Source organism: Oppia nitens, unplaced genomic scaffold (assembly GCF_028296485.1).
Source record: "Oppia nitens isolate AA-2021 unplaced genomic scaffold, nextdenovo-longstitch-racon4-pilon3 scaffold3_pilon_pilon_pilon, whole genome shotgun sequence".
In the NCBI taxonomy this organism is placed as follows: Eukaryota; Metazoa; Arthropoda; class Arachnida; order Sarcoptiformes; family Oppiidae; genus Oppia; species Oppia nitens.
The window spans coordinates 764622-908800 of NW_026533221.1; the positions used below are offsets into that span (position 1 = coordinate 764622).

At 23.0% G+C, this 144179-nt stretch overlaps 10 protein-coding genes and 1 long non-coding RNA gene across 11 annotated transcripts; 5 read left to right on the forward strand and 6 right to left on the reverse strand.

The window, feature by feature from the left end:
• Positions 1–10691: 10691 nt before the first annotated feature.
• Positions 10692–12998, reverse strand: LOC128958822 (kelch-like protein diablo). The gene is made up of 9 exons (XM_054304762.1): positions 12960–12998; positions 12670–12864; positions 12218–12309; positions 12073–12128; positions 11695–11914; positions 11155–11273; positions 10996–11073; positions 10831–10928; positions 10692–10749 (listed from the first exon to the last, which is right to left on the reverse strand). Exons 2-9 carry the CDS (start codon positions 12739–12741, stop codon positions 10732–10734), a joined length of 753 nt encoding a protein of 250 aa, XP_054160737.1. The 5' UTR covers positions 12742–12864; positions 12960–12998; the 3' UTR covers positions 10692–10731.
• A 6189-nt stretch (positions 12999–19187) lies between these two features.
• LOC128958993 (uncharacterized) lies at positions 19188–31834 on the reverse strand. Its single transcript, XM_054304963.1, has 22 exons — positions 31763–31834; positions 31513–31598; positions 31362–31420; positions 31005–31227; positions 30375–30493; positions 30191–30274; positions 30018–30112; positions 28547–28630; positions 28277–28468; positions 28054–28139; positions 27936–27991; positions 27546–27765; positions 27275–27393; positions 27078–27151; positions 23368–23565; positions 23161–23234; positions 22310–22365; positions 21986–22208; positions 21644–21762; positions 19915–19935; positions 19405–19506; positions 19188–19297 (listed from the first exon to the last, which is right to left on the reverse strand). The coding sequence occupies exons 1-22, from the start codon at positions 31832–31834 to the stop codon at positions 19188–19190; spliced, it is 2472 nt and encodes an 823-aa protein (XP_054160938.1).
• Positions 31835–34355: 2521 nt separating this feature from the next.
• LOC128958994 (kelch-like protein 17) lies at positions 34356–40564 on the reverse strand. The gene is made up of 12 exons (XM_054304964.1): positions 40519–40564; positions 40261–40452; positions 40008–40093; positions 39868–39923; positions 39491–39710; positions 38776–38894; positions 38593–38676; positions 38432–38521; positions 35237–35459; positions 34692–34813; positions 34533–34616; positions 34356–34456 (listed from the first exon to the last, which is right to left on the reverse strand). The coding sequence occupies exons 2-12, from the start codon at positions 40330–40332 to the stop codon at positions 34356–34358; spliced, it is 1257 nt and encodes a 418-aa protein (XP_054160939.1). The 5' UTR covers positions 40333–40452; positions 40519–40564.
• Positions 40565–47670: 7106 nt separating this feature from the next.
• Positions 47671–48452, forward strand: LOC128958999 (histone-lysine N-methyltransferase SETMAR-like). The gene is made up of 3 exons (XM_054304969.1): positions 47671–47952; positions 48013–48066; positions 48144–48452. The coding sequence occupies exons 1-3, from the start codon at positions 47671–47673 to the stop codon at positions 48450–48452; spliced, it is 645 nt and encodes a 214-aa protein (XP_054160944.1).
• A 1737-nt stretch (positions 48453–50189) lies between these two features.
• Positions 50190–50931, reverse strand: LOC128958826 (uncharacterized). Its single transcript, XR_008484561.1, has 3 exons — positions 50865–50931; positions 50401–50519; positions 50190–50313 (listed from the first exon to the last, which is right to left on the reverse strand). It is a non-coding gene; the product is annotated as an uncharacterized LOC128958826 (long non-coding RNA).
• A 6418-nt stretch (positions 50932–57349) lies between these two features.
• On the forward strand, positions 57350–59400 carry LOC128958823 (kelch-like protein 18). The gene is made up of 8 exons (XM_054304763.1): positions 57350–57530; positions 57690–57775; positions 57848–57903; positions 58060–58282; positions 58424–58542; positions 58639–58722; positions 59156–59250; positions 59340–59400. Exons 1-8 carry the CDS (start codon positions 57459–57461, stop codon positions 59352–59354), a joined length of 750 nt encoding a protein of 249 aa, XP_054160738.1. The 5' UTR covers positions 57350–57458; the 3' UTR covers positions 59355–59400.
• A 2990-nt stretch (positions 59401–62390) lies between these two features.
• Positions 62391–64779, reverse strand: LOC128959001 (mitochondrial inner membrane protein OXA1L-like). Its single transcript, XM_054304971.1, has 7 exons — positions 64106–64779; positions 63929–64045; positions 63466–63558; positions 63272–63357; positions 62993–63173; positions 62635–62880; positions 62391–62539 (listed from the first exon to the last, which is right to left on the reverse strand). Exons 1-7 carry the CDS (start codon positions 64653–64655, stop codon positions 62391–62393), a joined length of 1422 nt encoding a protein of 473 aa, XP_054160946.1. The 5' UTR covers positions 64656–64779.
• An 8157-nt stretch (positions 64780–72936) lies between these two features.
• LOC128959002 (uncharacterized) lies at positions 72937–76657 on the forward strand. The gene is made up of 3 exons (XM_054304972.1): positions 72937–73040; positions 73118–74476; positions 75909–76657. The coding sequence occupies exons 2-3, from the start codon at positions 73123–73125 to the stop codon at positions 76655–76657; spliced, it is 2103 nt and encodes a 700-aa protein (XP_054160947.1). The 5' UTR covers positions 72937–73040; positions 73118–73122.
• Positions 76658–80478: 3821 nt separating this feature from the next.
• On the forward strand, positions 80479–84084 carry LOC128957281 (uncharacterized). Its single transcript, XM_054303017.1, has 5 exons — positions 80479–80520; positions 80614–81275; positions 81351–81612; positions 81706–81989; positions 84050–84084. Exons 2-5 carry the CDS (start codon positions 80615–80617, stop codon positions 84082–84084), a joined length of 1242 nt encoding a protein of 413 aa, XP_054158992.1. The 5' UTR covers positions 80479–80520; position 80614.
• Positions 84085–84334: 250 nt separating this feature from the next.
• On the forward strand, positions 84335–85052 carry LOC128957491 (synaptobrevin-1-like). Its single transcript, XM_054303258.1, has 2 exons — positions 84335–84418; positions 84640–85052. Coding segments are annotated over exons 1-2 (360 nt in total). The 5' UTR covers positions 84335–84416; the 3' UTR covers positions 84998–85052.
• A 2886-nt stretch (positions 85053–87938) lies between these two features.
• Positions 87939–111866, reverse strand: LOC128957283 (zinc finger protein castor homolog 1-like). The gene is made up of 22 exons (XM_054303019.1): positions 111733–111866; positions 111234–111574; positions 107063–107418; positions 106652–106877; positions 103825–103897; positions 102852–103119; positions 101934–102135; positions 101271–101408; positions 100403–100566; positions 99564–99727; positions 99081–99270; positions 98722–98823; positions 98270–98501; positions 98191–98228; positions 96331–97344; positions 95848–96234; positions 89865–90428; positions 89693–89781; positions 89498–89533; positions 88967–89054; positions 88429–88477; positions 87939–88351 (listed from the first exon to the last, which is right to left on the reverse strand). The coding sequence occupies exons 1-22, from the start codon at positions 111864–111866 to the stop codon at positions 87939–87941; spliced, it is 5268 nt and encodes a 1755-aa protein (XP_054158994.1).
• Positions 111867–144179: the final 32313 nt, after the last annotated feature.

Sequence of the window (144179 nt, forward strand, 5' to 3'; positions counted from 1 at the left end):
TGCACTAAAACATAATTGGAAAAAAATTAATTGAATATTTTTTTAATCAAATATATATATATATATATATTAATCTATGATTAGAAATAATTTAATTTAAGGTTTACTTTTACAATAATTTCAATGTATATATAAAATAATTTCATAATATAATAATTTGTTAAAATAGTTTATTCAATATAACTTTATTTTTACAATTAATATAATCTATAATATACTATATCTATTATATTACTAATTAATAAATACTTATTGTGTTATCTATATTACACAAGTATTAAAAAATGTTTTTAAAAAAAATTAATGTTTTTTGTATTTTTTAAATATTTTTTAAAAATATAATTACTTAGAAATTTTTTAATTAAGATATTACTAATAATGTTTTAAATTTTCAATATTACTAATTAGTTTTTAAAAAAAATAATTTATTATTATTTAATATAACAAAAATTATAAATAAATTATTTTTATTATATTTTTAGTTTTTACATAAATATTTTATAAATATATAATAATATTGATAAAAGTTGTCTTCTAAAAAAATTAAATATTATTTTATTAAAAATATATCTTTGATATTTTATAATGATACAATATAATTTTAATCTAATAAAAATTTATTAATTATATAAAACTAAAAGTAAGTAATTTTACTGATTTTTTTTAATTTATTCATTTAAAACGGATAGTTATAGGAAATACTGAAAATTTTGTCTAAATTTCCGTCAATTGTCTGCTTTGATAACATTATGGGATTATTGTTTGATAACTTTAGTCCCAATTTTTCGGCAATTTCTATACTATCCGGATTTATATCCCAACAATAATATAAAACATTGTCCAATAGATTAACGGGTATGAGTTGCAGACAACTGGTGGCCAACAATTCGGCTATCGACGGGTTGTCCGCATATAACGGTGCGATAATTGTCGCCTCAGTCAGGGCTCTGTATATAATACATAGGCCGCAGACCTCCCGGCGCTCATTAATTGCTACCAAATTCCAGGTTTCCGATGAATTTAGTAGACCTTCAATGTATTCCCGCCGATCAATACCCGCGCATACATTCCTATCGTATTCAATAACATCGGATAATATATCCATAGTTATTGGCAACAAAGTTATACCATTAATAATAAATTTCGGACATTTATTATCAATTAATAAATTATTATTTGTATTTAATTTTCCACTCATTAATATCAATCGTTTATGTTTTGCTATTTGATAACCATATTTCTGAACATACTTTTTGCCCATTTCCTCATTATTAGCAACCAGTCCTATATTGATGTCGTCACCCAAATAGTCGGTAACTCTATTCCAGATAACCGGTCCGATACCCTGTCCCTGATATTCAGGTCTAACTGAATAACCACCGATGAAACCCATAGTTGCCGACAGTTTAACTCCACTACAATATCCAATGAGTTTTCCTTATTTTAAAAAAATAAAAATAATATTTTACTATTAATTTTTTGAATAAATTTATAATTATAATGTTTTCATTGTATATATCAATATATTTAGTTTATGGTAATAATAGTATTAAAATAATTAAATGTTATTAAATTGAAATTTTTAGTAATTATAAAGTATAACTACTTTCTATAACTAAATGTTTATCTTATTTTTTTAAATAAAAATTTTTGTTATTTTTAATATTATTAGTTATTTTTAGTATTTTTATTATGATTTTAATTTATGAACTTATTTGTAAAAATATAAATCTTTATTAATATAAACAACAAAAATAGATTAAAAAAATACAACTAAATAAATACTATATATAACTTTATAATTATCATATTAACACCAATATTAAGCAATATATTTATAATTATATATAAATACATTTTTTGGCTAACATTTATGTAATTATAAGTATAAAAAACTACAGTTATATATATTTATTCATATAAATATAATATTATTTCATATATATATATATACCAGTGTCGACCTCCTCGGCCACAAAAATGCCGTTTGGGTCGATGTCTAGCATGACTTGATTGCCCCGTTTGAATGCCAATGACTTACATGCCGTCCATATATCGCGTACGTCATCGCAATCCGTGGCACGCATTAGGCGTACATTAAATTTAACTAATTGTTTGGTAGTGTCGGACATAACTGTCCCACAAATTATATGATATACAGTATATATATATATATATAATACTTTTACTACTATTGTATTTTACTAATAATTTCGGTAATTATTTTAGAGATTATTATTCACACAAATWTTTTTAAATAATATAAATCACTATATCATAAAAATTTTGCTAATAATTTGTTGTGTTTTATAATTTGTAAATTATAATTTTAGTTAATCTATTAAAGTGTTTTTTATTTTTTTAATTACAATGTATATATATRTATATAATAAATTTTGAAATATAAAGTATAAATTTCTAAAAAAGTAGTGACTAAACAATAAAAAAAACCAAAAGTGTAAAATAACATGATATTCATGATATACTAAACATTAATATATRTTTAAAATATAWAATAATTAGTGAATTTCATAGGAAATGAATGAATAATCAAAAATTAATATCAAATTTTAGTATTTTATTTTTTTTATATAGTTATCAATGAAACTTTTATGAGAGAAAGAGAGAAAAAAAATTACACCAATTTATTTTGCATGAATATTTAGTTTATCTAATTAAGTTTAAATAGTTTTAAAAATTTAAAAAAATAGTATTAAATACTTAAAAATAGTATTAAATATTTCAAAATTTTTCAAAATGAAAAAAAATTATTTATTACATTAAAATCTGGTTACTATTTATAGTATAACTAACATTATAACTAATTGTTAGCAATTATTTTTTTTAAAAATATTTAATTATGAATTAATATTATATAAGAAATTTTTTTTATATATAAATAAAATAATTTTATTTATAATCTTTATAAACAACAAAAATAACTATCATATTATTTTGATTGTAATTATTTTTTTAATATAATTTGTTTGTTGATAATACTATAATAATGTATAAATCATAATAACTTTTTAAAATATAATACTATACTAATTAAGTAATTTTACTGTTTTAGTAAATAAAATTATTTTATTTAATTTATTTATTTGATTTATTTAAAACGGATAATTATATGAAATACTAAAAATTTTGTCTAAATTTCCGTCAATTGGCTGCTTTGTATGTATAATGCAARTATTGTTTGTTAACTTTAGTCCCAATTTTTCGGCAATTTCTAAACTATCCGTATTTATATCCCAACAGTTATATAAAACATCGTCCAATAGATTAACGGGTATGAGTTGGAGACAACTGGTGGCCAACAATTCGGCTATCGATCGATTGTCCGCATATAACGGTCCGATAATTGTCGTCTCATTCAATGCTCTGAATATAATACAATAGCCRCAGACCTCCCGGCGCTCATTAATTGCCACCAAATTCCAGGTTTCCGATGAATTTATGAGACCTTCAATGAATATCCGCCGATCAATACCCGCGCATACATTCCTATCGTAATCAATAATATCCGATAATATATCCATAGTTATTGGCAACAAAGTTATCCGATTATTAATAAATTTCGGACATTTAATGTTGTTATCAATTAATAAATTATTATTATTATTATTTAATTTTCCAGTCATTATTAATAAACGTTTGTGTTTTGCAATTTGAAAACCATATTTTTTAACATACTTTTCGGCCAATCGTTGATTGTTAGCAATCAGTTGTATATTGATGTCGTCACCCAAATAGTTCATAACATATTTACCGATAACCGATCCGATACCCTGTCCCTGATATTCAGGTCTAACAGCGTAACCACTCAGGAAGGCTAGGTTTGGCGATTGTTTAACTGCACTACAATATCCTATGAGTTTTCCTTATATTTAAAAAAAATAAATAATATTTTACTATTAATTTTTTGTATAAATTTATAATTATAATGTTTTTATTGTAAAGTTTATATCAATATATTAAGTTTATGATAATAATAGTACTAAATAATTAAATATTATTAAATTGAAATTTTTAGTAAATATTAAGTATAACTATTATCTTGTCTTATAATATAAGTAATACTTTCTATAACTAAATGTTTAACTATTTTTTGTTTAAAAATAACAATTTTATTTTTTTTTATTATTTTTTAGTATTTTTATTATGAATTTAATTTAAGAACTTATCAGTAAATATATATATATAAATCTTTATTATTATAAACAACTAAAATAGATCTATCTATATATATATATAAGTTTATAATTATCATATTAACTATTAAATACTATTTTTGGCTAACATTTATGTATTTATAATTGTAAAAAACTACAGTTATATACAGTATATATATAATATAATATAAATATAAAGTTATTTCATATATATATATATATATATATATACCAGTGTCGACCTCCTCGGCCACAAAAATGCCGTTCGGGTCGATGTTTAGCAGGACTTCATTGATCCGATTGAATGCCAATGTCTTACATGCCGTCCATATATCGCGTACGTCATCGCAATCTGTGGCACGCATTAGGCGTACATTAAATTTAACTAATTTTGTGATACTGTCGGACATAACTGTCCCACAAATTAGATGATATACAGTATATAATACTTTTATACTCTATAATTGTATTTTACTAACAATTTCGATAATTATTTTTTATACGTATTTTTTTGGTAATATAAATCAATATATCATAAAAATTTTGCTTATAATTTGTTGTGTTTTAATTTATAGATTATAATTTTAGTTAATTTATTAAAGTGTTTTTTATTTTTTTTTTATTTTAAATACAATGTATATATATAATAAATTTCGAGATATAAAGTATAAATTTCTAAAAAAAGTAGTGACTAAACAATAAAAAAAAACCAAAAGTGTAAAATAACATGATATTTATGATATACTAAACATTAATATATGTTTAAAATGTAAAATGATTATTGAATTTCATAGGAAATGAATGAATAATCAATAATTAATACCAAATTTTAGTATTTTATTTTTTTATAGTTATCAATGAAATTTCCCAAATTTATTTTGCATGAATATTTAGTTTATCTAATTAAGTTTAATTAGTATTAAATATTTAAAAATATTTAAATGGAAAAAAAACTTATTTATTACATTGAAATCTGGTTACTATTTATAAGTATAATTAACATTATAACTATTTGCTAACAATTATTTAAAAAAATAAATATTTAATTATGAATTTAATTTTAAATTATTAATATTAAATAAGAAAAATTTGTTTTTTATATAAAAATAAAATAATTTTATTGTAATTTTTTATAAACAACAAAAATAACTAACTAATTATTTTGATTGTAATTATTTTTTAATATAATTTGTTTGTTGGTAATACTGTAATAATGTATAAATCAAAATAACTATGTGAGTTTTTTTAAAAAAATATAATACTATACTAATTAAGTAATTTTACTGTTTTAGTAAATAAAATAATTTTATTTAATTTATTTTATTTAATTTATTTAATTTATTTAATTTATTTAATTTATTTAATTTATTTAATTTATTTAATTTAATTTAATTTTATTTATTTAATTTAATTTTATTTTATTTAATTAATTTTATTTATTTAATTTAATTTAATTTAATTTAATTAATTTTATTTTATTTAATTAATTTAATTTTATGTAATTAATTTAATTTTATGTAATTAATTTTATTTTATTTAATTAATTTTATTTTATTTAATTAAATCCGTTTTAAATAAATAAAATTAATAAAATTAAATAAAATTTATTTAATTAATTTTATTTAATTTTATTAATTTAATTTATTTAAAACGGATAATTAAATGAAATACTAAAAATTTTGTCTAAATTTCCGTCAATTGCCTGCTTTGTATGTATAATGCAAATATTGTTTGTTAACTTTAGTCCCAATTTTTCGGCAATTTCTATACTATCGGGATTTGTATCCCAACAGTTATATAAAACATTATCCAATAGATTAACGGGTATGAGTTGGAGACAACTGTTGGCCAACAATTCGGCTATCGATCGATTGTCCGCATATAACGGTCCGATAATTGTCGTCTGATTCATTGCTCTGAATATAATACAATAGCCGCAGACCTCCCGGCGCTCATTAATTGCCACCAATGTCCAGGTTTCCGATGAATTTATTAGACCTTCAATGAATATCCGCCGATCAATACCCGCGCATACATTCCTGTCGTATTCAATAATATCCGATATTAAATCCATAGTTATTGGCAATAAAGTTATACCATTAAAAGATTTCGGATATTTAATGTTGTTATCAATTAATAAATTATTTGTTTGTAATTTTCCAGTCATTATTAACAAACGTTTGTGTTTTGCTATTTGAAAACCATATGCCTTAACATACTTTTCGGCCATTAGTTGATTGTCAGCAATCAGTGTTTTATTGATGTCGTCACCCAAATAGTCCAAAATTTTTTTACAGATAACCGATCCGATACCCTGTCCCTGATATTCAGGTCTAACAGCGTAACCACTCATGAAGGCCAGGTTTGCCGATTGTTTAACTGCACTACAATATCCAATAAGTTTTCCTTATTTTTATTTTTTAAAAAAATAAATAAATTATATTTAACTATTAATTTTTGTGTAAATTTCTAATTTTATGTTTTCATCAAATTTATCAATATTTACATTACATTGAAATTTTTATTAGTAAATATATAATATATAACTAAATGTTTAACTATTTTTTAAAAAAATAACAATTTAATTTAAGAACTTATCAGTAAATATATATATATATAAATCTTTATTATTATAAACAACTAAAATAGATCTAAATATATATATATATATATATATATATATATATATATAAGTTTATAATTATCATATTAACTATTAAATACTATTTTTGGCTAACATTTATGTATTTAAAATTATAAAAAAACTACAGTTATATATATATATATATATAATATAAATATAAAGTTATTTCATGTATATATATATACCAGTGTCGACCTCCTCGGCCACAAAAATGCCGTTCGGGTCGATGTTTAGCAGGATTTCATTGATCCGATTGAATGCCAATGTCTTACATGCCGTCCATATATCGCGTACGTCATCGCAATCTGTGGCACGCATTAGGCGTACATTAAATTTAACTAATTGTTTGGTAGTGTCGGACATAACTGTACCACAAATTATATGATATACAGTATATATATATATAATACTTTTACTACTATTGTATTTTACTAATTATTTCGGTAATTATTTGAAAGATTATTATTCACATATATTTATTATTTGGTACACTATATCATAAAAATTTTGCTAATAATTTGTTGTGTGTTTTAATTTTGTAAATTATAATTTAGTTTAAACTATTAAAGTTTTTTTTTCTTAAATACAATGTATATATAATAAATTCTGAGATATTAAGTATTAATTAAAATTAGTGACTAAACAAACAATATATTTAATATTTTTACTACAATTATATTTTACTAAAAATTTCCGTAATTATTTTAAGATAATTATTAACATTATTATTTGGTTATAATATATTAATATTATTTGGTAATATAAATCACTATATCATAAAAATTTTGCTAATAATTTGTTGTTTATATATTATAATTAGTTAATCTATTAATGTGTTTTTTATTTTTCTTAAATACAATGTTTATATATATAATAATTAATTTCAAGATATAAAGTATTAATTAAAATTAGTGACTAAACAAAAAAAACAAAAGTATTAAATAACAAAATATTAGTGATATGATTAATAGCAATAGTAATGAGTAACCAAAAAATTAATACCAAATTTTAGTATTTTATTTATTATAGTTATCAATAAAACTTAAGAGAGAGAGAGAGAGAAAATAAATAAAAATTATTTTTCATAACATTTAGTTAAGTTTGTTGTCTGGTTTGTTAATATTTAATATTAAGGCTAAAAATTTATAAAAAAATACTAAAAAAAATGTATAACATTTGTATCTTAAAAACATTTTTTTCCAATAATTTTGTTTACAATTTTATTTTATATTTATATCAGATATTATTATTTAAATTAAAAGTTAATTTTTATATTAATTAATAATAAATTTATAAATTTTATTATTATTGTTGTTGACATTTTCCAAATGTATCAATATTTAGTTTTTCATAATTAATTTTAAATAGCATACATTTATATTTATATATAAAAATATATATATTAAAAAATTATTTATTACAATGAAATCTGATTACTAATTATTGTATCACTAACTTTATATATAACTAATTGGTTATCAGTATATATTGATTAAAATTTATTTAAAAAAATAAATATTATAATAATTAAATCACATTTATATAAAAAACAAATTAAAATATTAAATATTATTTTTATTTTAGTACTATGTTTATTATAATGAAATAATAGGTATGTTTGTGTTATGTAAATATATAATACTATACTAATTAGTAAATTATTACTGTTTATATAATTTTTATTAGCAATTAAAATAATTTAACTTTTTTTTACAAAAAAAATTAATTATTTAAAACGGATAGTTATAGGAAATACCAAAAATTTTGTCTAAATTTCCGTCAATTGACTGCTTAGTGAACATAATGGGCCTATTGTTTACTAAATTGAGTCCCAATTTTTCGGCAATTTCAATACTATCGGGATTTATATCCCAACAATAATATAAAACATCGTCCAATAGATTAACGGGTAAGAGTTGCAGACAACTGGTGGCCAACAATTCGGCTATCGATCGATTGTCCGCATATAACGGTCCGATAACTGTCGCATCGCACAGGGCTCTGAATATAATACATAAGCCGCAGACCTCCCGGCGCTCATTAATTGCCACCAGAGTCCAGGTTTCCGATGAATTGACGGAACCTTCAATGAATAACCGCCGATCAATACCCGCGCATACATTCCTATCGTATTCAATAACATCCGATAATATATCCATAGTTATCGGCAACAAAGTTATCCCATTAATAAATTTCGGACATTTAATGTTGTTATCAATTAATAAATTATTATTTGTATTTAATTTTCCTCTCATTAATAGCAATCGTTTGTTTTCTGCTATTTGAAAACCATATGCCTTAACATACTTTTCGCCCATACGTTGATTGCCAGCAATAAGTGCTATATTGATATCGTCACCCAAATAGTCGAAAACATATTTACAGATAACCGGTCCGATATTCTGACCCCGATATTCAGGTCTAACTGAATAACCACCGATGAAACCGAGGTTTGCCGATACTTTAACTCCACTACAATGTCCAATAAGTTTTCCTTATTTTAAAAAAATAAATAATATTTTAATATTAATTTTTGTATAAATTTTATGTTTTCATTGTATATTAATATTTAGTATATAACTTATAAATATACAGTATATATAAATTTATTTTATAATAATAGTATTATATATTTTTTTATAAATAAAAAATAATTAAATGTTATTCAACATTGAAATCTTTAGTAAATATAAAGTATAACTATTTTCTATAATTAATTGTTTAGTTATCTTTAAATAACGATTTTATTATATTTTAATATTTTAATTGATTATTTTTTAATATTTTAATTATGAATTTAATTTAACTTATGTGACTAAATAAAAATCTTGAAATAAACAACAAAAAAATAAATACTATATATAATTATCATATTAAATACTTTTATATATAAATACTATTTTTTTTGCTAACATTTATGATTATTTTAATAATACAATACTACAGTACATTATATATATATCATATATGCATATAAATATAAAAATTATTTCATATATTAATATATATACCAGTGTCGACCTCCTCGGCCACAAAAATGCCGTTCGGGTCGATGTTTAGCAGGATTTCATTGATCGGTTTGAATACCAATGACTTACATGCCGTCCATATATCGCGAACGTCATCGCAATCCGTGGCACGCATTAGGCGTACATTATATTTAACTAATTGTTTGGTAGTGTCGGACATAACTGTACCACAAATTATATAATATAAAGTATATATAATATATGTAATACTATTACTACAGTTATATTTTACTAATAATTTCAATAATAATTTTAAGATAATTATTAACACGTATTTATTATTTGGTAATATAAATCACTATAGCATAAAACTTTTGCTAATAATTTGTTGTGTTTTAATTTATAAATTTAAAATTTTAGTTAACTATTAAAGTGTTTTTTCTTAAATACAATATACCTGTATATATAGTATATAATAATAAATTTTTAGATATAAATTATTTAAAAAATTAGTAACTAAACAATAAAAAACAGTTAAATAAAATGATATTAAGTATTACTAAACATTATTATATATGTTTAACTGTAAAATGACTATTGAATATCATTGGGAATAAATGAATAATCAAAAATTAATAAAATATTTTATTTTTTTATTGCCTAACATTTTGTTAAGTTTTTTGTTTTATTTTATTTTTTAACATTAAGGCTAAAAATAAATTAAAATATTTAAAAAAAAGTACAGCATTGGTATGTAAAAGCATTTTTACAGTTTTTATTAATATTATTATTATTATTACAAAACAATATGTTTTTATTATATTATTAATTAAATTTTAATTTAATTATATATGTATTAAATAATAATCTATTTATATATTATTATTATTATCTATCGTAATATTTTAAATAATTGTTAATAAATTTAATTATAATATCGAAATCAATTTGCAACAGTCGCCTAAAAACAAATTTTTTATAAATTTAAAAAATAAATAAATATTATTTTAGTTTTTTTATAAATATATTTATTAAATTATACCCCATATGCTCCTAAATTTTGCGGCAATGATGTAGTGTAACCCCATTTATCTTCATAGTAATCATATATTTCAATTGTATCAGTTAGTCGATTATCATCTAAATTATTTTTTTTTAAAAATATTATTAAAAAAAGTTAAAAATAACATATTTTTTAAAAAATTACCCGAATTGCCACCCAATGCATACAAATTGTTATTGAAAACAATTAATTTAAAATCATTTCGTCTAGTTTTCATTGATCCTTTAAATTTATAATTATATATATATATGATATTATATATTATAGAAAAAATAATATAAATTAATATATATTTTTTCAAACCAATTGGTGTCCATTGGTTTGTTTGCGGATCATATGTTTCGCATGATTTTCCATCACTAGTACCCAAACCGCCGCAAACATATATTTTGCCCATAAATGATGCCGAACCAAATAATGATCTTTTAATTAAATAATAATAATAATAATAATAATAATAATTAATTAATTAATTACAAAATACAAATATGATTAATTAACAATTAAATATAGTAATATATTAAATAGTATTTTATACATAAAAAAATATATTTTCCAAACTATTTAGATTTTTTTAAAAATATATAAATTAAAAAAATAAAGTTATTTAATATAATTTTAATAATAATTTAATAATGTTCTTTTTTAATAATAATAATAATAATTAATTAATTAATTAATTACTAAATACAAAATAACAAATAAATACTATAAAAATAATATAGTATTTTATATATAAAAAAATATTTTCTAAACTATTGTAATTTAGTTTTTTTTGTGAAAATAAAATTTTAAATTATAGATTTAATATCAAAAATTAATAATAATAATAATAATACTAACCTTGATGAATTCATATTTGCATTAGTAGACCATTGTTTTGTTTTTGTATCAAATTTTTCCATTGAATTAATAAAAACATTACGATTTTTACCACCGATAGCATAAAGACATCCCTCGTGTAATACCAGTGCCAAACCATCCCTTTCCGTACGCATTGATGCCGTAAAATACCACTCATCCGTATTTGGCGTATAATATTCGCATGATTTTAGTGGTTCGTCTAAAAAATATATTATTTTTTAATAAATCTATTTTAATTTTGTTCAAATTCAACAACAACAAAAATCAAACAATTTGAATCTATTTTAAAACTAACAAAATTATTATTTAGTAATTTATTATTTTCAAAAATAATCAAAAAATTTAAAATTTATTTACTATTATCACCACCGCATACGTAAATTGTATTATCAATTATTGCTGAATCAAATGAACTTTTTTTTAATTAAAAAATAAATATCAATATAATATAATTAATATATTTTGAAATAAAATATTTTAGTTTTTTTTAGTTGAAAAATACCTGCGTATATAATTCATTGGTGAAACCGATTTCCACGTATTTGTTTGCGTATCGTATGATTCAACGCTATTTATCCTTTTATCTGGTTTACTCTAAATGCATTAAATGGTATTTTTTTGCAAAAATAAATTAATTAAAAACTTAGTATATATATAAAAAGTTTTTATTGCTTGCTTAGTTACAAGTACTTCAATTTTACTATAAATAACACTAACTAACTATTACTCTTAAGTACAGTGTTTAGCTATATAATTGTTTAAGTACTAAATTTTATCTTTTTTTTAAAAATAACTGATTTTAAGTGCTTAAGTTAGTTAAAGGTTAACAGTAAATGATTTTTATATATACTAGTAATACAAAAAAGTATTTAAAAAAAACAATTAGATTTATATAAATATTAATTTTTTATATATAATTATAATATACAGTATTTTTTAGTAATTATTATTTACATTTAGACCGCCGATTGCATACAATTTTGAATTCAATGAAATCAAACTAAAATACGACCGACTGGTGGACATGGATTGTATGGATTGCCAAACATCGGTGTGTTTATTATATTTAAAACATTTGGACAGTAGTTTAGACGACCCATCACTGCCACCGCATATATAGATAAACTTTTCCAATAAGTTTTCGGTTAACTAGTTTTTATATATTTAAAAAATAACAAAAAAACTAAAACACATATACAGTACTAAATATATGTTCAAAAACATAAAAAATATATTTCATTTACATTAGTATTTGAAGTATCGATAGTAGTATTCAATGAGATCACAGTAGAAATAAAAGTTACAATAATTATTAAATAAATTTTTGTCATATTTTTTTACAAAAAAATAAATAATTATTTTTTATTAGAAATAAAATAACTAAATTTATAAAAAAAATTATTATTATTATTTTAAAGTTATCATTTCTATTTTATAGTATTTATAATATTATATATACTAATAAATTATTTGTAACTTTATTAATAATAATCTACAATATAATAACAAAGTTCAATTGTTAATTAATGATTATTTTGTTTTATATATTTATTGATAATATTTGTGTATTTATAAAAAATAATTTTTACATTCAAAATTTATTTTTTAAAAATTGATAACTTTTTAAAATATATATACCGTATATAAAAATATAATTTATTTAATACAAAGATCTAAATTATTAAAAAAAAACTAGAAAAACAACAAAAATTTATAATTATAATTATTTTTTATATAAATTATATTTTGTTGAGATTTTTCTTTAAAATTATTATTCATCATGACACGAATCAATTTCACCAAAAAGCCACCATTATTTTTACATAATTGTCCGGTTGTACAGCAATACAGCTCATTGCAGGCATTCTCATCAGATGCACAACCTTAATTTTTTTTTTTTAAATATTTTAATAATAATATCTATAAATAGTAATAATAATTTTACTAAAAAAAATAAAATATTACGATGACACTTTGATATAATATTATTATCAGCATCGCGTTCTTGTTTACAAATTGTATTTCATCCACTGCAATCTAGATCAGATCCGCAACTAAATGAACCAGGTTTATGATCTAAATTAAAAGATAATTTGAAATAATAACGTAATATATATATAATTGTAATATAAATGCAAGAAAGACGCTATAAAACTATTTACACTCATTAATAAAGGCCCCAAAATTTTTCAAATAAACATACAATAACTAATAATCATCTATAAAAATTTTATTAACTATATAATATTTTAGTTTTTTTAATTTAATTTAATTGATATAATAAGTTAGTAATTGTAAATATTTTTAATAGTAGAAAGTAAATAGTAAGTAGAAAGACATACATCCATAGTCACAAACAATACTCATAGTTAACAATACAAACAATAAAACTAGTCTTAAAAACATAATGTTTCAATAAATTTATTATAATTTTTTTGTTAATACAGTATATTTCTAAGTTATATTATATCTCAATATTCAAATAATATAATAAAAATAATTTTAGTTAATAAATAGTTTGCTTATGAGTACAGTATTGTAAACAGTATGTATCAAATAAAAACTACATCAACAAATAGTCTAAATATAGTTATATATTACATAATACTGTAATAATAACAGATTTTAAAAGTTAATTTATATTATTGACGTTAATAAATCAGATATTTTTACAAAAATACACATACACACATACACACATACACACATACACACATACACACATACACACATACACACATACACACATACACACATACACACATACACACATACACACATACACACATACACACATACACACATACACACATACACACATACACACATACACACATACACACATACACACATACACACATACACACATACACACATACACACATACACACATACACACATACACACATACACACATACACACATACACACATACACACATACACACATACACACATACACACATACACACATACACACATACACACATACACACATACACACATACACACATACACACATACACACATACACACATACACACATACACACATACACACATACACACATACACACATACACACATACAAATTAAAAAAATAATAATAACAAAAAACATGAAAATATTTATTAATATTTATAAATGTTTTATAAAACAAACAAAAAATTATTTATAGATTTTTATTAATGATCTTCACACTCATGAATATTCCTATAGTAACCATGATGATTACATACTTGGCCTGATGTACAGCAAATTTCTTGCCCGCAGGCTTTCTCATCGTGTGGACATTCTAAATAAATATATTTTTTATTAAAAAATAACAATTATAATAATAAAAATATAATTAAATTACCACTACAGTGTGGTTCTGGTTCTGGTTTGCAAATTACATTTTCTCCACTACAGGAAAAATCAGAAGGGCATACATGAATTATTTTAACGCCATCTAAATAATAATAATAATAATAATAATAATAATAATAATAATAATAATAATAATAATAATAATAATAATAATAATAATAATAATAATAATAATAATAATAGTGTTAATATATGTAAATATATGTATATAACAGGCAGTTGACATTTTTGAACTGATCTTAATAGTCAGTTAATACCATCAGAATTTGCATTTATTGCATCCCTAACTATGATAGTTTTAATTAAAAATAAAATATAATAATCTAATTATATCGAATGTCATTAAAAACGGTTAAAACAATTTAAATTGCTTATAGTATTGTTTACTTTATTACTATATGATGTTCAATATTGAAATGGTAGTCTGTTAACTAACTATATATATTGTACACCAAATAACTATTTTTGTAACTTAAAAATTTAAATAAATTTTTTACATGAATTTTTATGAAATAAAAAATATTAATAATATATATTAAAATAATTAAACTATTAATAATTAGTTTACAAGACATACAATCATCCAAATAGACAGTTCCCATAGTTAGCAATACAAACAATAGAACTAGTTTTAAAAACATGATATTTTTATTTGTTAATAAATTTCTTAAGTGTAAATCATAAGTTATCTTATTGTATAATATTGTAAAACTAAATTTTTTATTATAATTTTGATTTAATAGTACAGTATTTTATGCTATTGTATCAAATAACATTTACATCAACAAATAGTCTAAATATAGTTTATATATTATAGATAATACTGTAGTAATAATAACAGATTTTTTTAATTCTATTTACGGTATAATATTGACGTTAAAAAAATAAGTTATTTTAAGAAATATTAACATAATGTGTATACAAATATACGTACACTTACATACAAACACATAAACACACGCATACAAAACAATTGTACATTTTTTTATTAAGCAATAAAAAACATATCGGTATATACTGAAAATAAAATATAAAAAATTGTTTTTAATAAAAAATATATATAAACCCATAATTTGTTTGTAAGTTATTTTTTAAATCTATGATTACTATAATAATAATCTTTAAAAAATATTAAAAAATTATTTATTTTTATATGTCTGTCTCTCTCTCTCTCTGTCTCTCTCTCTCTCTCTCTGTCTGTCATAAAAACAGAGAGACAAAAAAATTATTATTGTTATTTTAAAGTTATCATTTCTATTTTATAGTATTTATATACAAATAAATTATTTGTAAGTTTTTTAATAATAATCTACAATATAATTACAAAGTTCAATTTTTAATTAATGATTATTTTGTTATGTATTTTTATTTATTTAGGTACTATTTGATTTTTAGAAAAAATAATTTTTACATTCAAAAATTTAAAAAAATATCATTAACTGATTAATAAATTTATAACTTTTTTTTTAAATATAAATATAATTTATTTAATACAAATATTAATAAATTGTATTTTGTTTAGTTTGTTTTTTAATGATGTTTACACACATGATGGTCTTCATAGTAACCCTGACGCTCACATACTTGGCCTGATGTACAGCAAATTTGTTGCCCGCAGGCTTTCTCATCGTGTGGACATTCTAAATAAATATATATATATTTTTTAAAAAAATAACAATTATAATAATAATAATAAAATTAATTAATATATAAATAATAATTTTTTAAAAAAATAAAATAAATTACCACTACAGTTTGGTTCTGGTCCTGGTTTGCAAATTTCATTTTCTCTATTACAGGAAAAATCAGAAGGGCAAAAATGAATTATTCGTCTGTCATCTAAATAATAATAATAATAATAATAATAATAATAATAATTTTAATTTTATGTAAATATATATGTCATTAAAAACGGCTAAAACAATTTAAATTGCTTATAGTATTGTTTACTTTATTACTATATGATTTTCAATATTGAAATGGTAGTCTGTTAACTAACTTAAAAATTAAAATTAATATTATAAACCATAATTTGTTTGTAATTTATTTTTTAAATTTATGATTACTATAATAATAAATATAATTTTTATTTAGTAGTTTTATAACATTTTATTTTTATATGTCTCTCTCTGTCTCTCTCTGTCTCTCTCTGTCTCTGTCTCTCTCTGTCTCTCTCTCTGTCTCTCTCTGTCTCTCTCTGTCTCTCTCTCTGTCTCTCTCTCTGTCTCTCTTTCTCTCTTTCTCTGTCTGTCATAAAAACAGAGACAAAAAAAATATTATTGTTATTTTAAAGTTATCATTTCTATTTTATAGTATTTATATACAAATAAATTATTTGTAATTTTATTAATAATAATCTACAATATAATTACAAAGTTCAATTTTTAATTAATGATTATTTTGTTATGTATTTTTATTTTTTAGGTACTATTTGATTTTTAGAAAAAATAATTTTTACATTCAACAATTAAAAAAATATCATTAACTGATTAATAAATTGATAACTTTTTTTCTTTTTTTTAAATATAAATATAATTTATTTAATGCAAATATTAATAAATTGTATTTTGTTTAGAGTTTGTTTTTTAATGATGTTTACACACATGATGGTCTTCATAGTAACCCTGGTGCTCACATACTTGGTCTGATGTACAGCAAATTTGTTGCCCGCAGGCTTTCTCATCGTGTGGACATTCTAAATAAATATATATATTTTTTATTAAAAAAAATTAACAATTATAATAATAAATTTATAATTAATTTATATATAAATTATAATTTTTTTAAAAAAAATAAAATAAATTACCACTACAATTTGGTTCTTGTCCTGGTTTGCAAATTTCATTTTCTCCATTACAGGAAAAATCAGAAGGGCAAAAATGAATTATTCGTCTGCCATCTAAATAATAATAATAATAATAATAATAATAATAATAATAATAATAATAATAATAATAATAATAATTTTAATTTTATGTAAATATATATTTATTATCATATATCAGTCAGTCAGTTGACAGCATAAGCATTATTGATCGGATCTTAATAGTCAGTTAATACAGTTAATCAGAATTTGCATTTATTGCATCTATAACTATGAGTAGTTTTAATTAAAAATAAAAATATATAATTAACTAATTATATCGGATGTCATTAAAAACGGTTAAAACAATTTAAATTGCTTATAGTATTGTTTACTTTATTACTATATGATGTTCAATATTGAGATGGTAGTCTGTTAACTAACAATATATTGTACACCAAATAACTACTTTAGTTACATAAAAATTAAAATAATTTTTTTACATGATTTTTTATGAAATAAAAAATATTAATAATATATATTAAAATAATTATACTATTTATAATTAGTTTACAAGACATACCATCATCCAATTAGACAGTTCCCATAGTTAGCAATACAAGCAAAAAGACTAGTTTTAAAAACATGATATTTTTATATGTTAATAAATTTCTTAGCTTTAAATCATGAGTTATCTTATTGTATAATATTGTAAAACTAAATTTTTTATTATAATTTTGATTTAATAGTCCAGTATTGTATGCTATTGTATTAAATAACATTTACGTCAACAAATAGTCTAAATATAGTTTATATATTATAGATAATACTGTAGTAATAATAACAGATTTTAAAGTTCTATTTACGGTATAATATTGACGTTAAAAAAAACAGTTATTTTAAGAAATATTAACATAACGTACACTAACATACAAACACATATAGACACGCATACAGAAAAAAATATATATGTTTTTTATTAAGCAATAGAAAAAACATCGTTATATACTGAAAATAAAATATAAAAAATAGTTTTAATAAAAAAACTCTATGAACCTATAATTGATTAGTAATTTTTTAAATTTATGATTACTATTATACATACACATACACATACACATAAACATACACATACACATGCACATACACATACACACACACACACACATACACATACACATACACATACACATACACATACATAGAAATATACTAATAACTTATGCAATTTAAAAACAATAATATATATATATATATTAATAATTATAAATGACTTATAAAACAGAAAGTATTTATTTTATTTTATTTATAATTTGTCGCTACACACGAAACGATTTCACCATTGTGCTTACATTCTTGATCTACTTCACAGCAAGTAGTATGACCGCAAAGGAACGTATTATATGGACAATCTAAATATGTATAAAATAATAAATAAATAAATAAAAGAATAATAATTATAATAATAACAATTTAATTAATTATTATGAAAATAATAATTTTTCAACAAAAAAATTACCATGACACTTTCCTACTATTTCGTTATTAGCGTTAACTTCTTGTTTGCAAAATTGATTCCATTCCTTACAATATGTATAATAATTGCAACTAAATCCATCGTCTAAATAATATTATGTAAATTATTAATTATTATTATTAATATCAATAAGTAGAAAGCATTAGCATTATTGGACTTATAATATAATTATTAAAAACCAGAATTTGCATTTATTGCAACTATAACTATGAGTATATTTTTAATAATAATAAAAAAATTACTATTTTAGTGTCATAAATACTTTTTAATCAATTTGAATTGCTTACAAAACAATAGCTATATGATGTTCAATATTATGATTGAAAGCTGTTAGCTAACTATATATATATATTGTTTACAGCAAATAAATAGTTTAATAATTATTATTAATAATAATTAAAGTTATATTTTTACATTAATTGTTTAATAAAAGTATATTAATAATATATATTTGTATAAAAATTTAATTTATAATTAGTTTATAGGACTTACCTTCATCCAAATAGACAATTCCTATAGTTAGCAATACAAACAATAAGACTAGTTTTAAAAACATTATATTTTTTTGTTAATAAATTCAAAGTTATCTTATTGAATAAAATAGTAAAAAATAATTTATTATTAGAGTTTGTTTAATAGTACAGTATTGTATGCTATTGTCTCAAATAACATTTACGTCAACAAATAGTCTAAATATAGTTTATATATTATAGATAATACTGTAGTAATAACAGATTTTTAATTTATATTTATAATATTGACGTAATAAAAAATTTTCACAAATATACACATACTGTACATTTATATATATACATTAACACATACATACACATAATTTATACATTAATAACAATTAATTATTATTTTAAAAAAATATAATAAATATCAAATAAACAATACTTTTTAAAAGATAATATTTTTATTATTTATTTTTATAAAAAACTAAATATATTAATACAATATTAATTAAACATTTATTAATAGATTATTTTTTTATAAATAAGATATTGAATTGAAATTAACAAAAATTATACTTTATTTATTTGCTTTAAAAATAATAATTTTTTAAATAGACAAATATTTATAAATATTATTTTATTTTATTTTTAATTACATTATCTAAATATTAACATATTATGACAATTAACACATAGTCTAAAATATTAATAAAATTTATTAGATTCATAGTATTAGTTAAAATTATAGTAAGCTATTATTGAACATATAGTTAATAATATATAATAATTATATTTATTTTATAAAATTAGATAATTATCAAGTATTATATACATTACTGCACATTCAAAATAATGTTTATTACTTAATATAATAATAAAATAATTATAAAAATAACTATTACTTATAATATTGTAAATTATCATTTATATTAAACAAAAAAAATTCATTTAAAATAAGATAATGATTACAATTTAACAAAAAAAAACAATTAGTTATTAATAAATATATAGATGATCAATGTTAAAATTAGTTACAGTTTTTAATTTTTAATTATAAAATTATAAAATTATAGCCAAAAAACCAATCTCACCTATTTTGTGAGTGATTTATATTTTATTTATGATTTACCGGTATAATAAATAATTAATATTTTATTTTTTTTACTAATACTTTTTTAATAAAAAACTTATTGCTAATTTATAGAAAAATTTTGTTATTAATAATCATTGCACGAATCAATTTTACCAATATTACCTATTAATAAACCTAATAAATATTATTAAATAATAAAAACAAATCTTAAATTAATTATTTAAAAAAGCATGAGTTTTTTTTATTAAACTAAATTCAATTTATACAGCTGTAGCCTAGAAAATTTGAAAATAATAATTATTTTTTAAATAAAAATTATTAATTATTTATTTATACCCCAAATGACTGTAATTTTTGTGGCAATAATTTAGTATAAGACCATTGGTCTGAATAATAATCATATATTTCAACCAAATTAGTTAGTTCTTCAATACAATCTTGAATTAAATTTTTAATTTTAAAAAACTATTTTTTTATATATATATTATAAATACTTTTAATACATCCTCCCATTGCATATAGTTTATCATTGAATGCAATTAATTTAAATGAATATCGTTTAGTCATCATTGATGCTAATATAATATATAGTTTATTTATATAATTAAATATATATACAAAAAAATTTAATTAAATTATAATTAATTTTAATAATTTTTTTTTAACTAACCAATTGGCGTCCATTGGTTTGTTTGCGGATCATATGTTTCGCATGAATTTTCATCACTAGTACCCAAACCGCCGCAAACATATATTTTGCCCATAAATAATGCCGAACCGAAACTATATCTATTGTATATTATAAATATAATATAAATTAATATATAATTACTGTTAATTATTTAATAATACTAATAATATTGGTATTAATATTAATTATTATAAATTAAATAATACACATTTCTATTAATAATATTTTATAGTTAATAAAATAATAATTAGTCTATTATTTAACTAATTAATTATTTGCTATATAGTGTAAATTATTATTAGTTATTATTATTATACAAACCTTGATGATTGCATATTTGCTTTAGGAGTCCATTGTTTTGTATTTATATCAAACATTTCCATTGAATTCATTAAATCTTTACCATTATAGCCACCGATAGCATACATAAACCGATCACCGATTGATATCAATTCAAAACCAGATCTTTCACTAATCATTGGTGTTGTTGAAAACCATTTATCAATGTTTGATGAATAATATTCACATGATTTCAAATATTTATCTAAAATATAAATTATATATATATATATATAGTTAATAAAAAAATCTATTTAAAACATAATACAAAAATAACTTAATTAATTAATAAGTAATTTTAATTACCATTTTCACCGCCACAAACATAAATAGTATTATTAATTATTGCTGAACCAAAATCGCTAAATTTAATAAAAGAATTAAATAAAATATATAATTAAAAAATAAAAATAATAAATTTTATATATATTTATCAAAAAAAAACTTGAAAAGTTTTGTTTACTGAAATCTATAATGACTTTTTGAGTCTGTCTGCCTGTGTGTGTGTCGCATATTTTTTTGCGAATTTTGAAATTCTGACTTCAGATTCAGTTAGAGGACTACTAATAATGTATTGAAAAGTTGCATTAAAATTTTGATATCTCTACGGGAACATAGACAAAATGGCGGCAAAAGATAAAAAATTTTAAGTAAAATTTTTTAAGTATAGATTTGAATAAAACATCAAAAACAGGGATAAAAAATATGTATTAAAATTTTAATATCTCTTCGGGAACATAGAGAAAATGGCGGCCAAAGTAAAAAAATTTAGGTAAAAATTTTTAACGTTTAAAATTGTATAGAGCATAAAAAATAAGATATAATAGATCAAAATTATAATTTTATTTTTTCAAAAAATGGCGGCAAAAAATGATTATAGTTTGTTATAGTAAATCATTTGATACAACACATGAGTAGTTGTTTATTTTGTCATACTGAATCATATTATACCCTACATGACTAAAGTTGAATTTATTTTGTCATACCGTCATTTGATACATTATAAAACAATATTTAAATTATGTATATTTGACCAGCTTTTAAATTTTTATATGTTACTATATAGCCGCTATAATTATACAAACTAATGGTTTCAGTGCTATTTAAGTTTTTTTTTTAAAAATGCTTTCTAGCATTCTTAACTGGTTTTTAATTACTTTCGTATAATATTCATCGATGAAACCGATTTCCATATATTTGTTAGCGTATCGTATGTTTCAACAGTTTTAATCTAAATAATAATTTATAGTTTAATTAAATACCGTAAAAAAATTATTTAAAAAATACGATTTTTGTTTAATTAGCAATACTCTTGTAATAAATAAAACAATTTTTAAATACAGTATATATAAGCTTCAAATTACATTTTCACCACCGATTGCATACAATTTTGAATCCATTGAAACCAAACCAAAATTCATGCGTTCAGTAGACATGGATTGTATTGATTGCCAAACATCTAAATGATTATTATATTTATAACATTTTGATGTATACGGTGTTATCAAATCAAAACCACCGCATATATAGATAAACTTTTCCGATAATTGATTTTCTGTTAACTAATTCAAATAAACATAAAAATAATAACAAAACAATTATTAAATATATATTATATATAAATTTTTTTTTAATTTTATTACATTATTATTATTACTAGTAGTAGTAGTAGTAGTAGACGTATCTAATGTAATCACATTACAAGTGAATATTAACAAAACTAACGAATATTTTTCAATCATATTTTTTAATACAAACAATAATAAGTTATTTTTGTAAAAAAAATTATAAGTATTTTAATTATAACAAAACATAAGTTTTTTTATATTATATATATAGTGTATATATATATATAAATAAATATATAATGTATATTAACAAAGTTCAAGTGTTAATTATTTTATATTGACTTTCACATAGAAAATAACAATTAGTTTTTTTTATTTTAATAGTGATAAGTTTATTATTTATAAATTTATATAAAGATAAATAGTGTACTTTAACAACAAAAAATAATTAAGCATTATAATACCTGTATTTGTACTAAATTTTATTTTTATTATAAATCAATTTTTGATAAAAAAATAAGATTTTCAACAACAATAAAATAGTTTACGATATAACATAAAAAATTAATTAGTTACAATAAATAAATAATTGAATGATGTAATAAAAATTGGAAAACCTATTTTAGATTAATTAGTGTAAAACTATTTTAATATTAACAACTCTTATTATTATAATTTTAAATAATATATACTTAATAGCAATGTTTGGTAGGTAGGTATCAAATAATAGTAGATTTTTTTAGAAATCTAATAATAAATAGTTAATTTATAGTAATACTATAAATAACATTTGACTTTTTAAATGCTGATTATATAATAAATTAATATCAAAATTATTTTATATTTTAACTGTTTATTATATTAATTAAACAGTAAAATTGATTAAATATATAGTTTATAATAAATAGTATATTAATATACTATTAATTTATTAATTACTAATTAAATATCATATACATTATTTCATATAATAATAGTACTTATAGATAAAAACAATATTTTTAAAATAATAGTTATAATTAATTAATACTTGAATTTTCATATAATATAGATGTATAAAATCATTAGATAAATAATATTATGAAAATACTAGTCAATAGTTAATTAGTTAGTTTAATAATTAATTAGTTAATAGTCAAGTTAAAATATTATTAGAGTTAGAGATTGACAGACTCACTAAAATGTTCAAGGTTTAGTAATATAAACGTTTTGACTGTATAGTGTTTACATTAATAAACAAAATTTATTTAAAAAAAAAATTGGTAAAAACCGTCCAAAAATCTTGCAGTCACTTAATACGACCTCAATGGGTAGCGACCAAATTAATTGGTTAGATTGTATATGTGATACAATAGATTTTTGACAAATAAAAATTCGTCGATAGCTATGAATGGCTTTAACAATCTACTCGTTCCGTGAGAACCGACAGAGAGTAGTAACAAATTTTTTTTAATTATTTTATTTTATATATAAATTGTAATTTTATTTAACTTTAAAATTAAATTAACTAGTATATATAAATATTTTTCAAATTATAAAGTTTATTCAAAAATATTATTAATATCATTTTAAATAATAATAATTAATTCTAATTTATAAAACAGCAGCCTGAAAATTAAATATATAATTAAGATTAGTAAATATAAAATAAAAAATTTATCCTAGTTATATAGCTTAATAAATTATATATTTTTAGTTCATAACTAAAAAAATTAAAATACTTTTAATAATATTTAGTTATTATTTGCTATTTTTATTTGCTAAAATTAAATTTAAATAAAATATAGTATCTAACTATAATTAATTAATTTTTATTTATTTTCTCATAATTATTTTATTTCAAATATTAAATTATAATTATAAAATATCATTATAAAGTATATTTAAAATATCATTAATATCATTATCAATATACAATTCAATTTATAAAACAGTAGCCTGAAAATTAAAAAATAAAATAAAGATTAGTAAATATAAAAGAAAAATAAAAAAATTATTTATACCCCAAATGAGGAAATTTTTAGTGGCAATGATGTCGTATAATACCATTCATTTGAATAATGATCATATAATTCAACCGAATCAAATTTTACATTATCTAAATTAAATTTAAAATTACATTAAGTTTTTTTTAAATATTATAATAATATCATAATTTATTTCACTTACTTGTATATGAATTGCCACCTAAAGCATATAGATTATCATCGAAAGCAATTAATTTGAAATATGATCGATGAGTTTTCATTGATGCTAATAATATTAAAATAGTTAATTAATTTATAAAAATAACTAATGTAAACATTAGTTTACATTTAACTAAAAATACATTTTAAGCTAAACAAATGCATACCATTCCTATAAGGAATGGTATGTATTATATAAACATAACTACTCTTATTGCATCCAATAGGGATGCAATGAAGAGTCCAGTGGCAGAGGCCGCTCCCATCCACCACAAACAACAAAACCAGTTGTCGGCAACTCCGAGAGCGGAGTCGAGTTTTAGTTTTGAGAAATGTAAAAGTGAATAGAAAGAGAGAAATAAAGTGAATATTAAGAAAAATGTATTTGAATTTTGAAATTAATAAATAATAATAAAAAGTTAACGATAATAGTATAGTAAAGTGAAAAGTAAGTGAAAAGTAGGTGAAGGTTTTGAGGACACTCGGGAGGAGGACAACATACACACACACACTCGGGAGGAGGACAACACACACTCGGGAGGACAACACACACACACACACTCGGGAGGAGGACAACACACACTCGGGAGGAGGACAACACACACTCGGGAGGAGGACAACACGCACACCCACACGCTCACAACAACACACACACTCGGGAGGAGGACAACACGCACACCCACACGCTCACAACAACACACACACTCGGGAGGAGGACAACACACTCGGGAGGAGGACAACACACACTCGGAGGACAACACACACACCCACACACTCACAACACACACACTCGGGAGGACACACACACACACGGTGATTATGATTATAAAACACTTAGTATTTTATATGTAGTAGCACGCTTGAAGGRGCACCACCCAATCCATAATTATTATTTTATGTAGTATCTCACTATAAGYTTCAGTAGCCAATCAATACTTATTTTTGTAGTAGTAGCACGCTATTAGTTTCAGACGCCAATCAATAATTACATTTATGTAGTATCTCACTATAAGTATCAGTAGCCGATCAATACTTATCTTTGTAGTAGTAGCACGCTATAAGTTTTATATGCCAATCAATAATTAATTTTATGTAGTATCTCACTATAAGTTTCAGTAGCCAATCAATACTTATTTTTGTAGTAGTAGCACGCTATTAGTTTCAGACGCCAATCAATAATTACATTTATGTAGTATCTCACTATAAGTTTCAGTAGCCAATCAATACTTATTTTTGTAGTAGTAGCACGCTATTAGTTTCAGACGCCAATCAATAATTACATTTATGTAGTATCTCACTATAAGTATCAGTAGCCGATCAATACTTATCTTTGTAGTAGTAGCACGCTATAAGTTTTATATGCCAATCAATAATTAATTTTATGTAGTATCTCACTATAAGTTTCAGGAACCAATCAACATTTATTATTTTAGACCGTTACAATATATATATTTATAAACATAAAAAAACAATTAAATTATTTTATAAAAATGTTTCATATATTAATAATACTAAACCAATTGATGTCCATTGATTTGTTTTTGGATCATATGTTTCGCATGATTTTCCATCACTATTACCTTCACCGCCGCAAACATATATTTTGCCCATAAATGATACCGAACCAAAATCTGCTCTTTAATTATAAATATATTGGATAAAATAAATTTTATTAAAATAAATTAAATAACTTTTTGTTTTCAGTCATATTTATCTATCAATAAAATTATTAATGTTTATAAATAAAACTTTTTAAATAACAAATAATATTTTTTTTTAAATACTAACCTTTGGTAACCCATATTTGCCTTAGGAATCCATTGTTTTGTTTTTGTATCAAACATTTCCATTGAATTCATAAAATCATTTCCATTATAACCTCCGATAGCATACAGAAAGCCCTCGTGTGATACCAATCCTAAACCACATCTTTCAACATTCATAGGTGTTGTTAAATACCACAGATTAATATTAAGGGAATAATATTCACATGATTTAAAATATTTATCTAAATGTAAAATTTTAATTACCGGTAAATATTTACTTAATAAAACAATATAAAAATATAATTATATCTATAACATAAATAAATTAAAGTTAAATCTATTTTAAAGAAGAAAGTAATTATTATTGTTAATTAATTTTTTTAAAATACAATTAAAAAAATAATTTATTTACCATTACGTCCACCGCAAACATAAATAGTATTATTAACTACTGCTGAATCAAATTCACTTTGAAAAAATTAAAAATTACTTTTATATATTCTAATTAATTTAAAATTAAATAATAATACTATCGTAATATATTCATTGATGAAATCGATTTCCATGTATTAGTTTGCGTATCGTATGTTTCAACACTATTAAGACTTTCTCCATACTAAACAATTAATAATAATAATAATAAAATTATTTATTAAATAGGGCTAAAAATTCTTAAATAAATAATTGTTTTGTATTAGCAATATTTTCATCACTATTTTTTTAATTAGAAAAAATACAAATTTTTAGCATTACATTATAACCGCCCATTGCATACAATTTTGAATTCAATGAAACCAAACCAAAATCACTTCTAATAGTAGACATGGATTGTATGGATTGCCAAACATTGATGTGTTTATTATATTCATAACATTCAGCTAAATATTTTGATCCATCATTACCACCGCATATATAGATAAACTTTTCAGATAAGTTTTCTGTTAACTAAATTATTAAAAAAAAACAATAAACAGTTAATTAATAATTTTTGTTTATAAAAGAATATAACAAATTTTAAAATACATTAGAAATATTATAAGTAGTAGTAGTAGTATTAGTTATTGTGTTCAATGAAATTGCATTACAAGTAATAATTAACAATAATATTGAATTTAATTCAATCATATTATATTTTTACAATCAATATTTAGCTATAACAAGAAAAATTTATTAAAAATTTTATTATTATTAACTAAACACTAAGTTTTTATACTAATTACAACAATATATAAAATATAATTAGTTTTAATCAAAGTATTATAAAGTATATTCATGTATATTAAAACAAAGTTCAAGTAGTAATTAATTATAACTTTCACTTAAAAATAGTTATTAGTTTTAATCTAAAATAAAATAATTTTTTTTAAGTTATCTAAGTACTTATTTGAAAAAAGTATATTTAATACCTAATAATTACTTTAATTATTATTTTAATATTATATTTAGATTTAATTATTTATAAATTTTATGTACTGTTTTGTTTAAAAAATATTACTTAATTTAATTTATTATGTTATTATTATTATTATTATTAACTATATCTTATAACTATTATACTTAGAATTTCAAATTATATATTTATTTCAAATGTTTTATTAAATAAAAAAGTAGATTAGCAATTATTATCAAAATTTTTTTAAATAATTTATCAAATATTAATTGATTTATATATAGATAACTTGTAATAAATTTTATTATAATTATACTAATACTAATAAATATTATTTGACTTTCAAGTGCTGATTATATAATAAAGTACAGTATTATCAAAACTATTAAATGTTTTATCTGTTTATTATATTAATTAATAATAAATATATAACTTTCATAACAATTAAATATATTTATTATTTATAACTATTAGTATATTGATATTACATTGAGAAAAATATTAGTAATTTATATGAATTTAAATCACTATTATAGAAGTTATTTATTAAATTTTTTTCTAAAATATAAATTTATTTACCTATAAAATAAATATTTATACTTAAATTTAAATTAATATAAATTAATATATATTTAATTTGATATATAAAACATAAAAATAATATTTAATTCAAAAATTAGATAATTATCAAGTACTACACATTCAAAAATAATATAAATTATTTAATATCATAATAAAATTTTTATCAAAATTTTTTTTAATTAATCATATAATTATTTGTAATAATCACTATTACTTATAATATTATAAATTAACATTTATAGTAATCAAATAAATGTCATCAAATAATAATATTTTGTTATTATTTGCTAGTATTATATAAATGATTTATTAAAATTAAATATAAATAAAATAAAATAAAATTAATTTTCTCATAATAATTTTATTTCAAATATTAAATTATAATTATAAAGTATCATTATAATATATAATTAATATCATTATCAATATACAATTCAATTTATAAAACAGTAGCCTGAAAATTAAAAAATAAAATAAAGATTAGTAAATGTAAAAAAACAAAATAAAATTTTTTATTTATACCCCAAATGATCTCATTTTGTGTGGCAATAATGTCGTATATGACCATTGATTTGAATTATGATCATATATTTCAACCGAATCAGTATATACTTGATCTAAATTAAAATGAAAATAAATTAATTAACATTTTTTTTAAAAATATTATAATAATATCATAATTATGTTTCAATTACCTGTAGATGAATAGCCACCCAAAGCATATAGATTTTCATCGATGGCTATCAATTTGAAATTTGCTCGCTGAGTTTTCATTGATGCTAATTATATATACAGGTATATATCAATTTATAAAAAACAAACAAAAAATAATTAATTAATTTATATAAAGTTTAATTTATTTTATTTTATTTTACAAACCAATTGGTTTCCATTGATTTGTTTGCGGATCATATGTTTCGCATGATTTTCCATCACTAGTACCCCAACCGCCGCAAACATATATTTTGCCCATAAATGATACCGAACCGAAATCTTGTCTTTTTTATTTAATTTAATCATTCAATTAAATATTATTAATTTAAAAAAGATTTTTTTTAAATAGTCACATATTTATCACATTAATAAATTTTGAGAGAGAGAGTCTTAAATAGCGGCAATGCTATTAATTGCAATTATCTTGTAAACAATACGTTAGATTTTAAAACTGACCAAGATGGCAATTTTAATAAGTAATTTTAAACTAAATAAAATTGTAATTGGTCATTTTTGTTTAATTAGTTGTATTATATATGTCAGATAATTAACAGTCGACTGACTATACATTATATGGCTAATCATACAATTAATTTGTAAAATGAGCAATATAATTTTATTTAGATTACAAATTATCTACAACATTGTCACCTTTTAAATCCTTAGTTTTGCTGACCAGACAATTGTCTCAAATCTCATAAATTTTTAAAAATGTTTAAAAATAAAACTTTAAAAAATTTCTATTTAATTTAATTTTCTAAATAACAAATAATAGTTTTTTTAAATAATACTAACCTTTGGTATATCATATTTTCCTTAGGAATCCATTGTTTTGATTTTGTATCAAACATTTCCATTGAATTCAAATATCCATTTCCATTACGACCGCCGATAGCATAGAGAAACCTATCACCGATTGATACCAATCCTAAACCATATCTTTCAACATTCATAGCTGTAGTTGACTGCCATTTATCAATGTTTGGTGAATAATATTCACATGATTTAAAAATTTTATCTAAAATATAAAATTTTAATTTAAATATTCAGTAATAAAACAATATACAGTATATATATGTAATAGTATACACTAAAAATATAAATAAATTAAAGTAAAATATGTTTTAAAAAACAACGTAATTATTTATTTACAATCTCCAAGTCCACCGCAAACATAAATAGTATTATTAACTATTGCTGAATCAAGTTCACTTTAAAAATAAAAATATAAAATAAATTATATTTAAAACATAAAATAATTTATAATTGAAATAAAAATTATTTTATAATAAATTATAAATACTTTCGTAATAAATTCATCGATGAAACCAATTTCCACGTATTTGTTTGCGTATCGTATACTTCAAGACTATTAACTCTTGATTTACTCTAAATAATAATAATAATAAAATAATAATTATTATTATCAAAAATAATCAATTAATAATATTAAATTAAATTGATAATTATTGTTTTTTTAATTTACAATATTTATAACTTTTTTTTAAAAAATAAAAACATTTATATATTTTAATAATTTTTTTAAAAATTACATCATAGCCTCCGATTGCATACAATTTTGAATCCATTGAAACCAAACCAAAATCCTCTCTAATAATAGACATGGATTGTATTGATTGCCAAATATTTGTTTGTTTATTATATTTATAACATTCAGACAACCATTTCGTGCCAATACTACCACCGCATATATAGATAGACTTTTCTGATAAGTTTTTTATTAACTAAAAATTATTTAAAAAAACAAATATATTAAAAACAAAAAACAGTTAATAATTAATTTCTGTATATAAAAAATATTAGAAATTTTTAGTACATTATTATTATTATTATTTGTAATATGCGATGAAATTACATTAATAGTAAAAATTAACAATAGTATTGAATTTAATTGAATCATATTTATTTTTGCAAACATTTTTATTAGTTATATAAGAAAAATAAGTCAATAAAATTATTTATTTTTTTAAATTGTATTATTATTATTGACAAAACACATTGTTTTTATACTATTTTAAAAACACTTAATATAGGTTAATATCAAGATAATATATCTAGGTTAATGATTAACTTTATATATATAGGAATTTTTAGTTAGTATTATAGTTTATAAAAAGTACCATGCTAAAATTAATCTCAAATATAGACTAGTACAAATTGATTAAACTTTTTATCTTAGTCAAAATTTAATATTTTGTCTAATTTCTTGAAAAGTATCATGCTTAAATTAATAACACATATAGATTAATACAAATTAAATAAACTTTTTATCTTAGACATAGTTTAATATTTTTTCTAATTTATTGAAAAGTATCATGATAAAAATAATTACACATATTGACTAGTACAAATTGTACAAACTAGTACAAATTTTTTATCTTAGTCATGGTTTAATATTTTTTCTAATTTATTGAAAAGTACCATGATAAAAGTAATCTCAAATATAGACTAGTAAAAATTAAATAAATTTTTTATCTTAGTCTTAGTTTAACAATTTGTATAATTTACTAAAAAAGTACCATGATAAAAGTAATTATACATATAGACTAGTACAAATTCAATAAACTTTTTATCTTAATCACAGTTTAATATTTTTTCTCATTTATTGAAAAGTACCATGCTAAAAATTAATCACACATATAGATTAGTACAAATTAAATAAACTTTTTATCTTAGTCATAATTTAATATTTTTTCTAATTTATTGAAAAGTACCATGATAATATTAATCATACATATAAACTAGTACAAATTAAATATACTTTTTTATCTTAGTCTTAGTTTAATATTTTTTCTAATTTATTGAAAAATCTTATAATTATTGTTATCTATAAATAATTATTTTATTTATAATAATTTTGAACATAATATATACATATATAATACAGTAAATAATATTTTTCAATAAATTAGGCAATATATTAAATTCTCACTAAGATAAGTTTATTTATTTTGTACTAGTCTATATATGTGATTACTTTTATTATGGTGCTTTTCAATAAGTTAGACAATATTTTAAACTATCACTAAGATAAAAAGTTTAAATTTGTATTAATTTCTGTGATTTTTTTATCACGTTATTTTTAAAAAATTATAATAATAACTCAAAATTACTATATATAAAAGTTAATCACTGACCTAGATATGTTATCTAGATATTAACCTAGTAGTTTTAATTTCAATTATATATATATATATATTTTTGAAATGTTTTATGAAATAAAAAATATATTATTTTTAATAATTTATCAAAAATAAATAGAATCATATGTAAGTTTTGTAATATATATATTTTTTTATTATTATAGTAATACTAATAAATAACATTTTGATTTACTTGTGCTGATTATACAATAAAGTATTAATAATTTTAAAAATTTATTTAATGTTTTGTTTGTTTATTATATATTCATTAATAATAAAATATATTAACTTTTATATCAATTAAATATACAGTTTATAATTAATATTATTATTAATTTATATTTATTTTAATTGCTATTACGCTAATTATTTATTAGATTTTCTAAGTTAAAAAATAAAAATTTATATAACTTTTATAATAATAATTTAAATAAATTTATATTTAATTGAATTAATAAAACATAAAAAATACAATTTATTTAAATTTATATTATTAGCAAATAATACAATTTAGTAATAAAGTCTACTCTACTCTCAAAATAATATATCTGTGTTTATTATTTATAATTTATTTAGTAAACTTATTATTATCAAAATTAATTATTTATGATTTAATTTTCATGTTTATTATAGTTATATTACATAATAATTTATATATATTTTTTTCATATATCGTATCAATTAAAAAACATTTAAATTGTTTAATAAATATTAAAAGATTATTTATCAATATCATATTATAAGAATGATTTATTAAAATTAAATATAAATTAAACATTTTACAATATAGCATCATTGCATAATTAATTAATTATGTATTAAATAACTCATAATAATGTGTATTTAAAATATAATTATTATAATTATTAATAATAATACGACATTTAATTAAATTTAATTTATATAACAGTAGCCTGAAAATTAATAAAAACAAAAATACTTTAGATTAGTAAATATAATATAAAAATTATTATTTATTTATTTATACCCCAAATGATCGCATTTTTTGTGGCAATGATGTCGTATATGACCATTGATTTGAATTATGATCATATAATTCAACCGAATCAATATATTGATTAACTGAATTTTAAATTAAAAATTTTTAATTAACTTTATTTTTTTAATAATAATAATATCATAATTTATTTTCAATTACCTATTGTTGAATAGCCTCCTAAAGCATATAACTTATCATCGAAAGCAATCAATTTGAAATATGATCGACGAGTTTTCATTGATGCTAATTATATATATAAAAAATTAAATTAATTTATATAATATTTTTAATAAAATTTTAATTTTATTTTTCACAAACCAATTGGTTGCCATTGATTTGTTTGCGGATCATATGTTTCGCACGATGTTTCATCGTTATTACCCCCACGACCGCCGCAAACATATATTTTGCCCATAAATGATAACGAACCAAAATTTTGTCTAGTTAATTATTTTTAATTATATTGCAAAAAATATTATTAATTAAAAAAAATTATAAATAAATAACATATTTTTTTAATTGAGTGACACATTTTAACACATCAATATTTTTTAAACAATATAATGTTAAAAAAATAAAACAACCGTAAAATCGTGTTTTATTTCCCATATGGAATTTAATAAAAAAAATGAAAAATTTTCATATGGTAAAAAAACTCGCAATTATTTACCACATTTGGTAATAATTAAGCACTAAATTTATTATTCAAAGTAAAAAAACTTATTTTAATATGGGAGAAAAGTCGCATTATTTCCCAGGACAGACATTTCCATATGGGAATAAAAACACATTTTAACAGTAATTTCTATTTAATTTAATTTTGTAAATAACAAATAATAGTTTTAAAAAAAAACAATACTAACCTCTGGTATACCATATTTGTCTTAGGAATCCATTGTTTTGTTTTTGTATCAAACATTTCCATTGAATTCATAAATCCATTTATATTACGACCGCCGATAGCATACAGAAACCCTTCATTGATTGATACCAATCCTAAACCATATCTTTCAACATTCATAGCTGTAGTTGATTGCCATTTATCAATGTTTGGTGAATAATATTCACATGAATTAAAAATTCTAACTAAATGTAAAAATTTTTAAATTAAATATTCATTAATAAAACAATATTCATATTTATAAAAATTATTATAAATAGCTAAATATAAATAAATTAGAGTAAAATCTGTTTTTTTAAAAGTAATTATTAATTGTTAATTAATTAAACAAAAAAAATAATAATATTTTATTTACAATCACCAAGTCCACCGCAAACATAAATAGTATTATTAATTACTGCTGAATCAAAGTCACTTTAAAAAAATTTAAAATAATTTATAATTGATAAATAAAAATATATTTATAATAAAATTTAAATACTTTAAATTTAAATTCATCGATGAAATCGATTTCCATGTATTTGTTTGCGTATCGTATACTTCAACACTATTTATTCTTGATTTACTCTATAATAATATAAAATATAATAATTATTAAAAAATAATATTTACTAACAATAAAATTAATAATTCTTTTTTTTTTAATTTAACAATATTCATAACTTTAAAAAACATTTATAAATTTTAGTTAAAAAAAATATTTTATTATTACATTCCAACCGTCTATTGCATACAATTTTGAATCCATAGAAACTAAACCAAAATCCTCTCTAATAGTAGACATGGATTGTATTGATTGCCAAATATTTGTTTGTTTATTATATTTATAACATTAAGAAAAATATTTTGATCCATCATAACCACCGCATATATAGATAGATTTTTCCGATAAATTTTCATTTAACTAAAAATTATAAAAAACAAAATATATTAAAAAACAAAACAAAAAAAACAGTTAATAAATAATTTCTATGTATAAAATAATATATTAAAAAATTTATCGTACATTAGAAATATTAGTAGTATTAGTAGTATTAGTAATATGCGATGAAATTACATTATAAGTACAAATTAACAATAATATTGAATATAATTGAATCATATTTATTTTTACAAATATTTTATTTAGTTAACAAAATAAGTAAATAAAGTTATTTTTAAAAATTGTATTATTATTATTGTATTAAACACTAAGTTTTTATACTTTTTTAAAACAATATATAAACTATAATTTATTATATTTTATCTAATCTAATAAGTAATTTTATAAAATTTAAGAAGTACTATGTTGAAAAATATTATTAAAAGTTTCTAGCTAAATACTATCTAGTATATATATATATTTTTATATTAACCAAGATATATTAACTAGATATTAACCTAGAAATACGCTAGGTTTGTTTATAACAATGTTCAAGTAGTAATTAATTATAACTTTTACTGTACTTAGAAATAGTTAACAGTTTTAATCCTAAATTACGATAAATTTTAATTAATCTATATATAAACGTACTAATATATTAAAAATTTAACAAGTATTTAACAAGATAGTTTTGAATAATATTATTAAAAGTTTCTAGGTAAATACTATCTAGTATATATATATATTTTATATTAACCTAGAAATTTTTTATGTTTGTTTTTCCAATTAGTGTATATTATAATACAAAGTTCAAATAGTAATTAATTTTTAACTTTTACTTAGAAATAGTTAATAATTTTAAGTTCAATTACGATAAGATTTTTTTATCTATATTTAAGTACAGATACTAATATATTAAAAATTAAAATTTATAAAAGTATTTAACAAGATAGTTTTGAAAAATATTATTAAAAAAAGTTTCTAGATATATACAGTTTATTTATTATATTAACCAAGATATATTATCAATAAATAACCTACAAATATGTTAAGCTTGTTTATAATAAAGTTTAAGTAGTAATTAATTATAACTTTTACTTAGAAATTTTAGTACTAATATATTAAAAAATAATATATTTAATACTTAATAAATAAATTATTATTTGTAATATTATATTTAAAAAATAATAATTTTATTATTTATAAATTATATATATATATATATAGTTTAGTTTAAACAATTTTAGTTTTAAAAAGTTAATTATTATTCATATCTAACAACTATTATTATTATATTATTTTTACTTTATATATATACTAAATAGATTAGGATTAGAAATAAAAAATAGATTAGCAATTATTATCAAAATTTTTAATAATTTATCAAATATTAATAGATTAATATATAAAGTTTTGTAATATATTTTTTTATTATTATAGTAATACTAATGAATAACATTTTGATTTTCAAGTGCTGATTATAATAAAATACTAACAAACCTATTAAATGATTTATCTGTTTATTATATTAATTAATAAGAAATATATAACTTTTATAGCAATTATTTATATATATATATCGTTTATAACTATTAGTATATCGATATTTATTATTATTGATAATTATCAAGTACTGCACATTCAAAATAATATTTATCATTTGATATCACAATAAAATTATTATAAAAAATATTAATAATATAATTATTTGTAAAAATGACTATTACTTAAAATGTTGTAAATTATTATTTATAGTACATAACAACAACAAAAAATAAGTTATTAATAAATAAATCGATGATCGATAGTTGTCGTCATAAAAATTACAACAAATTTAAATAAATTTTTTTAAAAAATTAGTTTTCTACTTTTAAATAGAAAAGTTATAACCATTAAAACCAATCTCACCTATTTTGCAAGTGATTTATGTTTTATTTATTATTTAATTTTCATGTTTATTATAGTTACTTAATAAATTATTTATTTTTTATTCATACATCGTATCAATTAAAATACATTTAAATTGTTTAATAATATTTAGCTAATAATATTTATATAAATGATTTATTAAAATTAAATATAAATAAAATATTTAAAAATATAGTATTACTGTATAATTAATTATTTTCACATTATAATTTTATTTCAAATAATTAAATTATAATTATAAAATATATTTAAAATATCATCAATATTATTATCAATATGATTTTATTTATAAAACAGTAGCCTGAAAATAAAAATAAAATACTAGATTAGTAAATATAATTTTAAAAGTTATTATTTATACCCCAAATGATTTCATTTTTTTTGGTAATAATGTCGTATAATACCATTCATTTGAATAACGATCGTATACTTCAACCGAATCAATATATACATTATCTAAAATAAATTGAAAATTAAATTATCTTTATTTAAAAAAATATTATAATAATATATTTTATTTCAATTACCTGTATATGAATAGCCACCCAAAGCATATAGATTTTCATCGAAAGCAATCAATTTAAAGGACGATCTTATAGTTTTCATTGAAGCTATCATTTCATTATAAATATTGTGATACAAAATGTAAAATAAAGAAAAAATTATTAAATTAATTTTTTTTAATTTAATAAATTATTATTATTAAAAACCAATTGGTGTCCATTGATTTGTTTTTGGATCATATGTTTCACATGTTTTTTCATCAGTATTACTATAACCGCCGCAAACATATATTTTGCCCGTAAATGATACCGAACCAAAAAATACTCTTTAATTTTAAATATATTGAAAATATTAATTTAATAAATGATTTTTTTTAAATTAAATAGCTTTTTTTCTGAGTCACATTTATCTATCAATAAAATTTTCAATATGTTATAAGTAGGGTTAGATTGAGATTCTCAGGGAGGGAAGTTCCCAAATAAAATCCCTCCAATTTTCCCGGAAAATATGGCAAATATATTATATTCCCTCCCTTGATCGTTAGAAAGGGAAAATATAAATTGTCATACATTAAAAAGTACCTAATCTCAATGACTATGTGTTTCAATTGGCACCAGTATGTTAGTAATAACTCAATCAAAATATGATTCAAATAATATTAAACATTTAGTAAAAACATTAAATACATTTTGTAGACATTTACTATAAAAACATGTTTTTAATAAAACATTATGTAATGTGAGTTGTGGTACCACCTATCGTACCCTAAGGAAATGTCTTCCCAGGGAATTCCCAGGGAACAGGGAATATAAGGAACTTATGGAATATAAGACGAGGGAGGGAATCTAATCTTACCCTAGTTATAAGTAATAACAATAAAACTTCAATTTCTAATTAACAATTAAATAAAAATATACAAACCTTTGGTATTCCATATTTCCCTTAGGAATCCATCGTTTTGTTTTTGTATCAAACATTTCCATTGAATTCAAATATCCATTTCCATTACGACCTCCGATAGCATACAGAAACCCCTCGTGTGATACCAATCCTAAACCACATCTTTCAACATTCATAGGTGTTGTTAAATGCCATTTATTAATGTTTAGTGAATAATATTCACATGATTTAAAATATTTATCTAATTGTGTAAAATTTTTAATTAAATATTTACTTAATATAAAATATAGAAAAATATAATTATAACTATATATAAATAAATTAAAGTAAAATCTATTTTAAACGACAAAGTAATTATTATTTTTAAAAATACAATTAAAAAAAAATAATTTATTTACCATTACCTCCACCGCAAACATAAATAGTATTACTAATTACTGCTGAATCAAATTCACTTTAAAAAAAATTAAATAAAAATCACTTGTTTTAATTAATTTATATTTAAATATTATAATATTTTATAATAAGCTATAAATACTTTCGTAATATATTCATCGATGAAACCGATTTCCATGTATTTGTTTGCGTATCATATGTTTCAACACTATTATCTCTAGCTTTAGACTAAATAATTAATAATAATAATAATTAAAAATATTAACTTATTACAGTTAAAAATTATTAAATTTATAAACGTTTTTTTTAATTTGCAATATTCATAACTTTTTAAAAAAAACAATTATATACTTTATTTTAAATATATTATTTTTTAATTAATTTTTTTTAATTACATTATAGCCGCCCATTGCATATAATTTTGAATCCAATGAAACTAAACCAAAATCACTTCTAGTAGTAGACATGGATTGTATTGATTGCCAAACATTTGTGAATTTATTATATTTATAACATTCAGACAACCATTTTGATAAATCTTCACCACCTCATATATAGATAAACTTTTCCGATAGGTTTTCTGTTAACTAAATTATAAAAAACATTTAATAAATAATTTCTATATATAACAGAATATAACAAATTTCAAGTACATTAGAAATATTATTATTATTAGTTGTATTAGTAGTAATGTCTGATGAAATTACATTAATAGTAAAAATAAACAAAACTATTGAATATAATTGAATCATATTTATTTTTACAAATATTTTTATTTAGTTATAACAAAATAAGTAAATAAAATTTAATATTATAATTGTATTATTATAACTAACATTAAGATTTTATACTATTAAAAAATATTTAGGATTATATTCATGTACTGTATATTAAAACAAAGTTCAAGTGTTAATATATTACATAACTTTCACTTAAATATAGTTAATATTATTTTTTAATTTCAATGACGATAATTATTAACTGTTTATTATTATAATAATTAATTTTTGAATTATTATTGATTATATTTTATTACTATTTATAACAATATATATTATATAAATATTATTATATCTAATCTATATATATATATTTCGAAAACAAACTTTTTAAATCTTTTAAAAGTTAATGTAGATAATTATAAACTAAAATTTTAACAAAATTTTCAGCAATAATCTGTATATACTGTATGTCATCAGAAACTTTCAATAATTAGTTTTTTTAATATGAAAATTAAATGTAAAATTTCTATTGATTTAGTATCGATATAATCACTTATTTAAATGATATTTAATTTGATTTAATGTTGAGACCAATTGTGAGGCTAAAAACAAAATTTTAATTATTTTTAAAAAATTATAAAACATAGTTTTGAAAAAATCATTAATAGTTTCTAGGAATAAATATATATATATATATATTATATCTAGATATTAACCTTCAAATATGTTAGATTTGTTTTGGAAAGTAGTGTATATTATAATACAAAGTTCAAGTAGTTATTAATTATAACTTTCACTTAAAAATAGTTTTATTTTATCTATATATATACTAGTATATATATAAGTACTTATATGAAAAATAATATATTTACTACTTATTAAATTAATTGTTAATATTATATTTAAAAAATAATAATTATATTATTTATAAATTTGATATATAGTTTAGTTTAAACAATTTGAAATTTACATATTTAAAAATAGTTTTTAAAATAATTATTATACATATATAACAACTATTATTATTATAATTTTATTAATATATTATTTTTACTTTATTTATATATACTTTAAATGTTTTATTAAATAAAAAAATAGATTAGTAATTATTATCAAAATTTTTAATAATTTATCAAATATTAATTAATTTAATATATAATGTTTTGTAATATATTTTATTATTATTATTAAAGTAATACTAATAAATAACATTTTGATTTTCGAGTGCTGATTATCTAATAAAGTATTTTCAAAATTATTATGTTTTATCTGTTTATTATATTAATTAATAATAAAATATATTAACTTTGATAGCAATTAAATATACAGTTTATAGTTAATATTATTATTAATTCTTATTAATATCAATTGTTATTGCGAAAATTATTTATTGATTTTTAATATGTAAAATATAAAACTATAAAACTTTAATAACAATAATTTAAATAAATAAATATTTAATTAACTTATAAAAAACTTTATTAAAAATTATTAGCAGTCTATTAATATTCTCTAATAATTTTTTCTTGCCATAAATTTTCAATACAAACTTGCTATTAAAATATTTATTATTTTTTTTATTTATACTTATATGATGTGTTATCGACCAACACTTACATCTAACAATATAATAATTAAACTTACAATTAAATAATCGATAGCTAAACAATATAGCTATATTACAGTTAATAATTAATTAATTAATTAATAATGACAAGTATTATATTATAGTGTGAGCCGCGGCTTTGTGAACGATTCAGGTCGGCCGCCGGGTATCACAACTATACCGGACCGGGTTATGTGTGTCACCGGACTCTGGTAACACTTTATAACAATATTATGTTTTATATAACTTACTATTTATTACTGTAGTATACTATCCAACTAATTGGTATACCAGTACTTAAAACAACTTTAATTCCAATCGATATTATAATAATTATTTATTATATCAATAATAAGTTTATAAATATTACAAATTAAATTGTGACGGGCATATATGAGTATTTACCCGTCAAATGCCCGTAAAGATAATTTTACGAAGCAATATGCAATGCGGGGTATGATTGATAGGGAACTGTGACGTAATTACTGTACGGGTTACTATATGAAGACTATTTAAGCGTAACGGTATATTTGTATGGGTTATCTATTACGCCACAGTATATCTGAACGGCCCATTCGGGGTTCTGGTCACTGGTAACTGCGCTGTATATCGGTATTAGTATTCGGAAGGCTTGTATCGGAACTTGGAAGGACTCGTCCGTAAAATGACGGAATTATAGCCCAACTCTTTTACACCTAAGGCTTGCACTTACTATTCAAATAATTAGTACAACTGTTTATGATTCTTGAAGCCCATCCTAGACTAGCTATTGCTAGCCTGAGCTTCCCTTTTATTGATTATTATAGTGAGATAGTCAATACATTACATTTATTGCCAATTACAGTATTTTAAACATAATAATAATTAATTTAACTTATTTACATAATTAATAATAAAGAATAAATCAATTTAAACAAATAAACATAATATTAAGTAATTAGTAATAATAAGTAAATACAAAATTAATTATAATATGAATTTATAATTAAATATAATTAAATAACTATGTTTAGTTAAAATATACTTTAACATATAATAGAGAAAATACATTAATATATACAGTAGAGTATAGTTATAACTACAAAATAACTTTGTATTGTTTTGGTGACACTGGAACCGCTTAAGTGATGTATAGACCATCACAAAATAATATAAATATTAAATAGTAATTAATGTCATAATAGTTAACGTTATAGCGGACCCTTCCAAAGCCTTAATAATATTTTTAATAAATATTTCTCTAATATATAATAATAATAATAATTTAGATATCATATATGGCTATCCCATATATGGATAAAACATCCGCCAAAATTATAAAATACATATTAAAATAAAATGTAATTAATTTATATTTTATAATTATTATATAATAATAATAAAATATTGATTAATATTGTTATATATTGTATATAGCATCTTATATATAAAAATCAGTAGCCAGAATAATACAAAATTAAATAGTTTACATTTAATAAAAATTAATATTTTTATTATTATTTATGATAATACAATATAAGTACTTAATTACACWACCAAACGCCTGAATCAGCATTAGTATAAAATAATATTATATTTTATAATTTAAAATAAAGTTTATTTTATTAMATATAATGCATAGAACTCTTAATCGTGAAATAATTGATAACATAAATTTTAATTAAATAATATAAGGTATATGTATAAAATCTAATATAATAATAATAATAATAATAAAATAACATAGTTATAATATCTTATTTGAAAAATTTAAATATATATAAAATACTTAATATATTTAATTAAAATAATCATAATATATAATTCATTTCATTATAATAAAGAAATATTGAAATTATTAAAAAATATATATAAAAATATAAATTGGCATTATTTTTAAAAAAAATCAATGTATTAATATTTTTTAAAACATTTAACAAATATATATATATATATGGGTTGTTCATTACTTGGTGTCGTTTTATTTCTAATATTTCAAATGTAAAATTAACCATTATACAATAAAATTTAATTATCTATATAATGTCCATCATTAGCAATGACTTTCTGCCATTTTTCAGGCAAAGCCATAATCCCCTTCTGAAAGTAGTCCTTTGATTGAGAGCCAAAAAACTCATCGATGGTTTTTTTGATATCATCGATTCCAGTGAATGTTTTTCCATTAAGAAACGTCTGTAAATTTCGGAACAAATAATAATCTGAAGGTGCGATGTCTGGAGAGTATGGTGGGTGAGGTACAACCTTCCAACCCAACTCTTTCATTTTATTTTGAGTCATTCTTGAAGTATGACTCGACGCGTTGTCTCTTTGATATCTAATCCTATTACAATTAATTAATCTTGGACGTTTTACCATCAATACTTCTTTAAGTCTGTCCAATTGTTGACAATAGAGCTCAGATGTTATCGTCCGACCATATTCGAGAACTTCATAATGAATAATACTAATCCAATCCCACCAAACACACAGCATTGCCTTCCTAGGATTGAGGTTTCTTTTCGGCGTCTGTATCGCAGGTTCTTCAGGATCGACCCATTGACCACCTATGACAGGGTTTTCGTAATACACCCACTTCTCATCCATTGTCACTATTTGTTCCAAAAATGGAACGTCTTTGAGATCTGACAGCAAACGTCGACATGTCTCTACTCGATTGGCTCTTTGTTCGGGTGACAAATCATGTGGTACCCATTTTCCGATTTTATATACTTTGCCAATTTCGGTCAAATGGTTATATACTGTAGTTCGACAAACCCCATACTTATGTGACAAATCGTGAAGAGTTTGCCTCGGATCCGCTTCTATTTCTTTCAAAAGAACTTCATTATCGATGACAATAGTAGGGTGTCCTCGACTCTTATCCACAAGAGATCTGTCATTCGATTTAAATCGATCAAACCATCTCTGAACTTTTCGAACACCAATTGATTCGGGGTATACTTCATTGATCCGTTTTGTCGCTTCGGTGGCATTAATTCGGCCCAATTTCTTCATTCGATCAAATTCGTATAAAATACAATGCCGAATATGTTCTTCTTCGGGAGACTGGTCAGCTTCGGTGGACATATTGTTATCACAAATGTTTGATTGATATGTCTACTTGTGTTTACAAACAGAAAACAATATGATATTTGTAAAATACTATTCACAAATACCGTTACAAAAAACGTATCAAAATACGACATCGAGTGTTAAACAAACTATATATAAGTTCAATAAGTTCTATGACTATTTTTAGTGAAGAAGACTAAGAATTTGTTCATTTTTCTTTTTGATTTCAATTTCGAAATCAAGAWTCTTAGAAATCAAAGTATAGTTTAGTGTAACCAGACTTTCATTTGTTTCCACGATTTTCTTCAATTGATTGCGTAATTTTTGAATTTCGATTATAAGGTTTTCATTTGTCAATTTTTCGACTTCATAAATTTTGATTAAATTTTTGTGCTTGATATTAAGATTATAAATTGATGCATTTGCGTGTCGCAGATCTTGGGTAATTTTTCGGACATCAAATGTCGGATTTCTTTCAATTTCTTCGACAATCCATTTATTTACAACATTACTTAAATGTTTTCTGTAATTTTCTTCCTGTAGATAATGATAAATATAAGAAAATAATTTTTAAAAAATCAAATTTAAATAAAAATATATTAATAAACGCATTCACATATATTTAGTAAAACATTTAGTTAAACAATTTATTAAAGGTAATATAAATTAATTTTATGCTTTTATTAATTTTTTAATATATAGTATATAACAATAAATAGATTGTATCATATATATATATATAACATTTATGTCATAGAACTAAAATATTCAAAAGTTATAAAATATAAGAACAATGTTCACTAATTATTACAATTATTTTGTTAAAAATGTAAAATAAAAATTTATAATTAAAATAATCTATATCTAACCCAGATGTAACGATTTATTTATATATTTTTTTAAAAATTAATATTAACTATTAAATTCTTATTATAATCGTTTTAGTAAAATTTAATATTCTATAYCAGACTTACCATGCTAATATCGGTATTTTGTAGTTTTATTATTTTACTGATTATAATAAATAATAAGTAAATTATTTGAAATATATAATAATAAAATATATAAATTTTTTAATATAAAATATTTGTTGAATAAATTTTTATTATAAACTATAAAAATTGTTTTATAACTATAGATACAATTTTACGATTGATAAGTTTGATTGTATCCAAATTGTGTTTTATAATAAAATTGAATTTTATTTATTGTATTTTTATTGATAAAATATACTGTATATCAGTAATAAACTTTATATATAGGAATTTTTTACTTATTATTATAATTTATGAAAAATACCATGATAAAATTAWATCACACATATAGACTTGTACAAATTAAATAAAATATTAGTTATTATTCTTTGAAAATTATTTTAAAAACTTTTAAACTAAATAAAAATTATTAAGTTATCTATGAATAAATATTTAATTTATTATAATTATAAACATCAATAATGTTATAACTTTTATCAAAAAAATAAAATAATGATAACACTTAAAGTTAATCACTTAAATATATTATTAAAATAATTATTACACTTTTCAATTAATTAATTTATAGAATATTTTACTAATTATCCTAATATCAAATTGTTTATAATTAATTATTATTACTATTATGTTTAAAATAATTACAAAAAATATTGATTTAATTTTAATTTTGTAAATAATTTACGAGAGTTCATGTTATTTAGGAATCGAGAGATCATTAATCATATCTTCAARAGTGCTTCAAAGTAATTAAATTCAGGATTAATTTTTTTTTAAATTAAATAAAAACATTATCTAAAAAATTTAAATTTTTGTAAATTTAAATAATAATTTTTGATCAAATAACACATCATAAATACTAAAATATTATATATATATATTTTATTTAGTAAGAATCTACGTTAGTTTATATATATGTATATATATCAATAAAAATAATTAATAAATTTAAATATTTAATTGTTTTTAAAAATCAATTATATTAATTAAAAAATTGAAAGTTTTGATTGATTGTTATTTGATGATTAATTTTTTTAAAATTTATACAATATTTACTATATAAAACTATTGATATATTGGAATAGTAGGAAAGTAATTCACATCACTATCCAAACTATAAAAAATGACAAAACTTTTATTATCAAATAAAAGTACACAATTTTTTAGGCCACTAAAATATTTTTCACAACATTTGCTCATTTGGTTCAGTTTTGGTGACTTCTTAAAGTGTGTAATGTCTGAAATTTCAATTAATTTTGGTTCTCGCGATATTCGGGAAATAATTGCATATTATTATCGGCTCGCGCTGTCGGCACAGGAGCCAACAGATGAAATTAATTGCACATTGGGAACAAATACTGGTATTTAAGCTACAGTATCGCATTGATAACGTTACTTCAAATTTGGTCGTACATCATTGAGGACATCCCGAAGATGGGTCAATCACGGGAAGTGACCACCGATGAAAATGTGGCCAGAATTAGGGAACTGCTACAAGAATATCCGCGAATAACGCTATTACAGATGGCTTATATACTGAATATCTTAAACGAGAGAGTACATCATATTCTGCACAATTATAGCAACGCAAGACATATTTGTATCAAATGGGTACACCACTTGTTGTCGGCCGACCAAATGGCTACTCGTGTTAAGATCTGCCGGGAGAATCTGAAGATTTTTGAAAATGGCGGCAATCACTTTATTTATCGATTAGTGAATGGTGACGCAACATATGTGTACTTTTATCACAAATTAAACAGTAAAAAAGCATAGTTATGGGTCATAGAAGATGAAGAGATCCCGAAGTTGGCCAAACGTGAAGTGCATGTAAAGAAGATAATCTACGCCATATTTTTCGTTCGACTAGTATTGTGAAAATTTTCAAATTGGGAAATGGATATAAGGTTACCACCGACTGGTATGTGAAAAAATGGTTGTCTAAAGTCTTTGAATCTATCAATGAGGATCGCCCGAAGTCTGGACTAACTGGCATTATAATGTATCACGATAATGCCAAGTCTCACAAAACATTGGTAACAACCCGATATCTCGATGACAATGGTGTTCAACTTTTAACACGCCCACCTTACAGTCCTGATCTGTCTCCAGCTAATTTTTGGCTTTTTAAAAATCTCAAGAAACACCTAAAAGGAACGGTATTTAATAGCAAAATTGATATTGACAACGCTTTTGAGTCATTTTGGGAGACCTAAAACCAACCGACTGGCGTGGGGTCTATGAGAAGTGGATCGACCGTATGAAACTTGTTATACGGCCTAACGGATACTATATTTAAATAATATTAGAAAAAAATTTGATTAAAATTGTCTTAACCTATCTAGGCTAATTTCATTTCAACCAATCTAATAAATATATATAAACATAATATATATTATTGCATAAACATTATATATATTCCCCCCAAATAAAGTTATTTACTAGTTAAACCTACATATAAAATTTTTACTTATAACATTTTAATTTTTATATTTTTTATTATATTTAAATTTATTATATTTTTAAAAAATTAATATTTTTTGACTTACTCTTTGTTTAGTAGCCATTGATATTTATATATGTAATCCAAATTAATTAATCACAAAAGTTTTATTTATTTACTAAAACTTTTATATTATTTTTAAATAAATTTTATATAATAATTTTTATTTAAAAAACATACAAATATTTTAATAGTTTTGTGCTTTTTATGTCTGAATTACTAATACTTTATTTTCTATCATTTAATACATTAATATATATATAATATTTTTATATAACATACATTATATGCGTTCAATGTTATAATATTTGTTAATATAAATGTTTATTTTTGTTACCACTAATTAATTATGTTTAGATTTATTTATAAAAAACTATAAAAAAATGTTTGAATAATACAATATATTTTGTACCTATAAATATAGTTATAGTTTTATAGCAATTTTGAATAGCAGTATAATAACAATAATATTAATAATATTAAAAGCTTCAAAAATATATTGTAAATATATATCTTATATAAATCTAAATATAAAGGAAACTATGTTTTCCTGAATCAATTAAAATTGTTATTAGAAAATAATATTAATATAAAGTATATAATGATTCAATTAAAACAAATATTATTATTTTTTTATATATTGATTAAACTTTTGATATGTTTATTTAAAATAATACTGTATATTAATAATAATTATTTTTTTCCAATTTTTTAAGATTATTATTGTATAAAAAAAATTTTATTATTTGATTATAACAAAATAATAGTCATATATTTATTTATTATAATAGTTTTATTATTATTATACTATTATTAATAAGATATTGTTTTTTTAGTTAATTATTTAGCAGTTAGTAGTTAGTTAATAAATTTATAAATTTTAATTAATTCAACAAAAATATTATATATATATATAGTAGTTATTAAAACATAAAACATTTTATACAATATTTTATTGAACTGTTTTTATATTATAATTATTATCTCTAATAACTATCAAAAATACAATTTCTGATTAATAATAATAGTATTAATATATTGTTATTAATATATAACCAATAATTTATTGTTATATTGCTGACAGTTTTGACTGTTTGATCGACAATAAACTATTGATCAAAAAAATAATAAAATAAAATATTTTGATCAATAGTTTTGCAATCGACCCAACAGTTCCGGGTTTACCACAATAATGACTGTCCTATAGATTGATTGATTGATAAGCCATAGCCTATTGTATGATACAATTAAATAAAAAAAAATTATTATTAATTATTCATATATTTGGAAATTAAAATTATTACTATTTTTATATATAGAAAATAATGATTTATTTTCCTAATATCGTGGCAAACATAACATAACTGTTTTTAGGGTCACCGAAAAAAATCCAGTCATATATATATTTATATATATATAATATTTATGATAACAGGTATCCCATTGTCCAAAGCAAACGGTATTTATTATATAGTATACCAACAATCGGTCCACCGGTAGGTTCAAAGCGCACCCAAACCTATATAAGTGTTTTCGATAGCATAGTAGGGCTTTGGCGTAGTATTAGATCTTATCTATAGATTTGTTATTTAATAAAATAAATAAATAAAAATTATATAAATTACAAAATAATTTTTTTATGTAATTTTAATTTTACAAACAATTGTGTGTCTTGTGTAATTGTTGATCAAATAGTAATCCCTTATAAACAGTGCCAAACTCTCCCATTCCTATCATGGATTTTACGGGCCATTATGTGTGGCCAACACCTGACCGGAAACTTTACCACCGATATATAAAAAATACATTTAATTATCAATAATACACACATACATATACATACACACACATACACACACATACACACACATACACACACAGATACACACATATATACACACATATATACACACATATATACACACACATACACATACATACACACATACGCACACATACACATACATACACACACACATACACACACAGATACACACATATATACACACATACACACACACAGATACACATATATACAAACACATACACACATATACACACAGATACACACATATACACACATATACACACATACACACACACATATACACACATACAAACTCACATTTATAACTGCAATTGCATTTTGAAATGTCATATTTGTTAATAATAAAAAAATAGGCGCCATTGACATTCATAACTAGTGAATGAAAATATATTTAATTAAATAAATAAATTTTAATTAAATATTATATACATTTAAAATATAAATACATACAAAATATTTAATTAAATATTTAGCATTTTTCGTAAATATAATAAAATATTAATACATAAAACTGTAAATATATGCAAATCAATAGTACTGGTCATCAAAAATCATTGAAAAATTAGAGATCAAAACAAGTGTCAGTACAACAATCACTACTAACACCAAAAAAATGATTTCAATAGTGATTTGTGGAAACTGTTGGTGACATTGAATATACCGTTTCATAAAATGATAATGAAAAATAAATATTTAAATAAATATTTTGGTATTTTTTAGCAAATAAATAAATATTTTGGTATTTTTTAGCAAATATTTAAATAAATATTTTGGTATTTTTTAGCAAATATTTTATTGAATATTTTCAGTTTTTAAATAAATATTTTTTAATGCACTATTCATAACACCTTTCGTATCTAAATTTTGATTATAGTATACGACACCGATTAAAACCTTTAAAAAATAGATAACTATTTAAACATTTTGTATTTTTAAATAGTATAATTATATACCGTATATATACATACAAATTAATAGTATAGTTAATAATAATATTAATAATAATAATTTAAATAACTTACTCATTGATAAACATTTTAAGGTGACAATGGATCGATACAAACAATAAGTGTTTTTGTTTTTAATACAATTATTATCAACTGTAAGGATAATCATAATTTAGTTGACGATAAATATATAAATAAATATATAAATAAATATATAAATAAATAATATATATGTCAAATAAATAACCTAAATTATGATTATCCTTACATATGATGTATGCAATTATTGTACAAAACTTATTGCCTAACATTAGTACTACTAATTGATTACAACATGAATAGTGGACAACCGTTTTTATTGACACTCGGCTACTGTTCCCCATTGTATGACATATCAGCTGCCGATTGTTGACCACAAAGTGTCTCATTTGATGATTGTTTAAACAAATTATTATTATAAGAATAATTAACTAATAAAACAAAATAATTACATAAATATTTAAAAATTTTGTTTTTTAATTTAATTTTTGTTGAATATATTGTATTTTTCACTTTTTTTAGAATATAACTAATATTTTTGTTGAATATTTAAATAAAATATTTTTTGTTGAATAATAACTAATTATTAAAATTAAAACTATTATAATAAAAAAAAAATTAACTACTATTACTGTGTTATTGTATAAATACAGTATAAACTAAATTTAATATACAATATAATCTATTTTATATACTGTATAATTTTACAAAAATTTAAAAAAATGAAATAATTATAATATTATTTTAAAACAAATATATCAAAGTTTAATCAATATTTTTTTAATATTTGTTTTAAATGAATTATTATTATATATATATATATATTTCAATATTATTTTCAAATAACAATTATTTTGAATCCAGGAAACATATATTATATATAAGCATATTTACATATTATATATTATATTACTGTATAAACAATAATTATATTAATATTATTTTTATTAAAAGCGACAAAATATATATATTATTCAAACTTTTATATTTCTAGAAAAATCATAATTAATTAACAAACAATATTTTTTTGTATTAGTCATATGTTTATATTGAAGTTAAAATAACAATTACTGTAGTAATTAAATAATATTATTTTAAAACATATTATTAAAACATATTATTAAAAATATATTATATCTCTGGCAGTTAACTGTTTAATAGTTTAATTAATAAAACAATAATTATTATCAATCAACAAAAATATTTTATTGTAAAATTTTATCTAAATATTCATAAAAAAAATATTTCTAGTTATATTCAAAAAATTATTTTTAAAAACAAAATGTTTATATTTATAGTAACAGAAAGTAAAAGTTTGAATAATATATATATTTTTGTTAATATATATATATATATTCGCTTTTAATAAAAATAAAATAATTATTGTTTATAAATTATATAATATAATTTATATTACATTATGTAAATATACAGTATATATATATTTCCTGGATTCAAAATAATTGTTATTTGCAAATAATATTGATATATATATATATATATATTATATGTATGCAAAAGCATATAATGATTCATTTAAAACAAATATTTTTTTTAAAAAAATATTGATTATACTTTGATATGTTTGTATAATATAATTAATATAATATGATAATTATTTTATTTATTTTTTTAATTTTGTAAAATTATACTATATATAAAATATATTATATTGTATATTAAATTTTGTTTATACTGTATTTATATATTAATAACACAGTAATAGTAGTTAAAAAAAATTTATTATAACAGTTTTAGTTTTAATTTTAATAATTAGTTATTATTCAATAACAAAATATTTTATTAAAAAAATTTATTTAAATATTCAACAAAAATATTAGTTATATTCAACAACAAAAAATTTCAAATATTTATTAGGCTATATATAATTATTTTGGTTTTATTAGTTAATTATTCGTATAATAATAATTTGTTAAAACAATCATCAAAGGAGACACTTTGTGGTCAACAGACGGCAGCGGGTATGTCATACAATGGGGAACAGTAGTCCAGTACCGATAAAAACGGTTGTCCACTATTCATGCAATCAATTAGTAGTAGTACTAATGTTAGACAATAAGTTTTGTACACTAATTGCATACTTCATATGTAAGGATAATCATAATTTAGGTTATTTTTTGACACATATATAATATTTATATATTTATAATCAACTAAATTATGATTATCCTTACAGTTGATAATAATTGTATTAAAAACAAAAAAACACTTATTGTTTGTATCGATCTATTGTCACCATAAAATGCATATCATTGCGTAAGTTATTTAAATTATTATTATTATTTTTAACTATACTATTTGCCTTGATAAATAATTTATGATAAAATTTTTTGAAAATTTTTTTAGTGATATAAATAGATAGTGTATACAAAAAATAAAAAACAAACAATCAGTTGATTGCCAACTGAGATATTTGTCAGCCCATTGTCCAATTCATGCCATACCTAACCAGTACTATATAAGTCAAGTGTCGACACCATATTTTTAGACCCAACAAACCATTTGAAAGTTATCAGAAATGGTAAGATTTTTTTTTTTAAATATAATCAAACGGCTCAATCAAATTACAATCAAAACTCTAACTGTATGTCAACTATATATATATATAATGTCATATCTAATATATATATATATATATATAGTGTGAATGGCTGTCTAAACCATGATTTATGACAACAAATGGTTGAATACCAGCAAAAAAATGGTAAGATTTTCATTGAAAATATTAACAAAAAGGGTTCAATAAAATTACAATCAAAACTCTAACTGTATGTCAACTATATATATAATGTCATATATAATAATAATAATAATAATAATAATAATAATAATATATATATATATAGTGTGAATGGCTGTCTAAACCATGATTTATGACAACAAATGGTTGAATACCAGCAAAAAAATGGTAAGATTTTCATTGAAAATATTAACAAAAAGGGTTCAATAAAATTACAATCAAAACTCTAACTGTATGTCAACTATATATATAATGTCATATATAATAATAATAATAATAATAATAATAATAATATATATATATATATAGTGTGAATGGCTGTCTAAACCATGATTTATGACAACAAATGGTTGAATACCAGCAAAAAAATGGTAAGATTTTCATTGAAAATATTAACAAAAAGGGTTCAATAAAATTACAATCAAAACTCTAACTGTATGTCAACTATATATATAAGTCATATCTAATAATATATATATATAGTGTGTCGGGTATCGGGTGTTGTCGGGGGAGTAGAAGTTTCCGGTCAGTTGTTTGGCGACACATAATGGCCCGTAAAATCTGTGATAGGAATGGGAGAGTTTGGGACAGTTTATAAGGGATTACTATTTGATATTAACAGTTAAATAATGAGATACAAGTGGCCGACAATTGTTTGTATAATTAACTATAAAATAACATTTTAAAAAATTATTTTTTAATTTATATAATTTTTATTTTATTTTTTTCAAATAACAAATCTATAGATAAGATCTAATACTAATAGCGAAACCTATGCTATCGAAAACACGTATAGGTTTGGGTGCGCTTTGAACCTACCGGTGCACCGATTGTTGGTATACTACTATATAATAAATACCGTTTGCTTTTTGACAATGGGATACCTGTTATCATAAATATTATATATATATATATGACTGCATTTTTTTGGAGACCCTAAAAACAGTTATGTGATGTTTGCCATTGATATTAGGAAAATAAAATAATAATAATTTTAATTTCCTATTATATGAGCAATTAATAAAAAATTTTTATATTCAATTGTATCATACAATAGGCTATGGCTTATCTATCAATCAATCTATCGGACTGTCATTTTGGTGGTAAACCGTGAACTGTTGGGTCGATTGTAAAACTATTGGTCAAAATATTTTTAAATTTTTTTTATCAATAGTTTATTGTCGACCAAACAGTCAAACTGTCATTTGATGATATCATTTAATAACAATACAGGAGATAAATGATTCAATGAATATAAAAATCAATATAAGAAAATTCAATAATTTTTGTAATAGCAATTAAAATTAATATGAATTAATAATAATATTAACTATAAACTGTATATTTAATTGCTATCAAAGTTAATATATTTTATTATTAATTAATATAACAAACAGATAAAACATTTTATAATTTTTTTAATTATTTTATTATATAATCAGCACTTGAAACCCAAATGTTATTTATTAGTAATACTATAATAATAATAAAAAAATTACAAAACTTTATATATTTATTATTAATATTTGATAAATTATTAAAAATTTTGATAATAATTACTAATTTACTTTTTTATTTAATAAAACATTTCAATTATATATAAAACTAAAAAATATAATATATTTATAAAATTATAATTATAATAGTTGTTAGATATGAATAATTATTAATTAAATAAATGCTTTTAAATATATAAAAATAAAATTGTTTAAACTAAACTATATATAGTATTTATTATTAACTAAATTATTATTTTCTAAATATAATAATAATAATAATTATTTATTTATTTAATGTTAAATATACTATTTTTCATATATTTATATATAGATAAACAAACTTATCGTAATTGAAATTAAAACTATTTCTAAGTAAAAGTTATAATTAATTACTACTTGAACTTTGTATTATAATATACATTAATTTCCAAAACAAACTTAACATATTTGTAGGTTAATATCTAGATAATATATATACTAGTATACATATTCCTAGAAACTTTTAATGATTTTTTCAAAACTATATGTTAAAAAGTTTTTAAATTATATTAAAATAATTTTTAAAATTTTGTTTATATCCTCTCAATTGGCCTCAACATTAAATTAAATATTATTTAAATCAGTGATCATATTAATAGTAAATTATAGAAATTTTACATTAAAATTTTTTAAAAAAAAACTAATTATTAAAAATTTCTGATAATATACAGTATATATGGAGTATTTTTGAAAAATTTGATAAAATTTTAGTTTATAATTATTAACATTAACTTTTAAAAGATTATAAAAGTTTGTTTTGTAAATATGTGTATATATATATTAAAAATTAAGATAAAATAATAATTATATCTTATATATTATTGTAATTTGTTATTATTGTTTTTAATAATATAAAAACTGTCTAGTCAATAATAATACAAAAATTAATTAATATAGTAAACAGTTTATAAATAAACAAATTATAAATAATATTTACTATATTTAAGTAAAAGTTATATGTTATTAATAAACACTTGAACTTTGTTTTAATATACATGAATATAATATTGTTTTTAAAGTATAAAAACTTAATGTTAGTTAATAATTATAACTTTTAATATTACTTATTGTTAATAATTTTATTAACATATTTTTCTTGTTATAACTAAATAAAGTTTGTCAAAATAAATATGATTCAATTAAATTCAATAGTTTTGTTAATTTTTACTTTTAATGTAATTTCATCGGATATTACTAATACTACTAATAATAATAATAATAATATTTCTAATGTACTAAAAAATTTGTTATACTTTTTAATATATATAGAAGTTATTTATTAATTGTTTTTTTGTTTTTATATATATTTTTAAATAATTTAGTTAACATACAACTCATCGGATATTACTAATACTACTACTAATAATAATAATAATAATAATAATATTTCTAATGTACTAAAAATTTGTTATATTCTTTTATATATATAGAAATTATTAATTAACTGTTTTTTTTGTTTTTAATATATTTTTTTATAATTTTTTAGTTAACAGAAAACTTATCGGAAAATTTTCTTTATATATGCGGTGGTTTTGATGGATCAAAACCGTTGTCTGATTGTTATAAATATAATAAACACACAAATGTTTGGCAATCAATACGATCCATGTCTACTATTAGAAGGGATTTTGGTTTAGTTTCATTGAATTCAATATTGTATGCAATGGGCGGTTGGAATGTAATAAAATAATTAAAAAAACATATTAAAAAATATATTATTGTTTTTTTTAAAAGTTATAAATATTGTAATTTTAGAATACAATTATAAATTTAATAATTTTTAACCGTATTTAGTAAAAATTGTATTTTTTATTTAATATTATTATTAATTATTTAGAATGGAGGGGTACTTAATAGTGTTGAAACATACGATACGCAAACAAATAGATGGAAATCGGTTTCATCGATGAATATATTACGAGAGTATTTATAGCTTATTATAAAATATTATAAAATTTATAATAAGTGAATTTTATTTAATTTTTAAAAAAAAAGTTATTTTGATGCAGCAGTAATTAGTAATACAATTTATGTTTGCGGTGGATATAATGGTAAATAAATTAAAAATAATAATTAGGTTATTCTTTAAAATAAATTTTACTTTAATTTATTTATACATATAGTGTGCACTATATATATATATATATATATATAACTTTATATTGTTTTATTAAGTATATATTTAATTTAAAATTTTACACAATTAGATAATTATTTTAAATCGTGTGAATATTATTCCCAAAACATTGATAAATGGTATTTAACAACACCTATGAGTATTGAAAGACAGAGTTTAGGATTGGTATCACTCGGTGAGGGCTTTCTGTATGCTATCGGAGGTGTTAATAGAAATGGATATTTGAATTCAATGGAAATGTTTGATACAAAAACAAAACAATGGATTCCTAAGGCAAGTATGATATACAAAAGGTTAGTATTTTTCTATTATTTAAAATTTTATTTTTATTTATTTAAATTAAAAATTTATTGATAAATAAATGTGACTCAAATAACAAAAGTTATAGAATTTTTTTTTTAATTAATATTTTCAATAAATTTTTTAAATTAAAGAGGACATTATGGTTCGGCATCATTTATGGACAAAATATATGTTTGCGGCGGTTATGGCAATAGTGATGGAAAATCATGCGAATCATATGATCCGCAAACAAATCAATGGACACCAATTGGTTTATTAATATTAATATATATAAATTTTTTATAAAAATTAATTTAATTGTTTTTTTTGTTTGTATATAAATTGATAAATATATATATATTAATAGCATCAATGAAAAATCAGCGATCACATTTCAAATTGATTGCTTTCGATGATAATTTATATGCTTTAGGTGGCTATGCAGATGCAGGTAATTGAAATAATTAACTTAAATTATTATATTTTATATTGAATATTATAAATTTTTTAATTTAATATAAATTTCTAAAATTAAATATAAATTTTTTAATTTAATATAAATTTCTAAAATTAAATATAAATTTTTTAATTTAATATAAATTTCTAAAATTAATATAAATTTTTTAATTTAATATAAATTTCTAAAATTAATATAAATTTTTTAATTTAATATAAATTTCTAAAATTAATATAAATTTTTTAATTTAATATAAATTTCTAAAATTAATATAAATTTTTTAATTTAATATAAATTTCTAAAATTAATATAAATTTTTTAATTTAATATAAATTTCTAAAATTAATATAAATTTTTTAATTTAATATAAATTTCTAAAATTAATATAAATTTTTTAATTTAATATAAATTTTTAAATTTAATTTAGATGGTACAAGATTTAATTCGGTTGAATTATACGATCATTATACAAATCAATGGTATTATACGACATCATTGCCGCATATAGTGACCAATTATGCGGTATAAATAATAATAATAATAATAATAATAATAATTTTTGTTTATTATAGTAACTAATCATTAGTATATTTTTATTTATTTTTTTTCAGATTACTGTTTTATAAATAAAATTAAATATTATTATTTTTTTGAAAATGATATTTTTAAATATTTTGATTAAACATTATAATTATAGATATAAAAATAGTTGACTTGTGTAAAGTGAATAATATTAATATATATATATATATATATATATTTATTATGCTATTCATGCTTAAAAAATTTAATCAATTAAAAATCAATAAATATTTTCTATAATTGTAATTAAATTTATATAAATTATTATAATAATAATAATAAAATTTTTAAATATAAAGTTTGTCACTGATATTTTAATATTTATAATTAATTATAACTAATAATTTAATAATTAAAATAATAAAAATCAATAAATATATTTGTTTTATAAATGAATCATTAAATGCTTTTATATATAATATTTCAATATATTATTTTCAAATAACAGTTATTTTGAATTAAGGAAATTACATTTATTTTCATAGGATATATAATATAATTTTTTATATAATCATTATTTTTATTAAAAGCGACAAAATATATTAATATTATTAAAATAATTATTTTTACTTATTAGTCATATGCAATTATTTTTAGTCATAATTAATTAATTAAAGTAATATAAAACATTCTATTGAAAAGCAAAATTAAGTATGTTTTAGAAAAATTTTATTTAAAAAAAATTATAATACGATATTATTTTAATTATTTTTAAAACTTTATTATATAAGTTTAGTGTATAACTAACTATATTATATACCCAGTAATTGTTAATTATTATAATAATATAATGATTTGTTAAATGATTAGTAATTTTTGTATATAATATTGAAAGTAATATAAATAAATAAATTGTATAACTTATTATTATTTTTTAAAAATATATTTATTTAATATAATAATTATTTTTTTTTTAATTTTTATGTTTGTCTTCAAGTATGACATCAATTGATGAGACGATAACAGCCAGTAGTCATCAAAACATTGATTTATCGCTAATAAGACAATCATTTAGTCAACGTTTTGGCAATGATTTGACACAACTATTGCTATCTTATCTGAGATTTGATGATAAACTAAGACTTGAATCGGTGTCCAAACAATGGCAACAATTGTTATATGAAAGCCATAACTATATTGACGACAACAACAACAAGAAATATATTGAAAATTATGAAAAACTTATGAAAAAGTTAGCCAACAGACCATTCAGTATAACAATCAATACATCCGATGATTTGATAAACAATTTATGGTTAAAATATAATAATAGTCTTATTCATGAAAAATCAATTATCCATTTAGTTATCGATTATAATACCAATCAAACACCAAATATACTAAAATTGTTTGAAAAATTGGGCAAAAATTTTCAAAAGATTACACTTTACGGCGATATTTGTATCGGCGATAAACTGGTCGGCAATTGGTGTCCAAACGTAACTCAATTGGTATTTCATGAAAACATTTTGCCGACAATTGATAGCCTATCGGTACTACTAATCAATAATAATAATAATAATAAAGTATTATTACCTAAACTGAGAAAAATATCAAACTTTTATATTACTAAAGAAAACGCCGAAAGTTTCGATAGATTTGCCAACATTTATGGCCATCGATTGACTTCAATTGAAATTAATGGTTTGAATACTAATTATAAAAATATTTTCAATCGTTTACAACAAATGTCTGGATTAAAACAATTGACATTAAATTTTAGTAATAATGATTATTATAGTGACAATGATTTTACAAATAATAATTATTTAGTTAAAATTGGCGATAATTGTCGACAACTTAAACAACTTTCACTAATGAATCTCAAATATAAATCGGTTGAAGAGTTTGGGGAAACATTGAAAACTTTAGGCGAAAAAAATTTCAGACAATTAAAACGTTTAGAAATTAACATAATTTTCAACTATATTAACGATTTAACTGGTTTTGAAATATCATCATTGAATCAATTGTCAAAACAATTGACACATTTATCGTTAATTTTGAACGATTGCTGGCATTTTAGTCGGGATTTTCTTCGGGAAAATCCATTGAAATTTCTACCAAATATACAATTTATTGATTTTTACGGTATTATAATAACCGATCAATTGTTGAATTGTTTGTCCGAATTGAAACATTTACGTGAATTAGTTATATCCGAAAAATTATGTATTAATAATAATAATAATAGTTATTCAAAGTTTACCCGAAAAGGTATTAATAAACTTAAGGATAATTGTCCTAAAATTACTAAAATTCGTATAAATACTTATAAATATTTGTAATCATTATTATTATTTTATAATTTTAAGGAAACATTTAAAGTTAAAAATAAATTTATGTAATTAAATATATTTTTATATTAGAATAATTAATTAATAAATCTTTTTTAATACTTTTTATTTAAGAAACTTTGCTTTTTATGTTTTAATATTTTAATTTATTTTTATTTACTAATAAATTTTTTTTATATCAAATTAAAACATTATAAATTTATATAAAAAAAATTTTTGTCTTATTGTTATTATTTAAGTATTAATTTATCAATAATTATTACTATTATATAACATTATTATTATAATATTATTATTAAAAATACTAGAAATGGTTTTAAATTTAATTGAATATTAAATACTATTTACTTAATTATAAAAATTATATTATATCTAAAATTTTATTTTTGTTTTTAATTATTTATCAAACTATTTAATTGGTATAAACTTTTTTTTGTCAATTAAAAATAATTATTTTGTAATAAAAAACTAATAAATATTAAATGATATTATAGTTAATTATTTGCTAATAAAAAATACATTATTATTACTGTAATTATCAATACAACAGTTGTTTTATGTAAAGTTTATTTAATATTTTTTAATTAAATAAGATTTATTTATTTTTTAAATATTAATTTAATTAATAGTAATTATTTTTAGTAAACTATTGAATATAAATTATATTTGATAGAAATTTGCAATTTGCAAACACATTACTATATCATAATTATAATTATTATACAGAATATAACTAATTAACTAATAAAACAAACAAAAAATTGAAAACAAAATACACAATAATTAACTTCTCGACTGAATTCTTGTCGGATCCGATTTGAATGTCTTCTTAATCGGACCGATGGCCGCCTTCTTGAAGGCCATCTCATCCATACGTTTTCTATCTTCCAATTGTTTCATTACTTTCGAGTTGTCCATCGATTCTTTGATGGCTATTATCATCACAAAAAAAACAACAAAAAAAACAATTATTTATAAGATATAATCACCAAAAAAAAAACAACAACTCTTATAGTTTAGACATTACAGGCATAGAATCCTTTCGGTTTGATTGGTAGGTCTTCGGGTTTGTATTTTTTTTGTTCCGGTATTTTCAGATATTGGCGTAGTTTTGGTTGCTTCAGGAGTGTCACCTGACACAGGGATATGAAATTACTGGTACACCAGTACATCAAAATGGCTGATTCAAAGTTCCAGATGAATACCAATGTTATACAGGGAACTACTCGCATGAATGTCTTAATTACGGCCGATTGGGCCGATTTGCTGACACCTGATGGACAGCGGATCAGTTAAACAAAACCAATAGTTAATAATAAAGATTCAAACAATCAGATCTATATATATATATATATATATATATATATATTGTGTTATATAATTACCGGATTCAACGCCCAACTCGAGTGCCGCCCATAGACTAACGGATGTAATGATTGGCAGTATATGTAAGGGATCGGGAACAGTTAGGTCGACAAACCACATCATACCGCCCAGTTTTAACGATTCGACCGGCAGTCGGGCCATACGTCGGAGTGTCATAAAAAATGTGATGAAAACGGGCGCCTAATATAGACAATTGAATGACAAACGGGTTTATAACTAACTAATCTGTGATTACAGGTCTCCGCACACACACACACACACACAACAATACTACATACCTGTGCCATTGGGACCAACATATTCTTCAATGGATTAATACCATTCTTTTTCATCAGATCTTGCGATTGATGGAGATATTTCTGAACTATTGATTGTTTAATCAATTCAATTGGCAATTAGTTGAATAAGTTAAGTGAGTGATAGGGATAGGGATAGAGACCAATAAAATTAAAAAGTTTGGCCAAACACTTACACTCGAGTTGATTGCCGGCCAGTCGTGCGTTAGTCGACTTTTGCTGAAGTAGTTGTAATTCAGGCATAATCTGGTTCATCAACATTGCATTCTCTGTTTGGGTTTGTAATCAACAATTGATTTAACAAATAATTATTATTTAGAAAAATTAAAAAAAAACATTTATCGGTTAAGACAGGTATGAGACACACACACACACACAATAATAGTCCGGCAAACGGAAGGTGCGGTCAAGTAAAACAACTAATAAACAACTAAGTGATACTATAAACTGTGGATAAATAGATGGATGGATGGGATTACGGGGGGAAAGGCATATGAAAAATATAGTTGTTTTTTTGTGCCGATGATTGGGCTTAATTGGGTGACACCATAAAAGTTCGGGTGGGTGGGTGTAGTGTGTGTTTACTGTAATGGACAGTATGCCGGTCGGGTGGGTACACACTGTTTCAATTGAACATACTTTGAGCTTTGATGACCAGCGGAAACATTGCTATCCGAAAGCATAGTGTGGCCACGGCTATGGTCGCCCACCACGGCATTACCGAATGAAACGATTCCAACATATGTAATACCCATCCTATCGGGTAATAATAATAATAATAATTAAAAAGTAATAACTTTTTTTTAGTACACATACCCATTGGCGTATAATTGGAGGCCAACCCGAGTTCAGTGATCGGCATATTGGTCATTATTGTCTCGGCCATTGCCGACATGTCTACCGAATCGGACAAATCAATTAGTTGTTGTTCATCGGCGGTAGTAGTAGTAGTGGCCAACGGAACCGATTCTGGTTTGAACACAATGTCACCGCTTGTACTGAGACACCGATAGGCTATTGTTGTCATTGCCGCCGACGGCGACGGCGGTAACAGTCTTGTTGTGTTAAACAGCAGCGGTGATGATCGGCTGCTACGGCGGCGGCCAGACATCGACGACAACAACTGTCCACTTGTTAATTGATTTTGTTTGGTGTCGACAACAATCGGCTGTTGTTGTTGTTGTGTCCGCTGTCGACAACACATTGTCATCGTTGCCGCCGCCGCTGTCGGTGTCCTGTTATGTGTCCACTGATGTAATGATCGCGAGTTGACAACAAAGACAATACTGTTGTTGTTGTAGTGATGCTGTTGTCGGCGGCATCTGATGGCCGCCAATCGGTGGCCAAACTTTATACACAAAGACATCTATTATATAATGTCTGTCCGCCCGATAATGACGTCGGTTGTCGTTTGAATTGCCGGTCAATTAGTTTGTCTAACAGTTTAATAAACACATTGTGTTTACACTTAATGTTTATATACTGTAATATACAGTAATATATACACAACACGTGTTGTATTTATATTATACTATCACTGAATGGCAGCACTCTATGTGTGTATACATTACATGTATATGTACTGTAAATTAACAGTAAATTTACAGTAATTTATGTAATAATGTAATATTTTAATTTATAATTTTAGAAAATAAATAAATTATTATTACTTATAGTTAATATTATAATACAGTAAATTTATATTTTTAAATAATTTAATCAATTAATTATAGTTTATGTTTATAAATAATTATACAGTAGTTTATGGTTATAATAATATATATTATTAAAAAATATATGCATTATTACTAAATTATTTATCATTATTTTTTTTAGACTAACTTTTTTTCTATTAGTATACGGTTATAACTAGTGCATCAAAAAATATTTAATTAAAATATAATACATATTTTGTCGATAAATATATTCAAAAAAAATTATATATGATATAAAATGGTTATAAAAATAATATAAGTAATATAAATGTTAGTATAAATATTACACAATAATTATACAAAATTATGTATTAATTTAGTTAATAAAATTAGAAAACAAAATTTAAGTATATTTTTTAACAGTTTTTTTATCTATTTAATTTTTATGATATCAATTTGTTAATTAATTATATTTTTCATTTTATTTTTTTTACTAAATTATTATTAATACAATTGAAAGCAATTATTTTATTACAGTATCAATGAGTTTGCAAATTGCAATACAATTTGAATGCTTTCAAAATACATTACTGGAAAAAAAATTACATATTAAAAAAAATTTAGCTAAACTATTGTATGGTTACTAAGCCTATTAATATTTATATATATATATATATATTTAATTTACAAATAAATATTGTTATACACAATAATATAATTAATTGGGTGGGCTGGGGGTTAAATTTAAAAAAACAATATACGTGTAAATTATATATAATTATTAATAGGCTTTTTAAACAGCAATACAATGGGTTTTGTGGTTTAGATTTTAAAAAAAAAAAATATTTTTTTTATTATTTAAATATCCAGTAATTCAATGATATTGTATTTTGAAATCATTTGATTGCATTGCAATTTGCAAAGTCATTGATAATAATAATAATAATAATAATAAATAACTATTGCTTTCAATTGCATTATAATTAATTTAGTTATTATTATTACCGGTAATATAATTACTTTTATTCAACGTATGGATACAGTAAAGTGTATTCAAGTTATATGAGTTATAATCAATTGTTAATTTTATATATTAAATATCTAAACTATACATTCAATTTTTTTTATAAAAAATGACCAATGTCTTAATTGTAGAAAATAATAGGAAACTGAATATTATTGTAATTAGTCATTTATTTTATTAATTAATTGTAAAATTAACTACTGTTATATTAACTTTACTACTATTTCGATGGTATTATCTAGTTAATTTATTACAATTAATATTTATTTTTTTAAAAAAATGATCAATTACAATAATATTTTGTTTAATATTATTATCTACAATTATGACATTGGTCAATTTTCTAAATGAATGTATGGTTTACTTTAAATATTTAATATATAAACTAACAATTGATTAACTAATTAATAATAAAGTATTATTATTATCACTGCATTGTATAATTAAAATTGTAAGTAAAAAAACATTTATTAATTAATAAAATTGTTTTTTAATAGATTTGTACTTAAAAATAATAATTATTATTATTATTATATTTCAAAGTATGGCATCATATGAGGAGACAATGAGTTGGCCATCGATGGCAAACACTACGGATTTTACAAGTGATTTGACGATTGAAAATCGACAATCATTTGATCGTTTTGGCGATGATTTGTCACAACTATTGTTATCTTATCTGCCGTTTGATGTTAAACTAAGACTTGAATCGGTGGCCAAACAATGGCAACGACTGATACCATTGACTGTCGAAGAGATTAGATTTGATTACGGCTTTCGGCGAATAACCGACGATTCGTTGGCCAAACTGTTGTCAAAGTGTCCAAACATTACACGAATTTATTTTGTCGACAATTCGTTGGTTGGATTGGCTAACAATCCGATGGTATTGCCATTGATTTGCCAATACTGTCATCACTTACGACACATACATATTGAATACGATTCTGTAGACAACCTATCGCTAACATTAACCGATCAATTGTTTACCGTATTTGGCAAACAATTGTCGACAATTGATATCCATTGTGAAAATCATTTGAATGACTTAACTAATGATTTCATCAATAATCTACTGATGTGTACAAACTTATCGTCATTTAGTTGTATTTTATTCAATAGATTTCAAATGATTAACAAACAATTGATGAGACAATTGTTGACGACTTCAAGTAGTGAACCATTGATTCTTAAGAGACTAAACAATCTGAAGATCAACTTAATTGATAAAGAAATGGTCGATATTTTCAGTGATATTCACCGACTATATGGCGGCCGACAATTGAAACAATTGTCTGTATGTTTTGTTGGTCTCAATAATAATGATCTTAAAGTTATAACTAAAGTTATGACAGATTTGTCACAAATGAAACAATTAGTCGACTTAACAATCGATTACTTAAATGTTGATAATCTATGGCTAGAATTGTCTCCAATGTTGTCATCGATTGGTCGCAATTGTCAACGATTGAAAAGTTTTCGGTTTCATTTTGGATTCAATAATTTCGGCGTAAAAAACAGTATCAAAAATGGTAACGATTTGTTGACAATTATTTCCAATAATTTTAGACAATTAAAAAGATTATCGTTGTTTACAACTATTGATTTGATTGGATCTAATAATACTAATAATAATAATTTGATGAATGGTTTCAAACGGTTAACACATTTAACAATCAGATCGATGAAGATGTCGACCAACGATCAGTTTATCGATGATATCGTTGCTAACTGTCCTCGACTTCAATACTTAGAATATAGTGGTTATCGTATTGACGCAAATGTATTGATCAAATCGTTGAAACAATTAAGACAATTGCGTTCAATTGACTTAAACAATGTCGACGACAACGATATTGATTTGGATGCCATTAAAAGTATTGGCAAAATCAACAAAATTATTATTAATGAATATAAGGGTTGGGCTGAAGATTAAAAAAATGTTATAATTTATCAGTAATTGTGTTGTATTTAATAAAAATTTTAATAAATAATTAATAAACTATTAAATAATATTTATAGATGACTAGTAATTTATATATATATATATATCTCACACACACACACAGTATATACAGTAGTTATCAATCATTTTATATAAAGTATTTTATTAAACTATTTTATGAGAGAAATTATTGTTACATAATTTGTATTTTTTAAAATAAAACATTTATGGGTTAATAGTATAAATATTTCACATGTACTAGTAATTGAATTATATAAAAAAAATTTAATTTAATCTGATTTATAATACTGTAATAACATAATGAATACAATAACAACAAAAATATTAAATATATATATATTATTTTATAGCAGTATTGAAACATTTTTTAATTACTTAATTAAATTAGTACTTTTAAAAATAATAATAATTTATTTTTAGGATTATTATAAATAAATAAATTATATATTTTTTTATATTGAAATATCAGGTGTCGTCAGTTAACTGTATTGTAATCAATGCAAAACTATTGGTCAGTAAACTAAATATTATATTTGATATTATCTGATCAATACTTTTGCATCGACCAAAAAAACAGTTTTAGGTGGTGCGGCACTACACAAAAAACATCCCGGTCCACAAAATAGACAGTCCCTATAGATCCATAACCGGTACGGCAATCATATTTTTTACCCGACTTTTTTATCGGCTGACTGGTCCGTTCAATATCATTAAAATTTGCAAACCATTCAATAATTGATCCGATGATCCGAATTTTGGTCCAATACCTGATAAATATTGAAAAATCGGCGGTGTATTTGTTGGGGGGGGTGTCTTGTATTATCAAACAGTCCCATCACAATGGCTGTCAACCTCTCAACACTTGTGAATGGATTGACTATAATTTTTTTTATATATGTATTTCCATTGCCCCCCCCCAAAAAAACAAATGGTACGGTATATACAGTATAACCGATAGGCCATACCTAAAGATATGATACATAAAGTTATATATTGAATATACTGTATATATATTAACGATTCATATAAGAAAATTAAAAAAATTTTAATATTACATATAAGAAAATTAAAAAAATTTTAATATTATTATTAAATTAAAAACATATATATATATATTCAATATTATAATTATGGCTACCGTTTGAAAATAGTTGGCCCGATATCCTAGTTGGACTCATTAGCCGGCATTAATTGTATTTCCGTTTCCTGACCAATAGTTTTGCATCGACCAACACCGCTAGGATGGGCACAGTTAGGTGCGGCCACCACTACCAACAACAAAAAAATGACAGTCCAATAGATATACATATTGTTCATAACATACAGACACACACACACATACTTTTTATATATATATAAATAGTTTTTTAAAAATTATTTTTAATATATTATAAATCCTAATAATAATCACCTTTTGCTGTAGTATTTTCATTGGCCATTAAACGGTGCACCGGTAGGTTCAAAGCACATACACCTATAAGTGTCAGTACATTCACATGTTTAATGAAGTTTTTCATTATAAGATATAATGTATTAAAATTATAAACTATTATTTAGTTATATATATTAATAAATACTTTATAACTAATACATTCATATATGTATGTGAATCATAATAATAATGTGTTTGAATTATAACTAAATTCAAATATTTATTTATTTATTTTTTGGTATACAGTGTATAATATTTCAAAATTTTAAAATTATATAAATAAAATTTAATTGTTTTGCTTTTATGCAATCATATATCAAATTAGTTTAATCTCTATTAAAATATTTCTAAATAATATCAATTTGTTTTTAAAAAAATAATCATTAAATGCTTTTACTTATTTATATTTCAATATATTATTTTCAAATTACATGTATTATGAGTACAGGAAATATATATATATATATATAAGAAATATATTGTATAAACAATAATAGTTTATTTTAATTAAAAGCAACAAAATATATATAGTATTATTAATACTTCTAATATTATTTCTAGATAAATCATATTTCAATTATTAAAAAACTAAAACAAACATTTTTATGTTATTATTAATCATATGTTTCCTATCTTTTTTAAAAAACATTAGTTAATTAAATATATAATTTTTATATTGTCAAACAAAATCAATATTGTATAAACATTTATATGCAATCATTTAATTTTATCATATTATTATTATTATTATTGACTTAACTTATAAAAACATAATTAATAATTTATATCTAATTAATATTATAATAACATAATTAATACAACAACACAAAAATCAATAATCATTTTATACAGTATTTTATTTATAAGTATTGTTTTTTGAGAGAGAAAGTATAGAAACATTTTAATTTTATTACTTTTAAAATAATAATACATTTTTTATGATTATTATAAATAAATAAATTTTATTTTATTATTTTTTTTATATTGAAATATCAGGTGTCAGTTAACTATATTGTAATCAATGCAAAACTATTGGTCAGTAAAAATATTTTTATTATATTATATTATCTGATCAATACTTTTGCATCAATAAAAAAACAGTTTTAGGAGGTGCGGCACTCCTAACAATGACAACAACAAAAAACATCCCGGTCCCCACAAAATAGACAGTCCCGATAAATAAATAAATAGATAGATAGGCCAGTCATACACCTATTGGAATCATACATAATATAAAGTTTTTATATAAATGATTCATATATTTAGGAAATTAAAATTATTATTACAGTAATACCTATATATATATATAACTTACATATCCTATGGCAAACATGAGTAACATTCTTACTGTTAGATAATTGCTATCATTTCTATTATATATATTATAACAGATCTCCGTTTGACATAAAAGGTTAGACAATAATGGGTTTACCGTTTGGTTCAAAGCAGACACCTATAAATGTTTGACATTTAAATGATTGAATAGATTTCAATAATCAGTCCTTCAATTGAGGAAATGTATTGACATTGTATTGGTATCCTTTAATACAGTATATAAGCTATAGATTTGTAATAATAAACAAAATTGAAAGATAGTTATAGTGTGATTAATATTAAATATATTGTATATAAATTATTGTCTATTATTTACATACAATTTTTTCAAAAATGTGTTTCAATTTTTACCTACAACTACTGGCCATTTATTATAATATGGCTATATTTGATATATGATAACAGTTTTTTTTGCCATAAATGGTATGACAATAATGGGTGCACCGGTATCTTCAAAGCATATGAGTTTCCCTAATACAAGTACAAACCATATGTACAAACATTACAAGTTTATTATTATTAGTATTATTATTATATAAATACCATTTTTTCATAAACTTTCCCAATTTTTGTGACATCCATTTGACGGGTAGTTTATACTTTTGATTATCGATTATTGATTTGATAATCGCTATCATAAAACAAACCCCAAAAATTTTTTTCTTACTGACCAATAGTTTTGCATCGGGAGGACAAAATATGACTGTCCTGTATATATATATAGACAGGCCATACCTATTGTTCATAACAGTAGACATATTCATATGAATAGTTATTTTTTTTTAAATATTTTTAATGTACAATATTTTTTTTGCAATTAAAATTATTATTCCATTTTTACGGTTAAATAAATATCAGGGGGTTATCATCACTGGCCATAAACTGGTAATACTGATAATCGGTGCGCACCGGTAGCTTAAAAGTACAGACAAACACACACACAAGCTATAAGTATCAGTAGATTTATATGATTGAAGTTTTTTTTATTATATAATTATATGATATTTTTATATTGTGTATTACTGTATATAAATACTTTAATATAACTATAAATTCATATGTGATTATAAAAATAATATCAAATTGAATTATAACTAAATTTAATATTTTTGTATATACATTAGTATAATATTTCAATACATATATATATATATATATAAATAAAATTATTGTTCTGTTTCTATACAATCATATTTAAAAAAAAGTTTAATGAATATTAAAATATTTCTATAATAATATCAATTTGTTTTTAAAATAATCATTAAATGCTTTTATATATTATTTATTATATATATATATATATATATATTTCAATATATTTTTTTCAAATTACATGTATTTTGAGTACAGGAAACATATATATATATATATACGGTATATATATATATATAACTTATATTTACATAAAAATATAAAACTATATAAACAATAATAATTTAATTTAATTAAAAATCAACAATATATATATATATATAGTATTATTCATATTTGAATTCCTTGATAAATCATATTTATTTATTTTTTTAAATACACAAACATTTTATTTTGTGATTATTACTCATATGTTTAATATTAATAGAAATAAATTTTTTTAAATTTTTTTTAAACACTCAATTATAATGAGTAAAAGCTTAAAATAGTTAAAATGTTTATTAATATACTAATGTTTAAAGAAATACTATTAACACTATTAGCTAATTATTAAAATCATTGCATAATTATAAATATATTTATTTATACATTAGTATATTAATAAACAAATACTATTTTAAGTTTTTACTCATTATAATTGAGTTAAAAAAATATTTTTTTTAAAGTAATTATTTCTATTAAATTTAATAACAAATTAAATATCATATTATAAACTTTTATTAAAATTTATCTAAAAAAACATAATATTAATTATATTTTTGGGAATTAAACACAATATAGACTCTATTATAGAGTATATATATATATATATATATATATATATATATATATATATATATATATATATATATATATATATATATATATATATATATATATATATATATATATATTATATATATATGACTATAAAATTAAAAATAATTTAAACTATAATCAATTTTTATTAATAAATATTTTTAATAATATAAATATTAGATATTTTAACATAAATAATAATAATAATAATTAGGTATTAATACACATTATTTTCAACTATTTATAAGTGGCAGTCAATGAATCAATATTTCACTTATTTTCCATACAATTAGTGTTTCAAAAAAAAGTTTAAAATAATTGTTTCATTGCTTTCAAATTCATTACTAATTATTAGTATAATATTTTCACTAAATTTTGTTCATCAAATTGTAAGTACAAAAAAAATCAATTATTATTGAATACATTGTTTGCATTTGATTTAACTGTTAATTATTATTGTCTTCAGATATAATGGCATCAATTGAAGCGATAAGTTTGTCATCGATGGTAAACAATATGAGATTAAGAAGCGATGATTTCATGAGAAGACAATCGTTTGATCGTTTCGGCGATGATTTGTCTCAACTATTGTTGTCTTATCTGCCGTTTGATGACAAACTAAGACTTGAATCGGTTTCAAAACAATGGCATCGATTGATACCATTGACTGTCGATGAGCTAATAATTGACAAAAAGTTTAACGGAAAGTCTGCCAAAACTATTGATAAACTATTGAAGAAGTGGTCAAACATTTCATGTATTAAAGTCTGCTATAGTTATCGTTTGTTAACATATAATACACTACTATTGCCATCCATTTGCCGCAACTGTCCAAACCTGAGACACATTTATTTGGATAGTTATCGCTATAACCACTACAACAAAGACTTGTATAGATCGATGAAAATCAATGATATCTTTTTCATAGTATTTGGCAAACAATTGAAGACAATTCATATTAGACATCGTTATTGGGATCAACTGTACGATCTAATGGGGTATAATCTTCAATACTGTCGTCCAAATCTCGTGTCATTAAATTGTAGTACAGCTGTGGGTGACAAATATAAATCAGTGCCACAATTATTGTCGACTACTACTACTACTAGTAGTGGTAGTATTGAACCGTCGATTATATTCAAGAAATTAACAAAACTTGAGATCAATATCAATGACAAAGTAATACTTGATATCTTCAATGATATTGTTCAACAATATGGTCGACAATTGCTTGGAATGATTGTTGAATTCAATTATATCAATGTCGTCGACTTAGCCACAGTTATGTCTGGTTTGTCATTAATGACACAATTAGTGGACTTACAGATCAAAGTAGCCGACAGTCAATGTACACAATTCACTGACCAGTTGTTACCATCAATTGGTCGCAATGGTTGCCGATTGAAAAGATTGGCAATAATTGATGTCAACTGTATTAAGAAGAAGAAATCTATCACCAGTTTATTAAATATAATTTCCAATAATTTTAAACATTTAAAGCGATTGTCATTGTATTCAAGTATTGATTTGATTGAATCCATACAACAACAACAATCATCAGATGATATCAATGTATTCAAACAGTTAACACATTTGACAATCATTAATAATTCTCGCATTCATTTTAATAATTATTATTATTTAAATCATATATCGATGACAACCAATCAGTTTATCGGTAATATTGTCGCTAACTGTCCGCGACTTCAATACTTGCAATTCAAAGGTTATCGCATCGATTCACAGACATTGAAATTATTGCAACGATTAACACATTTGCGTTCAATTGACTTAAACAATGACATTGATTTGAATTCAATTAAAAGTATTGATAAAATCAAGAAAATTATTATTAATGGACATAAAGTATATATATAATATATATAATAAATAATTAAAATATTGAAATTTTTACTTTAGTTATTATGTTTAACAAAAATTATTATCAAATTAGACTAAAATAACTTTATTATTAATAGTTTTTTTTTAAATATTCAACTAAATTTTTTTACAGATATTTGTTATTATGCATATTATATAATATATAAAATATGCAAATATTGTACTGTCATTATCATAAATAAACAAAACATAAAAGCTATTTAATATATTATTACTATTAATTACTTTTTTTAGAAAAATTAATTTTTAAAATGTCTAGTTTAAAAATAATTGTTTGATTATAATTATTATTATCTTGATAATAATATAAAAATACATATAAATTAAAGTATTAACAAATTATATGATATGATATATAGATTTTTTAAAAATTATAAATTTTTGTTATAATAAATATAATTAATATATAAAATAAAAATAATTATTAGTTAATATTTATTGATAATAAAATTAATTTTAATATAAACTAATATAATATTAAACACTAAATGGTAGCACTTATTACACGTATTGTTTTAATTGCATTAAATTGAGTGAGTGGTTGGGGGGGGGGACTCAGGGAGGTCTGGGCTACCATCACTATTAGGGATTTATTTTACCGGATTTGTTATCAGAAATCCGAAAAGTTATTTATATTATTAATTAGTTGTTTAAAAATAAATAAATAATTGCTTTTAACTCTATTATTAAAATCAATAATTCTAATCAATTATTAGTAATTAAATATTTGTACTATTAATTAGAAATAAAATAATAATTTAATTAAATATAATATTAATATTTAAATTTTTTTAACTATTACTAATAATATACAGTATATATAAACTATTAATTATATTTGGGAATTAAACACAATATACAGTATATATATATGACTATAAAAATAATTTAAAATTAAAACTATAATCAATATTTAATATATAATACTATTAAATATTATAACATAAATAATGATATTAAATATAAATAATAGTTAGCTATTAGTTAATACACATTGTTTTTAAAAGTTTTATTTTGTGTCCATTAGATGTCACACCAAAACCCATACAATACACACACAAACACACTGTCTGTCTATCAATGATTTGCTGACTATTTAAGTGACAGTCAATCAAACAAATCAATCACTCATTCAATCAGTGTTTCACTTAATTTACATTCAATTAGTGCTTCAAAAAAGTTTAACAAAAAAACACAAAACAAACAAAATATTTGTTTCATTGCTTTTAATTCATTACTAATTATAATAATATTAAATCACTAATTAATTTGTAATCAATTTGTAAGTTAAAAATCACTTATTATTGAATACATTGATTTACATTGATTTAACTTTTAATTATTATTGTCTTGAGATATAATGGCATCAATTGAAGCGATAAGTTTGTCATCGATGGTAAACAATAGGAGTTTAAGAACTGATGATTTCACAAAAAGACAATCATTTGATCGTTTCGGCGATGATTTGTCACAACTATTGTTGTCTTATCTGACATTTGATGACAAACTAATATTTGAATCGGTTTGCAAACAATGGCATCGATTGATACCATTGACTGTCGATGAGATAATAAATGACGGAAAATTCAACGGAAAGTCTACTATTGATAGACTGTTGAAGAAGTGGTCAAACATTTCATGTATTAAAGTCTCCAATAGTTATCGTTTGTTATCATATAATACACTACTATTGCCATCCATTTGCCGCAACTGTCCAAACCTGAGACACATTTATTTGTATACTTATCGCTATAACAAAATCAATGATAACTTTTTCCAAGTATTTGGCAAACAATTGCAAACAATTCATATAAGACATCGTTATTGGGATCAATTGAATGAACTATTAGTTGATAATCTTCACTACTGTACAAACMTCGTGTCATTTAATTGTAGTACAGCTGAATATATCGACTATAAATCAGTGCCACAATTATATCGACAATTATTGTCGACTAATACTACTAGTAGTGGTAATATTGAACCGTCGATGATATTATTCAAGAAATTAACAAAACTTTATATCATTTTCGATGACAATGAAATGTTTGGTATTTTCAATGATATTATCAGACAATATGGCCGACAATTGCTATATTTATGACAAATATAATAATAATATTTATTATTATTCAAATCATATATCGTCGACGAAAACCAATCAGTTTATCGGTAATATTGTTGCTAACTGTCCGCGACTTCAATACTTAAAATTCATCGGTTATCGCATCGATTCACAGACATTGAAATCATTGCTAAGATTACGACAATTGCGTTCAATTGTCTTAAACAATGTCGACGACAATGACATTGATTTAAATATTAATACAATTAAAAGTATGGATAAAATTCAGAAAATTATTATTAATGGACATAAAGTAGTATAAAAATATCTAATTTTAAATSAAACTCTGTAATAAACTAGTTATATATATATATATAATAAATGATTAAAATATTGAAATTAAAAAAGTTTTGAATTTATTTTTTTTTTGTTGACAATAATTTATTTATAAGATTTTAAAGAATTGTTAATAAATGTTTACTTTAGTTATTATGTTTAACCAAAAATTAATATTAAATTAACACTAAAATAACTTTATTATTAATAGKTTTTTTTTAAATATTTATATTGAACTAAATTTTTATACAGATATTTGTTATTATGTATATTGTCGTTATCATTAATAAATAAAACAAAAAAAAAGTTATTTAAAAAATATTATTATTAATTACTTTTTTTTTATAAAAAAATTAATTCAAATGATTAATTTAAATTTATTAATTTGTGATATATAGATTTTTCTTAAATTATAAATTTTTGTTATAATAAATATAAATAATAGATAAAATAATTATTAGTTAAAATTTATTGATAATAAAATTAATTTTACTATAATAATAATAATATAATATTAAACCAATAAATGGCAGCACTTATTACACATTGTTTTAATTGCATTAAAATGTTTGTAAGTTTTGTGTAAAATAAAAAATATTTGAATTCAATTAATGAGTGAAAACTGTATTTCAGTAATCAATTGATTAGTGTTTTCATAGTTTTCACTACAAAAACAAACAAAATATTTATTAATTGTTTTGTGTTTTCAATTCATTACTAATTAATAATAATATTAAATCACTAATTGTGTCATCAATTTGTAAATTAAAAATCACTTATTGAATGAATACATTGTTTGCATTTGATTTAACTGTTAATTATTATTAACATTCAGATATAATGGCATCAATTGAAGCGATAAGTTTGTCATCGATGGTAAACAATAGGAGTTTAAGAAGCGATGATTTCACGAGAAGACAATCGTTTGATCGTTTCGGCGATGATTTGTCACAACTATTGTTGTCTTATCTGCCGTTTGATGACAAACTAAGATTTGATTTGATTTCAAAACAATGGCAACGATTGATACCATTGACTATCGATGAGCTAATAATTGACAGAAAATTTAACGGAAAGTCTGCCGAAACTATTGATAGACTGTTGAAGAAGTGGTCAAACATTTCCTGTATTAACGTCTTGAATAGCTATCATTTGTTAACATATTATACACTACTATTGCCATCCATTTGCCGCAATTGTCCAAAACTGAGACACATTTATTTGGATACTTATTGCTATCACGACTACAACAAAGACTTGTATAGATCGATGAAAATCATTAATAACTTTTTCACAGTATTTGGCAAACAATTGCAAACAATTCATATGATAGATAGTTATTGGGATCAACTGTGCGATCTATTGGGTGATAATCTTCACAGCTGTACAAACATCGTGTCATTTAATTGTAGTACAGGTGTGGGTGACAACTGTAAATCTGTGCCACAATTATATCGACAATTATTGTCGACTACTACTACTAGTTGTAGTATTGAACCGTCGATTATATTATTCAAGAAATTAACAAAACTTGAGATCAATATCAATGACAAAGTAATGGTTGATATTTTCAATGGTATTGTCCGACAATATGGCAGACAATTGCTTGGATTGACTGTTGAAATCAATTTTTTCAATGATGTCAACTTTGTCGCAGTTATGTCTAATTTGTCACAAATGATACAATTAGTGGACTTACAGATCAAATTAGTTGAAAATCATTGGACACAATTACCTGAACTGTTGCCACCAATTGGTCTAAACTGTTGCCAATTGAATCGGTTGACAATTGATGTCAACTGTTTTCAGCAGAAGAAATCAGATTTGAGTTTATTTTATATAATTTCAAATAATTTTAAACATTTAAAGCGATTGTCATTGTATTCAAGTATTGATTTGATTGAATCCAAACAACAACAACAATCATCAGATGATATCAATGTATTCAAACAGTTAACACATTTAACAATCATCTGTAATTATTGCATGTATTTTGATTATTATTTAAATTATATATCGAAGACAACCAATCAGTTTATCGGTAATATTGTCGATAACTGTCCGCGACTTCAATACTTGAAATCAAGCGGTTATCGCATCGATTCACAGACATTGAAATTATTGAAACGATTACCACATTTGCGTTCAATTTACTTGAATGATGTCGACAACAATGATATTGATTTTAATTCAATTAAAAGTATTGATAAAATCCAGAAAATCATTATTAATGGACATAAAGTACTATAAAATATTTAATTAAAATTAAAAATAAGTTTTTACTGATAAATATGTCTGTAATAAACCAGTTATAACTTATATACAGTATATAATAAATGATTAAAATATTTAAATAAAAATTGTTTGAATTTATTTATTTTTGTTGATAATAATTTATTTTAATAATTTTAGAGTATTATTAATAAATTTTTACTTTAGTTATTATGTTTAACACAATAATGTTTAAATATAGTATAATTTTTAAATATACTGTAACCCGGGTACTTTTTATCGGTATAGTAACAATTATATACAGTATACCAGTAATATAGATATATATAAAAAACTGTCTCACTTTGTGCTAAACCAAAACATCAATAATGGCCATAATAAACAATAACAGTACATTAGTATATTATAGATACAAAAATTAGATGCACATATCACATGATACAAATCAACTTTTTTGCACTACTCCTAAACTACGTTATCATATATACTGTTTAAACTAAGAGCGCATTTTTCAAACAATAATTTCAGTTTAAATTATTTTATAATATATTTGTTTTATTATATTTGTTTATATATATTGTATTTTATATATTAATACTGAAAATACATTATATGTATATATATATATATGCACGCAATATTATAAAGTTTTTAGCTTAGAGGGGGGAGGAGTCAATACACACGGCATAGTTATTATACACACTAAGCTATATTGTATGTATATATTAAGTGTAATCTATGATAATCTATATACATGTGTAGTGCGTCTTCTATTGTTTTGGTTTAGCACAAAGTGAGGTAGTTTTTTAATATTAAATAATAATATAAAATATTTATAAACACTAAATGGCAGCACTATATATGCTTATATAACTTTTTTTTTAAAACTCATAAAATGTACATGTACAATTTGATGATACATGTACAATACATGTACAATAATAACTGTATTACTAGATATTACAGTTATAAAAAAAAATAGTTAGTAAACGATTTATACCTTAAAATTTATTTATTTTTTTTAAATTAATACAATTTAAAAATTAATTAATTAATTAAAATATATTTATTTATTTATTTTTCAGTTAACCGAAAAAATAAATACCGTAACCGTTTCCCCCGAAAATATTAAATATTAATAAAACATTTATTATATAATAGTTGTAATCAAATATAATGAGTGAATACTTGTATTTTCAGTATTCAATTGATTAGTGTTTTCAGTAGTTTTCACAACAAAAACACAAAACATAAACAAAATATTTATTAATTGTTTTGATTTTACAATTCATTACTAATAATAATATTTAAATCACTAATTGTGTCATCAATTTGTAAGTAATTAAAAAAAAAATCACTTATTATTATTAATACAACACTTATTTGAATTGATTTTTTTAACAAAAATAATTATTATTGTCTTCAAGTATGACATCAAATGATGAGATTAGTTGTCAATTGATTGCAAAGAAAATGTCTTTAAAAACTGATTCAACGGAAGAAGAAGATGAAGACGAAGAAGAAAGTCGACAATCATTTGATCGTTTGGGCGATGATTTGACTGAACTATTGTTGTCTTATCTGACATTTGATGATAAACTAAGACTTGAATCGGTTTCAAAACAATGGCAACGATTGATACCGAAGACTATCAAAAAGATGATTATATTTGATAATCATAAGTTTCGGCGAATAACCGACGATTCGTTGGCCAAACTGTTGTCAAAGTGTCCAAACATTATACACATTGAACTCAAATTAGGGTGTTTTCTGAAAGAGACACCCGTTTTGTTGTTGATTATCAGCTACTGTCCGCACTTACGGCACATACATCTCTATATTAACAAAACAATAGATGAACTATCGGTTCCACTAATCGACGATTTGTTTACAATATTTGCTAATCAGTTGCAAACAATTCGTTTCTATTATTATGATTGCCTAGAGTTGGATGAGTTGTTGGCCAAAAATATACGTAAATGTAGTCAATTAGTGTCATTGAATTGCCTAACAGTTTATGATTATATTCATGTATCAGTTTTGAAAGTCTATCGTCAATTGTTGACTACGACTACTACTACTACTACTAGTAGTAGTAGTAGTAGTAGTAGTAGTGAACCACCGATAATATTCAAGAAGTTGAAGAAACTTGAAGTCAACATAGACTGTGAAGAAAGGGKTGACTTATTTAAAGATATTATCAGACAATATGGCAGACAATTGACTGAATTGTCTGTAGTATTCGTGGGTCTCACAGATAAATACTTTACACAACTTATGTCTCAATTGTCACAATTGAAACAATTGACTTCATTGTCGATTCAAGTCAAAGATTATGACGACGATATTTTTTGCCCACAATTCCCAAAACTATTGCTACCAATTGGTATCAAATGTCGACGATTGAAGAGTCTATCAATCGATTGGTATAAATATGATACTATTGAATACAATGGCAGCGATTTATTGGCTACTATTTGCCAGAATTTTAAACAATTAAATCGTTTGTATTTGAATAGTAATTATAGTAATATTGACTTAATTGGATCAAACAATCATCAGACGATGATTATTGGCTGCAAACAGTTAACACATTTGATTATCAATTCAAAGAAAATGTCGACAACCGATCAGTTTATCGGTAATATCGCCGCTAACTGTCCGCGACTTCAATACTTTGAATACACCGGTTATCGCATTGATTCACAGACATTGAAATCATTGCAACGATTATCACAATTGCGTTCAATTAAGTTAAACAATGTCWWCGACAACAATGATATCGATTTGGATGCTATTAAAAGTATTGGTAAAATCAATGAAATTATTATTAATTAYAATAAAATATTGTAATATTTAGTTATTATTATTATTATTATTAAWKGATAGTTTTTAATATATTTAGATGTTATMAAAWGTATTAGAAAACTTATTATTATTAATAATAACAATATAATGTAATATAATTTAACTTCTYAAATAATATCTTATTTTTTATATTTWAAAAAAATATTGAATRAATTTAATTGCAAATATTTAGTATTCAGTTATTAGTAGTATTTAAATAAATATATGGGATTTTATTATTAATCAATTTTTAAAAATTATTTTATTATCTAATTTTACATTCAGTTATTATAATGTTATATTTTGTTGTTGATGTATATTATATATAGTACTATATTTGTGTTTAATTAATAAATTAAAAMTTTGTCAAAAAATTTATTAAACTTTTTATAATTTAAAAGGTTAACATAATTTTTAATTTTTTAATTACCGATAAATTTAATATAATATTATAATTTTTAATATCTAATTAAGTGATAATTTTTTTAATATTCTATATTATATACAGTATTATATATYATAATTATTACGTATGAAATAGTATTAATGTAAAATTTTTAATAAAATAAAAACATTACTATTTTTATTTTAATTTAATAAATATTAATTAAATATTTTAAAAGTACAGTTATATCTAGTTAGTTCATAACATTAAATATATATATATATATATATATATATATATATATACATTTAAATAACTTAAATAAAATTAAGTAAATTATAAATATAGTATTAGTACTATTAATACTAAAGTCATCGATTTGTTTGAGAGAGAGAGAGAGAGAGAGAGAGAGAGAGAGAGAGAGAGAGAGAATAAACTATTGATATATTATTTATAATTTATTTATTAAAAGAAAAAGATTGGCATAAATTATTTATAAGTTTTTATGAGTCATATTAAAGTACTACAGTATATATATATATATATATATAGTATTTTTATTTTAATAGTATAGTACAGTATAACATGTATTGATATTTATATTAATATWMKTAWTATTATTATTACATACAAACAGTATTTGTCGGCAAAACACACAAACACACAGAAAAAATTAAGTCAGATTTTATATACTATTTATATATATATATATATATAGTATATTATTGCCAACAAATTTATGTATATATTAATCAATGATAATGTTGTTTTTTACTACACTACTACTACTACTACTACTACTACTACTACTACTAATAATAATAATAATAATAATAATAATAATAATAATAATAATAATAATATACTAAATGTTATCAACAAAAAAAATTCAATATCAATATGTTTTTTAAGTTATCAAAAGGCATTGCGCCGAAGTATTATTTAAGGGGCTATTCATATACTAAATGTATGTAAAAATTGTAATAATAGTTACATTTGTTTGCCGTCTATGGCAGCAGTCAGTCAGTCAGTCAGTCAGTCAATTGGTAACACAAACAACATAGTGATGATGCAAACCAACAAATAGAGTATAGATTTATATATATATACATAAAAATTTATATACAGTATTAGGATACACACACACACACACACATATCGATAATATATATATACATTATATAGCAATATCTATACATATAGAAAGTGGTGCAGAGATCGGATCAATAAATTGTTTGGTGTGTATGTGTATGTGTGTATGTGTGTATGTGTGTATGTGTGTATGTGTGTATGTGTGTATGTGTGTRTGTRTGTATGTGTRTATGTGTGTGTGTGTGTGTGTGTGTATGTGTGTATGTGTGTGTGTGTGTGTGTGTGTATGTGTGTGTATGTGTGTGTATGTGTGTATGTGTGTATGTGTGTATGTGTGTATGTATGTGTGTATGTGTGTGTATATGTGTGTGTATGTATGTATGTGTGTATGTGTGTTAGAGTACACACAATCAATGGACACAACATAACAGGCAAAGCGTTTGCTAAAAGGCTTTGCGCACTGGTATTGAAAACCTCTCTTTCTCTCTCTTTCTCTSAATCCATACACCGTTTCTCTCATTTTTCTCCACATAAACTAGTGGTCCGACCGACTAATGGAAGCGACTATCGGTAATCTGTATGTCTCTCTCTCTCTATCTATGAGTAGGAGTAAGTGTTAGTGTGTTGTTGTGTGTGTTGTGTGTGTGGTGTTTATCATCAGTTTATTTTGAAGACAGAAAAAGTTTCCCGAATGTTGTTATTATAATAATAATTATTATTATCGGATATTTAACGTATAATTTATTTACTGTGTTAACCAAACAACGAAAAAAATATTTATAATATATTATTGAAAATTAAAAAGGTTTTTCAAATCAACAAAAAATAATATCCAATAAATATATACAGTATATACAGTATATCTGCCTTTCATTTAATAGTTGTGAGTAAGAGCTCAGCCATAAAATGTAAGCCATATTTCTCAACATTACTATTATATATGTATACAGAATATACACTCTATTATTATATATTACTAAAAAATATTTTTATTTTATTTAAAAAAAACATTTAATATATYATATTCTTATATACATATTATAGCTAATTATAATTAATATAATGATTGTTTTATTTATTATTAATTATTAATTTTTTCAATACTATAACAAACAAACAACCAAAACAGGTCGTCAAAAGGAAAACAACCGCCCGCTGATGGAGGCGAGTCRGGACAGGGAGGTGATGGCAAACAAAATCCACAATTGGCTGCCTCGTCGAGACGTATGCAACAAACCCAGGCACAGGTAGACGAAGTTACCGAAATAATGAGAGTGAATGTCGAAAAAGTGTTGGAAAGGGATAACATGATATCACAGCTGGACGAGAGGGCTGATGCACTGAAAGAGGGGGCCGAGATGTTTGAAAAACAAGCCGGTGCTCTCAAGTCGAAGTTTTGGTGGAAAAATATGAAAATGATTGCCGTTATGGCCGGCATCGGACTGGTACTAGTGCTGGTGATATTTGCCTGGATGTCCAGCAAATAATGCCTATGCATTTTGTTGTTGTTATTGTCGTTTTTTATTATTATTATTATTWTTATTATAATAAAAAACACATAACAAACAAACAAACAAACAAACAAAAAATCAATCACCAAACAACACACACACACACACAAATTAATTAATTAATAATAATAATAATTTATATATATATATATATGGTATATATGTATATAATATCTATATATTATATGTATGTTTGTGTTTGTTTGATTGTTTCATATTAGATATATATATATATATATATATACTGTATTATTATTATTATTATTATTATTATTATTATTATTATATAATATATTAGATGATAACAATAATTTGAAAACAATAAGTAATTTCACTCTCAATTATAAGGAGTAAATAAGGAGTTTTTAAATAATASCTGAAAAAATTTAAACCTAAAAAAATTTAATGTAAATGTTATGATAACAACAATAACGATAATAATAATAATAATRACATATTATATATAATAATAAGGTTTTAAGATGACTATTGTATTGCCTGTTATTGATACTAAATAACTACTACTAAATTGATTGATTAATTGGTTTGATTGATTAATATTAAAAAAAATTACTAAATATTATTATAATATCATCACTTAGAGTGAAATTAATATATATAWATATATATAAATCATAACATTAAATAAAAATTTAGCACAAAATAAAACTGTTAATCAGTTTTTTTGAAAAACATAAAAAATAATGAATGTTTCGCTAGAATTATATCTCAAATAAATATCAAAAAATAATATTATATAAAAATTAATATATAATTTAAATATATTTATGGATTGATTGTATTATTATTATTATTATTATTATTATTACTGTATTATTAAAAATTTAATTATTATATACATATACATTATTTAAAAAAATTATATCATAACATATTATATAAATATTTATATAAATATATATAAATACAATTTTTAATTATTAACTAAAAAAAATTATAATTTGTTTACAACTTTAGCCCATATTTAGTTTAGAGATAAAAAATATAATTAATTAATTTATATATATATATAAATATAATTATAATTATATTATTATTTAAATTAATTATAAAATAGTTTATTTATAAATAAATAAAAACTTTGTTAACTTATCATGAAATTAATTTTTGAAAAAAATTATTAACTATTGGATAGAAATAAAATCAAAACTCAATTGATTATTGTTTTTAAATTGTTTTTAGATTATCTGATTTTTTATATATAAAATTAATTAAATATTATTATTATTATTAATAATACTGTATTATTATTAGTATTAATGCTCAGTAAAAAAATAAAATAAAAACAAATATTTGTTGTAATAAAACAATTATAAATTTATRAATTTGAAACTAAATATTAACAATTAATGATAATATTGTTTAATCACATCAATTGATATATGTTTGTCWAATRCAAAACTAATTGATTGATATAAAAAAATTKATTGAATTTTAAAAATTATAAAAAATATAAACAAYAAGAAACAAACAGTAGTTTTTCGAAAAAAAATTATTTATTATTTATTTATTTAATTTTTTTTAATTCCCCAAACCTTTTAGAGTTTATTCAATTAAACACAAAATATTTATAATATAATTAATACAATATATATATATATATACTAAATATTAATTAATTAAGAAAAAACTAGATATCACGGGTAATGATGTAATAATAATAATATAATAATAATAATAATAATAATATATAATAATAATAATAATACGAGTAAATTCAAAATTAATTAAAAAATCACAAAATCAATGATCAATAGATGAATTAGTGTATAAAAGTAAATGAGAGACAAAATAAAATTAAAAATTAATTGTGATATTATTTGCTAATAATAATAATAATAATAAAATGTTCGGGGAATGTTAATAATTATTAAGGCATTACATTATTATAAATATTTAAATAATTAAATTATTCAATATTAAATATATATATATATATATAATTTAAATATATATATATATATATATATGTTGTAATATTAATATTACAATAATTGACACAAAATAAAACTTGTTTGTTGTCTCTAAAAAAAAAGTTATTTATGTAAATGTTTTGTTGTGTTTTGTATATGTGTTGTGTCATTATTATTGAGGCACTGTATTAATAAAATAAATTATACAATATATATATATATATCAATAATATGATAATTATAAATACTTGTGATGTATACTAATAATATTATGTTTTRAATGAAACAAACAAACAAAAAAAATGTACTAGATATAGTAGCAAAAATTGATTGAWTTTTTGTTGTTGTTGTTGAAAATTAAATATTACTTAAAAATTAACATTTAGTTTTTTTTATAGATGTATTGTAGATGTATTATTATAAATATATTATATAGTTATATAAATGCATAAATTTTTATTAAATAAGGTATTAATTATAATAATAATAATAACATATTATATATATATATATATATATATAAATAACACCGGGATTTCATATGGTGTGTATATATGTATGTATGTATGTGTGTGTGTGTGTGTGTGTGTGTTAAAGTTACAGGTGTGTATGTATACGTGGCTATGTGTATGTATGTATGTATGTATGTATGTATGTTGTGTATATRTGTGTGAATACTGTAAATGTACATGGATGAAAAATATTCAATTATAMTAATAATAATAATATAATTAATATATAAACCGTTTTTTTTATTAATTATTAAAAAAGGCACTTTCACATTATTGTCATAGCATTTAACATACTATTGTATTTTAATTATAAACATAAATAATAATTATTAAATTAAAATAAATTAGATATATATATATATATATATATATAGATATAATTGAATTGTCAATTAGCAAACATATATATATACACTCACAGTATATATATATATATATAAATATTTTGTTTGTTTAAAAATTATATATTTTTTAAGTATTATTATCGTCGTGTTTGTATTTATGGGAYGACATTTGGGACAGTCCTAGGACTGCATAGTGACACTTAAGGCAGTGATAATGGGTTTGTTTGCTGTTATAGTTGCAACTATCGCCCCGACAGTCCTGGCCAGGGCTATACTTTTCRAAACCGGCGGCGGTAATGTTGTCCATTTTTGCGTGCTGGCGCCTATGGGCRACCACTTTGTTGGTATCCGTACAGACAAACTCGCATTTAATACAATGAAAATGCGATGCCTTGTTGGCCATTGTGGTGGTGGYGGCGGTGGCCGCCGCAGCTGCCGCGGCTGCATTGGCGTAGACACAGTCCCGGCGACCGCAGTTGACATTACTGCGGAACTGGTGAAAGTCGCCGCCCATCAGTGTGTCCAGYCTTTCGTGACGGGCTATATATATATTTAAAAAATAATTATTAATTAAAAATTAWTAAAAAAAATTATTAATTAAATAATAAATGACTGACCGGTGTGTTGAACGAAACGGGTCTTATCGCAGAAGGAATARCCGCAGTCCTATAAAAAATAAATAAAATAATTATTTAAAACAAAAATTATTAGTTATAATAAAAAAATAAATATATAAATAACATGTCTCAAAAAAACTATTTAATAATTATTTAAAAATATTATATTTTAAATATATAGACATTAAAGTTGTTTAAATATGTCTACTTTTTATTTATTTATTTATTRCTTATTTATATGGTTTATACTATTAGTAAGTATATAAACTTTATAAGTTATAAAGGGTTAGGTATTTTGAAATAAATAAATAATTTCTATTTTATGTCTAAAATAGAAATTTATATACAACTATATAGTATTAATAATATACTAAAAATATTTCCACATAAATAAATATAYTATATATATATATATGATAGTAGATATATACAGTACATATAGTTTTTATATGTGTATTATAAATTATAAGCTATTATATAATAAGTTATATATATAATATACAATAATTTTTATTTTTTTTTTTATTTTAAAACTTACTTTTCTCATGCAATGAAAATGTGTTTGATGTTCACGATATCCACAGTGTGTATAACCGCAGTCCTCATTAAATCTAAATCTTGTATACCTTTATATATATATATGAGATATAAATGATATAAACAAACAAAAAATTACTAAAACAATTAATCACAAGAAAATAAAATGTTTTTTTTTAAATTTTTATTTTTTTAAATAAATATTTTTGTTTTATCTATCTTTATCTATAATATAATAATATCTTTTTTTCAAGATCTCTCAGAGGAAACTGAGATTATTATTRTTATTATAGATATACAGTGTCTATCTGTATATATATACTATATACTATATATATATATATATATGTATTGTACTGTACTGTATGTGTGTGCACATGCATTATGTAATTGACCCTCAATAAAAAAACACACACACACACACATACCCTAACTCTAGATGTATATACCTATATATTAGTATATATATAATGTAAAATTATAGATATAATTAAGCAAACAAACAAAAAAAAGGCATAATTACATGACATACCCCGACGGTACCGGTTCATCACGTAATAGCTTCAAACTTGCATTATTATTATTAATAATACTATTACTATTAATAATATTATTATTATTACTAATGATATTATTAATATTATTAGTACTACTATTTTTACTACTATTACTATTAATTTTATTTGAATAATAATAATTAYTATTATTATTAATATTATTATTATTTAATTTCAATCGTTTAGCTATTTCTATAGTCATGTCTTCATTTGAATTTCGGCGCTTAAGACAATTGGCGCCGCCATCGACTAAATCCAACTAAAAAAATAAAATCAAATTTTATAATTAAGTCATTAATAATAATAATWATAATAATAAAAAAACTTTTTCAGTGACAATACCTTAGGTGAGGATGCGGTCGATGACAGTGCCGACGCCATAGTCATGGATAGATCGGCCATCGATGCGGCGGCGGTAATGGGGTTTGAATGGGAAAAATTTAAGGACAACGATGTCGGACTGGTTATGGTTGACGAAACGTTYAGCAAACTATTGCTATTATTGAGTGATAGSGTGGACGTKGAGGAAGTGGCGGCGGCAGCAGCTGCGGCAGCGGCTGCAGCCGTATTGGCCGCCCATTGGTTCATCAAATTGAACAGATTGGTCGGCGATGACGATGCCGATGTCAACTGGTGCGCAGCCGACAGTCGGCCACCGATTGAGAGATCATTGCCGACGTCGTCGTCGTCGTCATCATCGTCTTCGGTATCGTCGTCACCGTCACCGCCGATGCCAACGCCGCCACCGACGACGCCGTCATTGTCGGCATCACTATCGCCGGCGGCATTGTCGTCATCTTTGGTCGGAGGACTGGGCGATCGGCCAGTTARGTAAATCGGTACCGGTTTCGGGGCACCCAAGTGTTTAGCCGAATGCGGTAATAGACGACTAAAACTTGAAAAGGCCTGAAAGCAAAACATATATATATTTTTTATTAGACTTTTAAAAAAAATTTAATTTGAATTTTTAAGTTATTATATGATAGATAGATAGATAAAAAAATRCATATAATAATTAATAAACAACAATAATAATAATAGTAATAATAATAATGTTATAATAAATTACTTTTTGAAGAAAATATATTATTCATTAAATAAAATTTTTTTTTATTATAAATTTATTTTGATTTAAAAAACAGTAGTAGTAATAGTAATAAAACACAGTATAAAAACTAATATATATAATACTTAATAAATAATATGATAATAATAATATGATATATATTATAGTATAATACTATACTATACTAATAATAATATTACTACTAATGATAATTATGTACTGTTTTTTTTTGAACAAAAAAAAGATTTAAGATTATTATAATTTAGAAAATTTAAGAAAATTTATAATTCAAATCAATACACATTTTGGGGAATAAAAAAACAAAATCAAAAAAAATATGAATAAAATTTTTGTGTGTATCTATAAAATGGTAAAAATTTTTCAAAGCCGGTAATTATGTGTTTGAAATGTAAAAATTATTATTCAATTTTTTGTTGTTGTTGTTGTGTATATATTTTCTATGTAATAATAATGATTTTTTTTGCAATACATATTAATATATTAAATAATTTTATTGCTGCTGCTGTGCCTCCTATATAAAAAAATTTGATTTTCGGTGTATATATATATATMTATAAAACAACAACAAATTGTTTTTTTTTATTTGATACACACTTTTAATAATATATAGAAATGTAACCAAAAAATATATATATATATATATATATATATAGTATATATTATATACTGTATTAATATAAAATTATTAATCTATAAACATATCTTTTGGGGATCAAAATAATAAAAAAATAGCAATGAAATTGTAATAAGGGTTGTATTAATATAGGATTCATAATAAAATGTATGTATTTTTATGAGTAATTTTTTTTGTTGTTGTTTAGTTTGTTAATACATACACACACACACACACATACATACTGTATATATAAATAAATTCAGTTTTAATGTTAATAATTTATTTTTTTTTTCGTTGAATAACTTAAAAATAGTATATATATATRTATATAGTATATGAAACCCAACAAAAAAAAATCTTAAAAGAAATTGTAGCGAAAAAAATGTTTCTCGCATTAAAACTATATATATATATATATAAATGATATATAATATTAAATATATAGTATAGTATAGTATAGTATAGTAAATATATTTGCAATTATAGAAAAGCAATGGGAAAAATGCAAAAATTTTTATTTGATTTATTCCATATAATTGGTTTTGATATTTTACTTTTTAACAAATAACATATAATTTGTTTTTTCTCCCAAAAATTTAATGATCGCTTAATTCACTAAAAAGTAAAATAAAATCTTTATATTATATATATATATATTTATTTGATTTCAGGTTTTCTAGTGACTAATAGCAGCGATTCTCTCTCTCTCTCTCTCTCTCTCTCTCTCTCTCTCTCTCTCTCTTTAGTTAGAAAAAAAAAACATTTTTACAAATCGTTTCTTGAATTCAAATTATTTGGTAATTCAAAGAAAATATAATTCATTTGAAGGTTTGATTTTCTTGTATTATTACTATTATTATTATTGTATTTATTTATTTATTAAATATACTGTATATATATATATATATATGTATCTCCAAAWAATTTTTCAAGGATTTTTAATTATCCATACCCTTAATAGTTAATATATACACCAAAAAAAAAATAAAAATAAATTATTAAAGAAAAATAAAATCCTAAAAATTTGTAAAATTATAGTCCCATTTAGTCTCTCTCTCTCTCTCTCTCTCTCTCTCTCTCTCTCTCTCTCTCGTAATTATTATTATATTAATGTATTTATTAATTTATTATAATTAGTAAATTTATATATATATATATATCTTTTATTGATGTAAATCGTAAAAAAATATCTAATATACTGTATATTTATATATATTATATATAAATTTTATTTAATAAGTGGTACTTACAAAACAACAAAATGTGTATAAAATTAAAAAACCTAAATGTTTTTATTTTTATAAATAAATTATTTTATTACATCTACTTAATTATTATTAATAACATTAATGAATGATTGAATGAATGATTAATATGAATCTAACATTTGATGTTTGTTTGAAAAATAGATATATTAAATAATAATCATTATTTTAAGCACTAGTTAGTTATGTGCCATATAATTGTGTCACATATTTATAAATAATAATAATAATAAATATTTTAGACTAAATCACTGATAAAATATATAACGATTTCATGTTAACACATAATTTCAAACTAATATATATATTTTTAAATGAAAAAATAAATAAATTACTATTAGTTTTGAATACTAAAAATAGCTTATATATATATATATATATAGACTATATTTTATTTTAAATGTCTCATTTGATAMTTGTGTTTCAGTCCAAGTAATTTTTGCAATATATTAAAAATTTATTTATAAATTACTTTATTTTATATATATATATATATATATATATGTAGTTTGCGTCGACAATAATATTTTTTAATTATTTTCTTTTCAAATAATGCAATTAAAGTTATAATTAAATAAATTTTAAATATATATTTATCAATAGTCTAAATATTGTWTTTCAACAGTATATTTGCAATTATGCACAAAAAATAAAAACATAAATATATTAAATTGCAAAATAAAATGCATTAAATAAAATTAATGATAGTTTAAAATCAACAAATATAACAGCAATTTAATTAATCTAAATAAGAAAATTATTCACACTATTTAAGATTTTATAAACTAGTTTATATACTATTTAAATACTCCCATTAAAAATATAATTTAAAAATTTAATATTTATTAAAATATATTCTCAATTTTTTTTTTAAATAAAAAACAATTAAGCAATTGATTGACACTAAAAAATATGAGAGCAATTGATTTTTATTGATTATTAAACTCAACACATATTTTCAAAACTATATGTGTAAACAACAACAACAACAACAACAACCAAATAATTATCAAACAAACAAACAAATCATATAAATAATAATAAAATGTTTTTCAAAWTTTTTTTTTTTTGAAAAAAAAATATATATTTCTCACATTTGATCGGAAAAAACATGAGTTCATCGTTTAAATGACTGAATAAAAAAACTGATTAATGTGTGCGAAAAAAAAACTAAAAAATATTTAAACACAAAAACTCGCGACTGATTTATTAATAGGTTTTTTTCGCCACTTAAATAAATCACATTTCAAGTGTGTGTSTRTGTGTGTGTGTGTGTGTGTGTGTGTGTGTGTGTGTGTGTGTGTTTTTGAGTGTTAGTTCATATAGTTGTTTAAAAAAACAGTACTAAAATTGATATCTAAATCTATATAATATGTGTATTTTTTGGCTGATCTTTAAAAATTTTGGCACAAATTATATTATCAAACATATAAAATACTGTTTAAAAAACATGAGAATAAAGATATTTTTGAAATATTCTCTCTCTCTCTCTCTCTCTCTCTCTCTCTCTCTCTCATTCATTCACTMACTCACTCACTAATGTTGTTAAAAGAGTATAACATTAAAAAAAATTATACATAAAAAATTAAAAAATAATTAATTTTTTGTTATCTCTAAACTTTTTTTTTAACTATTCATTCATTCATATAGAGAGTCGAGAGTAGAGAGAGARAGAGAGAGAGAGAGAGAGAGAGAGAGAGAGAGAGAGAGAGAGAGAGAGAGAGRGTGATGATAGACATGTAGTTTTTGGCAAATAAATTGCTAAATATATATTTATTATTAAAACCGATAAAATCGCATAAAATCGCAAAAAATTTATATAWATAAATATTTTCAAAAAATTTCTACTAATTTAATTATAYTATATATAGTATATATATTAGRAATTTAGTAAAATAAACAAATAATAATCTCAATTATAACAACATATTTTTAAAGCAAAATCCAAATTATTATATATTTTTATAATTAAATATTTATTAGAATATTTATTAGTAAATATTTTTCATTAATTAAAATTTTAAAAAAAAATTATTTAATATTACAAATAATTTTTTTTGAGGCCCCTATGGCTATAGACAGTAATAATAATAATAATAATAATATATATATTAAAAAATATATATATTTAAATCTCTCGTGAAAATAAAATAAGATTACACTTAGTATTTCACTTCATTATTATTATTATTATATAACAGTAATAAAGAGTTTAATGATTTTTGTAAACCAACTCAACAACAAAAAAAAATTGGGACAAAAAACTATAAATTAACGATAAAATAATATTTTTCTGAGAGACAAAATTTTTTTTATTATTTATTTTTAAAATAAAAAGTTTAATATATWTTTTTTAATAGACTTCTTAAGGCCAAACAAACATAAAAAATTTAATGATATGTTATTTTTTGCGGTAAAAATGTCAAAATATTTTTGTTTTAGGAAATATTTATATACTTATAACTTACTGTATATAACTTATAGTACAGTAATATTTAGGTAGAAAATAATAATAATAAAAACTAAATAGATTAATTGATACATTGCTTTTTTTGGGGGGGTAGGGGTTATATACTATACAGTKTATACCGGTATTTATAAAACAAAATAGTTTTTATTTTAGTGAGAAATACATTTAATATATATATATATAGTGTAGTAATTCATTAAATAATTCGTGAGGCAATTGAAAAATAATAATAAAAAACATATTTTTGCCGTATTTTTCCTACTATTATATATACTRTATATTTGGTTTTATGTCTCACAGATTAATAAAGTTTTTTTTTGGAGAGAAAATTACTTTTTAATCACCAATTTTGTTGTTGTTTTTGTTGTTGAAAACATGCATAACTTAAATTGCATTTGAAAAGCGATAAAAATATTTTATTTATTACTTTTATACTCTATATATATATATTACGTATACCTGTATTTATAATRGCTATGTTATTACTAATTAAAACTAATATGTTTTACTTTAATTGAATAATCAATTGTAAAACTTTTTTTATACTGTAGTTATGTTATGTAATGTTGAAAATATTTTTATTTTATATATATATAATTTAAAGCTTATATATATAGAGAGATAATTTGTAAAAAAAATTTAATAAAATATTTTCTCATTATATCATTCATAAAATAGACAGACATTTTACATGATATAATAGATGTTAACTAATCTATAGTTTATATATACTGTATAATGCATTTCAAAAAAAATATATATATATATAAACTACAACAACAACAACAACAAATCTACAGTAAATTAAATGCTTATTTATTATTATTTTTTAGTTTTTTAGTTTTTTTTTTATAATTTTTAATATATTTTTTTTTTGGTGCACAAACCTGATTGCAGACATTGCAATGAAAGTGTTGCCTCTTTTTCAGTTTACAAAAGGGAAGTCCACAGCCATTGGTAGGACCGTACTGTTGGTGGTGTTTCTCATTGCAACCCATAAACTCTATACTACTTGCAGTAGTAGTTTTGGACAGACTTTTATGGATGGCCGCCGCCGCTGCTGCTGATGTCGGCTGAGTATTCAAATTCAATGGCAATTGTTGCTGAAGTAGTCGTAGATGATGTTGAGCTTCTGCTGTACGATGAGCTGCTGATAGATTGAGTGACGATAGCTGTCGTTCATCGCTGTCATCGCAGTCATCCGCACCGCCAAAGTCCTGGCCATTGTCGTCGTCGTCGTCGTCACCGCTTGAATCCATATCTTGATGTTTGCGCTACAAAAACAAATTTTTAAAAACAATCAATTAAGGTATTGCTTTCAGATAATAGGCTTTCAGATAGTAGGGGATGAGCCCAACAGGCAAACATACAGTTGAACCGAGTGATTGACTTAATTTTCTCTGGCTCAGGGATGACAATGGATAGTAGGTTCCTCTAGCCTTGACGGTTGTCTGCTGCTGGTTGTGTTGGTGGTGATGGTGAAGGTTTCGGCTGCTATTGATTAGCGATGTGGATGAGGATGAGTTGTGGTGGTGATGATGATGATTCAAACTGAATGATGGACTACTATTGTTGCGCAATGAATCTCTGTCGTCGTCGTCCGAGTGGCCGGAGCTGGCCTGGGATGCCGTTGCGCTCAACGACCGGCGATGCCGCCTATTGTTATGATGGATAAGGTTTAGGCTATACGACGGGTTGGTAGTTGTTGTTGTATCACAGTAGGTATTTGTTGTTGTTGTCGATGGCGGCTCATTGATACCGCCGGTGCTCGTACTATGGTTACTATTGTCTTCAGATTTGTGTCGGTTGTCGTGTTGAAGCATTTGGGTGTACTGTATAAATGAATAGTTGCAACCATTTCGGGTACAATGATAGTGTCGGCTAGCTTTATGGTCGCAACCCGATCGCCGACAATCAACCGATTGGTCAATATAGACAAAACCGTCCAGAATGTCGACACTATCGTGAAATTCGGTTGAATGTCGGAGCAGGGCTTCGTCACGATTGGTTACATAATAGCACCTGAGTTTCGAGCAGTGGTAGTGTTTTTGGCAAAAATATTTGCATAGTGTATCCGTACAGGGTAGGCCATCATCGAAACCGATAAAACCTTTTTGAATGTCCGATTTAGTATAGGGAAGCATCAATGGAATCGGTATGGTTTTTGTATCGTCCGAATTACCGCCGATACCGCCCACACCGCAACCGCTGACCATATCGGACAGGGCTGCCGAAGCCGGAAGCGATAGATTACTGTTGCCGTACAGAGCGGCTGCCAAACCAAACGGCGATATGGCCGACAACGGGACCGGTATTTGTTGTTGGCTTATGTCGTGGTTTTTTGTATTGAATTTAAATTGATTTGGATATAATGTTTGCGGCATCTATTGTATTGTATTTATTTGATTGACAAAAAAATAAAAATTAAATAATAATAATAATAAATTAACATTRGTTTAGAAGTAATTATTCAATTATTCAGTTTAGATAATTAATTAAAAAATAGACAATTTTTTTTWAAAAAACCTATTACTAAATGACAATAAAATATTACTAAATTTATTCAATTTATATAATAGTTGGTAAAAAAGTTATATATAATAAATACTAAAAATGTTACTAAAAATTATTAATACTGTATATAATTAGTGTAAAAACATTAATTTTTGACAGATTATTACTATAAATGATATTTAAATATTAGTTTTATGTGTATTTTAGTTTTAGATCAAAACTCATACATAATATATATATATATCTATAACATTAAAACATTTGTTGTTGTTGTTGATATATATTAAGTACAGGTATATAATTTATCATCATTAGTATTATTATTACTATCTAATTGCATTGAAAATACATGTAGTTTTTAATTGCAAAATTTGAAATATATATATATATATRTTGTAATAAAAMTAAATTTTATTAATCCATTAATCGAAAAAAAACTTGAAATTTATTAACTATTTCTCTCTATATTTTTTTATAGATAATTAAACTTAATTAACAATTTTTTTTTTATATATAAGTTAATAAATGTTTTTATTATTATTAGTAGTAATGATTTTAATCGTGAAGTAAAGAGAGAGAGAGAGAGAGAGAGAGAGAGAGAGAGAGAGAGAGAGAGAGAGAGAGAGAGAGAGAGAGAAGGGGTGGGGGGAACCGGTAGGTACTKTATATATATGTATAGTTAGTATACTATTAGTCTATAGATGACTACTACTTACTTCGTTAACTCGTTTTTTGGCGGTCGACCCCTCTTTCGCTTAAGTATCGGCAGACCATCGATGGACGTAATGGATGTACCGGTSGGATAGGTTTGGGTAAACGGTTGCATTAGTTGCTGATCGAGGAAGTGCTGTAACGGCTGATGAGACGACGACAACGACATCGGCATCGGTGACGGCGGGGGCGGACTTTGTGCGGCCGATTGCAACTCGTTTTCGTAATTAATTTGTTGCTGTTGTTCATGCATTAGATAGTGGTCTAACTTCTTGAACGAAGTGTCACTAATGGGCACAACGCACGAACAGCCGTACTGTTTCAACAAACAAACAAAAATAAAAGRGAGTTAAGGATAGGTAGGTAAGAGAGTCCAAGAGAGAGAGAGAGAGAGAGAGAGAGAGAGAGAGAGAGAGAGAGAGAGAAAGGTAACGGAGCGTTAAATGACTGATTCACGAGTAGTAAGGCATTGAAGTTTATGGGGTGTATAGAGTGTGGGGTGAGAGGGGGAGGGGAGGTGTGAGGAGAGTACATACCATCCGACAGTGATAATGGCGATCCTTTTGGTGAAGTTCACACTCTTTAGTGCAAACGGTTCCGTCATCTGATTCCTCAAATATAAGTGGTGTCGCCTCGTCCTGTGTTATATGGGCTCTGGATTTTCAAAAAAAAAAAACAAAAAACAATTTATTATTTAAATATTTATAAATATATATTTTTAAAAACACATTTATTTATTTATTTTTTTCAATCTGTTTGTAATATTATCATATAATTAATGTTTAGACACACAAACAGTAGACATACTTTGCATGTTTGACGAGTTGATCCACATTTGCCGTACAATAATAGTCGCATCGTTTACAATGATTATGTTCACTGCCTTTTAGTTTGCAATCAATTGTTTTATTGTTATTATTATTATTATTACTGTTGTTGTGGTGGCGGCGGCGGCGGCGGCTGTTGTGACTGTTATTATCGTCATCGATGTCTCGTCGTCGTCGTCGTCGTCGTTGTCATCGTCTTCTTCTTCGTCATCATTATCAGCGACGACAACAACAACACAGTTRTCTCGACTCTTATAACTGATAATTAAAAACAAAAATATATTCATATAATTAATTCATATATTTTTTTTTGTATTACTAGTGATTACAAAAATAATTCAAACACACAATGAGTTCAATGATTTGGTTTTTTTTAAATGCAAATTGATTATTCAATTCAATATACTATAAATATTAAATACATGACATAATCATAGATACAAAAACTATTATTAATATTATTATTATTATWATAGGTATATTAAAGTATTATATAACAACTTATTAGTCAAACGATTAAAAAAAAAAATTAAAAAAAAATTGTCGCTTACTTTGTGAACATTTGCAGACAATTGCTTTCCGGTATATCRCCGATAATGGCCTCCAACGGTATGGCACCGATCTGGGTCAGCGGCAGCTGACTGGCCAGTGCCTCGGCTTCGTTCATCATTGCGTTGCTTTTGTCGCTGTCATCGTCGCCACCAAAACTTGATCCCTGGATGGGATGGGATGGGATGTATATATATATATATATAAATATTTAAAATAAATAATCGGTCATTTAATAATAATAATGCACTTTTAGAGAAAAAATAAAATAAATTATTCAAATATACATATTATTAATAATCAATACATATATATATAGGTTTGTCACCACTTGATCCCTGAGTGATATGTGAGAGAGAGGCTTTAATATATCATATAATATATGAGAGCGGATATTGGGATTTATTGGCATATATTTATGACACACACACACACATACAAAAATTTAAATCATTTAGGCTAATAATCTAATAAATATGAATAACTTACTATCCCCCCCCCCCTAAATAAATAGCTAACTGTGTGTGAGTGAGTGAGTGTGTGTGTACTGTATGTGTGTGAGTGTGTGTGTCTGATAGGTCGGTGTACAGTATTGTAAGGTTAGTCGTCTATCGTCTATCGGATATGTATTGGGTATTAATTTTTATAAATTTATACATAAATTATGGATATTTTCATTCTCTCTCTCTCTCTCTCTCTCTCTCTCTCTCTCTCTCTCTCTGTTTGTATATATCTATAGTATTTTGAATATTTTTGATGGGATGGGGGAACCGTGGATGATGGGGAGGGGGGGGGGGGTAAATGTCAATATATATATATATATATGGGTGACACCACTTACGTCTAATAGTCCAAAGTTAAAGTTGATACTGGCATCGGGATTGTGTGCCCGTAGCATATTCTGGGCCAATCGGAACTTTCTATAGGCCAGTTCGTTTTCCCGGCGCTCATGTTTGCGTTTATGAGAGTATAACTGTCCGCTTGAATGTAGTACATAGACGCATCCTATTTGATTTAATTATTTATTATTATTATTATTTTTATTGAAAAATAAATTTAAATTTAAAAAATGAGATATATATATGAAAAAATTAAAAATATAGATTAAATTGCTTATCATATATATTGATATATATTGTATATAACTAATCACTGTTGTTGCACTGGTATGTGTGTATGTGTGTGTGTGTGTGCATTATGTAACTTATGTGTGTATGTGCGCTCACGCACTTTATATAATAACAAAATAATAATAATAATAGATAGATAGATAACTTCATGTGAATTACATGCGGTAAATAATAATAGGCAATAATATGGGAAAATCATTTTTTATTATTATAATAATACTAAATATAATAACTTTATATCATAGATATAACTACTAAACTAAACTAAATAACTTTATAATATTTAGATAGACTATATATATATATATTGAAAATTGTATATAAAATTGATATATTTATTATATATAAAGTTATTTGATATACTGTTTAAAATATTTTTTTTAACAAACCACATGACGATACCCTTACTAATATCTGCTGCCTATTAATATTGATATATATTAGATCAGATATATATATATATATATATATATTAGATCAGATATATATATATATATGTTTGTACAATAAAGCACTACTACTACTAGTATTAGTAGTGATACGGTATATATATAAAAAAAATTTTTTTGGKGGTAATACCTGGCCGTATGCAATGTATATGATTGCAGACACGGGAGAAGCGGCAGCTTTCAAACGTACAGATCTCATGTTTCATGAATTTTTTGAAGCCGTCCCGATTCAGCTGCTCATCCTTTATATGATATGATTTATGTTTCTCTGAAATAAATAATAATAATATTAATAATAATAATAATGAAAAAAGATTTATATTTTATCAATCAAATGGTTGGTAACTAAAAAAAAAAATTTCAATTAAACTATTCTCTCACATATTCTGTATATAGTATTATATAGTATAGAATATTACAATATATATACAGTATATAGAAATATGTAATAATAAATAAACTTTTTWWAAAAAARTTGATAATAATAATAATAATTTTAATAAATCTAGTTTTTAATATRTATTACCTWTACATATCAAGTTATTATAATGTTTAATTTATTTTAATATWTTTTTTTAATGTTGTTGAATATTAAAAAAATAAATAAATAAATAACACAACTATACTATGTAATGATAGATTAATTTTTTTTTCTTAGTTATTGTTAGTATGACTAGTAGTGATACTATTGATATAATAACAACACTAATACTTAATAATAATGATTTTTCAACAACAAAAAAATTAAATTAAATTTTTTTTTTTAAATATAAAACATCCCATAAATGCTTACCCATATCGGCCTTATTTTTGAACGTATGGTTACAGTTGTCTCGGCGACAATGAAAATGTGTGGTTCGCTGGCCATAGAAGGCACAGGACTCTAGTAGACAGTCCTCGGTTGCCCTAAACCTCTGGAAGCCCTCCTGAATAATAGCCGTATCTTTTCGGTGATAGTTGGCATGCATTTGTACATCTGATGTACTAATATATACCTAAATAAATAAATAACAATAATAATAGTTTKGATTAAACAAATAAAAAAAATATTTTTTATAAGGTATTCAATTTGCAATTATTGCAAAAATTTTATTTATTTATATTTTTTTTTGGATACATTTTGTTCAATAAAAATAATAATAATAAAACGTTTTAAACGAAAATTATTATGCATTTATTTTATTTTATTTTAAACTWTCGTTTTTTAAAATGTTGAAAATCCTATAATTTTCAAATAATTTGTTTTTTGATTTTTTTTTCAATTAATGCAATTTATATGTCCATCAAATGTCTGCTCTCTCTCTCTCTCTCTCTCTCTCTCTCACACACACACACACACACACACACACACACACACTCACACACATTGCATATATATGTAATTGATATAAATATGACATAACTTGAATACAAATTATTATTATATACTGTAGTATATACAACAACAAAATAAAAGCCATTTGACTAACTATTAATTTTAGTTATACATTGCAATTGAAAAATAAAATTTTATAATAAAAAAAATGATTGAAACGATCACTTTATATATGATATGATATGATATTATTATAAGTGATATCACAGTTTAAATGCATAATAACTGAGCGCATCATCGGATATACATTGTATAACATATATAACATATGGTTTACTGAGTGAGTGAGTGAGTGAGAGGTTGTATTTTATTCAACAAAAAAAAATTAGGACATACCTTATCGCAGCCTTGTTTAAGACAATGATAATGTGTCTGTTTTCTATTATGGGCACAATTGGGAAACTTATCGGAACAGTCATCGCAGGGCGAGTATCTCATAAACCCGTGTACTAGCGATTCGTCTCGTTTTTTATGCCATTTAAAATGTCTGATCATTTCTTCCTTTTTGACAAATACCCGGGAATTACAATCCATACAATGAAAGTGTTCCCTATAGTTAAGTTCTTTGCAATAATTATAGCCACAATCGCCAGCGTTTACGTATCTATGATGTGGTGGTGATGGTGGTGTGACCACCAAAAAAAAATAATAATAGGATATTAATAATTATAATTAATAACAACAAAAAAGTTTTTAAAAAAAGTTTTTTTTTTGGGACACAAATACTACAGAATATTATTCTTATTGTTGATTACATGAATTGTATTGAATATATATATACAATATATACTAATAAATAGTAAATGATTATTCATTTTATTATTATTATTATAAAGAATTCATGTCTAATATTTATGATATATCGAGAGAGAGAGAGAGAGAGAGAGAGAGAGAGAGAGATGAAAAAATATTTATATATATATATTTAAAAATGTAATTATATATAWAWATATATATATATATAAATTCTGTTTGTCATATAATGTAATAATAATAATAATAATAATAATAAAACTGTGTRTAAGTGAGTGAGTGATAGGAATTTTTTTTTTTTTAWWAAAGAAAGCGAAACAAAAATTACACACAAAAGTGAAATTAAAAATAAAAATTATTATTTATTTTTATTTTGTTGTTAAAAAAATGAATGTTATAAAAGAATTTCAATTAACAATAAATAAAGAAATTTTATTTATTATTATTATTATTAGTTTAGATTTTCTTTGTGTCTCTCATTTAATAAGTTAACCTTAAATTTTTTTAAAAAGTTTTTTTTTATATATATATATATATATATATAATAGATTAATACCTTTTAACATATCTGGTATAGTCAACAGGTCCGGTGTTTTTGACCAATGAATCAATTTTTGATGGCAATGTTCCTGAAAAATACAAATATATATATATATATATATATAATATAGTTTTTTTGTGTAATAATAATAATAATAATACAAAAATGTATTGTTTTTTCATATCATTTATAAAAGAGGCTCTTTTTAGACTCATTTTTTTGTGCTCAAGTTATTTGGTTGGCCCCCAGTCTCTCTCTCTCTCTCTCTCTCTCTCTCTCTCTCTCTCTCTCACTCACTCACTCACTCACTCACTCACTCAACACACACAAACCATATTTAAAACATCAATAATAATACATAAACTTCATAAACACAAACGATAAATGAATTTCATTTTCTTTGTGTAATTCATTTAAAATAAAAACTTTTTTAGAAATATTTTCTCTTATTTTAAGCAAAAAGTTTTTTTGTGCTTATTTTTCTTTCTTTAACATTATTATTATTATYATCAGTAATAGTAATAGTATTTCTTTATTATATTATGTGATTTTTTAAAGATTTTTTTTAAGTCAAAAAATTTAAATGTTTCAAACATTTGACAGCTAAATGAAAAATGAGATCCAAATTGAAGAGAGAAATCTATATATATATATATATATATATATATATAATGTGAAATACAATTAATCTTTTGACAAATGAAACTTTTTTTTTTGAAAAAAAAATTCAAAGATAAAAATATAATACTAATAATAATGGTTTTGAATAGTAATAGTAATATAATAGTAAAACGTTTAGAAAAAATTGCTAAAAACACCAAAAAAATTATTATTCAATCGATTTGGTCGTCTCTCTCTCTCTCTCTCTCTCTCTCTCTTATAGTGTGGGAATATAATCGCTTGGAGTTTATGTAAATACGGAAACAGGTGTGGTATGGGGTCTCTCACTGGTACAGTGTTTTATTATATATAATAATTTTTTTTATTAATAATATATATTACTGGCAGTCATTTAGTCTCTTAAGGCACTGGTATGTCTTGGAAATACCTCTCTTTCTGTCTGTTTTTTTTCTCTCTCAATCTATAACTTTCTAATAAACATATTCTAATTAATCACTTTTTTTTGGTGGAAAAAATAAACCTAACATTTTTTTTGATGCCATTTCCAATGGTTGTCTCCCAGTTTGGCTACTATACCACTACTATACTACAGGTTATATACCATTATATAAGGGAAACAATCTATTTGAGTGAACAGCAGGTATGGGAATCCAATAAGTAATCAGACGAAAGGGATGTATATATATATATATATGTGTGTGTATTCGCCTCTACTCTTAGCTTACATATAGGAGCCTAACCTACCTTTCACTCACTGTTTAATATCATATTTTACACATATATATCTAACATATTTGTTATATACTTTTGTGAATAAAGCTATAAATATAATCCCGTTTTTTCTTTTAAAAAAWACGGACGAAAAACTTGACTTAACTTTATATATATATATAATAATAATAATAATAATAATAATAATAAATTGAAATATTTTTCATTTTGCACACACATATATATATATACAGTATAGTAAACTTTTAAACTTGTTTTATAATATTTATAAGTTTTTAAGAGCGGAATCTTATCCATCATTTTCGTGAAATGAAATGTCATTTACTGAGAGAGAAAGAGAGAGAGAGAGAGAGAGAGAGAGAGAGAGAAATAATAATAACAAAAAAAAAGTTTTTTTCTTATTTTTTTGTRTGTGTTGTGTAAGAAATTTTTTTTGTGGCCCTCTTTACCCCTCATACCTACTACTACTAACTAAATACAATGTCCTCCTAATAGATAGGCCATAGACTGAGTGAGTGAGTGAGTGAAAAAGAGAGAGAGAGAAAGAGAGAGACATAGACACCGGTATAGTAGCTCTCGGGCTCAACAGCTCAGCTCAGGTCGTCCTTGAGTGGCATAACCACTCTGTACTGTATATATAATATATATGCCGACGTTTATACATATTATTGGGGTATTATATTATTATCATTACATACAATACCGGCATTTATAGTGATAGCAACAAAATATATATATATATATATATAAGTAATACAGTTTATATATATATATATATATATTATTATAAATTCACCCTAAAAAGCGATTATTACCACCAGTGAGAGTGCCATTGGATTATTCAATGGTTTCAAAGACACCACCAAACGATTTTCATATCATTTCTCCAAAAAAAAAACGCTTAGTTTAAACACACACTGAAAACTATTTCAAATTCAATGGTTTCAAAGACACCACCAAACGATTTTCTCTCTCTCTCTCTCTCTCTCTCTCTCTCTCTCTCTCTCTCTCTCTCTCTCTCTCTCTCTCTCATTCAATAAATAGATAGCTAAATACAATATTTTTTAGTCAAGAATCTATTATTATTATTATTATGCACACAAAAAAGTGATGTTTTTTTGTTAAAAATAAAAATTATAATACAAATACACACAAAAAAATCTTTTAAAATATGCACTCAAAAAACTTTTCACACAAATATGTCATAATACTATACTACTACTACTACTACTACACTGTATATACAATATATAATACATTTTAGAGATAGAAAATATTCAAATATTTAAAATCATATTTTATATATATAATATTTCTATGTATAATAATAATACCGTATTTTTATATCTTATATAAGGCACACAAACACACACATAATACATAATACATAAGCGGTATATACCCTACAATAAATTATGCGGTAATACCCCCCTCACCATACCCCTGGTATTATGTATATTAAGGGTAATATTATACAGGAAATGCATACCGGAATTGCCTGATGAAGAGGACGGTGCGAAAAACGATTTGTCAATCCATGGCGCCGGACCCAAGTTGGCCATCGATGAYGACGACAGCGACGATGAAGACTTTTTCCATGAGCTGCTTGTAGTCGGCTTTCGGTGGTCGGCAGTGGCGGCGACGGAGGCGGCGGCGGAAGAGAAACCTTTTAAATGACTTCCCAGTGCAGCGATCGACAGAAGCGATGACATATTCTGTATGGTATGGTATGGTATGTGTGTATATAATTGACAGATAAAAATCATAAAACGGTTAGCACTCGTAAAAAATGGCAATAAAAAGTTATATATATATATATATATTTTTTAAAGATAACAGTCTAACTAATTAATATATCGGACTGTCCTAATCAGTCCCAGTCAGTCAGTCAGTCAATTACCTGTGGCATCGGCTGTTCATTACTACTACTAGTAGTGTTGTTGTTATTATTGTTGTTATATCGATGATTGGGTGACAAGAAAATTGATTGAAGACTAGAGGGTATACTATCGTAAACTTTATGACGAAACGWATTGTTGTCCAAAAAATTATCATCARTTKGTGTTTCCGTTTTGTATTTTATTAGATTTTTTGTTGATTTTATTTTATTACCAAATACTAGATTCTGTTGTTTTAGTAGTTGTCGACCACCAGGTTTAGCACCGATAYCACTGACGACAACACTACGGCCAGTGTAGGCACCGTTAGATTCGCTGGAATCGCTTGAATCATCATCGATGGTGTTGTTGTTGTTAACTATCAATAAACAACAACAAAAATAAAAAAATATATAATTGAGTTATAAAAATCATTTTAGTTTTTTTTCAGAAATAAAATAATTAATTTGTGGGAAAATAAATAAATTATTGAAAATAATATTTCATTAGTTTTTTTTGTTTGTTTGTTTCGCTGCTATTAATACAGAAAAAAATAAACTGAAAAMWAAATATTTAAGTAAGAAATAAACGTCAAAGAATTTGGTGGAAAAAATAATAAATTAACGGATGATTAATAAATATATATATAATATAATCAATTGCCTGAACACTCTCTCTCTCTCTCTCTTTCTCTCATTTTCTCCTCCCTGAGCCCACAGTATGTGTGTGTCCAGGCATGAGATGGTTTTTTTGATGGTGAGAGAGAGAGAGAGAGAGAGAGAGAGAGAGAGAGAGAGTAAGTAAGTGTGTGAGGGATGTGTTGAACTGTATTTTTTGTTGTCTATGTGTGTGTGTGTGTGTGTGTGTGTGTGTGTGTGTGTGTGTGTGTAAACCCAGTGAATTGACTAATGATTATATTGACAGCAATAAGGAGATTGTGAGGCACACACACACACACACACAATGTCAACATGAAATATTGCAAACCATACTACCAGTGCTATGTATGTGCCTACCAGTGCTCTAAATCTCACTCTCTCTCTCTCTCTCTCTCTCTCTTGCATATACACTGCACCTATAGATGTCTGATACCTTTTCAGATAGAAAAACGACAAATTTAAACACAAAATATGACAAATTAATTCATCAAAAAAAATAATAATAATAAATAAAAAATGTTAAAAAGCGTGAATTTTTGAGTGATATTCTCATATGTGTTGTTGTATTGAACTATTGATAGATATATTAATGGATATGTTTTTGTCCGCTTAACAAAAAAATAAACTAAAAAATTTTGTTATTTATTATTTAAAAATTCAATCATCAATTGTATTATTCTATAAGAAAATATATCGTTAATCTTATGACCAAAAAAAAAACTATATAATAATATATTAAAAAATTTTTATATAAAATAAATCAATTCAATACATAAACTTCTGGAAATTTTTTTTTTTAAATACTTATTGTGAGAAAAATTTTATAACTCGTTTTGATAGCCTATGACAGAGAGAAAGAGAGTGTAAGTGTAAGTGAAAGTGAAAACACCTTATACTGCACACACACACACATCCCAGTGCTTAATAGGCATATGTTCTATGAAAAGTAATACCATTGTTGACCTCCTGTTCCTTTTTTTGCCCCGAGAGAGAGAGAGAGAGAGAGAGAGAGAGAGARAGAGAGTCGATAGTGAGTATAATACCATATAATAYACAATAATATATTTATGAGAGTATTTTTCTATATAATAATACACTACACATACATACATACATAAATAAATAAATACATACATACATACAGTATACACAATAACTGGTGATATCTTACAAATAACATATCAAAAGTCAAGTCATTTTTTTGATTTCAAATGATAAATGCATTTTTGACACAAACAATAAAAAACTACTTATATTTTTATTTTATTTTAGTGGAAATGCTTTAAACGTCTGTCTCTATTATTATTATTATTATTATTATTATTATTATTAGTTTTACTGACAATTAAAAAAAGAGTCGATTTTAATTACAAAGCATTTTTTATTCTCTCTCTCTCTCTCTCTCTCTCTCTCTCTCTCTCTCTCTCTCTCTCTCTCTCTCTCTCTCTCTCTCTCTCTCTCTCTCTCTCTCTCTCTCTTTCCAAGTGATGTATTCATAATTTAGTAGACAATGCATATATATATTATATATTGTATTTATAGACACATACTTGTGCTACTGGGAGGACTGGGAGGTTAATATATTTTTATTATAAGGGTATTAAACAATCATATTATATATAAATAAATGAAATGAAATGAAGGGCATTGGCTTTGAACTCTCTCTCTCTCTCTCTCTCTCTCTTTCTCTCTAAGAGATCATAAACAAAGACTATACGTGTTTTATAAAGTATTTTTAATAAAAGTTTTTTATTTTATTTTTTTTTTTTTAAAGTTATATCACATCATATATAATATATAACTAATGCATATTATTGTTGGTTGTGTTGTATTGAACACACAAAACATAACTACTAGTCCTTCCCACGCCCGACAAGTAGAGATAGAGAGAGACACCCCTTGCAAACTACATGTGTGTACAGTATATATATATATATACATATGTGTTATGCATAGTACAGGGTATATAGACTTTTACTACCCAAACACATCACTACTACTACTACTACTGGAAAAATTGTTGTATCAAACAAAAAGGTTAATAATAGGTCATGCCTCCTATAGCACATTTGGTTATGGCATTCAATATTAAAATAGTAGGCATTTTTAGCACTTGTAGCTCCTAACATACCATAGCCATAGCCATACTATACCGATTGATTTTTGTTGTTTCACACTCTCTCTCTCTCTCTCTCTCTCTCTCTCTCTCTCTCTCTCATATGTAGCACTTGTTGATGCATTGGCAATGGCTTAACAGGTAGTCTATCTCTAACTCTCTTATTGATCCCAAATAACATTGATTGCATAACATTGCTCTCTCTCTCTCTCTCTCTTTAGTTTTAAATCAAATTCATCTTCAAGTGATCCACACATTTCACACACACACACACACACACACACACACACATCTCTCTCTCTCTCTCTCTCTCTCTCTCTCTCTCTCTCTTTATGACAGCTTTTACTGCAAAAACTTTTATTTTATTTTTTTTGCTTTTAATTTTTTTCTCATTTCTTTTACAGAAGAAATTATTTGTTTCGCCTCTTATTTTTTTGTTTCGCAGATATTATATATAAGTTATATATAATATATATATATATATATATATATATATATAAATATAAATGCAATTATCAAAAGAAAGAGATTATCATTTTTGTCTTTTATTCACATGACTACAGATTTATATATATATATAGTTATAATAAAAATATAGTATTTTATATATAAATATCTTGATTTTGTGTGTGTGTGTGTGTTTGKATGCCCTTACATAYAYACACACACACACATACAGAGCACAGGTAGATCATGCAATCTATGCTATAGTTGAATGATGGCATCACGTAATACCACTAATACATTATCAAATGGCAAACTAATCCATTTGGTTCACGTCAGAAAATCAACGAAAAATCTTTCAAAAAACCATCCAATTATTGCCGGCCCTACCGTTCCCCCTCATAAACACACACACACACACACACACACACACACACACACACACACACACACACACTCACAGATACATACATACATACAGTACATACACATAGTCTCTCTCTCTCTCTCTCTCATCATTTTCTCCTATTTTCCTTATATTTGTGCTTTTCTTCTCATATTTTTTTTAAAAAAAGAAAGAAAGAGAGGAAAAAAATATTATCACAATATTATTAGTATTTATATTATATAAGTATTATTATTATTATTATTATTATTCCTGACATTCCATAACTTAAGATTAATTTTTGATTATTATTAGTATTAGTATTATTATTATCATTATTTCTATTTTGTGGTTTTCAATCTTATATATATATAATATTTTCTTATATATATATTATTTTTTAATTTATTTTTTTTCCACAAGATTTTGCATTCAAAAAACTAATTAATTATATATAGAAATGAAATGTTAAGTTTTTAAAAAAAATAAAAACGGAGACAAAGAAAATCTAATTTACAGTATAGAAAAAAACTTCAATCTCTCTCTCTCTCTCTCTCTCWCTCTCTTTAATTTTAATGGGCAATACATACCACTTAATCCATTAAGTGATGATCCGTTATTGTCGTGATGGCTCAGATCCAATGGTTGTGACTGATGTTGCGGTTGTTGGTGTTGTTGTTGTTGTTGATGATGGCGAGGATTGTGCTGCTGTTGTTGTTGTWGTAGTAGTTGTTGTTGCAATTGTTGTTGCATATGATGATCGTCCGACTGGTCAGTAGATGTACATCGATTGGAGCCATCATTTGATAGGACGTCGTCGTTGTCGTCGTCATCATCGGTAGACATCGACATCGCTGGCGGCAATGCTGATGAATAGGCCGACGACGACAAMGACTTGCCATTTGTCATCATCAGTCCTCCTCTCCACCTCCTCCTCCAGTCATCGTTTCCATATCACAGTCATCATCATCATCGTCGTCGTCGTCGTCGTCATCGTCAGCATTATTATTATTATTATTGATGACATTATCACCGGTAGTACTGTCGTCGTCGTCATTGTCGTTGATCTCGCGGTTGTTGCCGACAAACGAYCGGTCGTTGTTGTTGTTGTCCTCGTCGTCGTCGAGGCCATCGTTTTCGGCCAATATATATCTTGGCTTAAAATTTTTCCTCTTATTTCTTGAGCTACTTATAGCCGCTTCGGAGGCACTTAAGTGTATCATATCGTCTGATGGTTTGGTTTCACATAATTTTTGTTTTTTGCTTTTTTTTGGTTTTAAATATATAGATATATGTTTTGTTAATTTGTTTGGTATCTCCTGTTATATATGTATATATMTAATATATGTCTTTACGGCTAGAAAATGAAAAAAAAACAAATTATTATTATAGATATATATATATTTATTTATGGATAGTTTTTTAACAATTGAAATCGTTATAATGTTTATTGTTATTTGATTTTTTTATTTAGTTTTATTTTCATCTAAACATATTATTATTATTATTATTATTTAAGAAGTGAAGCGCTTTTTTAAAAAAAAAATAAAATATGATTTGTAATTGAATGCCATTTACGGTATAAAACATTTGATTTWTATGTGTGTAATGTCTGATATAAGTTATGCCAACTTTAAGAGAGAGAGAGAGAGAGAGAGAGAGAGAGAAAGAAAGAGAGAGAGAGAGAGAGAGAGAGAAAGAAAGAAACAGAGAGAGAGAGAAATGTAATAATAATAATAATAAACATAAAACGAAAATTAATTGAATTTAAGTGATCGGTGTCTGACTTTTATTTTCAAAAATTTTTTTGTTAAATAGTGAGAGAGAGAGAGAGAGAGAGAGAGAGAAAAGGCTGGTTTTTTCTGGGGAGTTCATCATCATATCTACTGGTAGTGCAATCAGCACTGGTATGTATTTAATAGGGAGAGAAAATGGCCAAACCATTGTATGCATGCATCTCTCATACAGTATGTATGGGATGGATAGATGGATGGATAGATGGATGGATGGCAGTAATAAAAAAAACAGTTGCACTGGAGTTGCACAGGTATGATAATCATAATAATTTAACTGTCAAATATTAACTCTCACGCCCATCATTTCATTTCAATGGACTATTTTTTTTTATTTTATTTTGTTTTGCAAATACTAATAAAAAGCATAATATAAACTCTCTCTCTCTYTCTCTCTCTTTCTCTCTCTCTCTCTTAGCTCTCTTTCTCTACCGATTCTTCTTACATAACATAACACAAAAAAAAAATCATAAATGCATTTCTCTTTTAAAGTCAATCGTTTTTCATATATATATATATATATATATAAATATATATATATATATATRATATTCTGTGTATAATCACTGGTCATATATTAAAGATTTTATWTATATATATATATATGTAAGTCCCAGATATCCCCAGATATGAACAACTCTCTCTCTCTCTCTCTCTCTCTCACACACACACACACAGCACCGCCTAATTTATATTTTATTGTAAAAATGTCTAAAGTTTTTAAACGTTTTCGTTAAAAGATGAAAAGTTTTTTTTTAGTTTCTAGTTTTTTTAAATATTTATTTTTTTTTGTTTTTCACAAAAGAAATATTTTTAGACATTTTTCTCAAATCTCTTTAGTGTTAAAAAAAWTTTTTTTTATTTGTTTTTTTTTGGTTGTTGTTGGTTAAGACAACACATAGACATAACATACAGTACACACACACACACACACACAGTGTGAAACACTGGCAATATTTATTTTTTTTAAATAGATAAACCATTTTGGATATACTGTACACTTCATATACTAAACTACATTATAATGGACTTGAAAAAAATATATGAGAAAAACTTTTATTTTCAAAAGTCATAAATATTTTTTTTCCTGCAAAAGTCAAGTCTAATAAATTTATAACTTATAACAAAAAATACTACTAATAATAATAATAACAATAAATAAATAAAACACAAAAAATAGACACCAAAAAAAAGTGTTAACCACTTTGCGATATGCCGTGTTTTTCCCAATAATAAAATGCATTCCCAATATTATTGCTAACTATATATATATATATATATATATATATACAACACTATATTAGCTCTCATATCAATTTTTGTTGTGCTGAGCATTTATGAGCCTTAAAATACATTTATATATATATATATMTATATATATATATATATATATATATATATATAGTAYAATATTATATAACAAATATATAATAATATTTAGTTATATTCCTATAATTATCAGTGTCTGGGAATGTTGAGAGAGAGAGAGAGAGAGAGAGAGAGAGAGGGAACTCTCTCTTTCTTCTCTCTCTCTCTCTCTCTCTCTGTGCAAATCACATATATTATATCATTGGTTTTGTGTGTGTGTATGTGTGTGTGTGTGTGAGTGTATGTATTTTTTACCCAAAAAATATAGTGATTATATACAAAATACAACAACAACAACAAAATGTTTTATTAAATCAAATATTTAAAAACTAAATTACTTTTAATTTTTGTTGCATATGTTTGTCGATATACTACTATWWMTATACAGTAAATAATGTTTGAGAGCATCAACTCATCATCTCATATATACAGTATATATACATATATATATTAAGTGATGCCTACCAACCAACCATCAAAAAAAAAAWAATAATAAAACCAAAAACATCTGGTGTTAAATATACATACAGTATTAAAAACTAACTGCACAACTACTACTAATGGCAAACAACACTACTAAGCGCACAGTCATATTCTATCAAACAAAAATTATTATGATTTTTTGACTCYCAATCCCCCSAAAAAAWTAATAATAATAATAATACCCAGTCATCAAATGCAAAATATTAAATATATATATATATATATATAAAAGCTCCTAAAAAAGCCCTTTAAGTTTTTATTTTATTAACGTCAATATACAAGACACCGGTATCTGCCTCTCAATATATATACAGTATATGCCTAACCTGTRGATCAGTTGTCAAGTCCTCTCTCTTAGTTAGGTCTCCCCCTCCCATCTCTCTCKCTCTCTCTCTCTCTCTCTCTCTCTCTCTCTCTCTCTCTCTCTCTCTCTCTCTTAGCTTTCATATAATATATATATAGAATTTTAAGTGATTTTTAATTCATTATTTCTTTATTCATTATTATTATTATTATTTAATAAATTTTTATTTATGAAAAAAATAATAATTTCAATTGAAAAGAAAAGCACACACACACACACACACATAATATAATAATAAAAAATTACAAAATTTGCATTTAAATGGCAATAATAATAATGATAAAATTGAGCGCAAAATAATATATATAAATTATAAATAGTAACGAATTTTTATTATTATTATTTATATATATTTTTTGGGACAAAAGACATCCTGATTTTTTTAGATGATAGCAATGGATGTGAGTTTTAGAGGGGGACAGGGATGAGATGACACACACCATATATATATATATATATATATTTATTTAATGAGAGAAACGTTAGGAAAGACACCAATTGTTAAGTGTTGTCAACCAAAAGACAACAACAACAACACTAAAAGTCATAGACATWGTTATTATTGTAATAAAAATTATAAATCTTTTTATTTATTTTTTATTTTTTCAAAAAAGGAGTTCAAAAATTAAAATATAAATATAAAATAATATAAAAAGTTTTTTTTTATATTCTGCTGCTAATTAAGAAAGTGTGCGACAATTTTATTTTAATTTTAATTTTGGGCACTCAAATGGTTAGGCCATTATTATATCAATAATAATAGCTATAATAAAACAGTAATAATGCCATTTAGAAAATGTATATATATATATATAAGAAAGGWTACATAAAACAATGTATAATATATAAATCTAATTATAATAACTACTGTATATTGAGTGGACAGGTAGGTAGGTATGTGAGAGATAGAGGGGTTARTGAAGTCATCATCATATYATATAAGTACTGTATATGCACTCACATGAGTAGTCAATCGGAAAATTACTTTATTATTATTATTATTATTATTATTTTCTTTTAATAAAACAATTTGCTGTCTTTGAMTGTTTTTATTTTATATTTATATATTTTTTAAGGGGATAGGGAGRAAAAGGGTCAACCACTAAAAAATAAGACAACAACAAATAAATATGAGAATAAATGTCCAATTTAGTGGATATATAATATACAATCACTATTGCTATTCTAGACACACACACATACAAACACATACACACACATATACACACACACACACACACAYACACACACATACACACACATACACACATATACATACACATACACACAYACATACATATATATATATATATATATATATATACAAAAAACAACTGTCCTCTAGAATCTCATTGACACTCTCTAAATAGTCCTATTATTTTTCATCCATTCACTCACTCACTCACTCACTCAGTCTATTAAGTCATATAACTGGAGGCGCTATTCAATGATTATTATTATTATATAAGTTATTTTTTGTGTGTATGAAACAAAAAAAATAATTTTGTTACTAAAAAAACTACTACTACTTGTGACTATAAGGTCATGGGATAGGGCATGGCTTACGAAATCAAACAATTTTATGTAAAAACGCACGCAATTTAGCCACTAATGTCTTAGGGATGAGTGTCGCCAATAATATAAAAAACATAACAGCCTTAACATTCAACTAACTAACTACCCGTACATCTCTGGCTTCTCCTATCATCACTGACTAAAACCATTGCTCAACTTATCTCTCTCTCTCTCTCTCTCTCTCTCTCTCTCATCCAATGATCAGTGAAGATGATCTCCAAATAATAATAATAAATTAATTAAAATTAAATAAAATTTATTTTTAAAACAAAAAAAAATCAGGAGATCCAGGTATTACATCACAACACACACACACACACACACAGCAAAAAATAAATAAAATAAAAAGTGATATATCAATAGCACTGTCATCTAATACTGTACTGTAATCTCAGTGATGGTATGTCAGTGACACTTTGCATGCATGTCGTCACCATCACAAACAAACAAATAAATAAATAAATAAATGAAATTTGTATATAAACTATAAATTGATTATCATTTTTATTTGCTGTACAATTCAATTGCAACATAATTTAATGATAAAAAATAAATATCGTATTAATAATAATTATATTAAAAAAAAACAAACAATTGTCACACAACTTGTTGCCTAACTATTTGGTGGCTATTTTTTCTTCAAAAAGCCCTGTCTGTCTACCTGTCTATCTGTCAGCACCAGAGCACTGTTAGCCACACAAATAATAATAATAATAATAAAAAGTTAATGGAGTTGAAAATTATATTTTTTAATATGATTGCTTACCTCTCTCTCTCTCTCTCTCTCTCTCTCTCTCTCTCTCTCTCTCTCTCTCTCTCTCTCTCTCTCTCTCTCTCTCTCTATTACCTATTATTTTCCAGTAAACTGAACCGGAAAATACCATAGTTTACTCACTCAAATTGATACGCGTGTTTGCCTAATGTGRTAAATAATGGAAAGTTAGAGAGAGAGAGAGAGAGAGAGAGAGAGAGAGAGAGAGAGAGACCACAAATGGGTAAGATAGACACCCCATAACCCACCCCCACAATACCAATGCTCTCACTCACTCACTCAGTGTGCTTACACAACCGTTTACAACACACACACACAATATATATATATATATATAATAAGTAATGAAAAGTTGAAAAATCATCATTTATTTTAACATTTAACAGACAAAAACAAACACTAAAAACTCTACAATACTCTCTCTCTCTCTCTCTCTCTCTCTCTCTCTCTCTCTCTCTCTCTCTCTCTCTCTCTCTCTMTATTGAGGGCGTAGTTCAACACATTTTTCTCGCTGTTTTTTTGTGACTATAATTTCTATAATACTAAGTTTTGTTAACTTAAAAAATAAAAATATTGAGTGTTAATACACAGTATTTTACACAAAAATATTTTCAATTGTGAAAAACTTTGTGAAACTGTTTGAACTGTAAAATGGATGGTTAAAAAAAGTTAGTGAGAAAGTATATATATATAWAAAATATATAAGTGATTAAATTTTATAAAATATTATTATAAAAATTAATGTCAATTGAGAGACAAATGTATATACAGTATAAAAATTTATATATAATTTATATATATATATATATATATGTATACATGCAATGATGTGTTTGCAAACATCATGTATTTAAGTAAATTGCAATGAGTTTGTGTGTGTGTGTGTGTGTGTGTGTGTGTGTGTGTAAACTCTCATCAGTTTTGTGAGTCTCCCTAAAGGCATTGGCAATGAGAGAGTGAGAGAGAGAGAGAGAGAGAGAGAGAGAGAGAGAGAGAGAACAGGGAGGAAAGGCATATTATATATATATATATATATATATATATAAGAGGAAAGGGAGGAAATTGCTAATTTATTTATTCCCATAGAATCTGCAAAATCGTGATGATATAAAAAGACACAAATTTTTCGTTTAACAGTCGAAATGAGAGAAAATAAAAAAAAAACATTTTTTTCAGTGCAATTGAAATGAAATGCTATATTACAGTATACACTGTATATATGATATATATATATATATATATATATATATATATATATAAGAGAAACAAAACAGCTATCAAAAGGCTATCATTAAAGATAAAGATAAAGTGAGAGAATGAAAGAGAGAGAGAGAGAGAGAGAGAGAGAGAAAATTAAAGAGAGAATTAAAGAGAGAGAGAGAGAGAGAGAGAGAGAGAGAGAGAGAGAGAGAGAGATTTGTGTAAAACTGAGAGAAAATATTACAAATTATGAAACATTAAAACACTGACTATTAGACTGTTTTTATTTTATTTTATTTTGATTGTACTGTATATATATATATATATATATACAGTACATATAAATTCTCAGGAGAGGTCAAAATCCTTTTTTCTTATATAATAAATATATATATAAAAAGATATTTTTATGTATTTATATACATATACAGTACAGTATATATATATATATATATATATATATATATATATATATATATATATATATATATATATATATAGTAAGTATACTTATATAAAAATATGTGCGTTTGTATACCTAATATACAGTATATATATATATATATATATATATATATAAATATGTGAGAGATGTCTGTCTTTAACAACATTTCACAATCACTATTAAAGAGAGAGAGAGAGAGAGAGAGAGAGAGAGAGCCCAACCATTTGTTAAGCTCTTTATATTACAATACATATATTAAATATATATATACTAAAAAAATACAGTAMWGTATTAAAACTATTTTCCGTATTATTTGATTTGAAGTACATTACATATACACACAACCAGTGTATAAATACAACACCAAAAAATAAAATAATAATAAAAGTTTATTAATACAACTTAACTCTCAAAAAAAAAAACAACTATAAAGTCAAACACACAAATTTCATTGGCCTTGTAGTGAAAAATGCCATTGAATTATATGTAAACTTTTAGTTTTTTTTATTATTAGGCAAACCTCTCATATACTGTATATATATATATATATACAGTATATGCCTCTCATTTTGACATAAGATTTCATATATTTATATATATATATATACAAAATATTTTTTACTTTAAAAACACATAATTTTCTCATAAAACGCTTAAAAATACTCTGTTGTCTTAAGGACTGTGTGTGTATGTATGTATGTGTGTGTATGTATGTGTGTGTATGTATGTGTGTGTATGTATGTGTGTGTATGTATGTATGTGTGTGTGTGTGTGTGTGTATGTATGTATGTATGTATGTATGTRTGTATGTATGTATGTATGTATGTATGTATGTATGTGTGTGTGTGTGTGTGTGTGTGTGTGTGTGTGTGTGTGTGTGTGTGTTAGCCCATTACCCCCCAACAACTACTTGTATGTCAATCCACAAAACCGTCAATAATAATAAATACTACATAATATTTGTTGAGACGAAAAAAAAATCTGACTAAAAATTGCCCAAAAAAACTAATAATAATAATAATAATATTAACAACACATGTGGTGGTAGTTGGTTATGGTTGTTGTGTTTATAGTGGTTATTGTCCTTGTATTGCAATTTATATTATTRGTATTAATATAACTAAATGCTAAACATTTTTTTATGTTGATAGTTTTTAGTATTTTATTATTATTTATTTATTTTTTTGTGGTGCTATTTATATGATATGTACTGTATGTTTATGACAATCAGTTTGTCCGCTCATGGATTTGCACACAATTACTGAGTGAATAAGTGAGAGGGGAGTCCCAACACACACACACACACACACACACACACACACACACACACACACACACACACACACACACACACACACACACACACACACACACACACACACACACACACACACACACACACACACACACACACACACACACACACACACACACACACACACACACACACACACAYACATACATACAYACATACATAGACTATTGAGGGCCCAATTATTGCATCAAACGCTTGTTTCCTGATTTAATTTGATGGGAAATTATGTTTCATGTTGTCATTTAATTTTATTTTAGGTGCATAAATATTTAGTAAGTATTATTAAATGGTTTGAATTACAATGAAATAACATATATATATATATAAATAATATATATTAAAGAAAACTTGAAAATCAAAGAAAAAAAAATTCAAATACAAAACGTGAAAAAATCTTTACGTAATCTCTCTTTCTTACTCTCTCTAGTCTCCCATCAAAATACCAGTGAATATCATTAGTATATTTTTTATCGTTAAATTTCACCAAAAAATATATATATATTCTGTTTTTTCTTTGTATATATACTGTATATATATATATACATATACTGTATATTTGAAACCTATTTTTTCGACACAAAAAAACTAAATATTATTCAAACAGAAGTGATTTTTTATGGCTTAGCAATAGAGGAGAAGAAAAAAATGTAAAATAGAGGTAAAAATCGTCGCTATCTTTTAGGAAGAGAGAGAGAGAGAAAGAGAAAGAGATAGAGAGGGGGTATGAAATCAAAAGAGCTTTTTTTATAATAGTATTATTATTATGAGAAACATCTGCTAATATGTTATGCCTCTCCTATTGATTGTCAGTTTAAAAAAAAGATTTTTATTATTATTATTATTATTTGATGATAAATAGCGAGAAAACTGTTTAATTCTTGACTTTTTTTCWAAATAATAAAAAAACTATTTTGAATTATACTGTGTTTGTATGGTTAGGACAGATATATTTGGGTCGTCTCTCTCTCTCTCTTTCGCTCTCTCTCTCTCTCTCAAACTTTTTCTATGTTATTAAATRCACATATAATAAGCGTWTAAAAAGTTTAATCATTGATTATTGTGTGTTTGTGTCGTCTATCAAATGGCTTCTCTAGTTTTTTTTTCAGTCACAGTTTAAAACAAGCCTTAAATTGAAATATGAATACCAAATATTATATATATATATATATATATAACGTTAGCCTTTCTAATAACGATGACTGAGCTATTGGTGATGTTAGTTGTGTTGGCAATGATGTTACTGTTAACCCCCACCCCCAGCCCCCCACCCAATCTCTCTATCTTTCACTCAAAACTATTGGCAATGTTTACCAAAATTTGATTAAAATTACCAAAGKTTTTTTTAAACTGATAATAATAACAATATTAATAATATGAACAACCAGTGATAATAATAATAGTTAAAATAAWWATTATTATTATTTTTAGTGGCATTTAGTTGCCAGCTGTATGTTTTACATTTATATATATAATATATATATATATATAATCGCCTTATTATTATTATTATTATTATTAATGTGAAGGATATGATCCAAAAACTTTTTCTCTATGTTTTTTTTCGAGAGATTTTTATAATATATTTTATTTTTATAATAATAATAATAATTCATAACAACTGAGCAAAAAAAGAAAGTTTTTTTATTTAAAGAGAGAAAAACACTTTTCTTAGTTAAACACAAAGTTTTTTTCCACTCTCTCTCTCTCTCTCTCTCTCTCTCTTTGTATAGTAAAGTGTAGGCAAACGCAAGGGGTGTCTGTAATACAATCATTTGTCAGTATTATATATATATATTGAATATATATATTTGAATTTATAAATTGTTAAAACAGATTTGTGTGGAAATTAGACAATAGTGAGTGAGTGAGAGTGAAAAATAAAGTTTAAGTAATATATAAAATATAATATATAAGGGAGAAAGTKAGTGAACGGGACGAGTAGCTAAAATATGAGTAACTAAGTAGTTGTTATATATATATATATATATATATATATATATATATATATATATATATATATATATATATATATATATAAGGGAAAGGGAGATAAAGTATGAGTGAGTGAGTGTGTGTGTGAGAGAGAGAGAGAGCAACATCCGTATAAATGCAAATTTTTTTTATATAAATTTAAACTTATATTTGGATATTGGATATAATCTCAAATGAATGAGTAGTGTGTGTGTGTGTACTCTACTTAATAGTAGTAGTAGTAGTGGTGGCGGCGATCACTGGCTGAGAGAGAGAGAGAGGGTAGGGATGGGAAGGAWAGGGAACAGTAGGAGAGCTTCTGCAGAGATGACGAAATACTTGAGAAAAAACRATTTTAATTCAGAAAAATAYTAAGTTTTTCGACAACAAAATATAATTTGAAAAACTTTATTAGTTAAGTATAGTTAAGTTAAAGTATAACAGTAGTTATCTATAGTTATCTTATAGTAGTTTATAGTAGTAGTAGTAGTAGTAGTAGTAGTAGTAGTAGTAGTAGTAGTAGTAGTAGTAGTAGTAAAAAGGCAGTGAAAAGATGAGTAAATTTAGTTTTTAGTCTCTTTTTAAAATTTGTTTTTTAATTGTTATCTCTATTTGCGATATACTGTAATAAAAATGTTAGATAACATGTGCGCTCTCTCTCTCTCTCTCTCTCTTTCTCTCTTTCTCTGTCTTTTTAACGGAAATGTCATTTTTTGCCAGAAAAAAGACAACAACAATACTATTACTACTACTACTTATAATAATTTCRTATATAATAATAGAAAATAATAATGAGTTCAACAGTTTTTTTCTCCTTAAAAAACAGTTTCCTTTAATTTTTTGTTGATATCATAACTATTTTGCAGCTGTTATGTTGTATACGGTATTTATATATATATATATATATATATATATATATATGTATTTGCAATTGCATAGCCTATACTATTTTATTTTAAATGTATTGCATTGCCCTTTATTGCCTCCCAATCCCACCCCAAAAATTCATCACTAAATCTTGAAATATAATAATAATAATAATAATAATAATAATACAAACATAATGAGAGAGAGAGAGAGAGAGAGAGAGAGAGAGAGAGAGAGAGAGAGCCAAAAAACCAGTAAAACGACAGCAAAATAAAACAAAAATAATAAAATTAAAAATATTTTAATTTAGTTACGCATTTATAGYGTATGTATRCGTATATATATGCTGTATGTATGTATGTGTGTGTGGCGTTTRAAAAATGTGCACAACTGTGCACTATTGCACCTGCACCATACCATACCCATACCCATCAACACAACATTTTACTGTATATATATATATATRTATATATACTATACACATGTATTATATAAGAGCACCGGCACTGTTGAGCCCATACCGACACGCCTTTTCAACGTTTGCAGTGATTTTGTTGTTGTTGTTAATAAAGAGAGAGAGAGAGAGAGAGAGAGAGAGAGAGAGAGAGAGATTTATATACTACTACTACTACTAGATCTCTGTTCAAATAATTTGATAATATATTATGTGTTAAAATAAATTTATAAAAAAAAAATTCTGTAAAATTAAGTTATAAATAGTTTAGTTATAGAAATTAAGTTTTTTTACCCAAAAAAAAATGAGAGCACTTTATTATCTTTAAGTGATTACTACCCCCTCCCCTCTACTCATCATCAAAAAAATTAAGTGAAAAAAACTTGATATTAAGTGATATTATATATAATATATGATATTTTTGTTTTTAATTAATAGTTAACACCAAATACAAAAAACTAGTAATATTAGTATTTTGTAGTAAAAATKTACACATATTTACTGAAAAATTTATTATTATATTACTGTATATTAGTTATAGAAAAACGTATAAAAAAAATTTTTTTCAAAAAAAATCATTTTTTATTTCATTCAAAAGCGATGAGTGCCTCCTATGAAGGCCTCTCTCTCTCTCTTTCTCTCTCTCTCTCTCTCTCTCTCTCTCTCTYTTTAATCAACACAAAAATCAAACTRAATTTATTATTATTATATTACAGACAATATTATTAAATATTWTATAMATTATTAATTAATTTGCATTTAAATGAAAAAYGTCTAATATATATATAAGACACCTAAAGTTATTTTTATTATATAGTATTATGATTTCCACCCCCCCTCCCTCCCCTCATCACCTAAAGACTAACTTTTTTTTTTAAAAAAAAGTCAAAAACTAAGTAAAATATTATAATTTTCATTTTATTTTCTAAGAGATTAATAACTTATTTTTTTCTCTCTCTGTGTGTGTTTTTTAAACACATAAACACTGAGTATTTTTTTTTGTTATTTAGTGCCGAAAGTTATTTTTTTTGTTGTCTAATAATAATAATAATAATAAAAAAATTATTGTTAGAAAACAACAACAAAATTATTCAATTTATAGTCACAAACAATATATTTAGTTTTTTTTTCAATAGTCATCTTTCCGACTCTGTAATAAAGTGTGTATTATTTTTTCACATAAATAAGTGAAACATATAAGCCCTATGAAAATATTAGAGAGAGAGAGAGAGAGAGAGAGAGAGAGAGAGAGAGAGAGAGAGAGAGAGAGAGAGAGAGAGAGAGAGAGAGAGAGAGAGATTAGTTATTTTGCAAATAATAAAACAATTTTATTAAGTTGGAAAAAATAAGCATTTTTTTACTTAAAAAAAACTATATAAATACTGAAATATAAATTTTTTTTAAAAATGTTTTTTTATGTACTCGTGTTGTGAGAAATATAACATTTTACCGACAATCGGCACCAAAAAAAAAAAAAAAACGTTTAACTATTACTATACTGTACTGTATATACAGTATATTATAGTTGCATAATATAAATTATGACTATATATATACTAGTATATAATCGTAACTTTTATTTTATTATTACTGTAATTTTTTTTGCAGCAAAAAATAAAATAAAGGCTATACTGTATATATATATATATATATATATATATATATATATATATATAATATATTTTGTGTTTAAGTGTTTTGTCAATTGCCTCAAAAAAAAAATTATTATTTTTTTATTATTTGTGAGGTTTTATTTTGTGGGAAAACAGTCAGAAAGTTAACAAATTTTTTTGCCCATTCATTGAGTGAGAGAGAGAGAGAGAGAGAGAGAGAGAGAGAGAGAGAGAGAGAGAGAGAGAGAGAGCTGTGAATAAATAGCATTAAAAAAAAGTTCAATAAAATCTTTATATTATGTATAATATTATAATATAAATACAGTATTATATCTATAATAAAAAATACATACAATTTTTTGTGTTAGTATTTATATTTAAAAAAATGATTTTTATATAAATGCTATAATTTATTCCAAGTTTTTTTTGTATATTTTCTGAGCATTTTATGTCGATTTTTTTGCTAACCATTTTTGTTGTGTGTTTTTTTACTTATAAAAAAAATTCAATCATTATATCACTACATGTAGTATCGCTTATATATATATATATATTTTTCTAATATTTATTATTAAAATGCATTTATGAATAGCTTTATTACATACATACATACATACATACACACACACACACACACACACACACACACACACACACACACACACACACACACACACACACACACACACACACACACACACACACACACACACACACACAMACACATTGAGACATATGGCAATATATACAGTACACTACATGTATGTGTGATATATTTAAATAATTATTTTGTTGTTATTTTTGTTGTTGTTATATAAAGTTTTTTTTAATGTTGTATTCATAATAATAAAATCAATAAAATATGCATTTTTTTGTGATTATATTTGTAAATAGATTTTGCGTTTTTTTTAATGTTCAAGTTTGACAATAATTTTATTATTATTATTATATAGTATTATTTTAGTGACTTTACAAGATTTTTTGTTTGTTTGATGTGTAAATGATTTTTCAAAAATTTTATAATTAATATTATTTATTATTTAGCTACATGTTATACTATTATTAACAATACTAGCAAAATGTTTTATACAGTATATCATATATATATATATATATATATATATATATATAAATTATATAATAATAATAATTTGTATATAAATTTATARCATCATTAAAAAAACACTATTTATGTGATCCTATAATAAATAAGTTTCTAATTATTATAATACAGAAAAAAATGAGATATTACTWGTTTTTCATTAATTATTTCACTAATAAAATATGATATATTATAATATTACAATCAAAAGTAATAATTCAAAATTTATTAACTATTGTATAAATAAAATAATTTTGTGAGTAATTTAAAATAAAATAAAGTTTTTCTTTAGTAGACTAACAAATCAAAAAAATAATTTATCGGATTATTATTTTTTTTTGATAAATAAAAATAAAYRACAGATTTTTTGTTGTTGTATAAAACAAAGAGCAGAAAATATTTTCTAATAAATTATTAATAATAATAACTAAATATAGCTTTTTGTTAGTGTAATTAAARAGAGAGAGWGAGAGTAATAATGATAATAATAATATAAAAAGCTATAAAATATAAATTTTTTAAAAGAGAGAAAAGTCTATTTAAAAACAAATGAAATGCCATTCAAACACAAAATACAGGCATAACTAATAATAATAATAATAATAATATTGAATATTATGGTATATATATAAGCCTTATATTTATAATATACATATTCACGTGTAACCAGAATATATTGTACTGTATATTCAAATATTGATAGTATATATATATATAGGTATATTCATCTACTGTAAATGTTCATAAAATGCATATATATAATAATAATATTACTCTATAAATATATAGTAAAACAAAAATTATTTTTTAAAAATCTAAAACACAAAAAATAAATAAATAAATGAAAATAAATTTATGAAATGAGAAAATTAGTTTTTTGAAGAAAGCAATCAAAAAAATTGATCTGAAAATTAAGCCGAAGGGTGTATATACTGTACTTATATATATATATATATTAAAATATAATATATATACATATATTTCATATATATATATATAGTTTTAAATGTCTGTTATATTATGTTAGGTTAGGTTCTGTGAAAACTATTGGATATTCATATATAACATTTGAAAGATTTGAACAATTTTTTTATATATATATTTTATTTTATATATWTTTGAAGACACATTGTGTGTTTGGCTTTTTTAAAGGGCATTATATTATATGATTATTATTATTATTATTATTAGAAAATAAAGAATCCATTAATATTGAGAAATGTGCCGAAACTTGACATAAGAAGCCTTTAAGGCATATCTACTATATGTACAGTATATACATATATATATATATATAATTCAATACATATAGGTATGTACTGTATATATGTGTGGCAATCGCTTAGTCTAAAAAACATTTCACTTTAAATATATAAAAATATATATATGATTTGTATACATATATGATGAACACACTTGAGGTATGAAAATCTATAAAATTCAAACACTTTTTCTGATTTGATTTGTGCTATTATTTTATAATATTAGTCAATAATAATAATAATAATAATCGGGAGATAAAGAGAGAGAGAGAGAGAGAGAGAGAGAGAGAGAGAGAGAKAAATATGAAGACTAGAAAATTATGATTACATATAAATACAGTACAAACCGTGTATTCAATCATATAATAATAAATAACTTGAAATATTTATAGTTTTTAAATTAAATTTTGCACTCTCTCTCTCTCTCTCTATCATTAATAGTCAAAACACAAAAATTTACATTAAATTATTCATTACATAAATATTCAAAACTTCCTTTTTTATTCAAAATCAAAAAAAAAACAAAAAAATATTAGAAAAATATACTTAAAAAATATATACTTTATTTTGTTATTGAAATTATATTAATGTATAATATATAATAACACTAACAAATTGTATTATTCATATTTAGCATTTATAATAAATACTTTTATAATAATAATATCGATTTACTGTTTCCCCATATAATAATAATAATCAGTCAATACTATTATACAGTATTTTATATACAGTATAAACAAAATAGTTGTCATTTAAAAGAGACAAAAAAATATTATTAATATAAATATTAAATATATATATATATATATATAGTTTTTTATCACAAAATAAAAACTTGTGGCAATTATATACAACAATAACACACTAAACAACAAAAAAATTATATACATGGCCTCTATAGTACAGTAAGTGAAATATAATAATAATAATAAAATACTTATAATAAAAAATAACTTTGATATTATCGATTTGATTGTCGATCAATGATATAATATATATTTATATACAGTATATAATATTTTAATTCAATGTTTTATAAAATAATAATAAAGGCAATGATATACATACAGTATATATGAAGTGGTAGTATATACTGTATTTGCATTACTTTTATTTATTAAGTGTACAAACAAATTAAACAACTATTAGATATATATATATAAACAATTAGCATCTGATGACATTGTTATATACTGTTAATATTAACAGTATAGTTAAACTGTATATATACAGTGTTATGTACTGTTATATATATGTAATTAAATTTAACGTTTCTATTTGGAGAGAGAGAGAGAGAGAGTATCTCTATATTAAATAAATTATTACCGACAAAGAGATGCACAGTTAGCTAATATATATTATATTATATACAGTACTTAATGTTTGTGTACTGTAGTGTCAGTCCTTTATACACAGTAAACAAGTGTTGTTTAAATTAGATGTTRTGTAATACACAATGTGTATGTACAGTATGTACTGTATAAATGTATGTATGTGTGTGTGTGTGTGTGTGTGTGTGTGTGTGTGTGTGCCATCACCTACCAATTGTGTTGAATGCATATATTCAACAACAACAAAAAAAACATATACATACAAAACACTATTATATAAATAATGACACTTTATTTAGGTTATAATCAAAGCACAGGGCACTCATCATCATCATCRACAACAACAGCAACAAATGCCAGACTAAACACACGGTTATATAGCTATCATATTAAATATTGTATTATATTATATATATAGTATAAAAGGAGTCCGAAAAAGGGTATTACAAAGAGTAATATTATATAACACACACACACACACATACACAGCATATACCGGTACYGGTATATAAAGAGTGTTGGAGAGCACCGGCAGTTTTTACACAGGGGAGAAAGCTAACTAAAAGTAAAAGTGTATTGTATGGCTATATATATATATATATATATATATATATATATATATATATATATATATATATATAGAGAGAGAGAGAGAGAGAGAGAGAGAGAGAGAGGTTTGGTGTTCACGTTTTCAATGGTGTTAAATGTCTTTTTAAAATATAAAAGTGTCGCTTAGGTTAGAAAAATGTTAAATACATTGAAAACACATACACATTGTATATAAAAGTTTATTAATATATATATATATATCAGTATATATCTAAATATATATATAAGCAACAAAAATAACAGTCAACAATTATTTTGGTAAGTATATACTGTATTAAGTTATCTACCAAAAAAATAATTTTATTTTTATTAAAAAATACAGTAATATTATGCCAAAAAATAATTAAAACAAAATGCATAATAAAGTTAATAATATATATATATMTACTGTATATAAATGCATCTATTAATGTATTTTACACTGGGATAAAAAACAACTAATTATTTTTTTTAAAAAAAGATAATCAATATGATTACATTAGGGTTTTTTGTTGTTGTTGTATAAAATTTTATTCAAMACAATAATACAGTATATATKTATATAWATATATATWTTGTGTATAATTATATCATATACTATACATATATAAAATTCACATATAGTGTACTAATAATTGTTGAATAAATAATGAATTAATTAGACACAATTTTTATACTGTATATATATATTATAGTATATATATATATTTATTTATGAATACAGTGTTGAATTTGATTAAATGTTGAATTTTTTTTTAGTTTAGCATTGTATGGTAGGTATCGTAGTATAGATAGGTATGGTATCTATTTATGTGTGTATGTGTGTGTGTGTGTGTGTGTGTGTGTGTGTGTGTGTATGTGTGTGTGTGTGTGTGTGTGTGTGTGTGTGTGTGTGTGTRTGTGTGTGCAAGTGGTGAACCCAACCCAATCACTTGTGTACAGCAACAACAACAACAACAACAACAAAATAATCGTAGATATAATGGTAATATTATGCAGAGATGATGACTGCATAGATGCTAATCAGGTAATCATATATATATATATAAAGTTATATTTATATATATAAAACATAATGACTTTTATTGTGTATATATATACAATATATATACAATATATATACAATACAATACAAGTTATAGTAATGCATACAACATATTGTACAGTAAATACTGTAGTATTCAATGTATTCAATATTATCATAATATACATCATATACAGTATATATATATTTATATATATCATCAGTAAATTCAATGTGAATCYAATAAAAAAAATGTGGAGAAATTGTTTTTTTTATTGAGAGCCGTAGTCCCACAATAGGAAAGCCCTCTTAACCACATAGACCTAACAGTGCCAATAGGTTTGGCCACTTTCACCATTGTATACGGTATATATAGCCCTTAAAAAAATTAGAAATTATATATATATATATATAAAACACTTTTACTTTTCAATAACATTGGAAATATATACATACAGTTTATATACTACTACTASTAGTATATTATACTGTACTGTACTTTGAAGGGTTCAAAAGTTGCTGCACCGGACCATTACTTTTTAGCGCACAGGGCGTCTAAATACGTTGTTTAACACAACATACTATACTACACACATAACAAAACATAATATAATATAATAAAAACTCATATTTTTAGCTATGCTTCTCCTAATTTTTTGGCTCATTTTTCTCCCTATTTATCTCTCTCTCTCTCTCTCTCTCTCTCTCTCTCTCTCTCTCTCTCTCTCTCTCTCTCTCTCTCTCTCTMTCTMTCTMTCTCTCTTACTTTCTCTTTCTCTTCACTCACTCATTCATAYACTCAATGACTTCAGTCTTAATTTCCACATATTTTTGCATAAATGAAGTTCAGTTATGCGTTACAATAGAAAGTTGTCATAAACTTTGTATGTTTTGCACAATAAGATACTGTATGTGTGTGTGTGTGTGTGTGTRTGAGTGAGTGAGTGAGTGAGTGAGTGWGTGTGTGTGTGTCTATTGTTTCAAGAATTTGTGACAAACATTTTTTTTGGTGACTAAATTTAGCACAGAATTAGACTATTGTTTTTTAAACACACAAAAAATTACAAGAATTTCATTATAGATATATATATTATACATATATRTAATGTAATTAAATGAAAAATAAATGTACACTTAATTAGTCTTATATTTKAATTTTTATAACAAAAATGCAAAATAATTTCGTATACATATATATATATATATAGTCATATGGATGCGGAAATAGCAAATTATARCTCTCTCTCTTCTCTCTCTCTCTCTCTCTCTCTCTCTCTCTCTCTCTCTCTCTCTCTCTCTCTCTCTCTCTCTCTCTCTCTAAACTGTGTGCCCACTAATAACTGTGTGCTGACTATCGAAAAATAATAATAATAATCGGCGCTAAAGTTAGTCAATTACTTAGCGAAACAAATGGCAAATTAAAAAATTAATTCCCAACCAAAACCCTACAAACATAACACAAAATATAAAACTACAAAAAAGTTAGGCCACGCGTCACAAACTTTTTTTTTATGATACATCACGATCCTAAATGGTCTACCTATGTATGTATGCATGTATGTAACCGTACAGTAGGTATGTGCCCATATAGACAGACAGACAGACAGACACACACACACACACACACACACACACACACACACAMACACACACACACATACACACATACATGCCGTTTATCATATTAATAATAATACTGCCCTATGCTCTCTATGTAGTACCACACTTAGCTTGTCTACCTGTGTGCTGGGTGTGTGTGTGTGTGTGTGTRTGTATKTATGTAGTGTATGTAGTGGTGGTGGTGGTCCCACCAATATATTGATATATTAATATATACTGTATATTATTGAATATATCATTTGTGTGTGAATTTGTGTTATTTTATTAAAAATCTGAGGAAACAGATCAGCAGAAAAAAATCAATTTCTGACAAATTATATGAATATTATTATTTAATTTATTTAATCACTAATAAAATATTTTTTGTATGTAAGTGTATGTGTATGTATGTGTTTATGTGTGTAAAATATATACTATGTGTATATAAATACTAAATACAGTAKAATATATTTATTTCAATTTTTTTCAATAATATAAATAAATCAAAATCAAATAAATATTTACTGTATAATAGGATGAAAGTGTAGAAAATTAATTTTTAAACTTTAAAAAAGAGTCTATAATATGTGTGTGTTATGTGTGTGTGTGAAACTAATYTCAATATATATATATATATATAAATTATATATAYTATGTTTATATATAATTTGAGTGTTTTTCCAATGGTTTCAAATAATTTTTTTTTTTTTGAAAAATGAATGTTTAAATTGAAAATAAAAACTCTCACTCTTTTTATTTTTACTCTCTCTCTCTCTCTTAACAAAAAATTTTTATTTTAACAAAAACTCATGACTAAAATTGGACTTTGAATTAATATATAATATATATAAATATATAAAGCATATATCTATAGATAGTGAGAAAATAGAAAAATACGGTATATATATATATATATGTATACAATTTAAAACTTTTTTATTATAACATTTTATATATAAATTATATATATATATATATCATCAAACATTGTACCGGTATATACAGTATAGTATATATTGAATGGTTTTATGGAAATGGCTTTTTATGTTAACAAACAAAACACATATATATAAAAAAATAGTGTAGAAAACGGGAGAAAAAGGGGTGCATTTGATTTAAAAATCAGCCATAAGTTTGCATAACTGAAAATGTCGACTAAAAAAGTCTGTCCTCTCTCTCTCTCTCTCTCTCTCTCTCTCTCTCTCTCTCTCTCTCTCTCTCTTTCTCTCTCTCTCTCTCTCTCTCTCTCTCTTTCTCTCTCTATCACTAACTCACTCACTCATATTCAAACATCTGTTGTAGGGCTGACTGAAAACAAAACCAAAAAAAAAATTTTGGGGAAAATTTGAATCCAAGGGTTATATAAAAAAAAGGGCACACAATCTATAGACACAATCATATCATATATAAATTTTATATATATATATATATATATAATATATGATTACTGTTATATACGTGTGTGATATATATATAAAAAAACTGTATATAAATTGAGTYATGTCTTTCCCTCAATGGGATCATTTTCTAAGGAAAGTCCTATAATGAAAACGCGATTATATTATATATATGTATAAAAACTCCTTTTTTTGCCATAAAGAGTAGCGAATAWATATATATATAAAATAAWATAAAAATCAGTGACACAGCAGCTGTTTAATGTGTTTAAGAGAGAGAGAGAGAGAGAGAGAGAGAGAGAGAGATCATTGAGAAGAAGCACACATACATACTGTACATACAGTACCCATAACTGACAGCCCCATTGGATTCATAGCCCATATACGAGATACCATACACTACTACTACTACTACTAAAAAAAAGTTTTTTAGYGATAGGCGATGCACTGGGATGTAAAGGGGGGCCAAATGCCAAWTATATATATATATATAAAAGTGAAATATAAATTTTTTTTAAATATAAAAGTTTGGGCTAAATGTATATTTTTAATGCAAATACACTACTCTTTTTTATTTTATTTTATATATAAATATATATATATTTTTTATTTTCGCTGATAAGCTCTCTTTAAAAAATGATCTGAAAGGGAATCGACTGACTATTTATATACTATTTWTATATTTTAATTTTTTTTTGGATCGATCCGCRAAAATACTTACGTTATATCTTACCAAACATTAAGAGAGAGAGAGAGAGAGAGAGAGAGAGAGAGAGAGAGAGAGAGAGAGAGAGAGAGAGAGAGAGAGAGAGAGAGAGAGAGAGAGAGAGAGAGAGAACACAAAAGAGACTCAAAAAAATAAAATCTTAAAATAAATCCCAAAGAAAATATATATATATATATATATATATATATATATATATATATATATATATACAGGCCATGTATGTACTGTATGAGTGARTGTATAAGTAATTTTAAACTATCTATCTATACATCCCAACATATATATATACTCATATATCACTTATATTATTAAACAATTGTGGTAAATAAAGCCCAATATATTTAATGACAATAACTAAAAAAATAAATAAATAAAATAAGACACAAGTTTTTTTCCCATCTAATTSTGGAAATCTCTGACTTAAATCACACCAAAAAAAATATTTGCTAACATTTATTGGCACCGATTGTCTCCTCTCTCTCTCTCTCTCTCTCTCTCTCTCTTTTAACCTAACTTTCCCTTTAARTTGGTGTTGAGTATCGGAGCCAATAATGTACTACATCTGTGCTAATAAATGCTAACCAACACACAAGTGGCAATCACTTTACAAAAATAGTATATATATATAATACACAATGAGATCCATAAGCAAAATAATACTGATTTTACTGTAATTTACAGAATATAGAAATACAAATCTACTAAATATACAAATATAGCATCAGATGACCAGTTAGATCAAACCAAACCCAACCTAACCCCCATCCCTATCCCCATCATCCTGTCATCTAAAACACTATACATAAAAAATATTTATTTTTTCATTTAAAAAAAATAAAATTATAAATACAACCAAAAAAATTTTTGTGTGTGACTTCTTATATATATATATATTGTGTGACTATTAAAAAACGCTTATTTGAATAAAACTCGCATTACATCCACCAAAAAAAATATACTGACAGTTCCCACGAAAACCCTCTCTTCAATAATAATAATAATACTAATAATCATAATTTGAGAGCAAAACAATATATATATATATATATAATATTTAATGGACCGGTTTTTTTCTAAAAGCATATATATATATATATATATAATGCAATCATTATATTACATACATATACAAGTATATAAATTTATATTAATATATATAAATGCATAATAATTATCAAATATATTATGAGAAAAAGAGAGACAAAAAATTTAGTGAGAAATTTAGTTTTTAGTGAATAGTGTGACAAATATATACCAGTAATAGTAAATATATTTAATATATAATAAAAAAAAGTAATCATAAATTTGATTCACTCGTCAAACTATATTAAACACAAATTATTTGACTCACACAGTAATTATTGACTGTTTTGGTAATGAAAAAAATGATTTACTAAAATAAAAATTACTTAATAACTGACTAATAGTCATAATAGATATAAATCATTAAATCATTTTTTTTTTTAAATGTATATATCGTATATCGTATTGGTTTTGTGGTGTAAATCAAACACACATAACATAAAAAAATATCACTTATAGTTTATATATATGATACACATGTCTCTCAACATACAAACACACAACAAATCAATGATATTGATGTAATAATATTGAAAATATATTTAATTGTATTGTGAAATAATATTTAGATATAATTAATTAATTTATAATATTAGTATTTTTTGAAATAAACAACACATATAGTAATAGTTATAATTACTTAATACTTTTAATAATAATAATAATAATATTGTAATTATCATTATTATGTTATGTAATAATTACAATTGAAATTTATTTAGCAGGGGGATAGGGATTTAGAGATAGATAGGGAAGGGTATGATAATGGGTAATGGATAATAGATAMCCCAAGTAGTCATTTAAYAGAAATTAATTTTATAACCCCCTCACTCCCCCCCCCAAAAAAATAAATGTGTTGAATTAGGCAGAAAAATGTTGCTATTTTTTGTGCARAATATCTCTATGGAAACAATTGATAAAAAAAATTGTTGTCTTTTTTTTATTTGATATAAAAATATTATTTTATTATATACTGTATTATATATATATATATATATATATAACTTATAATTTATAACTTTTTTTATATATATTTTATTTTAAGGCGAACTTTGAGTTTTATATGACAGTGCATAACGGGCTCAGCATTTGTTAATAACATTTTAATTTCATATAAATATAATGTAGATATTTATATATATATATATAAATGTGATATTATATAAATTTATATATATCGATAAAATGTAATCATAAGACATAGTTATATTTTATTTTTTTGTCAGTAAAAATGTTAAAATGCTATATTATGAAAATAAAACATTWAAAAAATATTATATATTTTATTAAATAAAAACATTTGCCAGCAATTGAATCARAAAAACAGTGAAATTATATATAATTTTTTTTTTAATATAACAAACAGAGATAAGACAATCCATTTATAGATGAGATGATAGGCTTTCCTCTCTCTCTCTCTCTCTCTCTCTCTCTCTCTCTCTCTCTCTCTCTCTCTCTCTCTCTCTCTCTCTCTCACCAACCCTTTTCTCACTAAATATTTTGTTTAATAAACTTTATCATCATTTATATACTGTATATATAATATATATATATTTATATTTATAATGCATATCGAGAGATAATGATACCACACATAACTTTTATAGCAAACAAACAAAAACAAAAAAAACTCGACATTTATTTATATTAAAAATATAACTTTTTTAGTAAAATACATAATATATATATATATATATATATATATATATATATATATATATATATATATATATATATATATATATATAATAGACTGTAATATTAGACATAACAGTACAAAACTATTTATTTATAAATAATTGAGAGTGCAATTTGTTTGGTAGTGAGGGGAGGGGGTCGGTAAGGGGGTATAATTAAACTTTTAACATTTTCAAAAAAACAATGGCAATTATAGATTACTGTTAGTTAGTKAGTGAGAAAATGTTTCAAACAATAATTTATTATTTAAATTAGTAGAGTATAGTCACTTATAACTTATAATTTTTWWWAAATATWTATGTTTTATTTTGATGGCAAACAATATTTTTTAAAAAAAATTTAGTTTAGTATAGTATAGTGAAGTCATTTAATATAAACATTTCTAGTATATATATATATAATATATGATACATATATCAATAAAAGGGTAAAAAAATTTTACCCCACAATAAATTTCATAATAAAATTTTATATATTATTTATATATATATATATATATATATATATATATCGCATACATAACAAAATCCAATAACCGATAACCAGTGCAACAATTCATATACAATAATAAATGTTTTTAATTTTTTGTGTTATATATATACTATAATCTTATAGGTTATAAAATGGGATTACTATTTGTATTACTATTKTATTTTTATAACTTATTATTGTAAGTTCAAAAAAAACATACAAATTATATTATTATTATTATTGTAAAGTACAAAAAATACATAAAATATTTAACACTTACTTTTATTTTTGTAATTTGTTGATAATAATGACCACAAAAAAAAACTTTTATATTAATCTTAAGTCAAACAGCGATAATAATAATATTAATAATTTGTTGATAATAATAATAAATGAAACACAAGTTTATTGTTGTTGTTGTTAATGATGTTAATAATATTTATTTTTTTAAAAGTTATGATTAATAATAATAATTAATTAATTATAAATTATTAAATGTTGAATATGTTGTGTCCGATGATATACAATACTATATTAGATATTTGTAGTGTCAATGTATAGTAAATAATAAGCAAAATAATAAGCAAAAGTCAAAACACAAAACACACAAAAAAAGTTTTAAGACATAAACTTTTTTCTTTTGCAAAATATTCAAAACTTATAAAAGTGTTGTCACAATATATATATATGTTATTATTATTATTACATAACGGGATCTCTCACTCTCTGTCTAATGTTGAGGACAGTTGTAGTGGTGGTGGTGGTGGTTGCATAACAGTATGTCTATGTGTGTGTGTGTATAGTGAGAGAGATAGATAGATAGACATACACACACACACAMAAAACAGCCAGTAGTGATGAAAGGCCTCACTAAATGCCATAAAATAACTCAATATACTGTATATGATATGACAGTCACAGAGCTCTCTATCTCTTTGAAAGCAACACCACAACAAACATACGGCTCTTTCGCCGGCAAAATATGAATATATCGGAGATCGGAGTATTTGTTTGTGTGTGAGAGAGATCCCAGAGCTAACTGAGCTGAACAGTGAGCTAACACAACACACACATACACACACACATACATACACAAAGCGCCGCCTTTAAGAAGCATAGGAGCAATGGAGCACTGGAACTATGGAGCACTTGGAGAGCACCTAATGTTATATTCATACGAGCGCTGACTCTCTGACTCTCTCTCTCTCTCTCTCTCTCTCTCTCTCTCTCTCTCTATGTCTCTCTCTCTCTCTCTCTCTCTCTCTCTCTCTCTCTCTCTCTCTCTCTCTCTCTCTCAATGTATTTTTTAAAGGTAAGCACTGGTATATTGTTTGTAGTGATGTATCTCTTAGAGACTCTTTTAATACTTTCTCTCTCTCTCTTTCAGTGTTGAAGACATTGAAAAAACCGCAGACATGTAAGCAATACATTGACTTTGCTTTTTAAATAAAATAAAATAGTTTTTATGTTGTTTAGAGAGAGAAAGAGAGAGAGAGAGAGAGAGAGAGAGAGAGAGAGAAAGAAAGAGAGAGAGAGAGAGAGAGAGCACAACAAACCATTTTATATATATAATAAAATATGATTGATTTACTCGACTCTCTCTCTCTCTCTCTCTCTCTCTCTCTCTCTCTCTCTCTCTCTTTGCTCAATATTTGGGAGAAATTAAAAACTTTCTTAACTTTTTTTTTCTCTCTCTATGTATTTGATGATTGATTTTGTGAAAGTTTCCAAAAAAAAATTTTTATCTCTATTGAAGTCATTTAATATATATATATATATAWAATCCGTCTCTCTTTCAGTTATACACACACACACACACACACACACAATGTTAYAYAYACACACAYACACACATACATACACACACACACACACACACAATGTTAGCAAAAAAACCACTATTTCTCCGCCTATTTTCATGTTATATTATTTGCTGGCCTTTTGTGATAATATTATATATCATTCATTAAATCATACAATTATTTACATTATATATATATATATATATATACTTATATTACTTATGAAAATAATTAAATTATTTTAACCAAAAAAAAAACTACTAATAAAAACAAGAAATCTAAGCAAAAAAAAATAACTAAAAACTAAATACAAATTAGTTTATTATTACAGGAAACGGGACGACGTCGTCGTCGTCGTCAAGAAAAACGATATTTTATTTTTTTGTTTAATTATTATTATATTTTTTTTTGATGCAAAATTGGATTACAGTTTTACTTTAAGCTCCAATTTAGTGGAAATTATTTATTTTATGTTATTTTTTATACTTTATTTTAGCAAAAAWTTTTTTTATTTTGTTTGAAAAACCAAATGTTAAGACTTTTTTTCTAACTAAAAATTCGTGGGAAATATTATTATTATTAAGTAATAGTTTTTTTATATATATATATGTAATACTTTAGTATAACTTATTTTATGTTAAAATTCTCGATAAAAACAACAAAAAAATTTTTATCAAATTTCATATGAAAATTATTATTATATTTTTATAAAAAAAAATTCAATTTATTATTAGACACCCAATTTGAATAATGTATTATATAATGTGTGATACTATTTATGGTTGAAAACGATTTAACCTTTAAAAATTTGATGTTATTTTTTACATTWTATACAGTATATTACAGTATTATTATTATATTACACTGTATAACAAGTCAACCATATTATTGGCTCTAATTTTAGGAAAATTTCGTGAAAAAAAGTTATGATTTTTATTTTATTTTTTGTTTTATTATTATTCTAATATTTTTCAACATAATTTTAAATTTTTTTATATATATATATTTAATATAAACTTTTTTATGTTGTTTACTTATATTTTGCAAAAAAATTATAAGYAATTTCTTGAGATAAAAACTTTAATATATTTTTTTTGACACTATTATTGTATATGTATTCAAATACAGTATAWTTTTTTTTGTTAATAGCATAATAATAAAAATTTTAATAATAATAATAATAATGACGGGTCTTAGGGTTTGTCAGCTTTTTTTAAAAAGAAAAGCCGATATTTCTCTCTCTCTCTCTCTCTCTCTCTCTCTCTCTCTCTCTCTCTTGAAAATCACTATAAAGTGTTTGTTAAGTAAAAAAAAGTTAATTCTTTTCAAATGATATAAAACATTCAAAACATTCATCTATTATCTCTCTCTCTCTCTCTCTCTCTCTCTCTCTCTCTCTCTCTCACTCACTCACTCACTCACTTAGTCACTCAAAAAAAACGTGTTTATTATATCTATTTTTCTATAAAAAGAGAGCTTAAAACCTACTAAAACAATAGATTCTTCAATAAAAAATTTTTTTTTTTTTGTTAAATTAACAAATAAAACTTATTCAAAAAAATAATAAATGAAATGATGGAAAAAAATTTCATACATAATATACAAATAATTTGATTGTCATAAACAAAATGCCAAACATTTATTCACACAATTTGTTTCACTGAAAATTCATATTTTTATTTTTATTATATATATATATATATATATATCCATAGCTTGTTATAGTATATAAACTTGTAAATTACATTATATATATGTAATTCATATTATTATTATTATGTATTATATGAATTAAATTGAATCATTTCCATAAAATTCATATTTTATTATTATTATTATTTAAGTTAAGTTAAGGTATTTTTATGGATAATATAATTTTCAAGTTTTTATTTTATTTTTGAATAAATGAAATCCATGTAATTATTTAGTGACTTTTGAAATAAAATATAATTTTAATGCAAATTATATTTTTCTATAATAATAATTATTTTTTTAAAAAAAACCATTGAGAGAGTGTGTATAACGTGATAATAATAAAATTTAAAAAACTTTTTTGCACCTAAAAGTTTTTTTTTCTACAAAATAATAATAATAATACTGCARTAAATGATTTAAATAATAAAAAAATTATTGTTTTATAAAAATGAAAATTTTATGCTAGTTTATAATAATCATCATCACTAATATGTGTATCAAAAATTTTTTTTTWAATTTTACTATTAGTATAGATAATTGTCACCAGTACATATATAGAAAATCAATTGTTTTTATTTTTCAATAAAATAAAAACATTTAACACATTAAGCTTAGCATTCAATGTTGTTGTTGTTGTTGTTGTTGTTAATATTATACAACAATAATAATAATAATAATAATAAAATGTTTAAACCATAGAAAGCATGAAATGCCTAATTGAACCAACAATATATAAAAAAACAATAAACAATGACATACAGTATACAAGTGTTAACCCMTCACCCTTTCCAATACCTACCTCCTCTCTCCCCCCTGAATCTAAAGGGTCAAAGCTATTAGTGTAAGTGATAATAGTTTTATACAACAACAACAACAACAACAAAAYTTAGTAAAAGTTATGTTTAACAATATATATATATATATATATTAATATATATATATATATATATATATATATATATATACATTGCATTGTACCGGTATTATACAATAATGATAATAATAATAATAATAATAATGAATACTAGTTGATAGCGCGCTTATTATTGTATATCATATCATATATACTGTATATAATGATATTATATAACTATGAAATGCTATGGTATTTATTTTATTTTTAAATGGCTATTCAAAAAACTATTTAATATACAACAACAACAACAAAGTATTATTGGTTCAGCAGATTGTTGTGCACACACACACACACACACACACACACACACACACACACACACACACATACATACATACACACAACCAGTACCACCATCAGCACCGGCAGCAGCAGTAAACCAGAGAGAGAGAGAGAGAGAGAGAGAGAGCACCGGCATATTATAATATAAAACAATCAAATTATTTGGATAGAGAGTGAGTGAGTGAGAGAGAGAGAGAGAGAGAGAGAGAGAGAGAGAGAACTAGAGAGAAGTCACACATTGCAACAAATAATAATAATAATAATAATAATAATGATTAGCCATTTATGAGAAGCATTTATTCCTGGGCTCCTCCAGCCAGTCGTCCCTAAAATGACAGTGAAAAGCATAACGTATTGGAAATTTGTTGCTTTCACTGGTATCACGAAACCACAACCAAACAACACAACCAACCATACCATCAGTGAATTTATCATAAAATGTTTTTTTTCGGCACAAAATTTTTAAATACCATATATTTAATATAAATCATATCATTTATGTACAGTATTTATATGTATATATATATATAAATGCCGTATATATTATTATCAAATATATGTTACTTTAGATTTTTTCCTCTTTTATTTTACCCGAGAATTAAGAGAGAGAGAGAGAGAGAGAGAGAGAGAGAAAAAAAAATTATTTTAATTTTTTATTGTGTRTATATATATAATAATAATAAATATAAATTTGCTAAATGTATTATACAATTATATCAATTTATAATAATAATAAATATATACTGTATGTGTGTGATTGCACTGTGTATTTATAAATGTAAGTTAGWAAAGTGCATATAAATATATTATATACAGTATATATATATATATATATATAAATATTATATACAATATAAGGGTATAATTTTAAAACAAAAAAAAATGTTTTTTTAAAAAAAAATATTTTAATGTAATGCAAAAATCATCATCATCATTCGGTCACAACTTTGAATAATACAAAAAAAAATTTAACTTTAAAAAATAATAAAATCAAAAAAAAAGTTTTCACAAAAAGTTTTTTGTTTTRTTTTWTTTTTTATRCACACAAAAGTTAGTTGCTCTACAATTTGTATTTATATACAACTATATATATATGTAAGCAATTTATAGTATATTATATATGAATTTACTTATATATACAGTATTTTTCTCATCCAAAAAAATAACAGATTATCGTTTGAAGCAAATGGCCTTAAATGACAAAATTATAGACTAGCAAAATAAAAAACACCAGTGAACATTAGAAAAAATCGAGTCCACATTATATATATATATAATATATAATTATATAGTGTTTTTTGAGGCTTTAAAATATATAAAAAGTTAAGAGAGAGAGAGAGAGAGAGAGARAGAGAGAGAGAAAATGGTAAGCAATTGGAGAAATATAACATACAAATGCTTATGCATTACATATGTATTATACAAAACTATAGCCCAATGTTTTATATATATATATATATATATGTATATAATGTATGGCGTGATCGACATCATAATGTATTGCCTCTCCAACAAACACAACACACAAATCGTGGTATCATTTTTCATAAAATAAATGCTCACATTTTAAAGGTGTGTTACCCAAGCCCTTACCCCATGGACTGCTTTCCCCTTAACTTTTATCTCCATCTCTCTCTCTCTCTCTCTCTCTCTCTCTCTCTCTCTCTCTTTGTTTATATTATTACAACGATGACGACGACGACTCCTTATTAAATAATAATCTTAATTATATTATAAAATTGCTTTTCCAGATAATAAAAATAATGCATATTATATAATATTAAATATTGTGTRTATATATATATATATAAACAGTGAACAAACATAATATAAAATTTTTGTTTGTTTTTTTAAAATTAAAACTATCCCTAAAATTGTGGAAAGAGAGAGAGAGAGAGAGAGAGAGAGAGAGAGAGAGAGAGAGAGAGAGAGAGAGAGAGAGAGAGAGAGAGAGAGATGACATAATCACCACTACTACTAAGTCAATGAGCAAATTAGTAGACAAATAAGTTAGTCATACATTTTATTTGATTATCATTATTACATTGTAAGATACAGTATTATGTGTGTAATACATAATACAGTAAGTAATAAACATGTTTTAAAATCTACATTACATATGAATATATATATCTTTGAGTGTCAACCGTTATTAACCTATAATATATAAAACATTACTGTATTAAACAACTTTTTATTATTATTATATWTATAAAAAAACATATATAATATCAATACATTTATCAATACAGAAATTAATTTTATTTAGACAKTTAAACCAAAAAATATATACAACAAATGTGGTCCCCTCTCTCAAACATTTCTATATATATATA

What these genes read in the sequence shown, in the direction of transcription:
- LOC128958994 (XM_054304964.1), bottom strand. Translation starts at nt 40,332, where the DNA reads ATGTCTACTACTAGAAGTGATTTTGGTTTAGTTTCATTGGATTCAAAA. An exon ending in AAATCAATGGACACCAATTG is followed by an intron (nt 38,677 to 38,775) that starts GTTTTTAATAAT and finishes ATGAAATGATAG; the next exon opens with CTTCAATGAAAACTATAAGA. An exon ending in AAATCAATGGCAACCAATTG is followed by an intron (nt 34,617 to 34,691) that starts GTTTGTGAAAAA and finishes ATATATAATTAG; the next exon opens with CATCAATGAAAACTCGTCGA.
- LOC128958822 (XM_054304762.1), bottom strand. Translation starts at nt 12,741, where the DNA reads ATGTCCACCAGTCGGTCGTATTTTAGTTTGATTTCATTGAATTCAAAA. An exon ending in CCAATGAATTATATACGCAG is followed by an intron (nt 12,129 to 12,217) that starts GTATTTTTCAAC and finishes ATTAAAAAAAAG; the next exon opens with TTCATTTGATTCAGCAATAA. An exon ending in AAACCAATGGACACCAATTG is followed by an intron (nt 11,074 to 11,154) that starts GTTTGAAAAAAT and finishes ATAAATTTAAAG; the next exon opens with GATCAATGAAAACTAGACGA.
- LOC128959001 (XM_054304971.1), bottom strand. Translation starts at nt 64,655, where the DNA reads ATGTCTTTGTGTATAAAGTTTGGCCACCGATTGGCGGCCATCAGATGC. An exon ending in GCTGGTCATCAAAGCTCAAA is followed by an intron (nt 63,559 to 63,928) that starts GTATGTTCAATT and finishes AAACCCAAACAG; the next exon opens with AGAATGCAATGTTGATGAAC. An exon ending in CGAGTTGGGCGTTGAATCCG is followed by an intron (nt 62,881 to 62,992) that starts GTAATTATATAA and finishes GCTGTCCATCAG; the next exon opens with GTGTCAGCAAATCGGCCCAA.
- LOC128958993 (XM_054304963.1), bottom strand. Translation starts at nt 31,834, where the DNA reads ATGTCTATTATTAGAGAGGATTTTGGTTTGGTTTCAATGGATTCAAAA. An exon ending in GAAAATATGATATACCAAAG is followed by an intron (nt 30,494 to 31,004) that starts GTTAGTATTATT and finishes TAAATAAAAAAG; the next exon opens with ACAAGATTTCGGTTCGGTAT. An exon ending in TGTTTGCGGTGGACGTAATG is followed by an intron (nt 27,766 to 27,935) that starts GTAAATAAATTA and finishes TTTTACATTTAG; the next exon opens with ATAAATATTTTAAATCATGT.
- LOC128958823 (XM_054304763.1), top strand. Translation starts at nt 57,459, where the DNA reads ATGTCTACTATTAGAAGGGATTTTGGTTTAGTTTCATTGAATTCAATA. An exon ending in TGTTTGCGGTGGATATAATG is followed by an intron (nt 57,904 to 58,059) that starts GTAAATAAATTA and finishes TTACACAATTAG; the next exon opens with ATAATTATTTTAAATCGTGT. An exon ending in AGGTGGCTATGCAGATGCAG is followed by an intron (nt 58,723 to 59,155) that starts GTAATTGAAATA and finishes AATTTAATTTAG; the next exon opens with ATGGTACAAGATTTAATTCG.
- LOC128958999 (XM_054304969.1), top strand. Translation starts at nt 47,671, where the DNA reads ATGGGTCAATCACGGGAAGTGACCACCGATGAAAATGTGGCCAGAATT. An exon ending in ATCACTTTATTTATCGATTA is followed by an intron (nt 47,953 to 48,012) that starts GTGAATGGTGAC and finishes AAAAAAGCATAG; the next exon opens with TTATGGGTCATAGAAGATGA. An exon ending in TGGCCAAACGTGAAGTGCAT is followed by an intron (nt 48,067 to 48,143) that starts GTAAAGAAGATA and finishes AATGGATATAAG; the next exon opens with GTTACCACCGACTGGTATGT.